The sequence below is a fragment of the Lactuca virosa genome, chromosome 4 (genome assembly GCF_052849685.1).
Source record: "Lactuca virosa cultivar CGN04683 chromosome 4, Lactuca_virosa_CGN04683_v6, whole genome shotgun sequence".
Taxonomy (NCBI): Eukaryota; Viridiplantae; Streptophyta; class Magnoliopsida; order Asterales; family Asteraceae; genus Lactuca; species Lactuca virosa.
Window position 1 is genome coordinate 294102629 of NC_136429.1, and position 144179 is coordinate 294246807.

The window sequence follows — 144179 nt, forward strand, 5'->3', positions numbered from 1 at the left end:
TTTTATAAATGTTCAAAACATTTCAAAAACTCTTTTTAAGTTATGTTAATTTATAGTTTATAAAACTCCGTTTTTTAAGTACAATCATAACTTAGTAGATAAATGAGTCTTTTCAGTAATAGTTCAAGTAAACATACTAGTAAACTATAGTAGGTATAGTTTAGGGGTTCAGTTCATACTAGATGCTAGAACATACTATAAAGAGAATCAGGGAGGTAGATATAATACACGATAACATAGAGATCATACTATAAAGAGAAACAGGGAGGAAGATACAATATGCGATAACAGAAAGAACATACTAAAGATACTATAACATAACGAACATAATAAATGCTATAGCAGGAGAACCATACAGGATCTAATTATACCAATAATCACTAACTTATTGTTTTAAACCAAAGGTGATAGTAAATTGGGTATACATGATCATATATCTTTAATGTGAATTTACACGACCTAGCAATTTGTTTGCAGAAGTCGCGTTTGGTCCCCCAAAACTCTTGCAGGGAGAGCGTATAGTATGGGTACTATCCATCACATTATTACCTTAATAAAACAAACATGTTTTAAGGTAATCAGTACGTCAGGATATCAATTCAAAAGACAACTGTGTACTTACATTTTCCCATTACTTTCATATTTTGACAGTTCCACTTGAAAGTTGATGCAAACTATTTTCGAGTTAAGATAGTTATAAACTAGGGAAAACTTACATATTTTCAAACTACAATCAGAACAGTCGAGTCTAGTACATTCAGTAGAAAGGGGCCTATAATGCTAACTTTATGATTCCTTAGTTTATACATCAGGAATTTATATTTATGTAAGATTAAAACTTGGGGAAAACACTTAAAAGTAATTATAATAACTCACTTATCGGAATAAGTCACAGTATTAAAGAGAACTAAAAGATCCGTTCAGAGAAGCTATGATGGCTTAGTATGTACATCAGGGTTGTGCATAGCTAAGATTTGGCAGGCTTGGAGTGAGTGATTCCGCCTTAATTCATGTTCCTTGTTTGGTTGTGGATTTGAGGCAGAGTTACTCAGTCGACTGTCTAATTCATCTCAATTATTCATAACTTGTATATTCCAGGCGATCGTAGTGGTACCAAGGAGGATCGTAGTATAAAGTATCGACACTAGTTAACAAAGCACTTTCATTGTACGTACTTGCTCATCGCGGTACGATACGTAGAAGTGTTAACTTCAAGGGGAAAACAAAAAGCACTAGAACGTTTACAAAGAGTACATTGTCGAGCACACTAGGGGTACATCGTCGTATAGCAGACGTTTCTTTCAAATCGGCCAAACCTTTGTTCAATAAAGATTCTGTTGCTATAATTCGTCATGAATTGGAGTGGTCCTCACCATACTAAGTTCATATGTCTCTATCGCCTCGACCGTCAAATTCACGAACCCTTCGTCATTCGTAACGACAGTCCGACCTAGACCTCAGTTCTGTCCTTCGTATTCTAAACCCCGAAGTACTCATGCGAAGAGTACTTTGCCCTCCGAAGCCTTTCCGCTGTATGTTTCGCAGACCTTCACGAAATACCACTCGTCCAGCAGACCGATTTCGAGCGCAGAGGCTAAGGACGAATACAGCCCACCTATCACAATTCAGTGTATAAGCGAGAGTGGTATATGATTATGATTACGCAGATTTTGTATGTGTGCTTCCGCCCTATCTCCTGTTCCTTGTTTGGTTGTGGAACTGGGGCAGAGTCGCACATCCGACCGTCTTACTAATCCTAACTATATACGACTTGTATACACAAGGTAATGATAGATGGACCGAGTATGAATCCTATTATGAACACTAGGGCAAAGTTGCCAGGTCTACGAGTGGGTAATCTGCCAATCAGAGGAGCGCAACCCAAGTAGTACTGCTGAGAAAGCTAATTTCGGGACGAAATTCCATCTAACGGGGGGATGATGTGACAACCCGAAAATCTTTGCCTTGTAAGTTTGGCGGCCATTCAATCCAACCGAGTGTCAGACTCGTTTCTGCTATCGTTTAGCCTTGTTTAGAGTCCGTTTAAGGGTTCAAAGCTCAGTACATTCAAGCATTGGGTATAGGATTGAGTTGCGTAAGTTCTTCGCGTTGAAATCAAGCCGAACAATCCATTAGAGGGAGTGTACGGCCGTACACATGAGTGTACGGCCGTACACACATGTGTGTGCGGCCGTACACCCATGTTGGCCGTACACCCCTCAAAACACCCCTAAAGGGCCTCCAAAATGCAATTCTAGCTTCAACACTTGATGAGAAATTATCCCACAAGCTTCCCTATCATTGAAAGACCATTTTGTGCACTTGTTACCATGAGTGTATGGCCGTACACTCCATGGCCATACACCCATGGCCGCACACTCCCTATACTGGTCGTACACTCCCCTTAGATCAATCACATGTGATTCTAACACTTGGTCTGAGTGTTTCCTAGTCCCTAAAGGTGTTTCCTTGCATGTGGTTGCTTCTAAACACTATATTCATGCCATTATATGCCAAAATATGTCATTTAGGACTCGTTTGTGTCTCGGGACTTCATGCGAGGAACTTCTCATCCTTACGCGCATATTCGTTTGAATCACCCACATAAGGTGAGTTCATACCCCTATAATCAATCTTTTAAACTATTTTAAATGCTTTTAAGGGGGGAATACAAGTTGAACACAATGTTAATTGTGTAAATGTTTGTTATAAACATCTTTCAAAAGATTACTTTTATCTTTTATAAGTGTTCAAAACATTTCAAAAACTCTTTTTAAGTTATGTTACTTTATAGTTTATAAAACTCCGTTTTTAAGTACAATCATAACTTAGTAGATAAATGAGTCTTTTCAATAATAGTTCAAGTAAACATACTAGTAAACTATAGTAGGTATAGTTTAGGGGTTCAGTTCATACTAGATGCTAGAACATACTATAAAGAGAATCAGGGAGGTAGATATAATACACGATAACATAGAGATCATACTATAAAGAGAAACAGGGAGGAAGATACAATATGCGATAACAGAAAGAACATACTAAAGATACTATAACATAACGAACATAATAAATGCTATAGCAGGAGAACCATACAGGATCTAATTATACCAATAATCACTAACTTATTGTTTTAAACCAAAGGTGATAGTAAATTGGGTATACATGATCATATATCTTTAATGTGAATTTACACGACCTAGCAATTTGTTTGCAGAAGTCGCGTTTGGTCCCCCAAAACTCTTGCAGGGAGAGCGTATAGTATGGGTACTATCCATCACATTATTACCTTAATAAAACAAACATGTTTTAAGGTAATCAGTACGTCAGGATATCAATTCAAAAGACAACTGTGTACTTACATTTTCCCATTACTTTCATATTTTGACAGTTCCACTTGAAAGTTGATGCAAACTATTTTCGAGTTAAGATAGTTATAAACTAGGGAAAACTTACATATTTTCAAACTACAATCAGAACAGTCGAGTCTAGTACATTCAGTAGAAAGGGGCCTATAATGCTAACTTTATGATTCCTTAGTTTATACATTAGGAATTCATATTTATGTAAGATTAAAACTTGGGGAAAACACTTAAAAGTAATTATAATAACTCACTTATCGGAATAAGTCACAGTATTAAAGAGAACTAAAAGATCCGTTCAGAGAAGCTATGATGGCTTAGTATGTACATCAGGGTTGTGCATAGCTAAGATTTGGCAGGCTTGGAGTGAGTGATTCCGCCTTAATTCCTGTTCCTTGTTTGGTTGTGGATTTGAGGCAGAGTTACTCAGTTGACTGTCTAATTCATCTAAATTATTCATAACTTGTATATTCCGGGCGATCGTAGTGGTACCAAGGAGGATCGTAGTATAAAGTATCGGCACTAGTTAACAAAGCACTTTCATTGTATGTACTCGCTCATCGCGGTACGATACGTAGAAGTGTTAACTTCAAAGGGAAAACAGAAAGCACTAGAATATTTACAAAGAGTACATTGTCGAGCACACTAGGGGTACATCGTCGTATAGCAGACGTTTCTTTCAAATCGGCCAAACCTTTGTTCAATAAAGAGTCCGTTGCTATCATTTGTCATGAATTGGAGTGGTCCTCACCATACTAAGTTCATATGTCTCTATCGCCACGACCGTCAAATTCATGAACCCTTCGTCATTCGTAACGACAGTCCGACCTAGACCTCAGTTATGTCCTTCGTATTCTAAACCCCGAAGTACTCGTGCGAAGAGTACTTTGCCCTCCGAAGCCTTTCTGCAGTATGTTCCACAGACCTTCACGAAATACCACTCGTCCAGCAGACCGATTTCGAGCGCAGAGGCTAAGGACGAATATAGCCCACCTATCACTATTTAGTGTATAAGCGAGAGTGGTATATGATTATGATTACGTAGATTTTGTATGTGTGCTTCCGCCCTATATCCTGTTCCTTGTTTGGTTGTGAACCTGGGGCAGAGTCGCACATCCGACCGTCTTAGTAATCCTAACTATATACGACTTGTATACATGAGGTAATGATAGATGGACCGAGTATGAATCCTATTATGAACACTAGGGCAAAGTTGCCAGGTCTACGAGTGGGTATTCTGCCAATCAGAGGAGCGCAACCCCAGTAGTACTTCTAAGAAAGCTAATTTCGGGACGAAATTCCATCTAACGGGGGGATGATGTGACAACAAGAAAATCTTTGCCTTGTAAGTTCAACTTCAGCCATTCAATCCAACCGAGTGTCAGACTCGTTTCTGCTATCTTTTAGCCTTGTTTAGAGTCCGTTTAAGGGTTCAAAGCTCAGTACATTCAAGCATTGGGTATAGGATTGAGTTGCTTAAGTTCTTCGCGTCGAAATCAAGCCGAACACTCCATTAGAGGGAGTGTACGGCCATACACACATGTGTGTGCGGCCGTACACCCATGTTGGTCGTACACCCCTCAAAACACCTCTAAAGGGCCTCCAAAATGCAATTCTAGCTTCAACACTTGATGAGAAATTGTCCCACAAGCTTCCCTATCATTGAAAGACCATTTTGTGCACTTGTTACCATGATTGTATGGCCGTACACTCCATGGCCATACACCCATGGCCGCACACTCCCTATAGTGGTCGTACACTCCCCTTAGATGAATCACACATACTAAATCTACGTAATCAGAATCATATACCACTCTCGCGTATACATTGAATAGTGATAGGTGGGTTGTATTCGTCCTTAGCCTCTGTGCTCGAAATCGGTCTGGTTGACGAGTGGTATTTCGTGAAGGTCTGCGGAACATACGGCGGCAAGGCTTCGGAGGGAAAAGTACTCTTCGCACGAGTACTTCGGGGTTTAGAATACGAAGGACAGAACTGAGGTCTAGGTCGGACTGTCGTTACGAATGACGAAGGGTTCGTGAATTTGACGGTCGAGGCGATAGAGACATATGAACTTAGTATGGTGAGGACCACTCCAATTCATGACTAATGATAGCAACGGACTCTGTATTGAACAAAGGTTTGGCCGATTTGAAAGAAACGTCTGCTATACGACGATGTACCCCTAGTGTGCTCGACAATGTACTCTTTGTAAACGTTCTAGTGCTTTCTGTTTTCCCCTTGAAGTTAACACTTCTACGCATCGTACCACGATGAGCGAGTACATACAATGAAATTGCTTTGTTAACTAGTGTCGATACTTTATACTACGATCCTCCTTGGTACCACTACGATCGCCTGGAATATACAAGTTATGAATAATTAAGATGAATTAGACAGTCGACTGAGTAACTCTACCTCAAATCCACAACCAAACAAGGAACATGAATTAAGGCGGAATCACTCACTCCAAGCCTGCAAAATCTTAGCTATGCATAACCCTGATGTACATACTAAGCCATCATAGCTTCTCTGAACGGATCTTTTAGTTCTCTTTAATACTGTGACTTATTCCGATAAGTGAGTTATTATAATTACTTGTAAGTGTTTTACCCAAGTTTTAATCTTATATAATTATAAATTAATTTTTAAAGTAATTATTATTTCGAAAACGTACCGCTGCTCGCTGGTGACTCCGGGGTTGATTCTCCTACGGTGATCGTCAGAATTCGTCCATCCACTCCTGAGTTCTTTGTTATCGGGCAGTCCCTCTGGTAGTGTCCATTCTCACCACAACCAAAGCAGGCTTGGTTTTCTTCAACTCCGGGGACTTGGGAGATCGGTTGAGCCGGTGCCCTGCAGAAACGGACTGTGTGTCCCTTTCTGTGGCAGTTCAGACACTGCATTTCCTGGCATACTACGGTGTGGTGATAGTTGCACTTTCCACACTTCGGAAGGGTTCCAGCATATCGACTGGCAGGTGCTGGAGTAGCAGGTGTTGTGGCGGCGTACATAGTACTCGTTTGTTGCTCTTGCGGGGGTTCCTGTGTTGTTCGCTTCTTCTTCCTCTTGTTCCCCGACTTCTGTTTATAGTCCTCTCCCTTTGATGGCTCGGGAACGGGGACTTCTACACCATGGCGGACTCCATGGTCGATGAGTTGTTGTGCCAGGCGTTTGGCACTATTGAATGTGGCTGGGTTGGAAGACAGCGTATCTCCTTGGGTCGGGGCAGTTAGACCCTAGATGTATCTTTCTATCTTCTTCCTCTCCGGGGTAACCATCCCGGGGCATAGTGCTGCTAGGTCGCTAAACCTGTCAGTGTAGGTCACTATGTCTGAGCCGACCATAGTGTGCTCCCATAGTTCTTGTTCCAGCTTTTGAACTTCGCCCGTCGGGCAGTATTCTTCCAGCATCAACTCTTTTAGGTTTTCCCAACCTATTGAGTTAGCCACTGATAGGGTCAGTGACTTAACATGGTTGTTCCACCATGTCAGGGCTCTGTCGGAGAAGGTGCAGGCAACAAACTTCACTTTGCTCCCTTCTGGGCACGAACAGATTGCGAAGACCGAATCTGTTTTCTCGAACCATCGCATCAGAGCGATGACTCCAACATTTCCATTAAAGGAATTTGGTTTGCAGTTCATGAAGTCCTTCTACGAACACTCCCTTGGGTGTCCATGAGCATCTCCGGGGTTGGCTAAGTGGGTACCGCTACCAGATCCGAAGGTACCACTTTCGCCGAAGTGAGCTAGAGCAGTTGCCACTGCGGAGGATATCACTGCTTGGAGAGCAGCAGGATCGAATTGTGGCGTTGGAGTTGGAGTTATCGGAGTAGTGCGTCTGTTTGATCTGCGAGGAGGCATCTTTTCTAAAAGAATACAAAGATGAGATGGAATAAGTCTATAGCAGTGGATATAAGCCGAAAACAAAAGACAAGGTTATCCTAGTTCTGAGGGCATCGGATCCTGACTTCCACAAGGTTCTGGAAACAATTCATAAAAAGTCTATACCAAATAAACTTTATGAATTTGAAATGGCTATCCTCGAATGAATATCTGTGACCTGAATAACTGTTACCAGTTGCATGAAAGAAAATAATCCTAACAGATAGCGTGAGCAGTGTTTCCACTAACTCATTAAGTTAACCAAGATTATTATTTATTAGTGTGACGCAACAGACGTTTTGGTTACTTCGGTTGATCCTTCTTTGAAAACTTCTCATGAACTTGCTCTTGTTCCTCCTTGACTCTTCTGTTGACCGCTATGAGGAAGTGGTTACATCTATCTGGGTTTGTCGTGTGAGAATGGAAGTGTCTAAAGAATCTATGAGATTTAAATGAAACATTATGGGGTGATCCTTACAGAGTCCTTCTATAATTGCACAATGTATACAAGTTGTATATAATTTAAGATTAAATTGACCTTCGAATAAGTGATCCTACTCCAAAACCACAACCAAACAAGGAACAGGTAGTGAAGCGTATATCACAAATTCTAAGTCTATAAAATCTCAATTATATAAAACCTTGGGAGTATACATTGCAAGATTATAGACCTATCTATAAGGGTATTTTAAGTTATCACATAAGTTATAGTGCATTAAATACTCCTATAGTATTTTTAATGTAATGAACTTGGTATGTTTTAAATTTGTTATCGTTTTATAGTATCATAAAATACTCCCATAGTATCTTATCCTTATGTTCTGATCTAGAATTCTCTTGAATAGAGTTAGGTAAGTTTTAAGACTGTTGCAACACCACATCACTCCCAAACACATGTCGGTCACATCTCGAATGAATATAGTTGATCAGGATATATTGATCCTAGCTGTGATTACATAACTGTTCAGGTTTGACCGCAGTGTTCAACCTTTAAATACTTCTGTTCTATTCTTCTTGAGAAACTTGTTCTAGTATGTATATATGTATAAGCACGTATGTATACTTTTATAGGGTATCGTTATATATTTAAAATATATTATTATCTAGAGCACTTCGGCCCCATTGTATTTATAGTTGTATATCTTTTATCGGTTGATATACTTAGTTCACTATAAACAATGCTCTGATACCAATCTGTCACACCCCAAAACCGGAACGGCGGAAACGTTCGGGGGTGGAGGACGTCATGTTTAGTATCACAAGACATGCATCATAGTAATCAAAGTAATAAACAACCATTTCATTAGAAAGAAAGTGTTTACAAAGTATGTGGTTCACATAGCATAGACTACAAAGTAAATAACAAAATAAGACATGAAGCTATACTGCTCCATCTTCTAAATCCCAGTGCGCGTACCTCTCTATTGGTCTCCTGAGAATACAAGTTATTTTGAAAGAGTAGATCAGCATTTAAGCTGGTGAGTTCATAAGATTTTAGTGATGTAATGTAAGTTGTAAGAAAGTTATAGTAAGTTGTAAGTTTTGTTTAGAAAAGTTTGCCTGTTCCTCCAGAAAATCCTATATTTCCTGCTTTGATGAAAGATAAGTAAAAATGACTCTACAATCCTTTCTATGAGTACCAAGTGAATACGCCAGGGTTACATACAACGATGATCTAACAAACAATGGGATGTGTGTCTTCCGCCTCATTTCCTGTTCCTTATCTGGTTGTGGGCTTAGGGCAGATACACACAACCGATTGTTTGTTTACTCTGGGTTTTATATAACTTGTATCCATTTAGTACTCATAGAAAGGATGGTAGAGTCCTTTTTACTTATCTTTCTTCAAAGCAGGAAATATAGGATTTTCTGGAGGAACGGGCGAACTTTTCTAAACAGAACTTACAACTTACTATAACTTTCTTACAACTTACATTACATCACTAAAATCTTATGAACTCACCAGCTTAAATGCTGATCTACTCTTTCAAAATAACTTGTATTCTCAAGAGACCAGTAGACAGGTACGCGCACTGGGATTCAGAAGATGGAGCAGTATAGCTTCATGTCTTATTTTGTTATTTACTTTGTAGTCTATGCTACGTGAACCACATACTTTGTAAACACTTTCTTTCTAATGAAATGGTTGTTTATTACTTTGATTACTATGATGCATGTCTTGTGATACTAAACATGACGTCCTCCACCCCCGAACGTTTCCGCTGTTCCGGTTTTGGGGTGTGACACGGGCCCTCGCCCACACTCCTCTATCTAGGAGATGCGGGCCTCACCCACACTCCTCTAACTGGCTACTAACAAATGTTGCGGCTATTCCGCAGTCTTACCACACTCTTCATGCTGGTCTCTACACTGACTACTAATTCGAAAGCATCCCATGCCGGACATTCACTCAATCTGCATCTTGACTTACTCAAGTCCTGTTGGCGATCCTCCAACCTGATTTTCTAAACCAATCATCTACTAATCGCAATTACACGAACTCCGCAATGGGAAGTTTCCCAAACTCGCAACTCACGCGTTTCTCAATTCGAACAGCCACTCAGACTATTATCCTGCTCAACAAAGTTGCGAACTCATCCCAATTTCGCACTCACTTCAGTTCCTGACTATATGGGGGTTCCTCCCCCACTTCGATCCAACTAGCTCCTTACAGCTCACTGTCTGGAAAGGATTCCCAATCCTTCTTACCATTCCATTGTCGATCTGCTAAAAACTGATGCTTACCGCTGCTAGTGCTTCAAAACTAACCGATACCGTGACGCTACCGCCCCTGAAAACTAGAGAAGTACTTCCCGAGTCCCAAATCACACCTGCTACAGTGACCGCATCCTGAGTAACCTGCTCTAACAAGGAAATGACCTTTATCCTACCATACTAAATTCCAGGGTATGCGGATGGCATATAACTCAATCATAAGCAAGAAACAGAATCCGAAAGCACAATCACTAATATCGATGTAGTACCATAGCAAATTAATCATAAATAAAGGCTGATAGAAAAACAAGAGATACACACCTGCAACATCCGGTGCTGCCCGCGTCTCCAATGTAGACAACTGAAAATCCCTGCTCCTTACCGTAGGCGCCTCTGCTCGGCCCTGACAACCATCGGTGATCCTCAAGGTCGCAGGGGAAGGTGCTATCACCTGTCCTGCTGAAAGCAAACTCTGGCACTAGGCCTTCTTGTGGCCCCGCTGACAGCAACGAAAGCATATCAGGTCTGATCCCTAGGTGGTGATAGTTGTACAATCTCTGCTAAAATGACCAGTCCTGCCGCACTTAAAACAGCCAGAATCACCGCCACTACCGCTCCTGCACGCACCCTCGTGCGTCCTACCATAATTTTCGCATCGGCTGCGACCCTGATAGTCCCTCGATCTCGAGTCTGACCCCTTAGGTCTCTTGCCTGAACCTGTGGCTACCTGAATCTCATCCGAATTCCTCTTCCTCTCTGACTCCAAGTCAATTTCTATCTCTCTCTGTCTGGCATGAGCAATCATATACTCCAATGTCTTGCAGCTGGACCTGCTCACAAACTGCCTGATGTCACCTCTCAGCATCTCATGATATCGTGCTTTCTTCATCTCCTTGTCTGCCACATACTGGGGAATAAGAAGAGCCCTCTCCCTGAACTTGGCGGTTATCTCCGCCACAGTCTCAGTCGTCTGCCTCAAATCCTGAAACTCGTGTGCTAGTTGATGCACCTCGATCACTGGTGCAAACTCAGCCCTGAACTCAATAAGTGTAAGTTGACGAAACTCAATACAATAAAATTTGACGGAACTGAATAAAATAAAATTTTATTAACGGAAATTAAATAATGGAAACTAGAAAAAGGTTCGGGTTGTCACATCATCCCCCCGTTAGAGGGAATTTCGTCCCGAAATTCAGACACAGAATACAAATCATGGACTCGGAAATAGATGAGGGTACTTCTGTTTCATTGAATCTCCGTGCTCCCAAGTAAATTCAGGTCCCCGCTTGGCATTCCAGCGAACCTTCACTATCGGGATACGGCTTTGTTTTGTTCGCTTTACTTTCCTATCCATATTTTCTACGGGTTCCTCTACGAAGTGTAAGTTCTCGTCCAGTTCGATCTCATCGAGGGGAATCACAAGTGTCTCATCGGACAGACACTTCTTCAGATTCGAGACGTGAAAGACAGGATGAATGTTACTAAGTTCTCGGGGTAAACGAAGTTTGTATGCTATGGGACCGATCCTAGCGAGGATCTCGAATGGTCCAATGTATCTCAGATTCAGCTTTCCACGCTTTCCGAAGCGTATCGTGCCTTTGCAGGGTGAGACCTTCAATAGAACACGGTCACAAACCTGGAACTCCAAGGGTTTTCGTCTCTTATCGGCATAGCTCTTTTGTCTATCTCTTGAAGTCTTTAATCGTTCCCGGATTTGTACGATCTTTTCGGTAGTCTCTCGGATGATTTCTGGGCCTGTGAGAGTACTATCGGGGACTTGACCCTTGACTAGCTGCGTGTCACCCATGTCAGCCCAGCACAGAGGGGATCTGCACTTACGGCCATAGAGGGCTTCGAACGGCGCAACCTTGATGCTGGTATGGTAGCTGTTGTTGTAGGAAAATTCGACCAAGGGTAGATAGATGTCCCACGACTTACCAAAATCCATGACACATGCTCTCAACATATCTTCCAAGGTCTTAATGGTCCTCTCACTCTCGCCGTCTGTTTGTGAATGATAAGTTGTGCTCATATCCAGTTTAGTTCCAAGAGCCTTCTGCAGTGACTGCCAAAATCTCGAGGTGAATCTGCTAACTCGATCGGAGATAATTGTCACACCCCAAAACCGGAACGGCGGAAACGTTCTAGGGTGGAGGACGTCATGTTTAGTATCACAAGACATGCATCATAGTAAGCAAAGTAATGAACAACCATTTCGTTAGAAAGAAGGTGTTTACAAAGTGTGTTCACAAAACATAGAATACATAAGCAAATAACAATCAATACGTGAAGCTATAATGCTCCATCTTCTGAGTTCCCAGCACGAGTACCTGTCTACTAGGCTCCTAAGAATACAAGTTATTTGAAAGAGTTTATCAACAATTAAGCTGGTGAGTTCATAAGATTTTAGTGATATAAATAAATCGTAAATTCTGTTTAGAAAAGTTCGCCAGTTCCTCTTAGAAAATCCTATATTTTCTACTTTGGTGAAAGATACGTAAAATGATTCTACAATCCTTTCTATGAGTACTAAATGTAAACAAGTGATATACAACTCAGAGTAAACAAACAATCGATTGAGCGCATCTGCTCTATGGCAGAAATCACACATCCCATTGTTTGTTTGATCATTGTAGTATATAACCCTGGTGTATTCACTTGTTACTCATGGAGTTAATTGTACTGGTTCCTTTATATTTAATGAAAAGATTCTTTAAGGAAAACTCTTATTTCGATAATAAAATGGTGACCACAGTGATTACTCCTATAATCACTTAGTTTATACTGGCCATATATGATCTAATATCGAATAAAGAGTTAGTTGGGTGAATCTGCCCTAAGCCCACAACCAAACAAGGAACAGGAAGTAAGGCGGAAAGCACACATCCAACTACCTATTGGATATTAATGATATATATCCGTGATGTATAAACTAAAGTATTATAGAGTTAATCACATAAGGTCCTTTAAGTTTATACTGGTTTAATAAAATGGATTAAACCTTTAACTGGTAAGTTTCTAGCTTTGCATACCCACAGTTCTGATTTGGAAAGTATATTCCGAACTAGAAAATTGTGCATTGACTCTGTGTCCTATGACTTGACCCATACCTAGTACCCTCATGATGACTCAATGTATACTGGACATATATATCTATAATCGGATAGATAGTAGACTGGGTGAATCTGTTCCAAGCCCACAACCAAACAAGGAACAGGAAATGAAGCGGAAAGCACACATCCTATTACACGTCGGATCCTATTGATATATATGTATCCTTTGATGTATACATTAGGGAATCATAAGGTTAGCATTATGGTCCTTTCTACTAAACGTAGCCTTCTACCAAGGCATCAAGTGTTATAGGTCTTCTTTCCTTGTATTAGTAGGTATTTTCCCAAGTGAGACTATCTTTAACTAAATATAGTTTATACATTAATGAATATGTGAGAAGATCACAAGTAAATGTAATAGGGAAAATAATGTTTTACCTCAGCAATGACACCGCTGGTTATAAAGTAATAAAATACAGACTCCAGGTAGTATTAAATGAATGATACACCTCGGGGAGTCTAAAGTGGTAAAATACAGACTCCAGGTAGTATTAAATGAACGATACACCTCGGGGAGTCTAAAGTAGTAAAATACAGACTCCAGGTAGTATTAAATGAACGATACACCTCGGGGAGTCTAAAGTAGCCTTTAGTCCTAAGTCGGTTAATTAAAGGTTTAAATGTGAACTAGTATATAACTAGGAAGATATATTATGATAGTTTTATCACCTCGTGCCTGCTAGTCCTGGTACGTGAAATCGTACCAGTGTCAATGCAAACCCGGAAAGATATATTATTAGGTTTATCACCTCGTGCCTGCTAGTCCTGGTACGTGAAATCGAACCAGTGTCAATGCAAACCCGGCAAGATATATTATTAGGTTTATCACCTCGTGCCTGCTAGTCCTGGTACGTGAAATCGTACCAGTGTCAATGCAAACCCGACAAGATATATTATTAGGTTTATCATCTCGCGTCTGCTAGTCCTGGTACGTGAAATAGTACCAGTGTCAATGCAAACCCGGCAAGATATATTATTAGGTTTATCATCTCGCGCCTGCTAGTCCTGGTACGTGAAATCGTACCAGTGTCAATGCAAACCCGGCAAGATGTGTTAACGTGATTTTTCACAGTACTTAGTATGGTGTATTCCTCCCTGTTTCTCTTTATAGTGGGTTCTCTTTATATTATCGTGTATTGTATCTAGCATGAACTGGATTTCTAAACTATACCTATTATAGTTTACTTTTAATGTACTTGAACTGACTCCTTGCATGCTTTATTGTATTAAGAGGAAATGAATAGTGTTTTTCCTAAACTATACCTATTATAGTTTACTAATGTTTTCCTTGAACTGATATTGAAAAGACTCTTTTATCTACCAAGTTATGCCAGTACTTTAAAAACAGAGTTTTGTGAAACTATAAAGTAACATAACTTTAAAAGAGTTTTTGAAATGTTTTGATCACTTATAAAAGGCATAAACAATATTTTGAAAGATGTTTGAAACAAACATTTACACAATTATCATTGTGTTCAACTTGTATTCCCCTCCTTAAAACATTGAAAACAGTTAAAAGATTCATTACGGGGTATGAACTCACTTGATGTGGGTGATTCAACGAATACGCGTGTAAGGATGAGAAGTTCCACGAATGAAGTCCCGAGACACAACAAGTCCTAAATGATATATATTGTGATATATTGACATAAATATAGTGCCTAGAAGCAACCAAATGCAAGGAAACACCTTACGGGACTAGGAAACACTTTGTCCAAGTGTTGGAATCACATGTGATTCACTAAATGGGAGTGTACGACCATATTGATGGGTGTGCGGCCAGCATGTGTGTGCGGTTGCACACAGGAGTGTGCGGCCGCACACTTATGGTAATGAGTGCACAAAAATGTTTTCTAAGCCTTAGGAATGTTCTAGGGAAGGTTTTTTGACCATTGCTTAGCCGGAAAGGAAGTTTGATGCTATTTTGGGCCTTTAAAAGGATATATGCGGCTACACTTGGTGTGTGCGGCCATAGGTGTGCGGCCAGGGGAGTGTGCGGCCGCACACTCATGGTAAAGAGTGCACATAACCGTTATCCAAAGGTGGGGAGGCTTGTGGGACAATTGCTCAACAAGTTGTGAAGCTAGAAACGCATTTTGGAGGCCATTTTGGGGTCTTTTAAGGGGTGTACGGCCACATGAGTGTGTGCGGCCACAAACTCATATGTTCTTGAGTTCTGGACAGTTTCAAGGCCTTAATCTCGTGTTCTTAACAAGTTCTAAGCTTATGGGAAGAGTACTTACGATCCGGAAGCTCGAGGAGGCCCAAAATCGCCAAGAACAAGTGTGTGTTCTTGGTGTTCTTGGTGAAATGGATGAAGATTTGAAGATCTAGCCAAAACACGATTTCAAATGGATGAAATCAAAGGTTGGAACTAGTTTATGAAGATTAACAACAAACCAAAGGAAGAACACTTACATTCTTGAGGATTTACGCTGAAAATCGGATAGTAGTTGAGAGAGAAATTGAGTTCTAGGCTTCGGGGAGTGAAAAGGGATTAAAGGAGGCTGAGTTCTAGACTTATACACGTGAGTGTGCTGCCAGGAGAGGGGTGTGCGGCCACACACCCATGTGTGCGGCCGTACACTCCTTGTGTTGGAGTGTAAAGCCCGATTTTGATGCTAGAAGTGTACGCGATCCATTCCTATGCTCAATGCTTGAATGTACTGACCTTTGGACCTTTAAACGGACTCCAAACGAGGCTAAATGATAGCAGAAATGGCTCTGACACTCAACTGAGCTGACTGGCTGAGCCTAAAAAGCAAAAAAATTTCGGGTTGTCATAATAATGGACACAGACACACCATGCATACGAACTATCTCTTGGATGTAGATTCGTGTAAGTCTCTCCATTTTGAAGTTTTCTTTGATTGGCAGGAAGTGGGAAGATTTAGTCAGTCGGTCGACAACTACCCAGATGGCGTCGTGTCCACTCGGAGACTTAGGCAACTTAGTGATGAAATCCATTGTAATCCTTTCCCACTTCCACTTAGGTATTTCTTGTAGCTGGAGAAGACCTGAGGGCTTTTGATATTCAACCTTCACCTTGGCGCAAGTCAGGTACTTTCCCACGAAGGTAGCGATCTATGCTTTCATGTTCGGCCACCAATATAGTTGTTTGAGATCCATATACATCTTATCTGAACCTGGGTGAACGGAGTATTTAGTCTTGTGAGCTTCGTTCATGACAACATCCCTGTAACCGCCGTACTTCGGGGTCCAGATCTGGTTCACGAAATAGTAAACTCCGTCTCCCTTGTCCTCTAAGTTCTTTTCCATTCCTCTCAAGGCTTCATCCGACATGTTCTCTGGTTTTAAGGCTTCCAGCTGAGCCTCTCTGATTTGTGCGGATAATTGGGAATGGATGGTCATTGTCAGTTCCTTCATCCTACGACCTGAATACTCCTTTCGGCTGAGGGCATCCGCTACCACATTGGCGTTGTCGGGATGGTAGCGTATTTCGCACTCGTAATCACTGAGTAGCTCTACCCATCGCCGCTGTCTCATGTTCAACTCTTTCTGATCGAAGATATGTTGTAGGCTCTTATGGTCAGTGAAGACAGTGCACTTGGTTCCGTAGAGATAATGTCTCCAAATCTTTAACGCAAAGACCACTGCACCCAAATCTAGATCGTGAGTTTTGTAATTGACTTCGTGTGTTTTCAGCTGTCTCGAGGCATAGGCAATAATCTTTCCTCGCTGCATTAGCACACAACCTAGGCCCTGATTGGATGCATCACAGTAGACAACGAAGTCCTCCGTCCCTTCGGGCAGAGACAAGATAGGTGCGTTGTATAGGGCCTGCTTTAATGTTTGAAACTCAGTGTCTTGCTTTTCTCCCCAACTAAAAGTTACGCCTTTCCGTGTCAGGGTGGTTAAAGGCTTAGCAATTTTCGAGAAATTCTGGATAAATCTGCGATAATAGCCAGCGAGACCCAAGAATTGACGGATTTTTTGTGGGCGTCTTCGGTGATGACCAATTCTTAATCGCTTTGATCTTGGAAGGGTCCATGTGTATGCCTTCCTCGCTAACCACGTGACCAAATAAGGTTACTTTTCTAATCCAGAATTCGCACTTTGAAAACTTTGCATAGAGTTTCTCCACCCTTAGTGTTTCTAACACCTGTCTCAAGTGTTGTCTATGATCCTCCTCACTTCGAGAGTAGACCAGTATATCGTCAATGAACACGATTACAAACTTGTCTAGGAAAAGACGGCCCACCCGATTCATCAGATCCATGAATACCGCCGGTGCGTTGGTTAGACCAAAGGGCATTACTACAAACTCGTAGTGTCCATAACGAGTTTGGAATGCTGTCTTGGGAACATAATTCTCATGAAATCGCAACTGATGGTACCCTGATCTTAGGTCTAATTTTGAGAAGTAACTGGCTCCCTAAAGTTGATCGAAGAGGTCGTCAATTCTGGGTAAGGGATAACGGTTTTTGATGGTAAGCTTGTTCAGTTCTCGATAATCAATGCACATCCGAAAGGATCCATCTTTCTTTTTCATGAATAAGATCGGGGCTCCCCAGGGTGAGGAAGTTGGCCTTATGAATCCTTTACGAAGCAGCTCATTGAGCTGGCTGGATAGCTCTTGCATTTCTGTCGGCGCTAGACGATATGGGGATTTAGCTATGGGAGTAGCTCCGGGGATTAAGTCGATACGGAACTTGACTTGGCGCTCGAGAGGGATTCCTGGAAGATCTTCGGGGAAGACATCAGGAAAGTTGCAGACTTCGGAGATGCTCTCGAGGTCCTTAACTTCCTTCTTTTTGTTAACGACATGGGCTAGGAACAGATGACATTCCTTTCGCAGATATTTCTGGGCTTGGATGCATGAAATGATACGAAGGTTTAAGCTGAGTTTATCGCCGTAAACTATGAGAGCTTCGCCAGAGGGTAAATTGAGACAGATGGCTTTTTCATAACAAAGTATATCGGCACGATTGGGACTCAACCAATCCATACCAATGATAACATCAAGGCTTTTTATAGAAACTGGCATGAGATGGGGAAGGAATGATCGTTTAGGGTAAGGGTACAGCCTATGAATATGTCGTTAGTGCTCTCTTTCTTTCCGTTAGCCATCTCGACGATAAATGTTTCAGTTAAAGGTTGGGATTTACATTTGAGTAGGTGTTTGAATGCATGACTAACAAAACTCCTCTCCGCACCGGAATCGAAAAGAATGCATGCATAAGAGTTGTCAAGGAGGAACGTACCCGTAACAACTGTGGGATCAACAACTGCTTCCTCCTGGCCCATCGCTAGCACTCTCCCTGTGTTGCCAGATGTTGTTGCCTTGGGGCAATTTCTCTTGAAGTGCCCAACCTCCCCACAGCCATAACAGGCTTGACCGGCGCCCGCTCCAGGAGCCTGATTGGTTGGTTGGACTGGTGCCTTGCAGAATCAAGCTGTGTGTCCCTTCTTACCACAGCTGTTGCACAACAACTCCCGACACTGCCCATGATGATGGAAGTTGCACTTGTTGCACATGGGTAGGTTTCCAGCATAGCGGCTGGGGGTTGTTGGAGTAGTGGGAACTGCAGCAGGAGTAGTAGCAGCGTGGACTGCCACTGTTTTTTGTTTCTTGGAGGGCTCCTGTGAAGACTGGCCCTTACGCTTGTTCCATAATTTCTTCTTCTTCCCACCACTCTCCTTTGGTGGTTCGGGAACAGTCATGTCTGCATCAAGATCAACCCCATGATCTATTAGGGTCTGCGCCAGGCATTTGGTGCTGTCAAATGTAGAAGGCTTAGTAGCCAAGCCATTCCCTTGAGTTGGGGGCGTCAATCCCCAAATGTATCTTTATATCTTCTTGCTTTCCGCGGTGACCATTCCCGGACATAGAAGAGCCAGATCGTAAAATTTAGCTATGTAAGAGGCAATGTCGGAACCCTTCATCTTCAGGTTCCAGAGCTCGTGCTCCAACTTCTGCATCTCGCCCCTCGGGCAGTACTCTGCAAGCATGAGTTCCTTTAAACTCTCCTAACCCATTGCATTCGCTACCGGCAGGGTTAGGGATTTGACTCGACCATTCCACCAGGTCAATGCTCTGTCTGTAAAGGTACAGGCGGCGAACTTCACCTTGTTTGCCTCTGAACATAGGCAAATCTCAAAAATGGATTCGATCTTTTCGAACCATCGAGTGAGGGCAATGACACCTCCATTGTCGTCGAAGGATTTGGGTTTCGCGTTCATGAAATCCTTATAGGAACACTCCATCTGGTGTCCCTGGCCTCCACCAAGATTTTGGGGTTCTGGTCGACCTCCTGATCCACCCGAGCCACCCGGGTTAATTTGCGCCATTACTGCAGTCATGGCCGCTGAAACTGCTGCCTGGAACAGGGCAGGATCGAACTGAGGAGGTGGTGGTGGCGGAGGGTCTTTTTTCTTCCTGTTGGGTCTCTTTCTGGGAGGCATCTTTTTCTAAAAATAATCAGGAAGAAGAGGATGGTAAGTCCCCTAGATTTTGAATCAAGAGATATGAAACAAGATATATCTCAGCCTGATAGATAAAGTGTTCTACTAAGCGATAAACAGAGAAAAGTTACTAATACAAGTAAACTATCGCTAGGGAGAAATGAGTAGCAACACTTGGAATGAATCTCTATACTGTATTCGGCTCTAGCTAAAATACTCCTATAGTATTTTAAGTTGTATGTTCTGTTTTATTGATATCTTGATGTATATAGCTTGGTAAGTTTTAGACTTGCTGCAACACCACGATCACTCCCAGACACATGTTGGTCATGTCTCAAATAAATATAGTTGATCAGGCTATATTGATCCCAGACATGATTACATAACTACCCAGGTTTAAACGCAGTGTCCAATATCCACAAACTTTTGTTCTATTTTACTTATGATATTGTTTCTGGTACTTATGGATACTTGTATACTCTTTATAAAATACTTATATTTTAAAAGTATACTTTTAGTTCAGAGCACTTTGGCCCCTTAGTGTTTATAGTTGTATACCATGTAAGGTTCGGTATACTTAGTTCACTATAAACAATAGCTCTGATACCAATCTGTGACACCCCCAAACCGGAACGGCGGAAACGTTCAGGGGTGGATGACGTCATGTGTAGTATCACAACAATTGTATCATAGCAATCATAGTAAACACAACCATTACATTGAATACATATATAAAAAGGGTTTACATTTATTTGATACTTGTCTTTATACATCAAAAGTATAATCAAAATAGAAAGACGTGACTCTATACGCTCCGTCTTCTCAAAACTCCAGGAGGTACCTGTCTACTGATTTCCTGAGAATACAAGCAGTTTTGAAAGAGTATCAGCATAAAGCTGGTGAGTTCATAAGCGATGTTTTTTTGTAATGAAGACCTGTTGATGACTCTGTAAAAATGTTCGCATGGTTCCAAGAAAATCCAATATTTTCTTTAGTAAGAGTGAGATAATATTAGTTCCATCTATAACCACTTAGTTCATGCTAGCCACGTATAAACCAATATTGAATAGACAGTTGACTATGTGGATCTGTCCTAAGTCCACAACCAAACAAGGAACAGGAAATGAGGCGGAAACCACACATTCCATAGTCTATCAAATATGCTCCATACGTAACCCTGATGCCTAAACTAAGGAATTATAGGATTAATTATGAATGTTTGTTACTGTATTCTGTTGTAGTATAGAAAAACGTTAGTTTGTATGTCTAGTTACTATCAACCGTAGTATGTGTGTATTCTTGTACAAAAACCTTTGTATAGTGTATTCTGTATGAAAACCCTGGCTAATATCAGTATGTAAAAGTAGTTTCATTACTTAAAATAAAACTAATGAAGAATGAAATCCTGTAAACAAATGGTTAGTTTATACTATTGTGAGTCATATAACCATGCTTGATATGACCTAGTGACCTTTACGACGTTCTTCAAGTGTCGGTTAAGTGACATTTGTCACCTTAGGCATGCCTGCCTAACTGTAGCTAGCAGTTCAGGTGTGGGATTGTCAGTCCCGAATAGATCTATTCACAAATCTCACGCTCTCCCTCCAGGAGACTCTGGTTATACTATGATAGGATTTAATTTAGTACACCTAAGGGTACAGTTTTGAAGTAGAGTCTCACAATTCTGTATAATCTAGTTTACGTGTAATTCTGTAGTGTTCTCTTGTATTTGGATCCGTTATATACTGTATAAAGTAATAATTATACTTAAATAATTATTAAATGTTGTAATCTTGTAGTTATGTATATCATAAACTAAATATGTCATAGTTTATATGTTTACCCATGTATGTAATCTGAATTGGTAAAAGCTGTGTATTGAATTCCCCAAACTATACCCATTATAGTTTACTTGAAATGTTATGTACTTGGTTTGTAAATTGTTCTGAAAACTATGAAATTGTGTTTCCAAAGTAAAAGTGTCCCTTATGCTCAACATAGTACAAAAGGGATAAAATATCTAAATATTTTATAAAACGTGGAAATCGTTTGACTGTATCAATTTCGTAAGTTTAAAACTTGTTAAAATCATTTGTGTTTGGCTTGTATTCCCCCCTGAAAACATTAAAAATCGTAAAAGCGTAGGGGTATGAACTCACTGTTAGTAGTGTGCAAACGTCGAATCAACGAATTGGAATGAAGACCCTCGAGTTGTAGCATGTGGCACTTAACGGAATCCTAATAACAATTAAATACATTTATGTATTTAAATTAGTGATTTCGCTAGATAAAGTGTAGAAAAACACTTGAGTTCGGTTAAGGAATGTTACCGGGACTTGATTGAATCGAGTAAAGTGGGTTTTCAGTCTAATCCACTGCTTAGGAAGTGTGTACGACCGTGAACAAGGTGTACGACCGTGAACAGGGTGTACGACCGTAAACTGGTGTGCGGCCTTTGAAGGTATACGACCATACACTCAAGAAAAAGAGTGTTGGAATCAAAGAAAAACGAGTCCTAGGTGCTCCAAAATGAACTCCCAATGGTGTTTTTCGATGTTTTTCCAGAAGATTAAGGGTGTTTTTAAGGGTGTACGGTCGATAGTCTAGAGAGAGAAGGAGAGAGTGTCCGGCCAGAAAAGTGTAAATGAAGGGTAGGGTCTTATATTTATAGGGGTTGTCGTTGGTCGGTGGTGGGGTCCACCCAACATTGGCCGTAAACGAGTGTACGACCGTACACAGGTGTACGGCCGTGAACTCAAGTCAGGCCGTGAACTTGGTCTTGTTCGAAGGAATTCCTGAAATTTCGCGTGGTTTTGGTTCCGACTCGAATATAGAACTCAAAATATATAATTAAATGATTTTCCAAACCGAAGGAAGTTGACGGAACTCAATAAAATAAAATTTTATTAACGGAAATTAATTAACGAAAACTAGAAAAGGGTTCGGGTTGTCACACATCCCATGTCGGACATTCACTCAATCTGCATCTTGACTTACTCAAGTCCTGCTGGCGATCCTCCAACCTGCTTTTCCAAACCAATCATCTACTAATCGCAATTACACGAACTCCGCAATGGGAAGTTTCCCAAACTCCCAACTCACGCGTTTCTCAATCCGAACAGCCACTCGGACTATTATCTTGCTTAACAAAGTTGCGAACTCATCCCAGTTTCGCACTCACTTCAGTTCCTGACTATATGGGGGTTCCTCCCCCACTTCGATCCAACTAGCTCCTTACAGCTCACTGTCTGGAAAGGATTCCCAATCCTTCTTACCACTCCATGGTTGATCTGCTAAAAACTGATGCTTACCGCTGTTAGTGCTTCAAAACTAACCGATATCGTGACGCTACCGCCCCTGAAAACTAGAGAAATACTTCCCGAGTCCCAAATCACACCTGCTACAGTGACCGCATCCTGAGTAACCTGCTCTATCAAGGAAACGACCTCTATCCTACAATACTAAATTCCAGGGTATGCGGATGGTATATAACTCAATCATAAGCAAGAAACAGAATCTGAAAGCACAATCACTAATACCGATGTAGTACCATAGCAAATTAATCATAAATAAAGGCTGATAGAAAAACAAGAGATACACACCTGCAACGTCCGGTGCTGCTCGCGTCTCCAATGTAGACAACTGAAAAGCCCTGCTCCTTACCGCAGGCGCCTCTGCTCGGCCCTGATGGCCATCGGTGATCCACAAGGTCGCAGGGGCAGGTGCTATCACCTGTCCTGCTGAAAGAAAACTCGGGCACTGGGCCTTCATGTTGCCCCGCTGACTGCAATGAAAGCCTATCAGGTCTGATCCCTGGGTGGTGGTAGCTGTACTATCTCTGCTAAAATGACCAGTCCGGCCGCACTTGAAACAGCCAGAATCACCACCACTACCTCTCCTGCACACACCCTCGTGCGTCCTACCACACTTTCCGTATCGGCTGCGGCCCTGATAGTCCCTCGAACTCGAGTCTGACCCCTTGGGTCTCTTGCCTGAACCTGTGGCTACCTAAATCTCATCCGAATTCCTTTTCTTCTCTGAATCCAAATCAATATCTCTCTCTCTCTGGAACGAGCAATCATATCCTCCAATGTCTTGCAGCTGGACCTGCTCACACACTGCCTGATGTCACCTCTTAGCATCTCGTGATATAGGGCTTTCTTTATATCCTCGTCTGCCACATACTACGGAACAAGAAGAGCCCTCTCCCTGAACTTGGCGGTTATCTCCGCCACAGTCTCAGTCGTCTGCCTCAAATCCTGAAACTCGCGTGCTAGCTGCTGCACCTCGATCACTGGTGCAAACTCGGCCATGAACCTGGTCGAGAAATCACTACATGTCATTGCGTCCAACGCGGCATCATCCCCAATAGCATGTCCAACCTCCTCCCACCAATCTCGTGATGTGTCCTTCAGAAGACAGGAGGCAAGTCAGACCTTCCCCCTCGGGGAACCGACTCATACGAAAGGCGTTGGCAACATCAGCCAACCACCTGCTACTAGAAATGGGGTCCCTAGCCCCATGGTAATCTGGTGCTCCACAAGCCCTGAACTCTCGAAATGTCAAAGTACGCGCTCCCATCATGGCCACAATCTCCGCGCGGAAGGCTCCCAGCCTCTCATCCAATATCTCCAGTATGCCCTCCTTGACCGTGCCAAAGATCACAGGAGTCTGATCTAGAATACCGCGCGTAACCTCAGCCGATACAAACTCCCTCATCCTCTCCTCGAGCTGCTCGGTCCCTAAACCCGAGCCTGATCCCTCTCCGGCGCCTGATCCACCAACTGGTCTACCCCGTAGTGTCACCATTCTGCAACATATCATAACTACCATCAGAATATACATCTCTACTGAGGGATCACACACTCACTACAAGTTCCCTGGTCTCATCTCGGCCCTTCTTGAATCGAGTATGGATCCTCTGCTTTCATTAGTACGAGCCCATACTACCTTCCACATCTATCCGTACTTTCCTCAAGAATTGCCTTGACTCCACCAAGTCCCTTTCACTAACACTGCTCACAGCACTAATCTCATCCTAAGCTTGCCCTAGGGTATCCTCCAACTCACTCCGTCCTCAGCTGCTGAAGGACTTCCCATCAATGTCAACTAGCTAACTCATGAATATAGCCACATGCACCAGAGATCAGATAATCCTTCGAGTAAACGACTCATCCCTAGAACGGTTGGACTCAGACAAGAGTTGCGCAATAGAGTCAAATCTATTACTCTGAGATTATCCGTCCTGTGCCCAATGTGACTTAGCATATTCACTTACTAACTAACTCACATCGCCAGGAGTCCCACAAAGCACAAAGCAAGCAACATTCGGACAATGGAAAGCTAACCACATAACCCAATCAAACTGCTCTATCCTCTACTCAGGAATCTGTACTAGCATGCAGTTCATAAAGCTCATACACATCTAACATGCACATAAGGCATCCTCCTAGATCCTTAGTCCTAATCTAGCATGCAGTTCTAATAAGCATATCATAACATAACTTGTATGGGTATTTTGGGGTACTTTCTTGAGCTCGGCTGATTGCATGCACCACACCCCTTTTCTTCTTTTTCAATGTTCTTTTTTCTTTTCAAAACTCTTTTCTTTTTCTAGAAATTCTTTTTTTTTCTCAAAGCTCATTTTCTAAAATTGATTTTCCTTTTGAAAATTTTCATACCAATTCCTCAGTTTGAGTCCAGACACACCCGAGAGTGTGCCCGAATCCCTCAAACCAAGGCTCTGATACCAACTTGAAACAGCCCAAAAATCAAGACCAAAAATTTCATTTTTAAATCATTAATTAAACCATAATTTTAAAGTCATTCATCCAAAATCATAAGTTATTATCTCAAATCAGAGTATCATTTCAAACACTTCTTCATCTTATTAGAGTAAACATTCCAGGCTAAACTTCTTGGTGTGTGTGTGTGCAATGCAATCATCCCGAGCTCTTCCCTCCACTACCAGAAGTACCTGAAACCAAAACTGAAAACCGTAAGCACAAAGCTTAGTGAGTTTCCCCAACCTACCACATACCACATACATAACCACATATTGGGCCCCCGCCCGCTGCATCGGGACTTGCCCGACATCGGACTAACTACGGCATCGGACCCCGTCCGACAAAAGGCCCTGCCTGGCATCGAGCCCCGCTCGATATACAGATCTGTTTCTCTTAGGCCCCGCCTGTCTCTAGGCCTCGCCCGCCAAACACATACAAACATATAACATAACACATAACAAATAGCTTAAACATACTCTACTATAGTCCTGATCTAAGGCCTCGCCTAACCTGAGCCTCGCCCCTATCCTGCTACTGATGAGTCATGGAACCTCGTCCAGGCTCCCGCTGATAGTGAGATACGGGCCCCCGCCCACACTCACCTCCTTCCTATCTCGGGCCTCGCCCCTGCTCTGTAACTAAGGAGATACGGAACCTCGTCCATACTCGGCTAGTGATGAGATACGGGACCTCGCCCACACTCACCTCCCTACCAGGCACATACAAGTATCACAAAGACAACAAGTATAATCTAACATTCAACATATAAACCTTCGTCGGGCTTGCCCCGACATCGGACCTTGGTCCGGAACCATACTACCATAAACACTCTTCGGGCTTACCCCAGCATCGGATCTTGGACTGGAACCTATCAACTCTAACACATACGAGAATCATAACTACCTCTAGCATACTACATTCCTCGGGCCTCGCCCGACACATATCTTAAAAATACCTAGTGCTAACCGCCGGGTCTTCCTACTATACACAAACATAATGGGCCGACATTGTGGCCGTAGAGCCATGCACACAGTGAGGAGACTCACCTCATACTGCTGATTCCTACTCATACTCCTCTGGCTGCTGACTGGAAATTCCCGAACTACTGACCCTTCGGCTTCCCGAACTACCAATACCAACATAACACTTAGTCCCAAAATGCCCTCCAGAAGTCAAACTAGTCAACTCTGGTCAAAGTCAACGGTCCATGGTCAAAGTCAACACCCAGTTGACCTGACTCGCCGAGTTGGTTCACCAACTCGTCGATTCCTTATTCTTTCATCTGTTCCCAACCCCGACATTACTCGTCGAGTCTAGCAAGAACTTGACGAGTTCTCCTTCAAACATAACATTGGGACTATCTTCATTTGGCTCGCCGATTTCATCCTTGAACTCGTCGAGTTCATCTTCATCATATGAGTGTGACTAGTCTGTGACTAGCCGCGTTGTATGAACAACTCGTCGAGTACGTCTTCATGGGTTGGGAGATTGCCTTGGACTCACCGAGTTTGTTCATACACTCGCCGAGTCCCATGATTTCCAGGTCTAAAATCACGTCCATCTTGTTGAGTCCCCTTCTAGACTCAACCAGATTCCTCAGAAACAAAAAAAGTTGGGGGGCCAATACCCGACGCACCGAGTCCCCTAAAGTACTTGTCCATAAACCTGATTTTTGTTGAGCTCATCTCATCCAAAGGGTAGATCTGACCTCCTAGGGTCGATATAACACATAAATCCTCTGCCTTTACACCCATGTATGGCCCTTTTGCTCAAAAGGCCATAACAACCTCTTAAACCTTGCATGGGCAGTTCTAATGGCATAAAGCTTGCACCTTTATGCCCTAGCCACTCTTAGGGACCCCAGATCTGAAAGGATCTTTGCTTGGGACATCCTTGTCCCATAGATCAAGCTCCATGAACCAAAACTCTCATAAAGTGGACATAATTAGATCTAAGAGACTATAAGTCAAGATGAAGATTTGATTACCAAGAAATGCAGCAAATGGAGTGTATCTTCTGGATCTACTTCTTCCTTCTTGAACCTCCAACCTCCTTCTTCTTCTTCTTCTAAGCTTCAAGAATACTCAAGTTCTCACAAGAGTGGCTTACAAACTCAAGGGAGACACTAGGGTTTCGAGGTGTATGCTCTGGATAGTGGAGGCTGACAATGAGGCTGGTGGAATAAGAATGAGATGCTTAAATAGGGCACTAAGTCCGAAGTTAGGGTTTCCCAAACCCAGACCAACTCGCCGAGTCGGTCTACCGACTCGTTGAGTAGGTCACTAAACCCGCGACCCAAAACGCGCTCCTACTCGTCGAGTTCCTCCCTGGACTCGACAAGTAGACCTCTTGACTTGGGGTTTTTCTTTCCTTTCTTGTCTGCTGGATTAGGGGTGTTACAGAGATACTTAAGAGCAGAATGGTCGGTAAATACAATTGTCTTTGACAAAACTAGATATGGGCGGAATTTATCAAAAGCATAAACCACCGCGAGCAACTCCTTCTTGGTAGTAGTGTAGTTTTCTTGAGTCGGGTTTAAAGTTTTGCTTGCATAGTAAATAGGTTGAAAATGTTTGCAAATTCTTTGTCCCAAAACAGCTCCCACCGCATAGTCACTAGCATCACACATTAGCTAAAAAGGAAGACTCCAATTTGGGGCTATCATAATAGGGGTAGTAGTCAACTTTTCCATTAACGATTGAAACGCTTCATGACATTCTTTAGAAAAGTCAAATGGGGCATCCTTCAAAAGAAGTTGAGTCAATGGCCTCGTGATCTTCGAAAAGTCTTTAATGAAACGGCGGTAAAATCCCGCATGGCCTAGAAAGCTCCTTACCCCTTTCACATTCGTTAGGGGCGGTAATTTAGCTATCGTGTCAACTTTTGCTCTATCTACCTCTATCCCCAACCTTGAGACTTTGTGTCCCACCATAATCCCTTCCTTTACCATGAAGTGGCACTTCTCCCAATTTAGGACTAGGTTGGTCTTCTCACATCTTGCTAACATTAGGTCTAAGTTAGATAAACAATCTTCAAAAGAGGACCCAAAAACTAAGAAGTCATCCATGAAAACCTCCATAAATTTCTCGATCATGTCATGGAAGATAGTCATCATGCACCTTTGAAATGTAGCTGGTGCATTGCATAACCCAAAAGGCATGCGTCTATATGCAAATGTCCCACTTGGGCAAGTAAAAGTGGTATTTTCTTGGTCTTGTGGGTCAATTGGAATTTAGAAGTACCTCGAGAAACCATCAAGGAAACAATAGTAGAGATGACCGGATAGTCTTTCGAGCATTTGATCGATAAATGGTAGCGGAAAGTGATCATTGCATGTAGCATCATTAAGCTTTCGATAGTCGATGCAAACGCGCCACCCGGTTACTGTTCTTGTTGGGATTAACTCGTTATCTTCATTGGTAACCACCGTCATTCCTCCTTTCTTTGGTACCACGTGTACCAGACTTACCCATGAGCTATCGGAGTTTGAATAAATAAGATCGGCATGTAAAAGTTTAACCACCTCCTTTTTCACTATTTCTTGCATATTTGGGTTAAGTCTTCTTTGGCGTTAAACTATGGGTTTAGCCCCTTCTTCTAAGTTGATTTTATGGGAACAATAAGCTGGACTAATCCCTTTGATGTCAGTTATCTTCCATGCTATGGCACATTGTCTTTTCCTTAGTACTTCCACGAGGCTCTCTTTTTCATGTTTAGCTAGATCGGAAGCTATAATTACTGGTTTTTATTGCCCTTCTTCCAAGAATGCATACTCCAGGTGCTCGGGTAAGGCTTTAAGCTCAACTTTTGTTTTTTCGTCAGTCACCATGACGTGGGCCTCTTTCCATGTCGTGGTTTTGCAACTTTTAATGTTAGATCGTGGAAAATTGTTGACCACGACGTGTTTCTATCACCACGTCTTGTTGCCTCTTCTACCTCTTTCATTACTTCATTGTACTCACTTTCTTCCAATAGCTTCTCCAATTCTTGTAGATCTAGTTCGCCATCAAAATCACCCTCTTCAAGCAGCATAAATCCCTCGGTTTCTTTTTCTTTCCACCCTCCTAGCTCTTTTTCAAATAGTTCATCAAGCACATCGACGGAAAAAGTCGTATCGTCACTTATTCTTGAATGTTGGATTGCCCGGTTAACCCCAAAATTGACCGCTTCTTCTCCTACTCGGAGAGTGATTTTGGGCTCTCTAATGTCAACTAAGGCTCGGGCGGTGCTCAAGAAGGGCCTTCCAAGGATGATTGGGACTTGTTCATCTTCTTCCATATCTAATACGATGAAATTCGCGGGAAAAACAAACTTGTCAACTTTTACTAGCAAGTCTTCACATATACCCCTTCGGAAGGTCATGGTAGTGTTGGCTAAATGTATGACCATGCGGACCGGTCTTGGTTTGGGGAGATCAAGCTTCTTGAAAAACGAATAGGGCATCAAATTAACACTAGCTCCCGAGTTGGCTAGAGCATGACTAGTTGCTAGATTCCCGAATTCGCATGGTAAGGTTATGCTCCATGGATCCCCTGTCTTCTTTGGTAACATGTTTAGCATTACAGCGGAACAAGTTTCATTCAATGCTATTTTTGATAATCCCTCCATTTTCTTGCAGTTTGTTAAAAGGTCCTTGAGAAACTTGGCATATTTTGGCATTTCGGCTAAGGCCTCAAGGAATGGAATATTTATTTCAAGAGACTTTATGTGATCTAAGAACCTCCGAAAATCTTCAGCATGCTTCTCTTGAATTGCTCTACTTGGGAATGGCAATGGTGGGCGGTATGCATTTACGGGTTCATCAATTTTCTTTTCAGGCTCTTGCCGTGCTGTGGTATTTGTACCACGTCGTGGTGACTGTGCAAGACCTTGTCGTTGACTTTCTTCTTGAACTTCCTTCTCCACGTCCAGGTTGTTTCCATCTATGGGCGTTAAATGAGTGATAATTTTCCCACTTCTAGTGGTAATGGCTTGGATTTGAGCTCCTCTCGGGTTTTGTTCACTGTTTCTTGGAAGTCCTCCCGTAGGCCGATCGCTAAATTGCTTAGCTAGTTGCCCAAGTTCTTTTTTAATGTTGAGGATCGAAGCTTGCTGATTTCTGAATAATGCTTGATGGTCTTTCATCATCTCTTGTTGTTACTTCATCATTACTTGTTGTTTTCTAATTGCTGCTTGTTCTTCTCTAATTGCTGCTTCTGTTCCCTCGTGTCTTTTCTCGGATGCAGCTGCAAAACGGGTGAGCATCGTCTCGAAATCAGATTTCTTCTTAGTTATTGGTTCCTCTCTTTGGTAAAATCCCCTTCCTTTCTGTTCATATTTTTCCTCCTTGGACTTTTTGTACTCATCATAAGGTAACCACTTTTTCTTGGGCTTCCTCTAGTCTTCATCAAATTGATCACCACTCGAGTAAAAAGCTTGAACCTTTCAGTTCCCATTCTCATCAAGATCACAATCTCTAGTCAAACATGGCCTGTTATAGTTTTGTCACCCAACCCGAATAGCATGGATTGTTTGATCCATCTTCGTCATCCTCCTATCTATGTTTTGCAACATCGCCAAAACTACCGACATATCTTCCAAAGCAGCATTAGCCAATCCCCTTGTTACATCATTCCTAGGATTATGATACTCTCTAGAGTGTTTGGAGAATTCTTCAATGAGCTCCTTCATTTCTGCCGGATTTTTCTTTGTTAAAGGGCCTTTAGAGTCAAGGAATTGTCTAGTGGTGACGTTTACCCCATCATAAAAGATCGACACTTCTTGTTGAACATTGAGGTCGTTTTGGGGACAATTTTGAAGCAATCCTTTGTAGCTCTCCCATGCTTCATATAGTGACTCTCCCACTTGTTGTTCAAAATTTGCAATAGCCTTTTTGAGTTTCTCCACCTTCGATGGTGGGCAAAATTGTTCCAAAAACGATTCAAGCATCCTTTCCCACGTCGTTATCGCGCCCGGTGGTAGTGCCTTCAACCAATCCTTGGCTGCTCCCTTGAAAGTGACAGGGAGCATCCTCAACAACACCGTTTCCCGTGGAACATTTGGAATGTTAAAGTAGTCGGCGATGTCGTTGACTTAATTCGTGATCTTTTCCGGTGAATGGAATCTCCTTTAGTGCAGAAAGGATATGCCCTTTGAGTTCAAAAGTGGCAGTGGCAGGAATGGTGGGTTGCACGAGCCCCGGTCCGGTGTCATCACGAATTCGCTTTTTGTATGCCTTCATCGAGAGGTCGGCAATGTTCGCCATGGTGTTGTGGGGTTCGCTGTTTAGCTCGCTTTCTGTTTCAGATTCGGTTTCGCTTCCTTCCTTTTCTGTTTTGTACTCGGTGCCCTCCTTCGTTGGATTGCTCTTTGTATCTTCGTCCTTCATTGTTTTGCTGGATTCTCCCACTTTTCCCTTCTTCTTGCCAAAAACCGATTTGAGATTCTTAAAAGGTGACTTCTATGGCGTAGCGGATTCTCCTATGGTTTTGTCTTTGTTTTTGCGAAAAGCGGATTCCGGGTCTTCAAGTTGTGGAATCAAAGATGAATTTGATCCACGGGTCATATACGAACTACAAACAAACAAAGGAAACACGTAAAAAGAACAAAAACGAAAAACAAAGTTCTACTGTTACGATGCCACGACGTGGTGAAAGTTACCACGACGTGGTGAGTCAAAAAAGAATAAAAACCTAAATAAAAGTAAAAGTAACTAAACAGTAAATAATCCTAATAAAATAGCAGATTTAAAGTAACTAAAACTGAACCGTTCCCCGACAACGGCGCCAAAAACTTGATGTGTATTTAATGTGTATATATATTTATTCAAGTTTCAATTTTATAAAACTAATGTTTGTTTCACTAGAATATTAAACACACTAGGCAGTGTACCTAATCGTGTAATAATATAGTTATGGTAAGAACAAGTGTCGAACACAAAGAACGGTGTTTTTAGCTAATTTTTATCTACTGCTAATTAATTACTAATAAAATTATAAAGGGTTTTTCTCTAGTTTTGCAAGACTAGAAACTTAATTTACCAAACTAACTAACTATCAACTAATTAAGCTAGCACTAAAACTAAGCAAACAAGCAAAAATGACTTAACCAAGGTAAATAAGGGACTTTCGTTTAGCTTCAGATTTAATTGTTATTATGCTTGATTTATTGAAGTGCAATGAATTTTAGTTTCTTTGGTTACCGATTCCTAATATGACCAAATTAGTGTTCACTAGTTTGATCATTTAGCAAACTATCTTATTTATTCAGTGATCAGGCGGACAAACTAACAAGTTTACTAGTGTTCTGTTCGAGTTAATTACACTTATAATAGATTGATCAATTTAGTTTATTGATTAAATTCAATATATGATTTGTCGTCAGATATTAGCTCCTATACCTTTTTACCCAATTTTCTACTTAACCCTAGGTTTTGTTCAAATCTCTAGTCCTACAATTTTGCAATTCACAAGATCATAAGATTAAAATTTAACTAAGAAAGATAGTCATACTAACTTAATCATATTCAACAATAAGTAGAGAAAATATTTATCAAAAGTCGTGAGGTTCTTTAATAAGCAAAATCAACAAATTACCAAATAGCTAAATCCAATCCATAAATTCAACCACAAATAATCAATACATCCTAAACTAAACGAAAGTCATGAGAAATTAGCTCATGATTTCAGCAAACAAGAACATAAAATCGAAATTCAAAGTAATTGACATGGAAAAATCTAATGAAAAAATCGAAGTGTAGAGATTTGTTGCCTTAATGCTCCTACTTCCAATGGTATGATCGAATTCCTTGCTTCCATGCCTTAGAACATGTGCTTTGCCTTCAAAAGTGATGATTACTTCCAGAGCCAAAAGTTCCAATTCGGAGGAGAATGTGATATATTTATATTTTTCCTGAATTCAGAGCACCACGACGTGGTAAGGCCACCACGCCGTGGTCTTCGTGTTTATCCCGTGGTCAACAAGTCTTCAAAGCAAATAGGGATTCTTCAAGTCACCATACCGTGGGAAGTCCACCACGACGTGTAGGGTATATTTTTCTTCATTTTAAAGCTTTGATTCAAACTCCCAACTTCCAGCATCCAGCTTACAGCTTCCAGCTTCCTTTTTGCTCCAAGCATGTCTTTTATCTCTACAACATAATTCATAATAAATTAAGTACCTTTTGTTCCATAAAGGGCATAAAAGTATTTAAGAATACTAATATATGATATATATATATATATATATATATATATATATATATATATATATATATATATATATATGAACATATCACAAGGTATCATACTGATCCCAAAGTATCTCATCTGAAAGCAGTTAATCATATTTTTAGATATCTTAAAGGGAGACAAGCCTTATGACTTTGGTGCCCATCAGGAAACGACTTCAATTTTTAGGCTTTCACAGATGCAAACCATATAGGATGTAGATTGGACAGAAAAAGTACATCCGAAGGATGTCAATTCCTCAGCGGAATATTAGTCATTTAGTGATCATCCATAAAAGAGAATCGTGGTTCATTGTCCACCTCAGAAGATGAATATTTCATAGTAGCGAGTTGCTATTCATAAGTATTATGGATGAAAACTTCATGTATGTATTACTGCTAGAAAATGCTTCACATGCCAAATTATTTTGATTATGAAAGTATAATTGCAATATCGTACAATCCAATACAACACTCCAAACGAGGCCCATTGAGCTAAGATATCACTTCATCCAAGATCATATTCTCAAAGTTAACATTAAATTAAGTTTTTTCCATCACATGTATACATAGCCAAAGTTTTACTAAAACTTTTGATTCTACAAACTTAATGAATTTTTAGAAATGTTATAAATGATGAATCCGGACTGGTAGTTCTTCTTGAATAGATAAATTCGGTGACGAATTTTAAAAGACATCATAACTAACAAATATATGGACTTCAGTTGTCTTGGTTAATTGAGCAAAACACTAATGTTTTATCATGAATCAGATGAATCTTGGTTCACCGCAGGTGATTATCGAAACATTTAGATTACATATATTTGTCTAAGTTTTTAAGTTATTATTATTATTTTTTATTATTTTATTATTTAGGTTTAACTATTCAACGCATATTTTATATATTATACAATGGTAGATTTCTAGTCACTAAAATTTAATTATGATTTTTGTACACTCGGCGTCAATTTGATATTGTTATATCTAACCTTTCATATAAGTGTTCACCGCAGTTAGAAACCAATCACCACAGTTACAGTCTCTTACCACAGTTCATCCTTCCAAACACCAGAATTATTTTCTTGTGTGGCAGTATATATAGTTTGCAAATGATGTGCTATGTAATGAACCATGATCAAATCATTGGGGTTTTAAAAAGAATATTTTTATTATGATTCATTAAATATTTTATGATTTTGTTATTTTCAAGTACTATCATGGACACTTGTTGTGTCCACATCTTTTTAGTAAAATAAAAGACTTGTCAGATTATCACATTTTCAACAACTTTTCTCTTATCCAACCAGGTGCATATCAACCGTCAGACTATCACATCCCATTAACCCATGTTTCTAGCCAAAATGATCTATTTCATTGTTTGCTCCTAATACATGCATTTAATGCCTATCAAGTCTAATTCACTTTTACCCAAAAAAATACTTTAATTGACTGATCTTCAAAAATTAAATTGTTTTGGAATCATTTTCAAATCTGAAGCTATACAAGTTAATATTTCTCTCCAAGAAAAGCTTTATGCTTTTCTAAATCTCCCACGAACTTCGTCTTCCTCCTTAAATCTACGAAAAATCCTTTCAAGCAGTTCTTCAAAAATGTTTTGCAACAATGGCGTGCTTTCAAGAAACAAACAAAAGGTTTAGGGATGTTGGGAAAATATCTAAGCAACCTAGTTATGGATCATTAAGAAACATACAAATGGGTTTTGAGATATTTATAGACAACAAAAGGCTATATGCTCAATTATAGGAAATCATATGTTTTGAAGATCATTTGTGTTAAGATCTGATTTTTTTAGATGCCAAAATGGTTATCGATCCATATCAGGATACTTTTACATGTTAGGATGAGGAGTCATTTCATGGAACAGACTTCGGTAGCTTCTACCATAATGGAAACATAATTTGTAGCATGCTATGAAGCATCAAATTATAGAATATGGTTGCATAAATTTGTCACAAGGCTACATATTATTTATATTGAAAGACCACTATAGTTTTGACAATACGTTAGCAATATTATATTCCAACGACAATCGAAGTTCTACTAAGTCAAAGCATATTGACATCAAGTTTCTGATTTTTAACAAAATAGTGCAAAGGGACAAATATTTATAAAACACATATAGATAAACTCCATATAGCGGATCCCTCATAAATGGATTACCTCCCAAGGTCTTTGATGAGCATACTACACATGTTGGTGTGATAATTTTTTAGTGTGAGTTTTGTTGGTGTTTTATGTTTTATTAAAGAACAATTATGTTTTTATATATAGACTAAGGATTCGGTTAATTCCATTATTTGTTGTACTTATTTGAGGTTTGATCTCACTTCATGCTAATAAGGAACTCATAGGAAATATATTTTGATTTCAAAACCACACATTCATGTTTAATATATGTATATGTGACCATTAATGGCTTTAGCTTTGTAAATTGTAACGAAGACCTTTTTAATCCTATACTATTATGATTAATGTGCGAGATTATTTAAGGGTACCAATATTATGATAACATTCATTAAAGTGATTAGACGGTTATACATACATTTATATATTTGCGGTCCAGTGGGAGATTGTTAGATAATTATGGGACATATCATTGAATCTGGTTATTATGGTGAGAATATAAATTGTTGATGGACCGATATATTGGATATTAACTTACCTTTTATTGGTTGAGTTCCCGGTTTGACTCAAGATCATGTATATTCCTTCCATCTCTCACATTAAGGTATATCTACATTTATATATACATATTGTAACATCCCGACTTCCAGGTATGAATTTCAAGAATTTTTATACATCACTTAAGGCCTACTCGACGAGTTGGAGGCCCCAACTCGTCGTGTAGAAACTATTGAGGCCGCATGGTTTATGGAACTTACTCGATGGGTTGGAGGACCCTAACTCAACGAGTTGAGGCTATGCATGAAAACCCTAATTTTTAGGGTTTGCACCCTACTTAAAGGACCTTAAGTCCCCTCACCAGCCTCCTTACCACCTTATCGTCCAGAAAAACCCTAGTTTGAGCCTTATACCTTCTTGAGTGTGTGTGAGAGCTTTGGAGAGTGATTTTGGTGTGGTTGTGAGGGAACTTGGAGCTTGAAGAGGTTGGAGCAAAGGGAGAAGCAGTAGATCCGACATCTACATGGTTTTGGCAACCATCTTGAGGTATAAAGTTGATACCTATACTTCTTATTGCTTAGGTCTCCTCTTATGAAAGTATATGGTCATTTTGGTGCGAAATGGAGTCATTCTAGGATTTTAGCTTGTCTAGAGGATGTGGTTTCAGATCCGGACACCTCTAGGCCTCCATGAACATAAAGTTGCCCACTTTATCTAGTCTTGGCCCTCCTCCATGCCCTAAAACTCTTATTAAGCTTAGTTTCTGTGTTTTAATCCCCTTGATGCCTTGCATGCACGTAAAGTTAGCAACTTTACATGGTATCTCAGTCCTAAAAGGCTAGATATGTAGTTTGGGGCTTTGGATTCGACTGGAAAAGGACTGAATATGAAAAGGCTGAAGGAACTCGACGAGTTGCTTAGCCAACTCGACGAGTTGAGTCGGGTTTTCTCTCTTTCTGGATTCTGAGTAAACTCGACGAGTTACTTAGGATTTTCCCGGTTTTCTACATTCAGAAGGAACTCAACGAGTTACTAGCTGCACTCGACGAGTTGGGTCAACATGGACTGTTGACTTTGACTTTGATCGAGGTTGACCAGGTTTGACTTCTGAGGGTATTTTGGTAATTTGGGACTTGATGAAATTGGTTCAATGGTGGTTGTAGGTGTTTGAGTTTGTAGCCGTGTTTCGAGAGCTTTATCTTTTCAGTTCATTTCGACATTGTGAGGTGAGTTTTCCTCACAATACTTAGGGATCGAAGGCACCAAGGCCGGCCCATTGGATTGATATCATGCTAGTTGTTGTTATGCTGAGTACGAGTTAGTTATGAATGCTAGTTTGATATGCTAGTCCGGTAAATCTATAGGACTACTACCTGTGATACTGTCTGATTATCTGTAGGCACATCTAGCTGTTACATGTCGACATGTTGTATGGGTAGGGTTGAGGTTGTACTGCTTCATGAGGTAACCAAAAAACCTTGGTGTATGCCAGTTATGAGCTGAGGGTTAGGGAGGGCATGCCAGACTCATGCTGAGGACTCCTAATCATTCCAGATGCGAGCTGGGGGCCAGGGGAGCGTGCCAGACTCACACTGAGGGCTTATCATTTGGATTCCAGTCTTAGGACTGAAAGGGAAATCCATTCATAAGTTTTGGGCTCGAGAGTAAGCCAAACTTATGCTGTGGGCTCGGGAGCAACCCAGATGTGAGCTGTGGGCCTGAAAGGTAAGCCAGACTTATATTGTGGGCCCGGGGGTAATCCAGTATGCGAAGCTGTGGACCCATCACATGTTGTTATTATGTGTGCTATTTGTTATGTATCGGTATTTTGGGGGAACTCACTAAGCTTCGGGCTTACAATTTTGGATTTTGTTTCAGGTACTTCGGATGATCGCGGGAAGGCGAAGGCTAGATCGTGCACCTCCTCATATTTTATGATTTTGATTTCTGGGATACTCTGATATGAAACTATTTTGAAAACATTTTGTAATAAGTAATGGTTTTTGGATGCTTGAAAGAGTTTTAAATTTTTATGAATTTTATGGATGTTACACATATGATGAGGAACAAATGAAGATACACGAAATACACTTGCAAATTCGTTTAGGGCTTTCATAGGGATTTTAGAGAGAGTTCTTAAGATCAACTGGAAAATCCAACCCAATTCTTTAGATCCAAAGATCATAATGAAACATGTATGTAATCGTTCTTTCAGGCTTAAAGTTTTCTTTTGACAAATTTGAAAATCAAGATCTAAGGTTATGTTTCTGCGTTTTATGTTTTGGTTATCAAGAAACTATTGCGCCCCTTTTAATCCTAACGATAAATATGATGGTATAAATCAAGTTATGTTCCAGTTCTCGAAGGAACATCCACTTTATGTGTAACATCCCGACTCCCAGGTATGAAATTTTAAGGATTTTTGCTGATTACATAAGACCTACTAGACGAATTGGAGGCCCCAACTCGTCGTGTAGAAACTAATAATGCCGCATGGATTTTGGAACCTACTCGACGAGTTGGAGGACCCCAACTCGACGAGTTGGAGTTGAATGGGAAAACCCTAATTTTTAGGGTTTGAACCCTATTTAAAGGACTTAACTCGTATTCTTTGGCCTCCCTTATCACCTCATTGTCCAGAGAAGGGAACCCTAGCCGTGCTTTACTACTTCCTTGTGTGTGTGAGCTTAGAAGGTCATTTTTGTGCTCTTTTGCAAGGGTTTTGAAGTATGAAGAGGTTGGAGTAAATGGTGAGGTAGTAGATCCGACATGTACTTGGTTTTGGCATCCATTTGGAGGTAAAAAGTCTTTACATTGACCTCTTATTGCTTAGATCTTCCTTTATGCAAGAATATGGTCATTTCTAGTGCAAAATGGAGTCACTCTCGGATTTGAGCTTGTCATGAGGACATGGTCTTAGATCCGTACTCCTCTAGGCCCCCATGGAGATAAAGTTGTCGACTTTATCTAGTCTTGGCACTCCTTCATGCCCTAAACCTCTTATTCAGCTTAGTTTTAGTGTTTTAGTCCCTTTGAAGCCTTGCATGCACGTAAAGTTAGCAACTTTACCTGGTATCTTAGTCCTAAGAGGCTAGATCTGTAGTTTGGGGCCTTGGAGTCGACTGGAAAGGGTTGAACACATTAATACAGGAAGAACTCGACGAGTTGGATAAGGTTTACCCGTCTTCTGGATATTGAGTGAACTCGACGAGTGGGTGAGATGACTCGGCGAGTTGATTAGGGTTTTCCCGGTCTTTCGAACACTGAAGAACTCGACGAGTAACTCGGGTAACTCGGTGAGTTGTCTCGAGTTTTTCATAACCTTCTGAGATATGAAGGAACACGACGAGTCAGTAGATGAACTTGACGAGTTGGGTCAACATGGACTGTTGACCATGACCGTTGACTTTTACTTTGACCATGGTTGACCAAGTTTGAATTCTGAGGGTATTTTGGTAATTAGGGATTTTAATGGAATCATTCATATGGTGGTTACAGGAAGCTTAGTTTGGAGCTGTGATTTGGGGTTCGATTTATCGGTTCAACACTACTTGTGAGGTGATTTTTCCTCACTATACTAGCAGAGTCGAAGGCATAAATGCTGACCCTTTTGGATTGTTATCCTGGTTATCGCATGATGATATTCTTAGTGATCTGTTCGATCTGTATCATGGTATATAGGATGATGTTATGTTTAGTAACCTGTTAGGTAGGTATCCTGGTATATAGGATGATGTTATGATTAGTGATCTGTTACATCGGTCTGGCTATTTGTACATGCTAGCATTTGTTATCTATGTGTTGATTGTATGCTTGGGGGTGGGTTGAGGCAGTCTTGCTTTGTGTTGTAGGACAACATACCAAGGGCGGGCCGGATAGACTGAAGGCCCAATTGGGCGTACCAGTCAGGCCGAACGCCCAAAGAACGGTCCAGACAGGCTGAAGGCCCGGTAGGGCGGACAAGACATGCTGAAGGTTTTGAGAGTGGGCCAGACAGACTGAAGGCCCGGTGTGGGCGGTCTAGTCATACTGTAGACTCTATATGCATGTTGTTTGTCATGATATTGTTATGGTTTGTATGGCGTTGGTATTTTGGGGGAACTCACTAAGCTTCGGGCTTACATTTTTGGATTTTGTTTCAGGTACTTCAGATGATTGTGGGAAGACACAGACTTGATCGTGCACCTCCTTATATTTTATGATTTTGATTTCTGGGATACTCTGATATGAAACTATTTTGAAACATTTTATAATAAGTAACGGTTTTTGGATGCTTGAAAAAGTTTTAAATTTTTATGAATTTTATGGATGTTACAAGTTAGTATCAGAGCCTTGGTTTGAGTGAATTGGAGGAACACTCGTGTGAATCCAGTATCAAACTAAGGAAAAGATTTTCAAAATGATTTTCAAATGGTTTTCAAAATACTAAAGGAGGATGCAGAGTGTACGATCAATCGGAGCCCGTAAGTAGACCCCAAAATACCATACGGATATTTGATATTGTGATATGTTAGAACAACATGCTAGTGATAGGCTAGGGATCTTCAGGAATTGCATGATAGAATTGCCTGGTTATATGATGCCTGATAGCCTAGGGTTTTCCTTATATGAAATTGAGATCATTTATGTAGTTGCTTAGTGTATGCATCATAGTTGTACATAATTAAGATCGTATAGCCTGAGAATGTTTGGTTTGACCTTATTTCCTGTTCTTGTTTGATGAAGGGCTTAGGGTAGGATCAGATATTTAAATGTATATAGGGTCCAGCGTCATGTATGGCTAGCATACACGAGTGTTGCAGGGTAGGATCAGATATTTAAATGTCTATAGCGCTCACCTATGCTTATGTATATTGTTAAGGTGTTGTGATGACACTTAAGACAAATATGGGTAAGTGTGGAAGGTGGTATGGGCCCGTACTACTGAAAGCACATGAACCATACGCGTAGCACGGAAGTCACAACTACTAGGGCTTTGTTGGGAGTTGGTTCCCCGATTATTATATGGAATGTATGATATCTTCCTGGTATATTTTCAGCATGGTGGTTACGAGGTGATTTGTGACCGGATCCGGATCGAGATCACGAGATGGCAGTCAGGGTAGACCAGCAGTGCCCGAGACTATTGATCAAATGAGGCCAGATGATTTGGACGCCAGGATTAGGGAGATACTGCATGATGAGGTTGCTACACTTTTCCGGGCTCAGTTTTCGGAGATTTTTGGGTCTATTAAGACCGCTATGGTTGAGTACTTTGATGAGCGTTATGCAGCCATTGCTGAGATGGCTACCGCTGCAGCCTCCGTACCTGTAGCAGCCGCTGGTGGTGGGACAAGTCATGCTTTTCAGTATCAGGACTTCGATAACATGAAGCCCCCGACTTTTGATCGGATTTAAGACCCGATCATAGCCGTGAGGTGGCTATCTAACGTTGAGGGATGCTTTTTCACATGCTCATGTCCTACTGACCAGAATGTGAGGTGTGCTTTGAACCTGCTGAGGTCCGGAGCAAAGGACTGGTGGAGATTGATGACATGGTCGTATTCAGATGAGTAGAGAGCTGCAGTTACTTGGGATCAGTTCAGGGATATGTTCCGCGGTCGCTACATTCGACGGGTTGAGCGAGTGTGGCTGGCACATGAGTTATTGGAGTTGAAACAGGGTTTGGAGTCGGTGACGGAGATCACATGTATGTTTACTGAGAGGGCGATTTTTTCCTGGAGTTTGCTTCCGAGCAGGCTCAAATGACTCGTTATCTGAGCATGCTCAAGATTGACATCAGACTGTTCATTGCTACCCATCGTTGTGATACATTTCTAGAGTTACAGGAGGCCGCTAGGCGGCGTGAGCTTGAAATTGAGTTACAGTTGCGAGAGCAGAGGCAGGCCTCGGTGCAGTTGCAGCCTGCGCCAAAGCGGTCCAAGACCGCTCATTCTAGGTCTGGGGGACAGCGTGGCCGCACTTGTGGGAAGTGCGGGAAGGGTCATTCTGGAGTTTGTAGATCCGGTAGTGCATTCCGCAAGTGCTGCAAGGACTGGAACTTTGCGAGGGATTGCCGCCAGTCAGCCCCGGTTCAGGATATGAGGATCTGTTACCACTGCGATCAGGTTGGTCACGTGAAGACCAACTGTCCATTGCTCGCTGCCAAGCCGGCACAAGCTCCAGTTTCGGCTACACAAAGGATTACTGATGGGAGTCGGGGTAGAGTAGAGCCCCCGAGGGCTCAGGGACGCGACTTTCGACTTACAGCCGAGGAGGCCAGGGCAGCACCGGATGTGGTGGCTGGTATGTTTCTATTCCTTATCTTATTGATTATATTTATTTTATGCTCATATGTGTTGTACCTATGTTAGGTACGTTCTTAGTGAACTCCTTACCTGCTATGGTATTGTTTGACTCGGAGGCGAGTCGGTCTTTTGTCTCGCGATCTTTTCGAAGGGGGGGTTCGGTTTGCCCTTAGGAGAGCTAGAGTGTCCGTTGCGAGTCTCCATCGCCAACGAACATGGAGTTTCTGCTTCTTCAGTCTATCAGGGTTGCTTTCTAGAGATCTTCGGGGTATCCTTCCCGATTGAATTAATTCTGATTCCCATGGAGGACGTTTGTTTGATAGTGGGTATGGACTGGCTGAGTCGTTTCGGTGCCATGATCAACTGCGAGGGTCAGCGATTGGTAGTTCGAAAACCCCAAGTGGGGGAGAACTGGTTATCTACGGCGAGGGCACTAGATTGGGTTCAGGGTTTTGCTCAGCTGCTAGGGCTCGACAGTATATTCAGCACGGGTGTGCGGGTTATTTGGCGTATGTGGTGGATACGTGGGTCAGGGATCAGGTTTCGGTTTCGGATGTTTCGGTTGTCAGAGAGTTCGTTGATGTGTTTCCAGAGGAGTTAGCCGGAGTGCCTCCGGAGAGGCAGGTCGAGTTTAGGATCGACCTAGTGCTAGGTGCGGTCCCTTTCACCAAGGCGCCGTACCGATTGGCACCACCAGAGATGCATGAGTTCTCATCTCAGCTGCAGGAATTGTTGGGCAAGCAGTTCATCCGTCCGAGCAGTTCTCCGTGGGGAGCGCCGATTCTCTTCGTCAAGAAGAAGGATGGTTCACAACGAATATGCATTGATTACCAGGAGTTTAACAAGTTTACGGTGAAGAACTGTTGTCCACTCCCACGGATAGATGACATTTTTGATCAGTTACACGAAGCGTCTTGGTTCTCCAAGATAGACATGAGGTCCGGGTACCATCAGGTCAGGGTTAGGGAGGAGGACATGGAGAAGACCGCGTTCCGGACTCGTTATGTACATTACAAGTTCGTGGTGATGCCGTTTGGGCTCACCAACACGCCGGCAGTATTTATGGACCTGATGAATCAGGTGTGTAGACCGATGCTCGATCGCTCGGTCATTGTGTTTATAGATGACATCTTGGTGTATTCCAAGACCAGGGAGCAGCATGAGGAGCATCTCCGTGAGCTATTGGGAGTTTTGAGGCGAGAACGGTTGTATCCCAAGTTATCGAAATGCGAGTTTTGGTTGCAAGAGGTTCAGTTCCTTGGACATCTCGTTAACCAGGAGGGGATTTTGGTCGATCCGGCCAAGATCGAGGCAGTTATGCAGTGGGAGGTTCCGAAATCTCCCTCGGATATCAGGAGCTTCTTGGGATTGGTAGGGTACTATCGGAGATTCATACATGATTTCTCCAAGATTGCAGTACCCCTCACTCGTCTAACGAGGAAGGATGTGGATTTCCGGTGGGGCCCTGAGCAGTAGACTGCATTTAAGACTCTGCGTCAGCGACTTTGCGAGGCGCCAGTTTTGACACTCCCTGAGGGAGTTGAGGATTTCGTGGTGTTCTGTGATGCATCGATCACCGGATTAGGAGCAGTCCTCATGTAGAGAGGACGGATGATAGCCTATGCATCGCGGCAGCTGAAGCAGCACGAGACGAGATATCCTACACACGATCTGGAGTTGGGAGCGGTGGTATTCAATCTCAAGATATGGAGACATTATCTCTATAGGGTCCGGTGTACCATATACACGGACCACAAGAGATTGAGACACATCACAGATCAGTCGAACCTGAACATGAGGCAACACAGGTTACTGGACGTAGTCAAGGATTGTGACTGCGAGATCGTTTACCATCCGGGTAAAGCGAATGTGGTTGCGGACGCCCTGAGCCGCAAGTTGGCTGAATCTTCTGTTTCAGCAGCATGTATGAGGATATAAGTGGATTCTCCACTTGTGATCTTGATTAGGGAAGCTCAGGTCGAGGGTGTACGACAGAATAACTGGAAGCTGGAGAGGATTAGGGGTGAGATCAACAGATTCATGCAGGATAGTCGGGAATTGTTGACCCATTGCGGTCGGGTATGGGTTCCGATGTCTTGTGGGGTCAGAAAGATTGTATTGGAGGAGGGTCATAAGTCTCGCTTCTCTATTCACCCGGAGGTCACCAAGATGTACCGAGATCTGAGACTGAGCTACTGGTGGTCGTGCATGAATAGAGAGATCGCATGGTATGTCGAGAGGTGCTTGACCTGCAGGATGGTCATGGCCGATCATCAGAGGCCGCATGGAAAGCTGCAGCCTCTGGAGGTTCCCATGTGGAATTGGGAGCAGATCACGATGGACTTTATCACCAAGCTGCCAAGGAAGGCGAAGGGCTTTGATGCTATTTGGGTCATCGTGGATCGATTGACCAAGAGTGCCCATTTTCTGCCCATTCGAGAGAGCTTATCGGCCGAGAAGTTGGACGATATGTATATCCGTGAGATCGTTGCTCGTCATGGGGTACCGGTCTCTATTGTCTTAGACCGTGATGTTCGATTCACCTCCCGTTTATGGCAGAATTTCAGCACAGCTTATCATCCGCAGACAGATGGTCAGAGTGAGCGGACCATACAGATTCTCGAGGATATGTTGCGGGCCTGCGTTATTGACTTTGGTGGGAGCTGGCACTCCTGCCTATCGCTTGCAGAGTTCTCATATAACAATAACTTTCATTCCAGTATTGGTGCTCCGCCATTTATGCTGTTGTATGGACGGAGATGTCGCATCCCAGTCTGTTGGGGTGAGGTTGGTCATAGGGTGATGGGTCGGACCGATGTAGTTCTGCAGACTACCGAGAGGATTCAGTAGATCAGGCAGCAGCTACAGACTTCTCAGAGTCGGTAAAAGAGTTACGCTGACCGGCGTCGATCTGAGTTGGAGTTTCAGGTTAGTGACATGGTACTATTGAAGGTCTCACCCTAGAAGGGTGTGATTCACTTCAGAAAGAGGGGAACTTGGGTCCCCAATACATTGGACCCTTTCGGGTTATTGCTAGGGTTGGTAAGGTGGCATATAGACTGGATGTCCCGGAGGAGCTCAGTCAGATTCATAGCACTTTTCACGTCTCGCAATTGCGAAAGTGCATATTAGATGAGGATGCAGTGGTGTCATTAGATGATATTCATATTGATGAGCGCCTGAATTACGTGGAGAGGCCATTGGCCGTTCTGGAGAGGAAGGTGAAGGTTCTACGAAAAAAGGAGATACCTTTGGTAAAGGTACAGTGGCAGCATCGGAGGGGATCCGAGTGGACTTGGGAGCCGGAGGCAGAGATGCGGGAGCATTATCCGGAGTTGTTCACCGCAGCAGGCTTCGAAGACGAAGCCTAGTTCAAGTGGGGGAGAATTGTAACATCCTAACTCCCAGGTATGAAATTTTAAGGATTTTTGCTCATTACATAAGACCTACTCGACGAGTTGGAGGCCCCAACTCGTCGTGTAGAAACTAATAAAGCCGCATGAATTTTGGAACCTACTCGACGAGTTGGAGGACCCCAACTCGACGAGTTTGAGTTGAATTGGAAAACCCTAATTTTTAGGGTTTGAACCCTATTTAAAGGACTTAACCCGTATTCTTTGGCCTCCCTTATCACCTCATTACCCAGAGAAGGGAACCCTAGCCGTGCTTTACTACTTCCTTGTGTGTGTGAGCTTAGAAGTTCATTTTTGTGCTCTTTTGGAGGGGTTTTGAAGTATGAAGAGGCTGGAGTAAAGGGAGAGGCAGTAGATCCGACGTGTACTTGGTTTTGGCATCCGTTTGGAGGTAAAAAGTCTTTGCATTGACCTCTTATTACTTAGATCTTCCTTTATGCAAGAATATGGTCATTTCTAGTGCAAAATGGAGTCACTCTCGGGTTTGAGCTTGTCATAAGGACATGGTCTCAAATCCGTACTCCTCTAGGCCCCCATGGAGACAAAGTTGTCGACTTTATCTAGTCTTGGCCCTCCTCCGTTCCCTAAACCTCTTATTAAGCTTAGTTTTAGTGTTTTAATCCCTTTGAAGCCTTGCATGCACGTAAAGTTAGCAACTTTACATGGTATCTCAGTCCTAAGAGGCTAGATCTGTAGTTTGGGGTTTACCCACTTTCTAGATATTGAGTGAACTCGACGAGTAGGTGAGATGAGTCGACGAGTTGATTAGGGTTTTCCCGATCTTCTGAACACTAAAGAACTCGACAAGTTACTCGGGTAACTCAGCGAGTTGTCTCGAGTTTTTCACAACCTTCGGAGATATGAAGGAACTCGACGAGTCAGTAGATGTACTCGACGAGTTGGGTCAACATGGACTGTTGACCATGACCGTTGACTTTGACTTTGACCATGGTTGACCAAGTTTGACTTCTGAGGGTATTTTGGTAATTTGGGATTCTAATGGAATCAGTCATATGGTGGTTGGTGGTTACAGGCAGCTTAGTTTGGAGCTGTGAGTTAGGATTCGATTTATCGGTTCAACACTACTTGTGAGGTGAGGTTTCCTCACTATACTAACAGGGTTGAAGGCACCAATGCCAGCCCTTTTGGATTGTTATCCTGGTTATCGCATGATGATATGCTTAGTGATCTGTTAGATATGTATCCTGGTATATAGGATGATGCTATGTTTAGTGACCTGTTAGGTCAGTATCCTGGTATATAGGATGATGCTATGATTAGTGATCTGTTAGATTGGTCTGACTGTTTGTACATGCTAGCATTTGTTATCTATGTGTTGATTGTATGCTTGGAGTGGGTTGAGGCGGTCTTGCTTTGTGCTGTAGGCCAACATACCCAAGGCGGCCCAGATAGACTGAAGGCCCAATGGGGCGTACCAGTCAGGCCGAAGGCCCGGAGAACGGTCCAGATAGGCTGAAGGCCCGGTAGGGCGAAGCATACATGCTGAAGGTTCTGAGAGTAGGCCAGACAGACTGAAAACCCGGTGTGGGCGGTCCAGTCATACTGTAGACTCTATATGCATGTTGTTTATTATGATATTGCTATGGTTTGTATGGCGTTGGTATTTTGGGGGAACTCACTAAGCTTCGGGCTTACATTTTTGGATTTTGTTTCAGGTACTTCGGACGATAGCGAGAAGGCAAAGGCTTGATCGTGCACCTCCTTATATTTTATGATTTTGATTTCTGGGATACTTTAATATGAAACTATTTTGAAAACATTTTGTAATAAGTAACGGTTTTTGGATGCTTGAAAAAATTTTGAATTTTTATGAATTTTATGGATGTTACATTATAGTCCCTTCAATGCAACTACAAAAATCATCTCTCTCAAACTCATCTTCAAGTGTGCTTTTTCTACATATCGTCCCAAGGATGATCTAAATGTAGTTAGATTCTTACTTGCAAACAACTCAAGTGCAATTCTCACCAAAGAAAAGTTTGTCAATGCTATTAGTCTTTGAGTACATGCTATTACTGAATTTCAAAACCCCTCCAAAACTCTTATATATTTCGATTTTTACCCGAAAAATCAGGTTTAATTTAGTTTAACTTTGCATATTGTTTACTAAATTTATATTTTGTTTAAATCTTTAACTAGAATAAAAAATTCGTTATGAGCTAAACTCAAAAGTACTAATCTCATCTATATACCAATTACTAAAGGCACTACATTCATATTTACTAGTAAATTCTTTAATATCAATTATCAAAGGCCCTTATAGATCCATTGTCCATTCTTGTAATTAAGAATTCAAGAAAGCTATGTGTAAAAGTATCCGTCGATCTATCTAATATTATTTCAGCAGTGAGACCTAAGCATACTATTATTGCTTTGTTTATTATAATCTTATACTTTCATTTCTTAATGGCAAAGTATTTTGGAAATCTAATCGATCGATATAGTCGTTTTGCACTTCTATACCTTAATAAAAAACTTCACATGCATTATAATATCTAAATAATGATAAAATGTGCAATACTATAATTAAGTAGATTTTATAGCATACCATGTATTAAATTACAAAAAAAAAAAAAATAATAAAATAAAATAAAATAAAAAAATACAAGGTTCTAATGATGCTATCTAAACAATACACATATAAATAAAAGTGTGCTTTATTCATATTAAATCATCAAAGGTTCAACGTAATTTACAAGATCTTACATACTTACTCTTAGTTTCTTCTTTCTTGTACATTATTTGATATTATTCTATGGTTTATACATCTTTTCGGTGAATCACCGGAGCCACCAGGAACCATAGTCACTGTCCGATCTCGCATTACAATAATCAAAGTAAAGCACTTCCCAACCTCCAATCATACGACCACCATCAATCTTGGTCAAACTATCATGGCACAAAGGACACGTTGTACGTCTACATGCAATCCATACATCCAAACAATGTCTATGAAAAAAGTGGTTGCACCTCGACTCTCTCATCTCATCATCGTCTTCTATTTTCCTTGAGCAGACGCCACACTCTACCTCATCAAAAGAAGCTGCACTGCCGCCACCATGGTGGTAGTGGTCCTCCGGCAAGCTAACTATACGGTGGTGGAAAAAAATTAGATGAGTCAAGAAATCAAGTGCCCATTTCAAATGTGTAAGAAATGAGACTACTAGGTGTGTAGGCATTTTTGATTGAAGAGAGATGGAGAAGAAAAAGGTGCGTTGGATAAAGAGTTAACATACGATAATGTGCACCTACCCAAGTTTTCTTGTAAGAGATACATGAGTTTATATAGGAATTATACATAGATCATAAACTTAAAATCGAAATACGTTTGTACAATCATTGATGCATGAAATATAACTTACTACTGTTTTAACGAAAAAGTGTACGATAAATGTAATAATTAATATAAAAAAGCTTTCGGAGAAGTTTAAAAGCAAAATAATGCAACACATGACTTACATCATGAATACGTATTTTTAACGCAGCATGTCTTTTCAAAATTTTAGTGTAAATAATTATTATTTTGTATAACTTAATTACAAAATAATATAATTTATTTGTTTATTGATAAATATTTTAAGATATTAATAAAACAAAATTTCTTATGCATGATATTTTTAGGTTGGCTGAATTTGAAATTTTGATTATCAAAAATTTAAGCATTCGGTCACTTTTATTGTCAAACGAAAATTAAGGGTACAGAAGAAGAAATCATGTGTAGAGATTTGGCGTGTTGTTGCATGGAAATACGTCATATAAAAATAAGTCAAATGGTCAATATGGACCAGCAGCTTCTGCTAATAATGGATGATTGCTATGGCTATTGGATCCATAAACAACGAAACATGTGTCAAATTTCAATTTTTTAATTTAGAAAGTTGATGTAATTTAAATTTTTATTCATAACATTTTATTAACAGTTCAATATTATTAAGGACCACCTATAGCAAAAAGCTAGAAAGGAAAATAAATCTACATAGAAAGTATCGGATTTTAAAGCCAATCACTCCATTTTATATAAGCTTTTTTAATGTTAATATATGAACCATCAAAAACAAATACTCAATTATCGAATTAAAACTAAAAATATAATCTCAATTTTTTTTGTTAAACAACAAATCATTTAAGAATCTCCATATCACCAACCATGTAGTTCAAATAATGACATGTATGACACGTTTCTTTTCACTCGAAATCCGAGAAATATTAACCCAATGAAGCAATTCGGCCACCTTAATGTTTATTGGAAGGTCTATGTTGCACCATTTCACAACTACATTTTATGTTTTCACAGCTATCTCACATTCTACAAACAAATGATGAATGTTCTCAACATAACATTACAACATGGGCTCAAAACTAACGGTATACCAATTCCTTTGTGATAAGGTTGGACCAGAGAGGCACACCGTCCAAAAGTTAACACCAAGAAAAAAAAACAAAAAACAAAAAAAAAAAATATATATATATATATATATATATATATATATATATATATATATATATATATATATATATAACATCCCAAAAATACAAGTTAACATTTTTATTTTTAAAGTATTCATTCCATTTCATAAAAGGATCATCATAGTATCATAACAAGTTCCATAATAATTATCAGAGTGTCATAAAACAAAATGCAGATCTTCGGTGGATGCAATGCGATCAAGTTGGACCCTTCTTTTTCGCTAATAGAAGTACCTGAAACATTTAAACTTGAAAACGTAAACACAAAGCTTAATGACTTCCAAAAAAACCACATATTATACATATCAACTATATAAAATGTATGCTATGGTCCTCCCATAGTCTTACAGTCACTTATGTTGCTGCAATCCTTCTACAGTTTTACTTGTTATGGTCCTTCCATAGTCTTCCATACAGCTGTCATCGTCCTCCCATGGTCTTTCGTACAATTTTCATGGTCCTCCTATGGTCTTTCATACAACTGCTATGATCATACCACCGTCTTTCATGAAAAAAGTCACAAAGACTATATAACATTCTACATAGTATAGTGAGAAGATTTGTCTCTCTCGATCAAAGTAACTACACCACTGCTTGTGAGATCGGAAGACTAATGCTACACACCATCTATAGAATCACATAAGGCCAAACCACTACAAGAAAAATCCTAAATAGCTAAACTTGCTGCGGAATTGAAATCCGTAGCTATTCTATTACAGAATGTGCTACAAAATGACTTTTCATAGCTATTTTGCTACGGAAATAGCTATAAAGTTACATTCCGTAGCTAAACTAGGAATAACTACAAAAAGTTACTACGTAATCAAAATTTGTAGATATTATACTACGGAATATGTTACAAAATGGCTAGCCGTAGCTATTTTCTACGGAAATAGCTACGGAGTTGCATTTCCGTAGCTAAATCTTGAATTGTTGCTACAAAATCAAAATTTGTAGCTATTTTACTATGAAATATAGTACATGGTTGTTGGTTGTTGGTTGTAGCTAGTTTGCTACGGAACTTGTTACGTAATCCATTTTCGTAGTTGGTTGGCTACAAAATCGGTTACGGAATAAAAATACGTAGCTAGTTGGCTCATAATAGAAATTTTGTCACACCCCCAATCCAAGAATGGCAGAAACGTCCGGGGGTGGAGGACTTCATATATAGTATCACAACAACGAGTATAATAGTGCTCAAAGTAAATACAACCATCATAAATATAATTGAAAAGGTTACACCATAGAATAAGTTTACATGTTTCAAAATCAATTACATTATGATGACAAAATGAACTGTTTGACGATTTATCGTCCCATCCTCAAAATGTTGTTGGTTTTTCCGTTTCACTGATTTCCTGAGAATACAAGTAGTTTTGAAAAAGTGTCAACAATTAAGTTGGTGAGTTCATAAGAGTTTTGTTTGAGAAAGAAACCGTTTTCCTTGTAAAAGCGACATAGTATGTTTCCAGAAAATCCAATATTTTTGTTAATTAAGTGTGAAATGAATGCTCCTATGTTATGCGATAATGAACCCTAGAAACACCTGTAGGTTCCTTCTATAATTACCCGGCGTATATAAGTTATATAAATTTAAGTTAAATAAACCGTTGAATATAATGGGTCTGCCCTAGGTCCACAACCAAACAAGGAACAGGAGATAAGGCGGGCCCACCAATTCTAAGTCGATTGTGACTAGATTCTTATAGAACTCTAGCATATACACTTAGCAATTATAGCCGAAGCCTAACAATTCTAGACGTAATGTAGTTTTAATAGAAATATGTTTCCAAAGAAAATCCGATATTTTCCTTAAAGAGTGAATCGTAAGTTTTTATATTAATAAATAGTGCATCCTAGAATTTCCTATAGTTTCCTTCTATAATCTCTAAGTGTATATAAGTTATATAAAATTTAAGTTAAATAGACCGTCGAATGTAATGGGTCTGCCCTAGGCCCACAACCAAACAAGGAACAGGAAATAAAGCGGACCCACCAATTCTAAGTCGATCACGACTAAATTCTATATAACTCTAGCATATACACTTAGTAATTATGACTGAAAACTAACAATTCTAGATAGAATGTAGTCTTAAAAACCAAAGACCGAGACTATGCTTATCATAATTCATCAAGTAGTAGTAGTGGACATAAACTATATATATCATAATTCACCAAATAGTGGTAGTGATAGTGAACATGAATTATGCATATTATAGTTTATCAAATAGTGGTAGTGGTACTGAACATAAACTATACATATCATAATTCACCAAATAGTGGTAGTGATAGTGAACATGAATTATGCATATTATAGTTTATCCAAAATGTTTGTAATGTATATGCAACATAACTATACCTATTATAGTTCTAGCATGTTTTTTTGTGATGTATAAGGACCCTTTTTCTATGTAAGTTGAATGTATAGCAAAAATATAACTATGTTTATCATGCCTTATTTTGTACTAATGGTAATAATGGAGAATTCTTACAATTCAGTGATTATTTTCTGTTATATAATTATACCACAACAAGAACCACGTGTAAAATATGAAATCTTCAAAGATTAACACTTTTCTCAACAAGTTACAAAGTGTGATGAAAGTTATAAGCTGTTATCTAAATTTTTACCTTTCTACACTGTTTTAGAAAAATCATAGAAAAATCATACGAAGTCGAAATCTGATTCCGTAAATTCTGAGAGTTCACAAAATGTGTCTAGTTTATTCATAATTTTTATTATGATCTTTAGAAGTCTTTAACTTGTGTTAAAATGTTCACATTCACAGACTGGTCCGAATTCGTTTCTGAAATGATAGGCAGTTTTGTAAAAATCACCATAAATCGTAGAAAAATCGTATGGAAATGTGCAAGTAGTCATTTTAAAGGTATGAACCTGAACTATTTGCATATTAAACAGTTTTTAAAGATATTAAGTTTAAGATAGTGAAAACAGTCCGTGAATGAGACTCAACTTTTCTGATGAAAGCTGTTGTTTGAGTTTAGTTAAGTTTTTGGTGTTTTAACTTGTATTCCCCCCCTTAAAACTTAAGAAAAACATGAAAATGTAGGGGTATGAACTCACCTTGTGTGTTCTTAGTGTATGGATGTTGAAGAAAAGAAGTGTTCAACTCAAGAACACATAGAAGATGCCTTGAAGGTTCGAAGATCTAACACAAATGTGATGGAATTTGTGTAAGTATTCTATGATTTTGGGTAGAAGGAAGTGAAATAATCATAAGGAGGATAATATCACTTACCAAAAGTGGAAGAAAACTTGATGATCAGCCCTTGAATCTCGAATTTGAGAGAGAGAAGTGAGAGAGAAAGGTGTTTGTTCTTTGGTGGAGAATGAGAGAAGAGTGAGGAGAGATAAGAGTTTTCTAGACCTTGACCAAGAGTATGGCTGGAATTATGGTAGGAAGAGGACAATGATTAACTAGGTATGGTGGAATAGTGATTGTGGATGGTCAAGGAGTGGGTATGGGGGGTTGCTTATGTTACACACTAAGGTAAAGTCAACACTCCACCTCAAATATTCACCCACTAGATTTTATTCTTAAATAAAGATTTCCATAAAAATATGTTTAAATTATGAATATTTAGGGTCTTAAATGTTAAAATATGATTTTTGGAGAAAATCCCGCATTAAAATCATGAAAAACGGGCTTAATACATGAAAATGGTCAAAAACCGGGAAAAACAGGCGAAAATCCGAAGTCTGGGCGGGAGGTTCGGTTCCTGATGCTTAGAGCCGAAAGTAGGTGGGAGCCGAGAGGAGGGTTCGGTCACTGGATAGGAACCGAGAGAAGGGGAAGAGGAACCGAAGGTGCGAAGAGGGAACCGAGAGTGCGAGGAGAAGGAACAGAAGGCGAGGCTCGGTCTCGGTGGCTATCTCCGAGGTTCGGTCTCGGCTGTTGCCTTTCGGTTCTATGAGAAGGCTCGGTTCAACATGATCAGGGGACCGAAATAGACCGAGCCCTCTGTCCATTTCGGCTGAGAGGGTTTCGGTTCTCAGGAGGTTCGGTTCTCAAGAGGTTTCGAGAGAGATTTGGGAGAGATTTCGAGAGAGATTTGGGAGAGATTTGAGAGAGATTTGACATACTTGGAGAGATTTGGGAGAGATTTCACATACTTGGAGAGATTTCTCATTCAGAGAGATATTTGGGAGAGATTTCACATACTTGGAGAGATTTCTCATTCAGAGAGAGATTTGGGAGAGATTTGACATACTTGGAGAGATTTGACATACTTGGAGAGATTTGGGAGAGATTTCACATACTTGGAGAGATTTCTCATTCAGAGAGATATTTGGGAGAGATTTCACATACTTGGAGACATTTCTCATTCAGAGAGATATTTGGGAGAGATTTCACATACTTGGAGAGATTTCTCATTTAGAGAGATATTTGGAAGAGATTTCACATACTTGGAGAGATTTGGGAGAGATTTGACATTCTTAGAGAGATTTCTCATACAGAGAGAGATTTGGGAGAGATTTCACATACTTGGAGAGATTTGGGAGAGATTTCACATTCTTGGAGAGATTTCTCTTACTTAGAGAGTTTTGGGAGAGTTAGAGTGAAAGAGATTGGGAGAGACTTCTTTTGTGACCTTTTTGGGTGTTTGGCTTCGCAACGCAAGGTTGTTACACTCTGTTAAGCCTTGTTATGAATGTTATACGCTCTCGAGGGGTATGGAATAATTTTTTATCGAGTAGATTCATCACTTACCCTAATTAGGGTTTAGAATTTCCGAACACGTGAAAACTCTAAGTGATACTTTATTTTAAGATTGCGAGTAGTACAATGAGAATCATAATGGAAACCCTAATATGTAAGGGTTAGATGAGTTGACCGGTTTGACTTGTTGACTTTAGTTGACTTTGTCTTGGCCAAAAATTGACGGTTGTCACATCATCCCCCCGTTAGAAAGAATTTCGTCCCGAAATTAGTGTTTCGACTGGGACTTCAAGAGTTTGGAGGAAAGATGGGGGAACTTTTCGTGGTACAAGAAATTGATTATGGTGGGGAACAACCCGCCTGATGTTAAATGACGACCTTGGAATTTCATATTGTAACTTGAGCTGGGTCGATTTAAAAGGAGTTATTGTTTTGGAATGATAGTGTATTCAATGTGTGCCTTTATGCTCCCTATTTTATCCTTGATATTACTACTTCGAATATTTTATAATGTATTTAGCGAGTTCTAGCATTATGAATGTTTCGACAATTTGTGACGAAATTTGCATTATAAGTCCCACCAGATCTTTTATAATCGCTTGGTGTAAACTAGTCGTATATCATTAAGATTGCAAGGGCATTCGGATGAGTGACCCCGCCTTAAGCCCACAACCAAACAAGGAACAGGAAATGAGGTGGAATCATACATTCTAAGTCCATAGAATCTTAATGATATATGACCATAATGTTTACACTAGCCATCATAGATTTATTAATAAAAACCCTGTGTTTTTATATAGATGATAAGACTTATTCGGGTTTTGCTGTGTTCTCAAGATGCTTCCAGCCTTTCTCGAACTTGTACTAAGTCATAAGTGGTAACTTCTCCTCGGAGCGCTGGATAGGGTCTGCTTTAGTGTTTCTCGTTTGATTAGATCGGTAGGGAACATATGGGTTCGGTTTACACGAATAGACTTATTCGGATGGTAGAACGTTCACTCGCACTCCTGGGTAGCCTTGTACCGAAGTTTATGGTAGGACTCGTACCTGGTCCATCCATCATTAACTTGCACATATAGGTCATATGTACTTAAGGTTGGCAAGACAGTTGGATGGGTGACTCTGCCCCAAGTCCACAACCCGACAAGGAACAGGAAATAGGACGGAAGCACACATCCAATGCCTGTAGAATCTCAATTATACATTATCCTCGCGTATACACGTAGTAGTGGTAGACTAACCGTATTCGTCCCAAGCTTCTGTGCTTGAACCTTACCTGCTGCATGCGTGACATTCTCAAAGGGTTTTCTGGAAATACTTGTGGTAAGGTTTCAGAAGGTATAACACTCCTCTGGTGAGTGTTTTGGGGTTTCACAGCGAGAGGTGACCCGGGGGTCCGTGCTGGATGTGTTTATGGGAGACGACGGTTTAGATATTCGGTGGGTTAGGTGAAGGTCCTTTTGTAGCCGTTAAATCGGGAAGGTGAGGACTAAACCAATCGAAATTGAATGATGACAACAACATCTTTTAACTACGAGGCTTAAAAAGGTGAGATGATAGTGAGTCTTGAATAAGGGTTTATGCGTCGGGAGTTATTTATCTTAGTTCTGAGTGTATCGTGTTCCGGTTGTTTATGGTGTTCTGAAAACGGTTCATAACGAGAGTCTACATATGATAAACTTATGAATTTTAGTAGTATTGCTCCCAAAGAAATAATACGCATGTCCCTTTTATTTGTATGATTTTAGCATATTTAGTTTTTAGGGGAAGGTTTTAAGCCTGATGCAGGTCCACACTACATTATTGCGAGGAAAGTTTGGACCGCAAATAAATCTCTCGACTAGTGTAATCACTAACTCGTGGGGTCAAAACTACACATGGAGGGGAGTAACACCAACGCATACTCATAGACCTAATCTACAAGGTCTTGTGAGTAAAATGAACTCTGCTTACGATAATACGTCCCCAAATGGCGAATTGTTGTTTCTGATGGCGACTTCATCCCTTGATCAATGCTTCCCGACTGGGCACATGTTTGATGGAGTCGAGACGGTTCGCGAGAGCCCAGGCTATGTGAGGAGAGTTGTCGACCTCTGGCTCTACCTCCGACTCTTATCCTCATCACTCACTAACTCTCCGGGTTTGGAAAGTAGGGGCCTCCTGGTATGTAAGATCTTGTCGTGCTGTCCGTGCGAGAATAGGGGTAGAAGAGATAATTAATAGACGTCTAATCCTATAATTACTTATAGGGGGCGACCCTTATCAGTCACGTCTATAATCACATAGTGCATACCAGTTATACATAATCTGAGATAGAATAGACCTTCGAATAAATGACTCTACTCTAAGTCCACAACCAAACAAGGAACAGGAAGTAGAGCAATAGTCATAGATTATGAGTCTATAATATCTTTACTTATGTATAACCTTAGCGTATGCACTCAGTCATTATAGACCTACCGATAGGGGTCTTTAGTTTTCACATAAGTTGATTATAGTATCACCAAATACTCCTATAGTATTTTAATGTTTGACTTATGTTTTTCAATGTTTATTTGTAGATAGGGTTGGTAAGTTTTTAGACTTGTTGCAACAACACAACCATTCCCGGGCACATGCTAATCACTTCTGGGTTAGACATAGTTGATCAGGCTATGTCCTTCCCAAACCTGACTATACATCCCCAAGCCTACTTGTGCCATTCAACAATCCTTACTTTTGTTTTGTTCTAAGATGATGCTGACCTTAGTATGTATGCATGCATATATACTTTTAAAAAGAAACTATTTATTTCTAAAAGTATAGTTATTTTGAAAATGTTAAATCAGAGACCTTAGTCCCAATGCATTTATAGTTTGTATATCTTATGTGGTTCGATATACTTAGTTCACTATAAACAACGCTCTGATACCAATCTGTCACACCCCCAAACCAAGGATGGCGGAAACGTCCGGGGGTGGAGGACTTCATGTATAGTATCACAAAAACAAGTATAATAGTGCTCAAAGTAAATACAACCATCATAAATATAATTGAAAAGGTTACACCATAGAATAAGTTTACATGTTTCAAAATCAATTATATTATGATGACAAAATGAACTGTTTGACGATTTATCGTCCCATCCTCAAAATGCTGTTGGTTTTCCTGTTTCACTGATTTCCTGAGAATACAAGTAGTTTTGAAAAAGTGTCAACAATTAAGTTGGTGAGTTCATAAGAGTTTTGTTTGAGAAAGACACCGTTTTCCTTGCAAAAGCAACAGAGTATGTTTCCAGAAAATCCAATATTTTCTTAATTAAGTGTGAAATGAATGCTCCTATGTTATGCGATAATGAACCCTAGAAACACCTGTAGGTTCCTTCTATAATTACCCGACATATATAAGTTATATAAATTTAAGTTAAATAAACCGTTGAATATAATGGGTCTGTCCTAGGTCCACAACCAAACAAGGAACAGGAGATAAGGCGGGCCCACCAATTCTAAGTCGATTGTGACTAGATTCTTATAGAACTCTAGCATATACACTTAGCAATTATAGCCGAAGCCTAACAATTCTAGACGTAATGTAGTTTTAATAGAAATATGTTTCCAAAGAAAATCCGATATTTTCCTTAAAGAGTGAATCGTAAGTTTCTATATTAATAAATAGTGCATCCTAGAATTTCCTATAGTTTCCTTCTATAATCTCTAAGTGTATATAAGTTATATAAAATTTAAGTTAAATAGACCGTCGAATGTAATGGGTCTGCCCTAGGCCCACAACCAAACAAGGAACAGGAAATAAAGCGGACCCACCAATTCTAAGTCGATCACGACTAAATTCTATATAACTCTAGCATATACACTTAGTAATTATGACTGAAAACTAACAATTCTAGATAGAATGTAGTCTTAAAAACCAAAGACCGAGACTATTCTTATCATAATTCATCAAGTAGTAGTAGTGGACATAAACTATACATATCATAATTCACCAAATAGTGGTAGTGATAGTGAACATGAATTATGCATATTATAGTTTATCAAATAGTGGTAGTGGTACTGAACATAAACTATACATATCATAATTCACCAAATAGTGGTAGTGATAGTGAACATGAATTATGCATATTATAGTTTATCCAAAATGTTTGTAATGTATATGCAACATAACTATACCTATTATAGTTCTAGCATGTTTTTTTGTGATGTATAAGGACCCTTTTTCTATGTAAGTTGAATGTATAGCAAAAATATAACTATGTTTATCATGCCTTATTTTGTACTAATGGTAATAATGGAGAATTCTTACAATTCAGTGATTATTTTCTGTTATATAATTATACCACAACAAAAACCACGTGTAAAATATGAAATCTTCAAAGATTAACACTTTTCTCAACAAGTTACAAAGTGTGATGAAAGTTATAAGCTGTTATCTAAATTTTTACCTTTCTACACTGTTTTAGAAAAATCATAGAAAAATCATACGAAGTCGAAATCTGATTCCGTAAATTCTGAGAGTTCACAAAATGTGTCTAGTTTATTCATAATTTTTATTATGATCTTTAGAAGTCTTTAACTTGTGTTAAAATGTTCACATTCACAGACTGGTCCGAATTCGTTTCTGAAATGATAGGCAGTTTTGTAAAAATCACCATAAATCGTAGAAAAATCGTATGGAAATGTGCAAGTAGTCATTTTAAAGGTATGAACCTGAACTATTTGCATATTAAACAGTTTTTAAAGATATTAAGTTTAAGATAGTGAAAACAGTCCGTGAATGAGACTCAACTTTTCTGATGAAAGCTGTTGTTTGAGTTTAGTTAAGTTTTTGGTGTTTTAACTTGTATTCCCCCCCTTAAAACTTAAGAAAAACATGAAAATGTAGGGGTATGAACTCACCTTGTGTGTTCTTAGTGTATGGATGTTGAAGAAAAGAAGTGTTCAACTCAAGAACACATAGAAGATGCCTTGAAGGTTCGAAGATCTAACACAAATGTGATGGAATTTGTGTAAGTATTCTATGATTTTGGGTAGAAGGAAGTGAAATAATCATAAGGAGGATAATATCACTTACCAAAAGTGGAAGAAAACTTGATGATCAGCCCTTGAATCTCGAATTTGAGAGAGAGAAGTGAGAGAGAAAGGTGTTTGTTCTTTGGTGGAGAATGAGAGAAGAGTGAGGAGAGATAAGAGTTTTCTAGACCTTGACCAAGAGTATGGCTGGAATTATGGTAGGAAGAGGACAATGATTAACTAGGTATGGTGGAATAGTGATTGTGGATGGTCAAGGAGTGGGTATGGGGGGTTGCTTATGTTACACACTAAGGTAAAGTCAACACTCCACCTCAAATATTCACCCACTAGATTTTATTCTTAAATAAAGATTTCCATAAAAATATGTTTAAATTATGAATATTTAGGGTCTTAAATGTTAAAATATGATTTTTGGAGAAAATCCCGCATTAAAATCACGAAAAACGGGCTTAATACATGAAAATGGTCAAAAACCGGGAAAAACAGGCGAAAATCCGAAGTCTGGGCGGGAGGTTCGGTTCCTGATGCTTAGAGCCGAAAGTAGGTGGGAGCCGAGAGGAGGGTTCGGTCGCTGGATAGGAACCGAGAGAAGGGGAAGAGGAACCTAAGGTGCGAAGAGGGAACCGAGAGTGCGAGGAGAAGGAACAGAAGGCGAGGCTCGGTCTCGGTGGCTATCTGCGAGGTTCGGTCTCGGGTGTTGCCTTTCGGTTCTATGAGAAGGCTCGGTTCAACATGATCAGGGGACCAAAATAGACCGAGCCCTCTGTTCATTTCGGCTGAGAGGGTTTCGGTTCTCATGAGGTTCGGTTCTCAAGAGGTTTCGGCTCCTAAGAAGGTTTCGGCTCCTATGAAGGGTTCGGCTCCTTAAGAGGGTTCGGCTCCTTAAGGCTGTTTTTCGCGTAGACTTCCGTTTTCGAGCAGTTTTCGACTAAATCGAGGGTCGGGATGCCCCGAGTGATTATAAGAAGTTGAGAGAGATTTCGAGAGAGATTTGGGAGAGATTTGACATACTTGGAGAGATTTGGGAGAGATTTCACATACTTGCAGAGATTTCTCATTCAGAGAGATATTTGGGAGAGATTTCACATACTTGGAGAGATTTCTCATTCAGAGAGAGATTTGGGAGAGATTTGACATACTTGAAGAGATTTGACATACTTGGAGAGATTTGGGAGAGATTTCACATACTTGGAGAGATTTCTCATTCAGAGAGATATTTGGGAGATATTTCACATACTTGGAGAGATTTCTCATTCAGAGAGATATTTGGGAGAGATTTCACATACTTTGAGAGATTTGGGAGAGATTTGACATTATTGGAGAGATTTTTCATACAGAGAGAGATTTGGGAGAGATTTCACATACTTGGAGAGATTTCACATTCTTGGAGAGATTTTTCTTACTTAGAGAGTTTTGGGAGAGTTAGAGTGAAAGAGATTGGGAGAGACTTCTTTTGTGACCTTTTTGAGTGTTTGGCTTCGCAACGCAAGGTTCTTACACTCTGTTAAGCCTTGTTATGAATGTTATACGCTCTCGAGGGGTATGGAATAATGTTTTATCGAGTAGATTCATCACTTACCCTAATTAGGGTTTAGAATTTCCGAACACGTGAAAACTCTAAGTGATACTTTATTTTAAGATTGCGAGTAGTACAATGAGAATCATAATGGAAACCCTAATATACAAGGGTTAGATGAGTTGACCGGTTTGACTTGTTGACTTTAGTTGACTATGACTTGGCCAAAAATTGACGGTTGTCACAACTTTGTAGCTACTTATTGACGAAAATTTGATACACAATAAAAATCTATAGCTAATCTACAACAGAACTTGTAACTAAAAGGTTAACCGTTGTTATTTGTTTATCTAAGTTGTTTTTGAATTTAAAAAATAGCTACAAAATCTAAATCCGTAGCTATGTGGCTACGAAATACTTTGCAGTCATTTAGTTACGGAATATAATTCTGTAGTAAAATACAAAAAAAATATTTTACCAAAAAAAAAAAAAAATTACTATTTTTAATTGTGTTATGATTTTTAATTATGATTATTAAATTTTTTTACATATTATTATAAGTTTTTTATTTATTCTTATTATCATTATTTTGTTATATATTTTGAATATATATATGAACATATATAATTAAATCACAACAATCTTATGAACAGTAACTTACCTGGGTATTGTTCACCCCACCGCTTCTCATCGACTCTCTGATTCTTTTGTCGTTCCTTTCCCTTCACTGCTTCCTCATCCACCGCCTACATTTATCTGTCTCTTGATCCTTCCGTCTTCCACTACTTATCTGCCATCTGCGTTACCTAGGGTTCGTTTGTTGGCGTAGCGTCATTCGAGCGTCTCCGAATTGGAGCTAGAAACACGATACTTTTCCATAATCTTTTCAATTCCCATCTCCAAATTGACAAGGGTTTTGATTTTTGATTGTAATTTTGGGACCTAAATTTTTGTTACCGGTACCATGCATCCACTTCATAGAATTCAACGTATGCTTAATTTCTTCTAAGTAAACTTTTAGATTCATATTTATTGTGAAGTGAAATTGAATCTGTTCGAAGCCCAGTCACTTAACATTCTTAGATTTACTTTTGTTCTTCTTTCTATCTTGTGGCTCAATTTCATTTACTCGATAATTTTTTATTTTGATTTTACCGATGTGTTGTTCCTGTTTCTCACTTTATCTCCATTGCCTTTCAAACCATCGAAATTGATGCATCTTGAAGATGAAAATCAATGTCATATTGTGAACATCGACCCCGCGGCACCTCTTCATCTTCGATTCCTATCTCCCCACTGCTCCTTTTTAATCAATTGGTGGTGGAAGGAAGAACGAGGAGGTAATGTTTCTTCCTCTTTCATGTTTCTATACTTTCTGAAAACAGTTACAATATTACAACTTGCTAATGGCCGCATACGTCTTTGTTTTGTTTTCTGTATGTGACGGGAAGAGAGCTGAAACTGATGATACAGTCTCTGATACTCCTGCTACATTTGAAACGTTTGCTGAAAGGTATTAGTAGGGTTTCTTTTTTTGCTTATATATGTTAACCCATAAATAGAGCTCCATCTCTCTTCTGAAAGTCAATGCTCTACACCCTCTGTAACATCACATGTTCATGGAATTGTATATTGTTTATGTGTTTACAGAATTGCATACACCATCTGGAACATCACATGTTCATGGAATTATATATTGTTTATTTGTTTACATAATTGCACACTACCTGTTTGATGTTATGCTTGAGTGGAACTTATCTTCATGAAATTTTCTTTTGAAGATGGTTCACATTTTATAGTTCAGCCAGCTTATCATTTTGAATTTTGGTTGGTAATAAAATTAGGTTTTTCACTTGCAATGTTTAAGTTTTTTAGGAATTTACTTTCTGTGGTTTTCAGATAGTGATTTTTCTTTGTTCCAGTAGCTTTATTGCTCAATATTTGGGGAATAAATTATGTGTCTTGGGGAAAGTTCATGTGTTTTTTTTTTTTTTTTTGCAAATCTTGTACGTATTTTGCTTTGAAGTTAGGGTCCAGCTTGAAGGAACCGGCAATTTTTATAGTTAGTTTGAAAAAGTAATTACTTTATCATTTACACTCGCGAATTGCACCTGAAAGTTCCTATTTTCAGATTTTTCTTTATGGGTTCCTGATATGATGATTTCCTCTGGTTCTTAAAGATTTTTAAGTTCATTGTTGTGAACTGTTATTGACAAAAGAAGTTTCATTTTGCCCAAGAATAGGGCTTCTTCAAGTGGTTAGAATTAGGGCTCAATTTTGAGTGAAAGAACACCCTTAGTTTGATTCGTTATGTCCCTTTAATGCAATGTCCTAGGTAGAAGTTTATAGTTACTTTTTAAAATTTGAAGTTTTTTTTAAATCTAAGGTTATAGTTTCTTTTTTAAACTTTTATGTTTTTTTTTTAATTTTCCAGATACTGAGTTTGTTCGTCCAAAATCTACAAAAGGGTATAACCGGATGGTTGGTGATGTTGGATATGGTAGCAACTACAATTTTTGGCCTTAATCATGGTAATCTTATACTACTAAAAGATAAAAGTTAGGTCACTCAATCCATTTATATCATCAAAAATTGAAGGCAACTTGATTACAGGAAAGCCATCCACTCCTGCCCCAATCACAGTTCTTGAAGGAGGTAATTACTCATAAATCCTTGCAGTTTTTTAGTTGTTGACAAACATGTTATGAATGATAAGACCAAAATGCATGTTTCGTGAATTCAACAGGTATTTAACATACATCTATCAATATTAAGTGCTTACTCTATTAAGCTCATGAAGTTAAAAATAGAAGAATCGTTGTTTTTGTTTAGGTATTCATGTGAACTTGCATCAGCTGTTATCATCATAAAAAATTTGAAGTTGGGACAAATATTGCTGTAATTGGTGCTCAAAGCTGCTGGTATCCTAGAGCATTTATGGTTATTTGTGTGTTTGTGGTGGTTCCAATATGAACTGTGTGACAATATTTGTAAAGAATATTCAGTTTTCATGATTAGGGAACCATGTAAAAGGATTATCAATTATGTAATATATCTATAAAAATCTATGTAACTACTAAAATTAAATTTATTGCATTTTTATATATTTCAACGAATATTATAAATGGAAATTGGATTTTTTTGAATATTTTTATCGTTATGAATTTGTTTTGGAACCTATTTCTTCTATGGAACAAATGGTTACGAAATTTGCTACGGAACAAATGGCTACGTAATTTGTTACAGAACAAATGGCTATGGAATTTGCTACGGAACAAATGGTTACGGAATTTGCCACAAAACATATGCCTACGGAATTTGTTACGGAATAAATGGCTACGGAATTTACTACGCACCCCATTGTTACGGAGTTGTTATGGAAGTGGGTTGTAGTTAAATTGATACGGAATAAACGTCGTAGCAAAAATGCTACGGAACTATAATTCTGTAGCTAAATAGTTTGCTACAAGAAATATAACTATGAAATCTCATTGATGAATTCTGTAGCAACTTTTGTAGTAATTCAGGTTTAGCTACGAAATTTTTTCGTAGCTAAATCGAAATTTTCTTGTAGTAAACCTTAGTCTACTAACTAAAACTAGTAATTTGACTAAAAGTCAAACATGTCAAAAAGTCAAAGTCAACGATCAACGGTCAACAGTCAACCACCACGTTGTGGCCAACCATTGATCGCGTTGTGGCAACCAGATGACAAAAGAGTCGTAAAGAAACCCACCACCATGATGTGTCAATCATTAAGCCATATTATGGTCATGTCCGGACAAAACATATGTGTTGCAGTGTGCCACCACGTCGTTGGCCCTCCTTGGTCACACTGTGGTGTTTGGTCAGAAATACATTTCTTCATTAAGAGCTTAATCTGTTAAGACATTCCCTTATACTTTCTAGATAACTTCTTTTCCTCACAAAGGACCATAAAATCTTAACTTTATGGACATGCATGTCAAATTTATGTCATTCGCCAAACCTAGGTCAAAAGGTAAAAATAGGATCAAAACCCCATGCACGGAAACAAACAAGAGAACCAATTTTGATCTAGAACATATGTTGCTCTTAGGACTTCAAGGAATGATAAAGTTGTTAACTTTATTTGTTAGGAAGTAAAGCAGATAACTAGCAAAACCGAAAGCACACAAGACACAGTATTTACGTGGTTCGGTCAAGGTGACATACGTCCACGGGCAGGAGGGGAGTATTCTTTATTTAAGAGCTCTCAACGCAGAGGTTACAAGTACTATTACATAGAGATTCGCCTATCACTCTAGAATTCAAGATACACAATGACCTAGCATGCATCCCTATTTATACTTGAGGGATCAGACCTAAAACCCTAATGGGCCAAGCCCATTGGCCTATAGGCCCATGAAGGGTGTCAACGAATCACAATCCGCCATGCAGCATCTTATGGAACATTCTTGAGAATTATCATCTTCTACGCATACTTGGATCAACATGGAACAACAAAGGAATCAATATGGTGCATCATCTACACAGATGGTCCATGATGGCGCAATAGCTTCTTCATGGCGCAACAACAACCCTAGTTGGCGCAATAGGGATCTAAATGGCGCAAGAGCATCAAGTATGGCGCACAACATCAATCTTGGAGCAACAGGCACATGCATGGCTCAACAAGGCCATGCATGGCTCAACAAGAAAACAAGATGGCGCAAGAGGAGAACAAAATGGCGAAAGAGCATCCCTCTTGACGCATCTCTTCATCATGTGGCGCAACGAGGACCCCTTGTTGCTCCATATCCCTTCCAAGTGCTCCAAACGCCTTCTAGGTGCTCCAAACCCCCTTATACATGATCCGTTCTTTTGGCACTTGATCAGTTCCTTTGTCTTATGATCCATTCCTTTCTTAGAAGATCCGTTCCTTTGTCACATGCTCCATGAACCCCAAGTGCTCCATTGAGGTCCAAGTGCTCCAAATGCTTCATGAACATGATCCAAATGCTCCAAATGCTCGAGTCACATTTAACATTATCAAATCTAACCTCTCATATGAACCCATCAAGATGAACTAAACTTAGAAACCTAGATCTATAAGGGAAAAAGCATAAAGATGTTGGGTTGAGGGACATAAAAAGGTCCAAAAAGGTGCACATTAAGTTGAGATGAAAATTGCTTACTGAACTCTTGCTTTAAATCCCTTTCCTTTTTCAAAGACCACCAAGAACACCAAAAATAAACTCAAATGAGAAAACAAGGGATTAATATTTGCTTGGGAGCTCTTTTGGGGAATTGGCGGTTGAGGGTGGTCGAAACCCTAGCCCTCGTATCCTTTATATAAGGACCAAAGCCCAGAACCTAGGATTTTATGCGGAGAGCGGCGCCACGGTGTGGTAATTAAATTACCACTCCGTGGTGAGGATAACACTACCACATGGTGTAATAAATACCACGTTGTGGTAATTTCAAAAGTTCATAATACAAATTTATCACAAGGGGACTTAAAAGAAAAAGTAACTCAAAATCTTGATGTTACAATACATCTTGTTTCCACATTAGCATCTGGTAGCATAAATTGTTTCATAAACATTCATGTATCTTTCAATGTAAACATACGATCATCTGATAGTTCCTAATTTCATCTATTATGCTTTGAAGTCAATTAAAAGTCTTCACTAAAATATTCAAATCTTGATGTGCAGGAACTGGGACAAAGCTTATCAAATATCTGGATTTCTAGTTACCACTTATTTGTGTCTCTTATAAAATTCATTATAGGGGATATTAGTAAACAAAAACAGTTATATGGTATGAGGGTTCCTAATTTTGAAGTGAAGGTGCAGAGTAATGTGCATGTTTCTGGATCATATGTTGCTGATTTTTTCTGGAAAACGAAGAAATTAGTTGTGGAGAGAAATTAACACAATATCGAACCAAAAAACTATAAAACAGGTAAAGATTACTACCTATGATACGTTTGGATATTTCTGATGCTCTTTATAGTTTATTAGGGAGCATCCAAGACGTTAAGGGAGTTGGAAACATTGGAGCTCTTTGTGCTATAGAGGGATTCAATGATATGGAGGTTAATTATATTGGGGAAACATGGGTGTGGCTTGAATTTCAATGTAAATTGGCATGTACTCTGTTTCAAATGAACGATATGATAAACTGGTATTTAAAGAATTCAAGCCAATTTCTAGTAATTTTTTTTCTTAAAGAAAGAATGGTGTGGGTGGAATTTTATGGGCTACCTTTTTCCCAATAAACGTTTAAAGCTTTCAAAAGGTTGTTGCTTTGTAGAGAGAGGTTACTTTTCATGATGAAGAGTAGGAGGATGGTATTGCAACATGAAGGGTGCATATAAAGTCTTTTTGCTTTAATTTTATCATAGAGGCGGTAATGGTAAAATTTGAAGCGGATGAATATGTCATTATAGTAAGAGAAATTTTCACATGGGCTCCCAACGTTGATAAAAAGGCTAAAAATGAAGAAGATGATGGTGATGAGAAAAGCGAACAACTATCATCAGAGGGTATCACAATAATGATGAGGTGAATGATAGGGAAAAATAAACAATGTCATGTATAATAATGAGGAGGAAGGTAAAGTTCATGAAGATTCTAGTGTTGAGATCGTTGGTATTTCTGAACATCATAATCTCCCGGAACATAATTTAATGTAGCATGTTTTGGTGTAGCCTGTTAATAATGATAATAAAAAGGGGAAATAAATAGTCCTCTAGCTTCATAAGAGCATATAGGGATTGATTTGTGAGAGCAACAATCTACCTTCATGAACAAAAGTCTTCCTCTACTACGTCGACACCACTAGACTTTTGTGGGGTCAAGGTTTTCCTTATTTGATCTTCGTCTTTTGGGAATACGAATGTTGGATTTACAAAGAGAAATACAGTGAAGACAAATTTGGCGTGGAAAAAGGAGTATCAAGATGGCTCAGCTTTGGAGGGATTTTTTAAAGTTTATTACTATGGGTAGGTTTCTCGTCTATAAGTTGAAAGGATTTGGAAAAAATTACAAGCGAGTTTTTGATAGTTTTATGTTAATAAACAATATTGGTGTGAATAATGTTTATCAATGAATATTATGTCCATCAATTTATGTGGTTCGGGTGATAAAAAATAAGATGGGTTTAATCTTTGTCACACCCCCAAAACGAGATGGCGGAAACATTTGGGGGCGGAGGACGTCATGTACAGTATCATAAGAGTGCACAATAGTAAAACAAGCAACAATATCCATTGCATTAATAATATAGTTAATACATGTGTATTCTTTGTATAGTTGTATGACACCAAAAATGTAATATCAAAATAAAAGACGAGTCTTGAACATGCTCTATCTTCTGAAAACCTGTGCTTGTTTACCTGTCCACTGGTTTCCTGAGAATACAAGTTATTTTGAAAGAGAGTATCAACATTTAAGTTGGTGAGTTCATAAGTATTTTAGTGTCAAATGTTAATATTTGTTTCATGAAAATGCTAGTATACTTCCCAGAAAATCCTATATTTTCTTCTTAAAATGAAAAGTAGTCTTATACACAAGACCCAACTATTTGTATGTTTTGTTCTCTTGTAATAGTATAAATGTATGTTTGTACTTGAAATAGTATATATATGTATGTTTGTACTTGAAATAGTATAAATGTATGTTTTCCATATTTTTAAACTATCTTTACTAGAAAAATAGTATGCATTGTTCATGTGTGAACATCACTATATGTATGTATGGAAAATGAAGATTTACAGTAATGTTGTTTAAAATAACACCACTAAAGAAATATCCGACTTGTAACCAAAATGGTTAATTAAAGTTCTAATGTGAATGAGGTTATAACCATACTTAATTGACTAGTATAAAACACGGCGTTCTTCAGGCGTCGAAAAGATATGACATTTGTCACTCGTAGACCTGCCGGTCCTACTGTAGCTAACAACAAGGTGTGGGATTGTCAGTCTCGTATAGATCCATACACAAACTCACACTCTCCCTCCAGGAGACTCTAGTTATAAAACATGACTTAGCAAGAATATTGCTAAGTACCATGAAGTAGTATATCACATTCTAGTTAACTTGTTTACGTATAGTATGTATATGTTTCTTGTTGTTGTAAATGAGTAGTGTACTTTGTAATGAATAGTATGTATGTATTGATTCATGTATTGTTCCTCTGTTCTAGAAAATAGTATGTCTGATCTCTAAACTATACCTATTATAGTTTACTAGTATGTTTGTTTGAACTGTAAATGATTTGGAGAAAAGACTCATTTGATCAGCATATGCAAATGAGTTAAGTATGTTCTTGAAAGTGAGATTAAATATTAATGTGTATATTTAGAACATATAATTATGATTTAACTGACTATCGGACTAGTGATCCTGCCCTAAGCCCACAACCAAACAAGGAACAGGAGTCAAGGTATTTAGCAATAGTCCTAAGTCCGTTAACGCATGATTATACATAAATATACAAATGAATATGATTTTGATAATAAACAGAAATCTAAAAGAGTTTAAAAGAGTTTGAAAATGATTTTAACAATATTTATAAGCATAAGAAATCCTTTGTTTGTTTGTTTTCACATGTAAGAGTTAACACAATTCTATTTTGTTTTACTTGTATTCCCCCCCCCCCCCCCGAAAAACATTAAAAAAAGTAAATTGTAGGGGTATGAACTCACCTTAAGTGAGTAATTCGATTGAAGTCTCGATATAGGATGTTTTTCCCAAGTTAGATCTCGAGACAATAACGAGTCCTAAAAGCATTTCACGTAATATATATGGATACTATTAGTGAATATAACTGCAAGTATGTTAAGGAAATGGACTAATTTGTAAGTTTCACTTACAAATAAGAGTGTTAGAAGTGATTTAGGAAGGCTGCTTTGGGTTTTCGGCCAGCCCCTTGGGTTTTCGGCCCAATGAAGATCTTGGTGTTCTTGGTGAAACCAAGGAGATTCAAGGGTTTTCGGCTGAAGTTCTTGATGAAATGAAGAACATTTGGTGTTCTAAGCCAGATCCGAAGGAGATATGAGTCGATTTCGGATGATAGTTGAGAGAGAATATAGGGTTTTCGGTTGGATTTTAATAGAGAGAAAGGAGTGTTTTCGGCTAGAAGTGTAGAAGTGAGGAAGTGTTTTCGGTCTCCCCATATGTATAGGGTCGAAATCGTTGATGGGACACTTGCATTGGTTTTCGCACCGAGTGGATAAGACCGAATTTTGCGGTCAGGAGGTTTACGGCCGAAAACGAAGGTTCGGTCTCGCCTGTTTGCAGTCCGAAGCGAGTTCCCGACTGCAAACCGAGGGTTTGCGGTCCGAGGGTTTGCAGCCTATGCGAGACTTCTTGGTTTAAGCACTACACTTCTAATTTAAGCAACACTTCTAATAAAAGGCTTTAAACACATATAGGTTATCAATCTAACCTTAAAAGTAAATCATAACAATAAGTTTGACTTTGGTTGACTTTTACAATATCGGAAATAACGGGTTGTCACATCATCCCCCCATTAGATGGAATTTCGTCCCGAAATTAAGTCTATAGAGATACACATGGACTAAGGGAAAAGATGTGGATACTAATGTTTCATTTGGTCCTCTCACTCCCATGTGAATTCAGGTCCCCGTTTCGCATTCCAGCGGACCTTCACTATCGGGATACGACTTTGTTTGGTTTGTTTGACTTCCCTATCCATGATTTCTACTTGTTCTTCCACGAAGGTTAGGCTGTCATTGATCTCGATTTCATCGAGTGGAATAACGAGTGTCTCATCAGATAGACACTTCTTTAAGTTGGATACGTGGAAGGTAGGGTGTACGTTGCTAAGTTCTTGAGGTAGTCGGAGTTTGTAAGCTACTGGGCCGATTCTAGTGAGAATCTCGAAAGGCCCAATGTACCTTGGATTTAGTTTGCCACGCTTTCCGAAGTATATCATCCCCTTCCAGGGTAAGACCTTTAATAGCACAAGGTCACCAACCTGAAACTCCAAGGGTTTCCGTCTTTTGTCAGCGTAGCTTTTCTGTCGATCTCTAGAGGCTTTTAGTCGCTCCATGATTTGTACAATCTTTTTGGTCGTTTCCCGGATGATTTCCGGACCAGTGAGAGTGCTGTCAGGAACTTGTCCCTTAGCTAGTTGCGTGTCACCCACCTCAGCCCAGCACAAAGGGGATCTACACTTCCGGCCATAGAGGGCTTCGAATAAAGCAACTTTGATACTAGTATGGTAGCTGTTGTTGTATGAAAACTCAACTAATGGTAAATGGATATCCCACACTTTACCAAAGTCGATCATACAAGCTCTCAGCATGTCTTCCAATGTTTTTATAGTTCTCTCACTCTGTCCGTCAGTTTGTGGGTGGTAGGTTGTACTCATGTCCAGCCTAGTTCCTAGGTATTTTTGTAGTGATTGCCAGAACCTCGAGGAGAATCTACTATCTCTATCAGAGATAATAGATATTGGTACACCGTGCAGTCGCACGATCTCTCTAATGTATGTTCTGTTCAGTTTCTCAATCTTGTCAGTTTCTTTAATTGGTAGGAAGTGCGCGGACTTGGTTAATCTGTCGAACAACACCCAAATGGTATCAAGTCCACCCATTTTCTTGGGTAACTTGGTTAAGAAATCCATTGTAATCCGCTCCCACTTCCACTCAGGTATCTCCGGTTGTTGTAGTAATCCTGAGGGCTTTTGATGTTCTACTTTAACTTTGGCGCAAGTAAGACACTTGCCTCATGTTGGGCCACCAATATATCTTTTTGAGGTCCAGATACATCTGAACCTGGATGAACGGAGTATCGAGTATTGTGTGCTTCGTTCATGACAACGTCTCTGAAACCACCGAACTTCGGTGTCCAGATCCGATCCATGAGGTATAAGACTCCATCACCCTTGACTTCTAAGTTCTTATCCATCCCTCTCAGGGTTTCACCTGCCACATTTTCAGGCTTTAAGGCTTCCTGTTGAGCCTCCTTAATTTGTGTGGACAGATGTGAATGGATTGTCATAGTCAATGCCTTGACCCTACGACCTGAGTATTCTTTCCGACTTAGGGCGTGAGCTACTACATTGGCTTTACCAGGATGATAACGAATTTCGCATTCGTAGTCATTTAGTAGCTCGACCCACCATCGTTGTCTCATGTTGAGTTCCTTCTGGTCGAATATATGCTCAAGGCTTTTGTGCTCTGTGAAGATAGTGCTTTTTGTACCATACAGGTAGTGTCTCCAGATCTTCAGAGAAAATACCACTGCTCCTAACTCAAGATCATGAGTAGTGTAGTTGACTTCGTGTGTCTTAAACTGTCTTGAGGCATAGGCGGTAACATTTCCTTGTTGCATAAGAACACAACCAAGCCCTTGGTTGGATGCATCGCAGTATACCACGAAATCTTCTATCCCTTCTGGGATGGATAATATAGGTGCGCTGCATAAGGCTTGCTTCAGCGTTTGGAACGCCTTTTCTTGTTTCTCTTCCCAGTCAAAGGTTACACCTTTCTGGGTCAAGGTGGTAAGTGGTTTCGCAATCTTTGAAAAGTTCTAAATGAACCTGTGATAGTAGCCAACGAGGCCTAAAAATTGACAAATTTCTGTAGGCGTCCTTGGTGCTGACCAGTTCTCAATGGCCTTGATTTTGGAAGGATCCACGTGAATTCCCTCTTTGCTAACCACGTGATCCAAGAACTCGACTTTTCGAATCCAAAATTCGCACTTAGAGAAGTTTGCGTAAAGCTTCTTTGCTCGTAGTGTTTCCAGAATCTTTCGTAAGTGTTGACTATGTTCCGCCTTACTGCGTGAGTAGATAAGTATGTCATCAATGAATACTATCACAAACTTATCTAAGTAAGGACGGCATACCCGGTTCATTAAGTCCATGAACACTGCGGGCACATTGGTTAATCCGAAAGCCATCACTACAAACTCGTAGTGACCATAACGAGTTCAGAAGGCTGTTTTGGGAACATCTTCCTCTAAAACTCGTAACTGGTGATACCCAGATCTTAAGTTAATCTTTGAAAAATAGCTCGCTCCTTGAAGTTTGTCGAACAAGTCGTCTATATGAGGTAGAGGATATCGATTCTTAATGGTCAGTTTGTTTAGCTCGCGATAGTCGATGCACATATGGAACGATCCATCCTTCTTCTTCATGAACAAGACCGGTGCTCCCCAGGGCGAGAAGCTTGGTCTAATGAATCCCTTGCTGAGAAATTTGTTCAGTTGACTGGATAGTTCCTGCATCTCAGCTGGTGCTAGATGATAAGGCGATTTGGCTACTGGGGTAGCTCCCGGAATTAAGTCGATTATGGACTCAACTTGGCGTTCTGGTGGCACTCCAGGAAGATCTTCGGGAAAGTCGCGTACTTCTGGGTTGTTGTTTATGTCTTTTACCTTTTGGCTCACATCGACTACGTGAGCAAGGAACACATGATATTCCTTTCGTAAGTACTTCTGGGCTTGAATACTCGAGATGATTCGAAGGTTCGTGTCTGGTTTGTTGCCATAGATAAGTAGGGTTTCGCTATTCACTAGAGTAAGACGAACTGTTTTTTCAAAACACATGATGTCAGCATGATGGAGACTCAACCAATCCATGCCGACCATGACGTGGAAACTTTTAATTGAGACAGGTCTGAGGTCGATTTGAAACGAATAGCTATCTAGAGTTTGGGTGCATCCTCTGTATATATCGTTAGTGCTCTCAGTCTTCCCGTTAGCCATTTCTACGATGAACATTTCTTTTAGTGCTTGTGGTGGTTGTTAAAGTAAGTGTTTAAAATTTTGATTTACGAAAGTCCTCTCCGCTCCAGTATCAAATAGTATGCATGCATAAGAGTTATTGAGGAGAAATGTACCCATGACCAGCGCAGGGTCTGCCATAGCTTCTTCATGGCCTATCGCCAAAATTCTCCCTACTCCACCAGTATCACATGCTTTCGGGCCGTTCCTTTTGTAGTGTCCAACTTCACCACACCCGTAGCAGGCCTGGCCTACACCAATACCAGGGACCTGGGTGATTGGTCTTGCTGGAGCCTTACCTAAACGGGTCGTGTGCCCTTTCCTGTTGCAGTTAGCACACTGCATCTCCTGGCAGGGTCCGTTGTGATGGAAGTTGCACTTGTTGCACTTCGGTAAACTTCCAGCGTACTGCTTTGCTGGTGCAGGGATAGCAGGGGTTGTTGCGGCATGAACATCTACAATATGTTGTTTCTTGGCGGAGTTATGTGCTGATTTTTTCTTCTTTCCATCCCAAAACTTCCTCTTGTTGTCGGTCGCTTTGGCTGATTCTGGGACAGGGGTTGTTACTTGCGTACGGACTCCATGGTCAATGAGTCTCTGTGCCAATCGTTTGGCACTATCGAATGTAGAGGGGTTCGAAGACAATACGTTCCCCTGGAATGGAGGCACCAATCCCCATATGTACCTCTCTATCTTCTTGCTCTCCGTGGGGACCATCCCTAGACATAGAGCCACTAGATCACTGAACCTAGTTGTGTAGGCTACTATGTCAGAGCCTTTCATGTTCAGGCTCCAAAGTTCCTCTTCTAGCTTCTGAACTTCGCTCGTCGGGCAGTATTCTCCTATCATCAGGTTTTTCAGTGTATCCCATCCCATTGAGTTAGCTACTATGAGAGTAAGTGACATGGCCATTCCACCATGTGAGGGCCCTGTCGGAGAAGGTGCAGGCAGCAAATTTTACTTTGCTTCCTTCTGGGCAGGAGCAAATCTCGAAGATAGACTCCGTTTTCTCTATCCATTGCGATAGAGCAATGATTCCACCGCTACCGTTAAAGGTTTTGGGTTGGCAGTTGGTGAAGTCCTTGTATGAACACTCCCTAGGGTGCCCATAACTATCACCTTGGGTAGAGTTAATACCCATACCACCCCCACTAGTACCGCTAGTGTTGATCTGAGTTAAGGCTACCGTCACAGCCGCGGTCACTGCAGCTTGAAAAACTACAGGATCGAATTGTGGATGAGGTGGTGGTTGTGTTGGAATTATTGGTGGATTACGTCTGTTTGATTTACGAGGAGGCATCTTTTAGCTATAAGTTTATAAAAATGAAGATTATGGTAAGATGCCAATAGTGATTATAATGTGAGTGTTCCTTGAACTACTTTACCCTAGTTCAACATGTATTAGTTTAAGCATTTGCAATAGAGGTCTACCACTGGAAAGATGAAAGAATTTGGATAGAGATTTTTCCAAGAGAAATAGATGCCTGTCAATTTCATTGGTATTATAGATGTCTAGAGTTCGGGAAAAATTAGATCTTGTAATAGGTCTACAACATACCAACATAGAGAAAACTTTGACAGCATAACGACCTATCGAAATCCGAAATTTCGAGGCCGTATCCTAATATAGGAAAATATCACCAGAGTCTATAAGTAGACTTTAGCTAATCCCAAAAGAATGAGTAGAGTACGCTCTGCTCGTGAGAAGTGTTGTTCTGATTAGTACTGGATTCAGCCAACTGGTTTTCTGTTTCCCACACATGCCTTTCTAAAGCCACTTGGCTCTGTCGAAGTTCTCTAACGTCGGATCGGCTGGCATCCAGTTGCCTTTGTAGTGCATCAGCACGAGTCCTTGTTAACTCCTGGTCATCGGTCAGATGGCGGAGGCGAACTGTGATGACTCCGGAGTTAGCACGAATTTCCATGACTTGGTTGATGGTTGCTCTTCCTTGTTCAGCATTGCGAGAAACATGACGAACCAAGATAGGGAGGACTCTGTCAGCTGAACCTCCCTCGTTCAGGTTGTAGAAGCTTCGGTCTCCATTATAAGGAGGTGGTTGCCCCCGTTCGTGGCTCCACCTTCCCCAGTTCACTTCCCACAGAGGCGTCAGGCCTTGAAAATCCTATCGAGGGTTAGGATTTTAGGCAACTTTAGGTTGATTATAGACCTCGGGTTCTGAGTCAGAGTCTTCTTGAACTTCGTCCTCGTTCTCTTCCTCAGAACTCTCCTCGGGGTCTTCTTCTCCTAGGACCACCGGGTTATCTTCTTCTGGTTCAGCTTCGAGCCAACCACTGTTCCCTTGATTGGGAAAGTATGGGTCACCAGGCAGATGAAATCCAACCATGTTATCTAGGCGAGAAAAGGGGTGTAAGAAGCATATAATAAATGTATTCCTAAAGATATTTTATAAGATGATCCTTACCAGTTACTTCTATACTTACGTAGTGCATACCAGCTATATATAATTAAGATAGAATAGACCTTCGAATAAGTGACCCAACTCTAAGACCACAACCAAAAATGGAACAGGAAGTAAAGCAAAGATCACAGATTCTCAGTCTATAGCTTCTCAGTCATATATAACCTTAGCGTATCCACTCAGTAACTATAGACCTACTAGTAAAGACCTTTTTAGTTTTCACATAAGTTAATCTTAGTACACAAAATACTCCTATAGTATTTTAAGTTTATGTTATGTTCTAGTGTTTCATCGTAGTAAGAGTTGGTAAGTTTTCAGACTTGTTGCAACACCACAACCATTCCTAGGCATATGTGAATCACTTCTCGGATAGATATAGTTGATCAGGCTATATCAATCCCAGATCTGATCATATATCCCCAGACTTACTTGATGTTCAATAATCACAATACTTTTGTTCTATTCTAGTATGTCACTATTCTAGTATGAATGCATGTATGAATACTTTAGTAAAATATTATCTATATTTAAAAAGTATAACTCTTGGTCAGAGTGTTCTAATCCCATTGTACTTATAGTTGTATATCTTTTATGGGTTGATATACTTAGTTCACTATAAAAAAAGCTCTGATACCAATCTGTCACACCCCCAAACCTAGATGGCAGAAACATTCGGGGGCGGAGGACGTCATGTACAATATCATAACAATGGACAATAGTAAAAGAAGCAACAATATCCATTGAATTAATAATATAGTTAATACATATGTGTTCTTTGTATAGTTGTATGACACCAAAAATGTAATATCAAAATAAAAGACGAGTGTCAAACATGCTCCATCTTCTCAACACCTGTGCTCGTGTACCTGTCTACTGATTTCCTGAGAATACAAATTATTTTGAAAGAGAGTATCAACATTTAAGTTGGTGAGTTCATAAGTATTTTAGTGTCAAATGTTAATATTTGTTTCATGAAAATGCTAGTATACTTCCCAGAAAATCCTATATTTTCTTCTTAAAATGAAAAGTAGTCTTATACACAAGACCCAACTATTTGTATGTTTTGTTCTCTTGTAATAGTATAAATGTATGTTTGTACTTGAAATAGTATATATATGTATGTTTGTACTTGAAATAGTATAAATGTATGTTTTCCATATTTTTAAACTATCTTTACTAGAAAAATAGTATGCATTGTTCATGTGTGAACATCACTATATGTATGTATGGAAAATGAAGATTTACAGTAATGTTGTTTAAAATAACACCACTAAAGAAATATCCGACTTGTAACCAAAATGGTTAATTAAAGTTCTAATGTGAATGAGGTTATAACCATACTTAATTGACTAGTATAAAACACGGCGTTCTTCAGGCATCGAAAAGATATGACATTTGTCACTCGTAGACCTGCCGGTCCTACTGTAGCTAACAACAAGGTGTGGGATTGTCAGTCTCGTATAGATCCATACACAAACTCACACTCTCCCTCCAGGAGACTCTAGTTATAAAACATGACTTAGCAAGAATATTGCTAAGTACCATGAAGTAGTATATCACATTCTAGTTAACTTGTTTACATATAGTATGTATATGTTTCTTGTTGTTGTAAATGAGTAGTGTACTTTGTAATGAATAGTATGTATGTATTGATTCATGTATTGTTCCTCTATTCTAGAAAATAGTATGTCTCATCTCTAAACTATACCTATTATAGTTTACTAGTATGTTCGTTTGAACTGTAAATGATTTGGAGAAAATACTCATTTGATCAGCATATACAAATGAGTTAAGCATGTTCTTGAAAGTGCGATTTAATATTCATGTGTATATTTAGCACGTATAATTATGATTTAACCGACTGTCGGACTAGTGATCCTACCCTAAGCCCACAACCAAACAAGGAACAGGAGTCAAGGTATTTAGCAATAGTCCTAAGTTCGTTAAAGCATGATTATACATAAATATACTAATGAATATGATTTTGATAATAAACAGAAATCTAAAATAGTTTAATAGAGTTTGAAAATGATTTTTAACAATATTTATAAGCATAAGAAATCCTTTGTTTGTTTGTTTTCACATGTAAGAGTTAACACAATTCTATTGTGTTTTACTTGTATTCTCCCCCCTTATAAGCATTGAAAAAGGTAAATTGTAGGGGTATGAACTCACCTTAAGTGAGTAATTCGATTGAAGGCTCGATATAGGATGTTTTTCCCAAGTTAGATCCCGAAACAATAACGAGTCCTAAAAGCATCTCATGTAATATATAGGTATATTATTAGTGAATATAACTGCAAGTATGTTAAGGAAATGGACTAATTTGTAACTTTCACTTACAAATAAGAGTGTTAGAAGTGATTTAGGAAGGCTGCTTTGAGTTTTCGGCCAACCCCTTGGGTTTTCGGCCCAATGAAGATCTTGGTGTTCTTGGTGAAACCAAGGAGATTCATGGGTTTTCGTCTGAAGTTCTTGATGAAATGAAGAACACTTGGTGTTCTAAGCCAGATCCGAAGGAAATATGAGTCGATTTCGGATGATAGTTGAGAGAGAATAGAGGGTTTTCGGTTGGAGTTTTAGAGAGAGAAAGGAGTGTTTTCGGTCGAAATCGTTGATGGGACACTTGCATTGGTTTTCGTACCGAGTGGATAAGACCGAAGTTTGCGGTCAGGAGGTTTACGGCCGAAAGCGAAGGTTCGGTCTCGCCTGTTTGCGGTCCGAAGCGATTTCGCGGCTGCGAATCGAGGGTTTGCAGCCTATGCGAGATTTCTCGGTTTAAGGACTACACTTCTAATTTAAGCAACACTTCTAATAAAAGGCTTTTAAACACATATAGGTTATCAATCTAACCTTAAAAGTAAATCAAAACAATAATTTTGACTTTGGTTGACTTTTACAATATCAGAAATAACTGGTTGTCACAATCTTTGTGTTCTAAAAATAGGGTTTCATTTCTTGCTGTTTAGGAGAGTTTTTATGATATAGGTGGATATGGTGACAGTTAGGTCAATGTGGGGGTAATTATGATAGGTGCATTTTATGTACCTATTTTGCAGGTTTATTTTCGTCCTTTCGTTGCATTTTTACTTCCAAATTCTTTCGTTTAGTTAACAATTTGGTCACCTGCATGTTTTTACTCAAAATGCCTGATACTTCATTATTTTTGACTTATTTTGTAGGCATTATTGAGGCGACCATAGAGTACGGAGCATGGATCATGGATAGAAGATGGGTCGGCCATTTCATGAAAGAAAACTTGAAGATATAGCCCAAGTCATTACGCATAATCATAGTAAAGGATGTATTTAAAATACGGTCTGTGTCACACCGATATGGGTTGTGTTTGTTCTTTTCATCATATATTTGAGCAACACGACTTGGGTCAAAGTTAGAATAAAGAATGAGTCAAGTATGAAGGTCAATTAGAAGTTTTAGCAAGAAGCATGGTCTGATTCAAAACACATGGTCAAATAGAAAAACACATGGTCTGACCAACAACACATTGTCAGGACACCAAAAACGCATAGTCTGATTTTGACCGTGCGTTTCACTCTGGAGCAGTTACTTTTTGTGATAAAAAAGGAGAAATTTGGCTCATTCATTAGCCAGAAGGTTTCTAAGATACTTGGGGGCGATTTGGGTGGTTTTTGGGAGATTTTGAGGATTTCTAATCATTGAAAACATCTTTCATTTCGATTTTTAAGTATTAAACATTTCCAATTCCATCTCTTTTTTGATTTGGTTTTAGCCATGTGTGGCTAAAAATCCTAGTTTCTAGTTCTTGTTCAAAACATGTTGATTGTTTGAGTTGAAACATATGCCTTTATGTTTGATTTACGATTCTATTCTAGTGATTATGTTCTTGTTTAAAGTCACCTTGAATTTGATTTCTGTTTGATGGGCCACTTATATGAATCGAATTCTTGTATTGTTAATTGAATTTTTATGACACCTAATCGCCATGTGAAGTTAATGATAAGTAACAAAAAGTAGGTTTTCTTATTGTAGAACATATATCACATGTTTTCACACTTCTGAGCATATGAGAAGAAATGAATATTGTTGGGAAGCTTGTACAAATCATAAAGCGGTTTCTCAATACAATCTAAGAGAGTTTTTAGCTTGAATTAGTAAACGTAGGTCTAGTCAAAGAGCATGTTTTGATTAGATAATTTGGAAAGCGAGACGTATTAGAGCGTGTTAGTATCTTTCAGTAGCAACATAGAATAGTAATCATGAGTTGCATCATGCCATAATCAAGTTAAATGACAACACTAAGAACTAGAACTAGAACCATTTAATTCATTGTTTACAGTTCTATTTCAATTTCTACATGTTTTCAAGGTAGATTTTTATTTACATTACTTAAGTTTTTGTACAAACCCCCCTTTGTGACCAAATTACCTTGCATAAAGAAGTATAAACTTTTGTATAGTGTCTCTAAGGATAGACCCTTCTTGCCTTTTACTACTTTTTACTGCATTAACACAATGTATTTGGAGTCTATTGTACCCCTATTATTTGTTGGGTTTGACACCCATACACCATTACCGATTCACACAGAGATAATGAAGACTGTAAAGAGGTTACGGAAGCAGGCAAAGCTTCATAAGAAACATCTGGGTTTCGGGACCTCTTTGTCATCTTCGCCTCTTGTGATTAACATTTGGGAGAACATACCTCTCTGAAGTCAATCAGAAACCGAAAAAGAAACCCTCTCACTCTCACCTCAACCATCATCATCGAGAAACACCACTCCACCCTCCTCACCCACTAATAGGCATCCTTACACCCACATAAACCTCATATCAAACTCTTATCATGGAAGGCCATGGAAATAACAACAATCGTCATCCTCTAAATCCACTACCCGAGCAAACCCTTCAACAATGGACGAGGCAATTAGTCACTCTACACCCTTTTTGCATCACCTATTCCACAACCAGCAACCTTGAATTAAAATCTAGAATCACACACCTGTTGCCAACCTTTAGAGGTCTTGAAAATCAAGACCCCCACAAGTTCCACACAGAGTTTCATTTTGTATGTGTTGCGATGAAGCAACAAATCAAGCTTAGGGCATTCCCCTTCGTAGTGCAAGATGCAACAAAAGATTGGCATTATGAGCTCCCACTAGGGATGGTTATTACATGGGTAGATCTTGCATAATTTTTTCTTGACAAATAATTCCCAAAGTGAAAGCATTATCTTTACGCGGGCAGATTATAGGGATCAAATAAAACAAGATTGAAGCATTACAAACATATTAGGAAAGATTAAAGAAGTTGTGCACCTGATGTCTAAATCATGGTATATCTAAATATAGCATTCTTTGGTATTTTTACTAAGTCATGTTACCATGGGAGAGACGACTCCACAATGCTTTAAGTGGAGGGTTGATTTTTGATAAAACTCCAACATAAATTCGAGCATTAATCAAAAACTTGGTTGAAGATTCCTAGCATACCTCCCATGAAGATAGTTGGTATATGGACCCTCCATAAGGAGTGACTGAAATGAGTACTCTAGATATCCAAGATCAACTATCCTCGTAGAAAAAGGCGGTTATGATGCTTGTAAAAGACAAATGTATGCAACCCACACCTCGTCCTTGTGGTATTTGCACTCAAATGTACATATAAATGATATGCACCCACATCTTCAAAAACGCATGGAGGAAGTGCAAGCAATGAAAGGCTATTTCGATTGAAATCAAAGAAGTTATGATCAACCCTGAGGTAATCCAAGGTTGAACAACAACTAAAACAAGGCCGTCAGCCCGTTACGTACCAAGCAAGGCTGCCATTTCCACCATAAAATTTCCAACAAAGGCAACCACAACCTCCTCCTCGACAAACCGGCTCCTCAGGCATGCCTTTAGAACACTGCAAATAAACTGAAATTTAGTGGCACATAAAAAGTTCCACTTATAATCGAAAAACTGCCACTAAAAGCCCCCGGGAGCATCAACGACATAATAAAAAAATGTCATTAGAAACGCTGCCACTAAATGCCTTTAGTGGCACTTTTTGGTTGTGTTGTTGCAGCCTTATTGGCCTTTAATGACACTTTTTGGTTGTGTCGTTGTAGCCTTATCATATTTTTAGTGACATTTGTTTTAACACAAAAAATTATATTAATAAATTAGAATCCATTTTTTAAAATTTTAAATGAAATATAAAATAACAATAAGACAATTAAGATAATAAATGGAAAACACAACATCATCACTTCAATTCAAACTTATCCAACAAAAAATTCTCAATAATTAAATAAAAAATGTCTTACAAAAATTTATAAGTCTAAATTGTGCTAGAACTAAAAACATATACTATCGAACTAAATCTTGTTCGGAAAGAAACACGAAACTTGTTTCGAAAGAAACACAAAACTTTTCATCTAAAAGCTTCAACAATGCTCCATCTCAATGGACATCCATTTCTTGCTCCCTTTCTTGTTCCCTACCTTTGAAACCTAGAATTGGAAAGGATATAATCATTTAAGCCAACAATAATAAAGATACAAACATTATAACAACATCAAGTGTTTTAATGGTTAAACAACATAAAGATTATAAAAAAAAAGATAATTCATCAATTGCTTTTAATCAATAATGAAAGGTAAGAGTCCACGAGTAGGTCATTCTTTTCAGAGCACAAATATGTAACACAAAATATTTTTCGTATGGTCAACAAACTAAATAATGTAACAAAAAAATATCATCAATATTGAAAAAACTGTCGTCAATATCTAAAATAAAAAATAAGAAAAGGAGAAGTATGCTAATTAAAATCTTTCCATCAACAAAAACAACTTCTAATGGAATACTAACTTATGTTAAGGGGATGACACATGAATATCATCAGTAATGTAGATTCTTACATGCTACTTGAAGAAGAAGAATGATCATCAGTTTTCATCTCGTTTTTGGACTCTAAATCATCTGAAAAACATGTAATAATTTTACATAAAATAAAGATATTGTTCTTTAGTCTTTTAAGAGATAAATAACTCATATATCATATCATAGTCTTCACTATATCTACTATTACTACATTCTTGAAGCATTCAAACAAATACAAAATGGATTAGGCTATGCAAACAAGCTTTCATTGGCTCCTCTTTTGTTTTAACACAAATTGTTTCTCTTCCATTTATTCCTAATACCATAGCTAATGCACCTTGTTAGTATACAAGATCAATATAGTCATGATAGATTAAATCTCAATTCAATTGTTCATTCGTTCCTGACACATACATAAGAAAATGTACGAATCAACATAAACCCTAGAACACGTATCATATCACAAATTATAACAAAACAGATAGATAAAACTAAATCAACTTGTAGGGCATCAAAACATCCTAAAAGCTTCAAAAAACTTAAATGTTTACTGATTAACAAGCGTGAACATAAGAGTGACATCACAAAAAGTTATTTTGATATAATCGAAGTGATTTAAGGAAATGTAAAAAAGAAAAAAGTTATAAATAGATATGAGAAAAAAACTATGAGTATTTGTTCAAAAATTAAGGACAATAACTAAGAACAACAGCAATCTTCGATGTCAAATCTCCATCATCTTTTTATCTCTCTTGTCCTTCATATATGTATCTCTTTCTTGCTCCTTCCTTCCTTCCTTTATCTTTGTGTCTATATCTAGCGTTCCTGAATAAAAAAAAATGTAGTGTACTTAGATTGCTACAAAACTTTTAATTTCAAAAAGGGAATGAATTAATCAATAAGTAGAAATAGATCTAGCTTCAAATCATCTTAAGCTTTAGCTTCAAATCTTTATTTCATCCCCTTACTTCATCAAGCCCTTGTGTCCACTCCTCATATTGTTTAAGCTTTTCCATAACTTTAAAAAAATGTCATACAATTAAGCAATTGAAATTGAAGTTAGAATAAAATGAAACCATTGAGATTAAGGAGAAGTAAATAAAAACCTGAAGAATTTAGTGGAAGTTGATGACACGGAGAAGAGCTTGAAACATGGAAGCAAAAAATTGAAATATTCTTGAAAACGATGGAGATGAGGTTTAGCAAATTTTATTCGAAATGAATGGAACAAGAAGGAGAAAAGATACATACCGTCAAGAATGGGGAGGCTAAACGAGCTAAGGAAAAACATTTGTGCAAGGGAAAGGAACAATAAAGGCGCAATTCTTACAAAAAAATTGTGAATTGATGAAATTTGGAAGGGAATAAGTGGGGTTTCTAATTTTTTTTTTGGAGTAATTTTGCTTTCCTATTAACAATGAAATCGGAGGGCACAAGATATATTTTGGGATCAATTCAAGTTATAGAAATTGGTACATAGATTTTTTTCTAAAAAGTTAAATTAAATATAACAAATGATATAATGTATAATATATTTAGTGGTACTTTTTTGGAAGATTTTCAAACTCCAAGATGGAAAGAGAAGATAGCGATATCATGGCGATGTTCCGAAAATCCAAAGTCAACATTCCTCTCTTGGACACAATAAAACAGGTAGCTAGATATGCTAAGTTCCTTAAGGAAATTTGCGAATCTGAAAATAACTTGCGAGGTATTGAGACAGTAAAAGTTAGTGAGAGTGTTTTTACAGTTTTGCAGAAAAGTTTGCCCCCACAGTTCAAGGATCCCAATGTTTTTACCGTTCCTTGTAAATTGGGAAATCTTCAAGTCCCCCATGCTATTTTAGATTTAAGAGCTTCAATTAATGTTTTATCATATTTTGTTTACAAATCTATTGGCATAAGCACTTTAAACAAAACCAGGGTGATTATCCAACTTGTAGATTGTGCTATAGTACATCCAAAAGGTGTATTAGAACATGTTTTGGTGCAAGTTAATGAACTTGTATTTCCTATATATTTTTATGTGATTGATATGGGAGATGATAACAACCCAAACTCGAGTTTCATACTTTTAGGTAGACCATTATTAAAAATAGAAAAAACAAAATTGATGTCTACAATGGTACATTGTCTATGGAATTCATTGGGGAGGTCATCACATTCAATATCTATGAAACAATGAGGTACCCAAGTGATGTTGATTCTATAAATTTTGTTGATATTATTCAATCTTTGACTGAAAAGTGTTTTGAGTTGACTAACGATGATTTGTTGGAGTTGGTTTTGAGCAGTAATTTTGATAAAAACTTTGTCAAAGTGATTACAGGTAATTACAATCTAGATGAGGAGTTATTTGAAATTGTGGATTTCATGGAAGAGGGGTAGGAAATCAAGTATGATAATACCAAAATAAAATTTCCCATTTCTGACACAAAAATTCTTCCCTTTATCGTACAGGCTCCTAAACTGGAATTAAAGACTCTTCCGGATCATTTAAAGTATGCCTACCTTTGAAAGGAGAAATCTTTCCCTATTATAATCTCCAACAAGTTGTCAACTGCAGAAGAAAATGATTTGGTGAATTTGTTGAAAAAGTATAAGAAGGCAATAGGATGGATCATTGCAGACATCAAAGGGTTGAGTCCTTCATTATGCATGCATAAGATCCTCATGGAGGAAAACTTCAAACCAATATGAGAGGAACAAAGAAGATTAAACTCATCCATGATGGAGGTAGGTAAAAAGGAAATTATGAAGCTTTTGGACATAGGAATGATCTACCCCGTCTCTGATAGTAAATGGGCGAGTCACATTCAAGTTGCCCCGAAAAAGGCTGGAGTCATAGTAGTAAACAATTTGGAGGGAGATTTGGTGCCCACACAAGTGCAAAATAGGTGGAGAGTATGTATTGATTATATGAAGTTGAATGCGTCAACGAGAAAAGACTATATCCCATTTCCTTTCATTGATCAAATTCTCAAGAGATTTGCTGGGAAGTCCCACTATTGTTGCTTCAATGGTTTCTCAGGTTTTTATCAAATTTCGGTTGTCCGAGAAGACAAAGAAAAGACAATACTTACTTGTCCTTTTGGCACTTTCGTGTATCGACACATTCCTTTTGGGTTGTGTAATGTACCCGTGACATTTCAAAGATGCGTGGTGAGCATTTTTTCCAAGTATGTAGAGAACATCATTGAAGTCTTTATGGACAAATTCACAGTCTAAGGAAAATCCTTTGATTCATGTTTACAAAATCTCACCAAGATCTTAAAAAGGTGCATTAATACGCACCTAGTACTCATTAATGAAAAGTGCCATTTTATGGTTGATAAGGGTTTGATACTTTGAAATATAGTCACAAAAAGGTTTAGTAGTTGACAAGGCCAAGATTGATGTTATCAAGAGTTTACTGATGTGCAATAACTATAGCTATACGCATTTAAATTTATAAACCTAACTAGTTTTCTACTAATGCACCTATACACCGTGTACCTAGCCAGTTTTTAGTATAGTAACCTAAGTTGGGTAACGAACACATGGAATGAGATTAACTAATAATATAATTACTAAAAATTAATCTAAAAACAATAACTAAAAATAGGGTTTTCTCTGATTTTACAAGTTCAGATTAACTTAACTAATTACTTAACTAAAAACTAATCAAACAACTTAACTGGAAACCAATGTAATCGCGATTATGAAGACACTTACATTTAGCTTTGAATTCCCCCTTTTTCCTATGTATAGTTTCTAAACATGGATTTATGATTAGTTGGTTACAAATATGAATGGAATTAGCAGTCTTGTAGGATAAATGTTTTTAAATAAAGCATAAATATATGAATAAATATGATAATATCAAAATACCCACATTTGCCTTTTGCTTGCCCTCAAGCAAATTTTATATTTAATACATCACATAGAACATTGTCCACTAATATGACACAAGACAATCCGAATTGAACCCACTAATTACGCCTTACCTTAATGCATGTATTTGTGTCTAAATCCTAATTACCTCCCAACCCTAAATACTTACAATCCTCATAAATGTTTCCCACTTTTTTGAACAACATTCACTTTATGCATCCCTACGAATCCATCCCCAAAAAACTCTCTTAACCTTAAGGTATTTTTGGTTAATATCCCAAGCATACATATGGTAAAATAACCTAGAAAGAAAAATTACAATAAAAATAACTTGAAAATTTTGCCTTATTCTTGAACTTTGTTCAACTTAAGACTTCAATATTTTGGAACTTTTGAACTTTTATTCATAATATTTCTTGATCTTTGTAACTTTGTAGACTCTTATTCACTCAAACTTTGTAACTTTTTTTTTCTTTTCTATTTTTTTCTTTTTTCACAACTCACTTTTTTCACTCAAAAACTAAAAATCCTAAAAATAAAAACATATGGCTTTAGAATGGGAACTTAACTTCAACATTTATTGGTTAGAGGTACTAGTCTAAAGTGCAATGATTACATAAGCTATCTTGGATACATTTCTGGTACACGATGCTAAATTTTTTATGTCCCTCAAACTAAACAGGCTTGCGTTTTTGTCACACGATTTTCATTAACTCAACTTGTTTTGGTTTGTCATGAAGGATGTCATCCATCCATCTTTTCAACTTCCTTATATCTCTGTCTGATTCATATCTATCATCTTCTCGTGCTAATTCTTGTTCCACTTCCTCAAAAAAAGCATCAAAAGCATCGAGATTTGGAAAATACATAATAAACTAAATAGAAATAAAAGATTGCCACGCCGTGGAACCTGATTAAACAGAAAAACAATAAAATAACTTCTTGCGGATTTTACACCACAAAAAGGATGGATTAACTTACAACAATTAAATTTAAAACTGAAATTACTCGTTCCCAGGCTACGGTGCCAAAAACTTTATGTGCAATAAATATACCTATCAACTTTTGAATTTATAAACCTAACTACTTATCTACTAATGCACCTATAGGTAGTGTACCTGACCAGTTTTTAGTATAGTAATGTAAGTTGGGTAACGAATATAGGAAACGAGATTTAGATAATAATATAATTACTAAAAACTAATCTAAAACAATAACTAAAAAGGGGTTTTATTTGATTTTGCAAGTTCAGAGTAACTTAACTAATTACTTAATCAAAAACTAATCAAACAACTTAACTAGAAACGATTGTAATCAAGATTACGAAGACACTTCCATTTAGCTTTAAATCCCCCTTTTTCCTATGAATAGTTTCTAAACATGGTTTTATTCAGTTGGTTACCAATATTAATGTAATTAGTAGTCTTGATCCGATCTCCTAATATTTTCACCAATTCATGAACTACTATATAATGATCATACACAGAAAACATAGAAGTAATTATTAAGGATAATTGAGTTATGTAAGATATATCTAAGATAATTATCTATGATCAAGACAATTTAATAAACACAATTATGATCAAATTATGTTCTCTAACAAAGCTAAAGTTGTTACCCGTATTACTTAATCTAAGATTTGATTAATCCTAGCTCTAGCAATTTAATGATCATAAACTACTAGGTAAACAAGTTCATGTGTAACACTCCAAAAGTCACGATAATTAAAAAATTTCAAAACCAACCATTAATCAACATTGTTTACAAAATAGTTAATGTTTCAAAAGCATTATTTCAAATCATAGTTTTTCCCAAGACCCAATGACATAAAATAGGAAGCTGTGTATGATCACGTCTTTCCCTTCCCATGATCCATTGAAGTACTTGAAACAATAAACTAAAAATTGTATGCCAAAGCTTAGTGAGTTCCCCTAAAGTACCAGAACACACACACACACACATATAACAACATATACCGGGTCCATTGCTAGAAAAACAGGATTGTTGGATTAGATGTTTAAGCCCATAACTATATTTTGTATGTACTTGACCCGATTATAGCATGGTCCTTTTTGGTTGCCTTCACTAAAGCAACTTGACTGGATGATTTATGGAGAAAGAGGTTAATTATGATTTATTAAAATATTGAAAAAGAAATCATATTATTTAATTGATATTGGTCAAGAATTAATTTAGAATTAATTTTGTGGTTAAAAGAGATTAATTAAATTAAGGGGACCGATATTGTAACTATGTGATAATTGCAAAATGGGTTGAGGATCCCTATGGATAGGGGTGGACAAAATCTTATGGATAGCCCATAAGTATTTCGTTCATGATAAGGATTCTGGAAGGATCTTATAGGCTGCTTAGTGCCTAAGCAACCGAATTAGGTCTTTGACTGAAACCCTAAATCTTCAGCTATATAAGGAACCCCTTAGCATCATATTTTCGGCAACCAGAAACCCTAGAAGGATTCCTAGAGCCGATTTTAGCATCCATCTCTCTCTCTCTCTCTCTCTCATATTCTCTAACTTACTTCTTGGTGTTTTTGATGACATACTGCTCATAGGAAATGACATCCCAACCTTGCAGGAGGATAAGTCCTGGGTTGCGAAGTGCTTCGCTATGAAGGACCTCAGAGAAGCTGCTTATATTCTAGGGATAAAGATATTGAGAAATAGGAGTAAGAGACTGATAGGACTTAGTCAAAGTACTTACTTCGATAAAGTGTTGAAATGTTTCAGCATGGAAAATTCCAAGATAGGGGAGTTACCAATCCAAAGCAATACCAAGTTGAGTAAGACTCAAAGTCCAAGTACCGAGGCTGAGATAGCAGAAATGAGTCGAGTACCTTATGCTTCCGTTGTTCGCTCGATCATGTATGCTATGACGTGTACTCGCCCTGATGTGGCCTTCACTTTAAGCATGGTCAGCAGATATCATGGGAATCCTGGTAGAGCTCATTGGACTGTGGTAAAGAACATTCTTAAGTACCTGTGGAGGACTAAGGACTGGTTTCTTATCCTCGGTAGGAGTGATCACTTGAGAGTGCGAGGGTATAGTAACGCCAGTTTTCAGACCGATCGGGATAATTTCCGCTCTCAGTCGGGCTGGGTCTTTACCCTGAATGGAGGACCAGTGACATGGAAAAGTTCCAAGCAAGAGACCTTAGCTGAATCAACGTGCGAATCCCAGTACATAGCAGCGAGCGAAACGTCAAAGGAGGCAATATGGCTAAAGAACTTCATCGGAGACCTTGGTGTTGTACCTGCCATAAAGGAGCCTATGGAGATTTTCTATGATAATGAAGGTGCAGTCGCCTTAACCAAGGAACCGAGGGATCATGACAGATCCAGACATATCGACAGAAAATATCACTTCATTACACATCGGGTAGATGAGGGACTCCTTGCAGTGAAGAGGGTATCGTTAGAGGATAACCCAACAGATCCCCTTACGAAGGGACTAAGTAGAGTTAAGCACTTACAGCATGCTAGGAGCATTGGGCTGAAGGACGATATTAGTTTTAGTGATTAGATAGATTTTAGAAACTTGTAATAGATAAAATGTAATTGACATTTGATGATTAAATAAAGGAGTTTTATTTATAAGTAAAGTTACTGTCTTGTGTCAATTGTTTACTATTGTTTCATTTTGCATTTTTTGACTTCCAGAATAAGATGATTATTCAAACCATCCACAGTCGATCATACTTCGGAAGTAGTTATTGAGGCAAGACTGTCATGAATTGGCTTGTAGATTGTCTAAGCGTTTAGATATAGCAAAGGTTTGCTGAAATGTTCATGAGTGCTCCTGATGTTGAGATTTGAGTATTAGATTAGACTCGCGCTCACATGAATCACTTCATTGAATTAATCATGAGTGATTATGAGACGATAATATCATATAGTCTTTAAACCGAGATATATGAGTTGTTGTTTACGAGTTAGTTGTGCATTGATAATGTGTAAACACATTAGTAACTTGATGTTATAAAACGTATTGTTGTGTATGATTTAATAAGTAAATAGTACAAGCATATAAGTCGAAGTTTATCTGTTCCTTTTATCCTACGAGGTTAAAAGCGATATCTTGGGCCCCTCGATGATTTGGTTTGGCTTATGTGTCGGGACCGGTCAGGACTAAGTTGATGTGTTCAATTAAGTTCTATGTCAGACAAATCAGAAATCGGGAAACAAACTGCTGGACAATAAGTATGAATATGTTCCATGTAAATTTCTGCATGATATATTGAGAACGGAGGACTACATGATCCCTTATCTAAAGGACGTGTCAAAGTTCGACAACTGTAGAGTCGAATTTTGTTGTAATATGTCAAATCTGTGTAATTGTCTTTTTCGTATGTTTGTTATGTATTTTCTAAGGCATCTGTTTGTACGAAGCGTGAATGTTTAGCCTTAGTATTTTTTTCTACTTTCAGCCTCCTATAAATAGGAGCTGAACATTGAGTAGATGATAGAGTTTTTCCCTGTTTTCTATTGTCATTTTGTACTCGTGTTCATTGGATGTAATGAGAGCTTAAACCAGAACTTATTTACTTCTCGTGTTCATCCTTTCTCTGATTTTGATTCATATACTCGATAAATCGGTTCTACAATTGGTATTAGAGCAGGAATCATAATGCTAAGATCTGATTTTCAATTGAATCTCTAGTTTTTGAGTCACGTTTTGGTCTCAAAAGTTTCCGCATTATTTGATTATGAAAATCATCTCTGGTCTACAATTTTGATTTAATTCTGCATTTGAATTGTGTGATCGAGTAATCATATTTGAGTTTCTGATCTATTCAGTCATTCAATTTCAAGTCTCTTCAAGTTTTTCTGAAAAATCTCATCCGTACGTTAATGGCGAACTTCAACATGAACACAATGACTTCATTTTCTCATCTATTAGGATCTTCTACGAAGATTCCTATGTTGATCCCGGAGTACTATGATCAGCGGGCTGATTGAATGGAGGATTACTTGAATGGACTGGACGAGGAACGCTGGAGCTGCATTACTGGAATAGCTCAACCTCCATTATGCGTTGTTTGAGGGAATTGCGAGGTGCCTTGCCACCTGTTGTTTACAACTACATCCGTGGTTGTAAAACTGCAAAAGATATCTGGAATACTCTTAAGGAAAAGTATCAGGGAAGCGAGAAAACGAAGATCAACTCTGCTAAACAATGTCTTGCGGAGCTGAAGGAGTTCAGAAAAAAGGAGAGTGGAACGATTGAAGTTTACTATGATCGTCTCAATGAGTTGATCTATAGATACAATCGTTATGGAATCATAAGGTCATCTATGGAGTTCAATCTCACATTTGTGATGGGACTTCGTAAGGAATAGAGAAGTGTTAGCATGATGGTGAAGAATCAACAAAGCTTCGATACTTCATCTCTGAATGATGTGTATAACCAGATGGAAAGTCATGAAAGTGAAGTGAATGAGATGGCTGAAGAGTCGAAACTGAGTTTGGGAGTTCCTTTAGCTCTTGTTTCGAAAGTGTCTGAGAAAGAAAGTGTTGAGAAAGATGGTTCTGATGAAGAAGGTTTTCTAATGAACTCTGATGATGAAGCGGTTGCATATTACTCGAACAACCGAGTTAAAAAGTTTTTCAAGAAACCTTTCAATCCCAAGGTGAAATAGAGTGAAGGAAAAGGAAGTTTCGTTAACAAGTCTTTGGGTGAGGAGAAGAAATTTGAGAAGAATAAAGTGAAGGCAACTGAAGTCAAAAGCGAGAAGAAATCGAAGGGAGATTCGGACATTGACTGTCATTACTGTAACTGAGCAAATCATTTGACAAATGATTGCATGCTTCGTAAGAAAGAGGAGAAAAGAATAGGGTTAAGGACGAAGCCTATTATGTGGAAAGATTGGAAGAAGAACGTGCAAAGACGAAGGGGGTGTCGTTGGTTGCTCAAGGTGAAGGTGAGGATGATGGCACATATCAGATCTGGTCTTGAGGATCTGATGATGAAGAGATGCGTAATCTGACGCATGGTGCCATGTTCGCACAGTTTGAAGAAGATGAGGATGAAAAGGTGACAGGTCGCTGTTTCATGACCAAATCAGGAGACAAATCACCAATGACTACCAAGGTACGTGCTATTCTTCAATCTTTTAACATTCCTTTACAAGCTTATGATTCTGAAATAATTGCATTTGATGATATTGTTGCTTACTTTGATACAATTGTGGTGTCTGCTAGTAAAGAAGCTAAGAAACTAAACATCCAATTGCAAGAGACACAAAAATTGTTAGATTCGAAAAGGAGCAGAGTAGAATATCTGGAATTATAAATTACGAATATCATGTGCGATAGGGATTCGTTTAAGTAGTGATGTTAAAATGTTGTTAGCTCAAAGAAACATTTACTGTAATTATGCAAAGTGATTATATGCTAAATTGACTGTTTTGCATCATTCGTCTGACATTAGCAAAGAACGACATAGGAAGTTATTACCTTTTCTAGCTTTCGAAAGAGAGAAAATTGATAGCTTGTCTTATGATTGTGAGAAAACCATAGCAAAATTCGATAAAGTGGCTGATAATTGATTTGCTTATGGTATTGTTAAGATAGATGAATATTTGAATGTAGATGAACTTGTTGACATTGTGAATGATACCTTAACCAAAAATGAACAAATCAAAATTTTGAAAAGAATCGAGAATTCGAAACTTGACTCTCTATCTAATTTTGTTGATGTCGATGATAATTCTGATTGTTTTAGCGAAATCAGTGAAATTGAGGAAGAGGAAAGTGTCGATTGTTCACAGTTGTCCGTCATTAATGTCACATCTAAGTCTAAAGGAAAAGAAAAATGTAATTATTCGTTGGTTAAGATTGACACTGACAAACCCTCAACTTCAAAAGATTTTGATTTCGAAAATGTGAGTGTCAGAGATAGTCAAACGGATAGTAGTGATGATGAGGATGAAGAAAAAGTTTCGAACAAATCAAAGCCTGGAAAGCCTATTTCAAAAGAAACAACCATTCCACGAGTTGTTGTTGATCAAGTGTGTGGAGACACTGAAAATTTCGACAAAGTTTTATCTGAAAAAGGAGCTCATTATTTGGAAACAAATCAAGTGGTGTATCCAAATTTTAAGTGTACAGATGATGTTGTCTTCCCAAATCAAGTGTTTGTCACTACTGGAAATGTTGATAACATCAAACCGGAGTTCAACAAAATGGTCAAAGATGACAACAAGAAAACATCAGATGAAGGATTCTTTTCAAATCAAAGCACTATCGAAAATAATCTTACAAAGAATTCGTATGTTTTTCAAAGACAAAAACCACAACGTAAATGGATTGAAAAACAAGAAAATACAAAAGAACGTTTGAAACAAGAATCTAAAGAAACAAATGAGAATCTGAAACTTAATTCAAATGAATTTAAGGATCGTGTTGAAAAATTTTCGAAGGAAAAAGGAATTTCGAAAAGACAGGCAATAAAGAAATTTTTTTGGCATGTTGTGTCAAATGAAAAGGAATCAAAAATTCCGACCAAGAAAGTGTTTGAAAATGAGTTGTCCAAACCAAGTACAAACTAAGTTTTCAAAACATTCGGATAAATGGAAAATCCCGCTCAACCAATTCCATCTGCTTCTCAATATGATTTTGTGAAGTTTTCAAATTCAAAAACTTTTCAAACAAATGATAACCAACAGAATTTTCATTCGAAAAGCCAACAAAAGTTTTCAAAGCTAACACACAATCCAAATAGATTTTCGTCAAATACAACAAGTCGAAATTTCGATAATTCTCGTCGATTTGAGAATGTTCGAAAATTTGAAAATGTTCGAAAATTTGAAAATATTCGAAAATTTGCCGAGCTCCAGGCGAATGCCCGGAAGAGGGAGATTGAGCTAGAGACTCAGGCCAGGGAGGAGGCCGTGTCTCAGAGGAGGGATAGGCAGCCGGTACAGTCTCAGTCGGCAGCCAAGCAGGCAAAGCCCGCTGATTCGAGATCTGGAGTTCCAAAGGGCCGCACTTGCGGGAAGTGCGGCAAGAGCCATGAGGGGGTGTGCAGAGCGGGGTGTGCTACAAGTGTGGTATGGAGGAGCATTTCGCGAGGGATTGCCCCAAGGGGTTTGCAGTTTGCTTTCACAGCAACCAGACTGGCCATCGGAAGGCCGAGTGCCCACAGCTACTTCAGGGATCAGCACAGGGATCTGCACCTGCTGCTAGAGCTACTGAGGTCCGGCCAACGAAGGCCGAGGCACCGAAGGCTCGCGGGAGAGCCTTTCAGTTGACAGCGGAGTAGGTCCGCGCAGCTCCCGATGTCGTGGCTGGTATGTATTCTTTTATTTACTTATACTGAGTTTGAGATATTGTGCTTATTCTGTGGTATGCGTAGGTACTTTTCTTGTGAGTTTTGTACCTGCTTTGGTGTTATTTGACTCGGGTGCGAGTCGATTTTTTGTTTCATTAGCTTTTAGCCAGCACATCAGTATCCGACGAGAGGCGTTGAGTCGACCTCTACGAGTTTCTATAGCTGACGAGCGAGCGGTTTATGCTACTGATGTGATTCGGGGATGTGTACTCGAGATTTTTGGTGTTGAGTTCCTGATAGATCTGGTACCGATTGCAACGGGGGATGTCTGTGTCATCGTGGGCATAGACTGGTTTAGCCGATTTGGAGCTGTTATAGACTGCGAGCGACAGTTGGTGACCATACGAGACCCTAGTGGGGGAGTACTTACGGTGTATGGCGAGGGTACCCGATCTGGGTCAGCATTTTGTTCGGCTGCCAGAGCGAGACAGAGTCTACAGCAGGGTTGTAGAGGGTTTGTAGCCTATGTGAGGGATGCACGAGTTGCCGCAGAGAGGCCGAGTTCTGTCGGTGAGGTACCGATAGTGCGAGAGTTTTCGGATGTTTTCCCCTAGGAGTTGTCGGGTGTGCCTCCCGATAGGCATGTGGAGTTCCGCATCGAATTTGCTTCTGGGGGCAGCGCCTATTGCCAAGGCACCCTATCGCCTTGCGCCGCCGGAGATGCAGGAGTTATCCTCGCAGCTTCAGGAGCTGTTGGGGAAGGGATTCATCCGACCGAGTAGCTCGTCGTGGGGAGCACCGATCCTTTTTGTAAAGAAAAAGGATGGTTCACACCGGATGTGCATTGATTACCGGGAGTTGAACAAATTAAAGGGCAAGAACCGTTATCCATTAGCGAGGATCAACAATCTGTTCGATTAGTTGCAGGGTGCGTCTTGGTTTTCCAAGATAGACTTGAGGTCTGGATATCACCAGGTGAGGGTGCGTGATAAGTTCGTGGTGATGCCTTTTGGGCTCACCAATGCACCAGCGTCATTCATGGACCTCATGAACCGAGTATGCAGGCCGATGTTGGATCGATCGATGATTGTGTTCATCGGTGATATTCTAGTGTATTCGAGATCCAGAGAGCAGCATGAGGAGCACCTGAGGGAGATCCTTGGAGTATTGAGATCGGAGAGGCTTTATGCCAAATTCTCCAAGTGTGATTTCTGGTTACGAGAGGTCCAGTTCTTGGGACATCTCGTTAATCAGAATGGGCTATTAGTCGATCCGACCAAGATTGAGTCTGTGATGAGTTGGGAGGTGCCGAGATCCCCCACCGAGATCAGTAGTTTTCTGGGGTTGGCTGGCTACTATCGGAGATTTATCAGGGACTTCTCCAGGATTGCCGTTCCCCTCACCAGATTGACCCGGAAGGGTGTTGCTATTATTTGGGGTCCCGAGCAGCAGACCTCGTTTGAGACTCTTCGCCGGAGGTTATGCGAAGCCCCAGTGTTAGCCCTTCCGGAGGAAATGGAGGATTTTGTGGTGTATTGTGATGCGTCTATATCGGGGTAGGGTGTGGTGCTTATGCAGAGAGGGCACGTGATAGAATATACATCGAGGCAGCTGAAGCCTCATGAGACAAGGTGTCCCACCCACGATTTGGAGTTGGGGGCAGTGGTGTTCGCCCTCAAGATATGGCGCCATTATTTGTATGGGGTTCGGTGTACCATATACACGGACCACAAGAGTTTGAAGTATCTGATGGATCAGCCCAACCTGAATATGCGCCAGAGGAGATGGTTCGATGTGGTAAAGGATTATGACTGTGAGATCCTGTACCACCCGGGCAAGGCTAACGTAGTAGCCGATGCTCTGAACCGTAGGGCGGAGAGTGCCCCGATTCGAGACATGTGTATGAGGATGACAGTGATGACCCCGGTGTTGGATACTATTCGAGAGGCCCAAGGAGAGGCTGTGAGACCAGAGAACCGCAAAAGGGAGCGGGTGATTGGATAGATGTCCGAGTTTATGACGGATAGCCGAGGGCTCATGACCTTTCATGGTCAGATTTGGGTGCCGTATACGGGCGGGGCACGTAGCACTCTGTTTGAGGAGGCGCATAGATCGAGATTTTCGATCCATCCCGGGACCAATAAGATGTATTTGGACCTGAAGAGAGACTACTGGTGGCCCTGTATGAAGAGGGATGTTGCATGGGTCTTAGAGAGGTGCTTGACCTGTCGCCGGGTTAAGGCCGAGCACCAGCGTTCGCATGGCAAGTTGCAGCCATTAGAGGTTCCCCAGTGGAAGTGGGAACATATTTCTATGGATTTTATCACCAAATTGCCGAGGACTGCGAGGGGTGTTGATGCAATTTGGGTGATTGTGGACCGGCTGACGAAGAGCGCTCACTTCCTTGCTATCAGTGAGAGCTCTTCTGCGGAGAGGATGGTGGAAATATATGTGAGAGAGGTGGTGTCGCGGCATGGAGTGCCGATATCGATTGTGTCAGACCGAGATGTACGTTTCACTTCCAGGTTTTGGAAGAAGTTCCATGAGGAGTTGGGTACGAGATTGCACTTCAGTACTGCCTACCACCCACAGACGGATGGCTAGAGTGAGCGAATGATACAGACACTCGAGGACATGCTTCGAGCATGTGTTATGGACTTCGGTGGAAGTTGGGACACATACCTACCTTTGGCTGAGTTTTCTTATAACAACAGCCACCATTCGAGTATTGGTATGCCTCCCTTTGAGCTTCTTTATGGGAGGAGGTGTCGAACTCCCATCTGTTGGGGAGAGGTAGGGCAGCGAGTGATGGGTAGCACTGAGATAGTGCTTAAGACGACTGAGCAGATACAGCAGGTCAGATAGAGGTTACTGACAGCCCAGAGCCGTCAGAAGAGTTATGCGGATAGGCGGCGATCTGAGCTCGAGTTCCTGGTTGGAGATTTCGTACTCCTGATGGTATCTCCTTGGAAAGGAGTGATCCGATTCAGGAAGAGGGGCAAGCTGGGGCCCTGATACATTGGTCCGTTCAGGGTGACCGCGAGGGTGGGTAAGGTAGCATACCGTCTGGAGCTACCCGAGGAGTTGAGTCAGATCCATGATACCTTCCACGTATCCCAGTTGAGGAAGTGTATAGCCGATGAGACGACGGTTGTGCCGCTAGAGGATATTCAGGTGGACGTGAGTCTGAGTTACATTGAGAGGCCGATCGCGATCTTGGATCGGAAGATCAAGGTTCTGAGGAACAAAGAGGTGCCCCTGGTTCATGTCCAGTGACAACATCGGAGAGGGTCCGAGCTGACTTGGGAGCCGGAGACGGAGATGCGGCAGCAACATCCATAGTTGTTTACAGAGCGAGACTTCGAGGGCGAAGTCTGATTCTAGTGGGGGAGAATTATAACATCCGGATTTCCAGGTATCATAAATTGAGTATTTATTTTGAGTCAAGGAGAGGGACTCGACGAGTTGAAGCCTAAACTCGTCGAGTAGGATCGTGACTACTGACTAGGATTAATGAATGGACTCGACGAGTCGGCGAGTGGACTCAACGAGTCCGTGCTGTGGACAGAAACCCTAAATCTTCGGGCATGTGCCCTATTTAAGGGTCCTTATGGCCCTCATTGCGGCCACACACCCACTTGAGAAACACTAACGAACGAGAGAGCATATAGAGTGAGGGAAGGAGCTAATTGCATCATCTTTAGTGCATTCTTGCAAGAAGAAGAGAGGGGATTCAAGCTAGGCTGATTGAGGAGCTCAGACCTAGCATTACTTCACCAAAGGTTGCTGTTGAGGTATGAATCCATGCCAATTTTCGTGTATATAGTAGATCTCTTGAATCTAGGGTTTCTTTACCCTTTCTTTAGTTGGAATATTGAGCATGTGAAGTCCTGTTGAGGAATAGACTTTAGATCTGGACCTTGGGAGGTCCAGAGTGTCCCAACAACCAAGCTTTGTGCTGTTACATGAGAATATTGAGCCTAGGACTCCATTTTTAGAGCTATTTCATCAAATAGAGCCATATGTGCGATGCATGAACCTAAAGTTCAGACCTTTACGTGACTTTTGGGTGTTAGAAGGTCAGATCTATAAGTTAGTGAAACAGATCTAACCTCAGAAGGTCGTTTGAGCATTCTTATGGAAGAAACTCGCCGAGTCCATCAGAGGACTCGACGAGTCGGATTGTGTTGCACCACGATTCGTGATCAGTGGTAACCCGTCGAGAGAAAGGTTAACTCGAGGAGTCGAGTGAGGCCTTAGGAGGATTCAGAGGACACGCATGGACTCGCCGAGTCACCCGAGTGCACTCGACGAGTCTGGTCAAAGTTGGACCGTTGACTGGGGTTGACTTTTAGGGTTTGGTCAACAATTGGACATTGGACTATTGGAGGGGTAAAATGGTCTTTTCCCCTTCTGATAGAATATAGGGAGGGACTAGTCTAGTCTTTGAGAGCGGTATTAATTAGAGATAATTACTTTATGTGATTAGGAGGAGGCTAGATCAGTGATTCGAGTTCGAGACTTTCCGAGATTACCCGAGGTGAGTCTTCTCACTATACATTACCTAGAGTGGTAACTATGTGCAGACCGGAGGGTCTTATGTGTTATGTGTATGTTTGAGTTTATGTGCATTGTGATATATGTATGCTATGTGTTATATAGATCGGACCGGAGGGTCCTACGAGTTAGACCGGACCAGAGGGTCAAACGAGCTAGACCAGACTGGAGGGTCCAACGAGCTACGGGACTGGAGGGTCTCGCTGAGACACATTGACCGGAGGGTCATACTGAGTTATTGCCTCGAATGGCTTATGTGTTGTATGTGGTATTTTTGGGAACTCACTAAGCATTTATGCTTACCGTGTTACGTGATATGTGTTTCAGGTACCAGCGAGGATCACGGGAAGGCGTCGACATGATTTGTACACACTGGCAGAGGATTATGTGTTGAGATTCTGGGATATGTTTTATTGTGATGAAATTTGATACATGAGATTTTGAGAATATTATATGAGTTTTATTATGTTTGAAAAATGATAAATTGTTTGAAAATTTACGTCGTTACAAGTTGGTATCAGAGCCTTGGTTTGAGGGATTCGGATGCACCTTCGGGCGTATCTGAACTCAAACTGAGGATTTGAGAAAATTTTTCATAAAAGAAACAATTTTTCTAAAAGAGTAAAAGATTTTTGAGAAAAGCAGAACGGAGCAGTGTGTACGATCAGCCAGTGCCCGAACGGTGATTTCCCAAAACACCCTTACGTTATGTGTTATTAGATATTATGTGATATGCTATGCATGCTAGAGTAGGCTAGGTATTCATATCTAGGAATAGAGTGGCCTGATTTGTGATGCCTTAGCCTAGGAGATTACTGCTGCTATGAGTTACTTCGAGAGTGAGTAGGTAGCAGCGAGGAGCTTATGAGTGGTCTACTGGAAGGTAGCATGTGTTCAGCGAGATATAGGGTACTTGTGATCTGGGATCCTAGGAGGAGGACTTGGGGTGATTACTAATGCGGCGTGGAAGGTAGTATAGGGCCCTTACTACTGGAAACACCGGATCAGTGAACAGTGCAAGTAAGAATCCTTAGGATACTAAGGAACGAGTAGGGTTGAGTTATCGAGTGCGAGTATACTCGAGCGAGTCTCTGATTTCTTTTGTGTTGTGTTTCAGAGACATTATGGTGGGTACGCGCCACACTACAGAGAGCAGCGGTGTTAGCGATGATGAGATTCACAGGATGATTCATGATGAGGTGGAAGCAGCCATTCGTGCTGTCTATCAAGACCACGCTGATTGAGACATTTGACGAGCGTTATGCTGCTCTTACCGATAATGTTGTTGTTGCGGCCACTGCAGCCGTTGCCGCTGCTAGGCCACAGGGGGATGATTCGTTGCTGTACTGGGAGTTCAGCAACACGAAGCCACCAGAGTTTGATGGGACTCAGGATCCGATAGCCGCGATGAGATGGATCTCTGACATTGAGGGGTGTTTCTACACATGTTCTTGCACTGAGCATCTGAGGGTACGGTTCGCGCTGAACTAGCTTCGCTTGGGAGCGAAGGACTGGTGGAAGTTTGTGATGACAGACTTCACTCCTGCAGAGATTACAGCGGTGACCTGGGAGAGGTTCACCACCATGTTCCAAGATGAGTATGTTCCCCCGGTGGAGTGGGAACGATTGGCGTAGGAGTTCTTGTCCCTCAAGCAGGGGATGGAGTCCGTGACTGTGATTACACGGATGTTTCATGAGAGGGCGTTGTTTTGCCCTGAGCACGTGTCTACCGAGCAGGCATGTATGAGCCGATATCTGAGCATACTGAGGAGGGACATTCGTGAGTTGGTGGCGAACTCGACATACCGGACATTTGCCGAGCTCCAGGCGAATGCCCGGAAGAGGGAGATTGAGCTAGAGACTCAGGCCAGGGAGGAGGCCGTGTCTCAGAGGAGGGATAGGCAGCCGGTACAGTCTCAGTCAACAGCCAAGCAGGCAAAGCCCGCTGATTCGAGATCTGGAGTTCCAAAGGGCCGCACTTGCGGGAAGTGCGGCAAGAGCCATGAGGGGGTGTGCAGAGCGGGGTGTGCTACAAGTGTGGTATGGAGGAGCATTTCGCGAGGGATTGCCCCAAGGGGTTTGCAGTTTGCTTTCACAGCAACCAGACTGGCCATCGGAAGGCCGAGTGCCCACAGCTACTTCAGGGATGAGCACAGGGATCTGCACCTACTGCTAGAGCTACTGAGGTCCGGCCAACGAAGGCCGAGGCACCGAAGGCTCGCGGGAGAGCCTTTCAGTTGACAGCGGAGTAGGTCCGCGCAGCGCCCGATGTCGTGGCTGGTATGTATTCTTTTATTTACTTATACTGAGTTTGAGATATTGTGCTTATTCTGTGGTATGCGTAGGTACTTTTCTTGTGAGTTTTGTACCTGCTTTGGTGTTATTTGACTCGGGTGCGAGTCGATCTTTTGTTTCATTAGCTTTTAGCCAGCACATCAGTATCCGACGAGAGGCGTTGAGTTGACCTCTACGAGTTTCTATAGCTGACGAGCGAGCGGTTTATGCTACTGATGTGATTCGGGGATGTGTACTCGAGATTTTCGGTGTTGAGTTCCCAATAGATCTGGTACCGATTGCAACGGGGGATGTCTGTGTCATCGTGGGCATAGACTGGTTGAGCCGATTTGGAGCTGTTATAGACTGCAAGCGACAGTTGGTGACCATACGAGACCCTAGTGGGGGAGTACTTACGGTGTATGGCGAGGGTACCCGATCTGGGTCAGCATTTTGTTCGGCTGCCAGAGCGAGACAGAGTCTACAGCAGGGTTGTAGAGGGTTTGTAGCCTATGTGAGGGATGCACGAGTTGCCGCAGAGAGGCCGAGTTCTGTCGGTGAGGTACCGATAGTGCGAGAGTTTCCGGATGTTTTCCCCTAGGAGTTGTCGGGTGTGCCTCCCGAGAGGCATGTGGAGTTCCGCATCGAATTTTCTTCTGGGGGCAGCGCCTATTGCCAAGGCACCCTATCGCCTTGCGCCGCCGGAGATGCAGGAGTTATCCTCGCAGCTTCAGGAGCTGTTGGGGAAGGGATTCATCCGACCGAGTAGCTCGTCGTGGGGAGCACCGATCGTTTTTGTAAAGAAAAAGGATAGTTCACACCGGATGTGCATTGATTACCGGGAGTTGAACAAATTAACGGTCAAGAACCGTTATCCATTAGCGAGGATCAACAATCTGTTCGATTAGTTGCAGGGTGCGTCTTGGTTTTCCAAGATAGACTTGAGGTCTGGATATCACCAGGTGAGGGTGCGTGATAAGTTCGTGGTGATGCCTTTTGGGCTCACCAATGCACCAGCGTCATTCATGGACCTCATGAACCGAGTATGCAGGCCGATGTTGGATCGATCGATGATTGTGTTCATCGATGATATTCTAGTGTATTCGAGATCCAGAGAGCAGCATGAGGAGCACCTGAGGGAGATCCTTGGAGTATTGAGATCGGAGAGGCTTTATGCCAAATTCTCCAAGTGTGATTTCTGGTTACGAGAGGTCCAGTTCTTGGGACATCTCGTTAATCAGAATGGGCTATTAGTCGATCCGACCAAGATTGAGTCTGTGATGAGTTGGGAGGTGCCGAGATCCCCCACCGAGATCAGTAGTTTTCTGGGGTTGGCTGGCTACTATCGGAGATTTATCAGGGACTTCTCCAGGATCGCCGTTCCCCTCACCAGATTGACCCGGAAGGGTGTTGCTATTATTTGGGGTCCCGAGCAGCAGACCTCGTTTGAGACTCTTCGCCGGAGGTTATGCGAAGCCCCAGTGTTAGCCCTTCCGGAGGAAATGGAGGATTTTGTGGTGTATTGTGATGCGTCTATATCGGGGTAGGGTGTGGTGCTTATGCAGAGAGGGCACGTGATAGAATACGCATCGAGGCAGCTGAAGCCTCATGAGACAAGGTGTCCCACCCACGATTTGGAGTTGGGGGCAGTGGTGTTCGCCCTCAAGATATTTTGGAACTTTTGAACTTTTATTCATAATATTTCTTGATCTTTGTAACTTTGTAGACTCTTATTCACTCAAACTTTGTAACTTTTTTTTTCTTTTCTATTTTTTTCTTTTTTCACAACTCACTTTTTTCACTCAAAAACTAAAAATCCTAAAAATAAAAACATATGGCTTTAGAATGGGAACTTAACTTCAACATTTATTGGTTAGAGGTACTAGTCTAAAGTGCAATGATTACATAAGCTATCTTGGATACATTTCTGATACACGATGCTAAATTTTTTATGTCCCTCAAACTAAACAGGCTTGCGTTTTTGTCACACGATTTTCATTAACTCAGCTTGTTTTGGTTTGTCATGAAGGATGTCATCCATCCATCTTTTCAACTTCCTTATATCTCTGTCTGATTCATATCTATCATCTTCTCGTGCTAATTCTTGTTCCACTTCCTCAAAAAAAGCATCAAAAGCATCGAGATTTGGAAAATACATAATAAACTAAATAGAAATAAAAGATTGCCACGCCGTGGAACCTGATTAAACAGAAAAACAATAAAATAACTTCTTGCGGATTTTACACCACAAAAAGGATGGATTAACTTACAACAATTAAATTTAAAACTGAAATTACTCGTTCCCAGGCAACGGTGCCAAAAACTTTATGTGCAATAAATATACCTATCAACTTTTGAATTTATAAACCTAACTACTTATCTACTAATGCACCTATAGGTAGTGTACCTGACCAGTTTTTAGTATAGTAATGTAAGTTGGGTAACGAATATAGGAAACGAGATTTAGATAATAATATAATTACTAAAAACTAATCTAAAACAATAACTAAAAAGGGGTTTTATTTGATTTTGCAAGTTCAGAGTAACTTAACTAATTACTTAATCAAAAACTAATCAAACAACTTAACTAGAAACGATTGTAATCAAGATTACGAAGACACTTCCATTTAGCTTTAAATCCCCCTTTTTCCTATGAATAGTTTCTAAACATGGTTTTATTCAGTTGGTTACCAATATTAATGTAATTAGTAGTCTTGATCCGATCTCCTAATATTTTCACCAATTCATGAACTACTATATAATGATCATACACAGAAAACATAGAAGTAATTATTAAGGATAATTGAGTTATGTAAGATATATCTAAGATAATTATCTATGATCAAGACAATTTATTAAACACAATTATGATCAAATTATGTTCTCTAACAAAGCTAAAGTTGTTACCCGTATTACTTAATCTAAGATTTGATTAATCCTAGCTCTAGCAATTTAATGATCATAGACTACTAGGTAAACAAGTTCATGTGTAACACTCCAAAAGTCACGATAATTAAAAATTTTCAAAACCAACCATTAATCAACCTTGTTTACAAAATAGTTAATGTTTCAAAAGCATTATTTCAAATCATAGTTTTTCCCAAGACCCAATGCCATAAAATAGGAAGCTGTGTATGATCACGTCTTTCCCTTCCCATGATCCATTGAAGTACTTGAAACAATAAACTAAAAACTGTATGCCAAAGCTTAGTGAGTTCCCCTAAAGTACCAGAACACACACACACACATATAACAACTTATACCGGGTCCATAGCTAGAAAGACAGGATTGTTGGATTAGATGTTTAAGCCCATAACTATATTTTGTATGTACTTGACCCGATTATAGCATGGTCCTTTTTGGTTGCCTTCACTAAAGCAACTTGACTGGATGAATTATGGAGAAAGAGGTTAATTATGATTTATTAAAATATTGAAAGAGAAATCATATTATTTAATTGATATTGGTCAAGAATTAATTTAGAATTAATTTTGTGGTTAAAAGAGATTAATTAAATTAAGGGGACCGATATTGTAACTATGTGATAATTGCAAAATGGGTTGAGGATCCCTATGGATAGGGGTGGACAAAATCTTATGGATAGCCCATAAGTATTTCGTTCATGATAAGGATTCTGGAAGGATCTTATGGGCTGCTTAGTGCATAAGCAACCGAATTAGGTCTTTGACTGAAACCCTAAATCTTCAGCTATATAAGGAACCCCTTAGCATCATATTTTCGGCAACCAGAAACCCTAGAAGGATTCCTAGAGCCGATTTTAGCATCCATCTCTCTCTCTCTCTCTCATATTCTCTAACTTACTTATTGGTGTTTTTTATGACATACTGCTCATAGGAAATGACATCCTAACCTTGCAGGAGGATAAGTCCTGGGTTGCGAAGTGCTTCGCTATGAAGGACCTCAGAGAAGCTGCTTATATTCTAGGGATAAAGATATTGAGAAATAGGAGTAAGAGACTGATAGGACTTAGTCAAAGTACTTACTTCGATAAAGTGTTGAAATGTTTCAGCATGGAAAATTCCAAGATAGGGGAGTTACCAATCCAAAGCAATACCAAGTTGAGTAAGACTCAAAGTCCAAGTACCGAGGCTGAGATAGCAGAAATGAGTCGATTACCTTATGTTTCCGTTGTTCGCTCGATCATGTATGCTATGACGTGTACTCGCCCTGATGTGGCCTTCACTTTAAGCATGGTCAGCAGATATCAAGGGAATCCTGGTAGAGCTCATTGGACTGTGGTAAAGAACATTCTTAAGTACCTGTGGAGGACTAAGGACTGGTTTCTTATCCTCGGTAGGAGTGATCACTTGAGAGTGCGAGGGTATAGTAACGCCAGTTTTCAGACCGATCGGGATAATTTCCGCTCTCAGTCGGGCTGGGTCTTTACCCTGAATGGAGGACCAGTGACATGGAAAAGTTCCAAGCAAGAGACCTTAGCTGAATCAACGTGCGAATCCCAGTACATAGCAGCGAGCGAAACGTCAAAGGAGGCAATATGGCTAAAGAACTTCATCGGAGACCTTGGTGTTGTACCTGCCATAAAGGAGCCTATGGAGATTTTCTATGATAATGAAGGTGCAGTCGCCTTAACCAAGGAACCGAGGGATCATGACAGATCCAGACATATCGACAGAAAATATCACTTCATTACACATCGGGTAGATGAGGGACTCCTTGCAGTGAAGAGGGTATCGTTAGAGGATAACCCAACAGATCCCCTTACGAAGGGACTAAGTAGAGTTAAGCACTTACAGCATGCTAGGAGCATTGGGCTGAAGGACGATATTAGTTTTAGTGATTAGATAGATTTTAGAAACTTGTAATAGATAAAATGTAATTGACATTTGATGATTAAATAAAGGAGTTTTATTTATAAGTAAAGTTACTGTCTTGTGTCAATTGTTTACTATTGTTTCATTTTGCATTTTTTGACTTCCAGAATAAGATGATTATTCAAACCATCCACAGTCGATCATACTTCGGAAGTAGTTATTGAGGCAAGACTGTCATGAATTGGCTTGTAGATTGTCTAAGCGTTTAGATATAGCAAAGGTTTGCTGAAATGTTCATGAGTGCTCCTGATGTTGAGATTTGAGTATTAGATTAGACTCGCGCTCACATGAATCACTTCATTGAATTAATCATGAGTGATTATGAGACGATAATATCATATAGTCTTTAAACTGAGATATATGAGTTGTTGTTTACGAGTTAGTTGTGCATTGATAATGTGTAAACACATTAGTAACTTGATGTTATAAAACATATTGTTGTGTATGATTTAATAAGTAAATAGTACAAGCATATAAGTCGAAGTTTATCTGTTCCTTTTATCCTACGAGGTTAAAAGCGATATCTTGGGCCCCTCGATGATTTGGTTTGGCTTATGTGTCGGGACCGGTTAGGACTAAGTTGATGTGTTCAATTAAGTTCTATGTCAGACAAATCGGAAATCGGGAAACAAACTGCTGGACAATAAGTATGAATATGTTCCATGTAATTTTCTGCATGATATATTGAGAACGGAGGACTACATGATCCCTTATCTAAAGGACGTGTCAGAGTTCGACAGCTGTAGAGTCGAATTTTGTTGTAATATGTCAAATCTGTGTAATTGTCTTTTTCATATGTTTGTTATGTATTTTCTAAGGCATCTGTTTGTACGAAGCGTGAATGTTTAGCCTTAGTATTTTTTTTTACTTTCAGCCTCCTATAAATAGGAGCTGAACATTGAGTAGATGATAGAGTTTTTCCCTGTTTTCTATTGTCATTTTGTACTCGTGTTCATTGGATGTAATGAGAGCTTAAACCAGAACTTATTTACTTCTCGTGTTCATCCTTTCTCTGATTTTGATTCATATACTCGATAAATCGGTTTTACAATTGGTATTAGAGCAGGAATCATAATGCTAAGATCTGATTTTCAATTGAATCTCTAGTTTTTGAGTCACGTTTTGGTCTCAAAAGTTTCCGCATTGTTTGATTCTGAAAATCATCTCTGGTCTACAATTTTGATTTAATTCTGCATTTGAATTGTGTGATCGAGTAATCATATTTGAGTTTCTGATCTATTCAGTCATTCAATTTCAAGTCTCTTCAAGTTTTTCTGAAAAATCTCATCCGTACGTTAATGGCGAACTTCAACATGAACACAATGACTTCATTTTCTCATCTGTTAGGATCTTCTACGAAGATTCCTATGTTGATCCCGGAGTACTATGATCAGCGGGCTGATTGAATGGAGGATTACTTGAACGGACTGGACGAGGAACGCTGGAGCTGCATTACTGGAATAGCTCAACCTCCATTATGCGTTGTTTGAGGGAATTGCGAGGTGCCTTGCCACCTGTTGTTTACAACTACATCCGTGGTTGTAAAACTGCAAAAGATATCTGGAATACTCTTAAGGAAAAGTATCAGGGAAGCGAGAAAACGAAGATCAACTCTGCTAAATAATGTCTTGCGGAGCTGAAGGAGTTCAGACAAAAGGAGAGTGAAACGATTGAAGTTTACTATGATCGTCTCAATGAATGATGTGTATAACCAGATGGAAAGTCATGAAAGTGAAGTGAATGAGATGGCTGAAGAGTCGAAACTGAGTTTGGGAGTTCCTTTAGCTCTTGTTTCGAAAGTGTCTGAGAAAGAAAGTGTTGAGAAAGATGGTTCTGATGAAGAAGGTTTTCTAATGAACTCTGATGATGAAGCGGTTGCATATTACTCGAACAACCGAGTTAAAAAGTTTTTCAAGAAACCTTTCAATCCCAAGGTGAAATAGAGTGAAGGAAAAGGAAGTTTCGTTAACAAGTCTTTGGGTGAGGAGAAGAAATTTGAGAAGAATGAAGTGAAGGCAACTGAAGTCAAAAGCGAGAAGAAATTGAAGGGAGATTCGGACATTGACTGTCATTACTGTAACTGAGCAAATCATTTGACAAATGATTGCATGCTTCGTAAGAAAGAGGAGAAAAAGAATAGGGTTAAGGACGAAGCCTATTATGTGGAAAGATTGGAAGAAGTACGTGCAAAGACGAAGGGGGTGTCGTTGGTTGCTCAAGGTGAAGGTGAGGATGATGGCACATATCAGATCTGGTCTTGAGGATCTGATGATGAAGAGATGCGTAATCTGACGCATGGTGCCATGTTCGCACAGTTTGAAGAAGATGAGGACGAAAAGGTGACAGGTCGCTGTTTCATGACCAAATCAGGAGACAAATCACCAATGACTACCAAGGTACGTGCTATTCTTCAATCTTTTAACATTCCTTTACAAGCTTATGATTCTGAAATAATTGCATTTGATGATATTGTTGCTTACTTTGATACAATTGTGGTGTCTGCTAGTAAAGAAGCTAAGAAACTAAACATCCAATTGCAAGAGACACAAAAATTGTTAGATTCGAAAAGGAGCAGAGTAGAATATCTGGAATTATAAATTACGAATATCATGTGCGATAGGGATTCGTTTAAGCAGTGATGTTAAAATGTTGTTAGCTCAAAGAAACATTTACTGTAATTATGCAAAGTGATTATATGCTAAATTGACTGTTTTGCATCATTCGTCTGACATTAGCAAAGAACGACATAGGAAGTTATTACCTTTTCTAGCTTTCGAAAGAGAGAAAATTGATAGCTTGTCTTATGATTGTGAGAAAACCATAGCAAAATTCGATAAAGTGGCTGATAATTGATTTGCTTATGGTATTGTTAAGATAGATGAATATTTGAATGTAGATGAACTTGTTGACATTGTGAATGACACCTTAACCAAAAATGAACAAATCAAAATTTTGAAAAGAACTGAGAATTCGAAACTTGACTCTCAATCTAATTTTGTTGATGTCGATGATAATTCTGATTGTTTTAGCGAAATCAGTGAAATTGAGGAAGAGGAAAGTGTCGATTGTTCACAGTTGTCCGTCATTAATGTCACATCTAAGTCTAAAGGAAAAGAAAAATGTAATTATTCGTTGGTTAAGATTGACACTGACAAACCCTCAACTTCAAAAGATTTTGATTTCGAAAATGTGAGTGTCAGAGATAGTCAAACGGATAGTAGTGATGATGAGGATGAAGAAAAAGTTTCGAACAAATCAAAGCCTGAAAAGCCTATTTCAAAAGAAACAACCATTCCACGAGTTGTTGTTGATCAAGTGTGTGGAGACACTGAAAATTTCGACAAAGTTTTATCTGAAAAAGGAGCTCATTATTTGGAAACAAATCAAGTGGTGTATCCAAATTTTAAGTGTACAGATGATGTTGTCTTCCCAAATCAAGTGTTTGTCACTACTGGAAATGTTGATAACATCAAACCGGAGTTCAACAAAATGGTCAAAGATGACAACAAGAAAACATCAGATGAAGGATTCTTTTCAAATCAAAGCACTATCGAAAATAATCTTACAAAGAATTCGTATGTTTTTCAAAGACAAAAACCACAACGTAAATGGATTGAAAAACAAGAAAATACAAAAGAACGTTTGAAACAAGAATCTAAAGAAACAAATGAGAATCTGAAACTTAATTCAAATGAATTTAAGGATCGTGTTGAAAAATTTTCGAAGGAAAAAGGAATTTCGAAAAGACAGGCAATAAAGAAATTTTTTTGGCATGTTGTGTCAAATGAAAAGGAATCAAAAATTCCGACCAAGAAAGTGTTTGAAAATGAGTTGTCCAAACCAAGTACAAACTAAGTTTTCAAAACATTCGGATAAATGGAAAATCCCGCTCAACCAATTCCATCTGCTTCTCAATATGATTTTGTGAAGTTTTCAAATTCAAAAACTTTTCAAACAAATGATAACCAACAGAATTTTCATTCGAAAAGCCAACAAAAGTTTTCAAAGCCAACACACAATCCAAATAGATTTTCGTCAAATACAACAAGTCGAAATTTCGATAATTCTCGTCGATTTGAGAATGTTCGAAAATTTGAAAATGTTCGAAAATTTGAAAATATTCGAAAATTTGAAAATGTTTGAAAATTTGAAAATATTCGAAAATATGAGAATGTTCGAAAATCAGAGAATGTTCGAAAATTTTAGAATGTTCGAAAATCAGAGAATGTTCAAAAATTTGAGGATGATCGAAAATATGGAAATGTTCGAAAGATTGCAAATAATCAAACAATTGTGCATGATAAATCTAAAACATCTGCAAAGTTTCAGCCTCAAAAACCAAATTTTCCAAATCCTTCACGAAAGAAGAATTCGAAAGTGTCATACACAAAGGGTTCGTCAAATGTGAATAATATCGAGCATGGGCTTGAAGGACAAGGAAAGATGTTTCAATCTCGTAAGTATTCCCAACAACAAATTCGCGAAGCATATGAGAAATATTTGAATGATTCTTCAAACGGAAGTTCCTCTTCCAAAGAATCAAATGTTCCTATGAAAACATGGAAACCAGTTTCGAAAGATAAACATGTTGAGAAACAAACTGAGAACAAAAAGGCGAATGTCAGTGACAAATCTAAACCTTCGAAAACTTATATTTCTGCTCCTTTACCTAATGATGTCGACTTAATTGACACTTTCAAATCCGAAGTTTGTAATTGAGTTTTAGGTTATTCATTTCACTCGGTTTTCAAAGCTAATAACCAAGGACCCAAACAGCCTTGGGTACCTAAATTCTTTCATTAATTGTAGGTAATATGTGATGAGCAATATGATGATAAATGGTACATTGATAGTGGTTGCTCTCGTCACATGAGTGGCAAGAAGGAGAATTTACGTGATTATCGAAGTTTGGAGAATGCAAGAGTAATTAAGTTTGGAAACAATCACAAGTGTTAGGTGAAAGGATATGGCAAAGTCATAAATGGGAAGTTCACTGTTAAGAGAGTTGCATATGTCGAAGGTCTTCAACATAACTTGATAAGTGTTTCCCAACTTGTTGTGGGCACTGGCAATCAAGTGGTGTTTAACAAAGTAGGCAACATCATTTCGAATGTTGAAACTAATGAAGTTTTGCTCAAATCCAAAAGACATGGTGACATTTTTACTCTTGATATCAAACCAATCATCGGCAAACCCTCAGTGTTTTTACTTTCGAAAGCTACATCTGATGTCAGCTGGCTATGGCATCAACGTTTATCACATTTAAACTTTCGAAATTTGAATAAGTTGGTCATTGACGATCTTGTTCGAGGTTTACCTGTACTAAAGTTTGATAATGATACTTCTTCATATTGACCTTTGTGGACCATCAACTATTGAAACTCTCAAGAAGAAACGGTACATTTTGGTTATTGTTGATGATTTTTCACGATTCACTTGGGTGTATTTTCTCAGGTTAAAATCTGAAGTCGCTCAAACAATGATCGAATTTATCAAGAAAATTGAGATGAGTCTAAAGAAGAAAGTTCGAAAAATCAAAAGTGATAATGGTTCAGAGTTTAAAAACAATGTGCTTGATTTGTTCTTAACTGAAAAAGGAATTTCTCATAATTTCTCATCACCATATACACCTCAACAAAATGGTGTGGTTGAAAGGAGAAATAGGTCACTTTGCGAAGCAGCAAGAACTATGTTGACATATGCGAATCTTCCTCAATATCTATGGGCAGAAGTAGTTTCGACAACATGTTTCACTCAGAATCGATGTATCATTCATCGTCGTTTTAATATCACTCCGTATGAAATCATAAATAACCGAAAACCTAATGTCAAATTCTTTCATGTTTTTGCTTGCAGGTGTTTTATCATGAACCTCAAAGATAATCTTTCGAAATTTCAAGCTAAGGCAGATGAAAGAATATTTTTGGGATATTCTAATAATTTGGTGGCATATAGAGTATTGAATAAACGAACACGAAAAGTTGAAGAGACATTTAATCTCACTTTTGATGATTACTATGTGAAACAAGTTGAAAAATGTTTCGAACAAAAACCAATTCGTAATGAATCAAATGAAGAATCTGAAAATTATAATTCATCTGATTTTGATTATGATTTAATTTTTGGTGTTCCAGATAGGGCTGTTGATGCTGAAGTACATGCTGCTGATAATCAAACTCCTGAATCATCGAAACATACTGATGATTCGACGATCACCTCAGATACTACTTGTAACATCCGGATTTCCAGGTATCATAAATTGAGTATTTATTTTGAGTCAAGGAGAGGGACTCGACGAGTTGACGCCTAAACTCGTCGAGTAGGATCGCGATAGCTGACTAGGATTAATGAATGGACTCGACGAGTCGGCGAGTCGACTCGACGAGTCCGCGATGTGGACAGAAACCCTAAATCTTCGGGCATGTGCCCTATTTAAGGGTCCTTATGGCCCTCATTGCGGCCACACACCCACTTGAGAAACCCTAACGAACTAGAGAGCATAGAGAGTGAGGGAAGGAGCTAATTGCATCATCTTTAGTGCATTCTTGCAAGAAGAAGAGAGGGGATTCAAGCTAGGCTGATTGAGGAGCTCAGACCTACCATTACTTCACCAAAGGTTGCTGTTGAGGTATGAATCCATGCCGATTTTCGTGTATATAGTAGATCTCTTGAATCTAGGGTTTCTTTACCCTTTCTTTAGTTGGAATATTGAGCATGTGAAGTCCTGTTGAGGAATAGACTTTAGATATGGACCTTGGGAGGTCCAGAGTGTCCCAACAACCAAGCTTTGTGCTGTTACATGAGAATATTGAGCCTAGGACTCCATTTTTAGAGCTATTTCATCAAATAGAGCCATATGTGCGATGCATGAACGTAAAGTTCAGACCTTTACGTGACTTTTGGGTGTTAGAAGGTCAGATCTATAAGTTAGAGAAACAGATCTGACCTTAGAAGGTCGTTTGAGCATTCTTATGGAAGAAACTCGCCGAGTCCATCAGAGGACTCGACGAGTCGGATTGTGTTGCACCACGATTCGTGATCAGTGGTAACCCGTCGAGAGAAAGGTTAACTTGACGAGTCGAGTGAGGCCTTAGGAGGATTCAGAGGACACGCATGGACTCGCCGAGTCACCCGATTGCACTCGACGAGTCTGGTCAAAGTTGGACCGTTGACTGGGGTTAACTTTTAGGGTTTGGTCAACAGTTGGACATTGGACTATTGGAGGGGTAAAATGGTCTTTTCCCCTTCTAAGAGAATATAGGGAGGGACTAGTCTAGTCTTTGAGAGCCGTAATAATTAGAGATAATTACTTTATGTGATTAGGCGGAGGCTAGATCAGTGATTCGAGTTCGAGACTTTCCGAGATTACCCGAGGTGAGTCTTCTCACTATACATTACCTAGAGTGGTAACTATGTGCAGACCGGAGGGTCTTATGTGTTATGTGTATGTTTGAGTTTATGTGCATTGTGATATATGTATGCTATGTGTTATATAGACCGGACCGGAGGGTCCTAGGAGTTAGACCGGACCAGAGGGTCCAACGAGCTAGACCGGACTGGAGGGTCCAACGAGCTACGGGACTGGAGGGTCCCGCTGAGACACATTGACCGGAGGGTCATACTGAGTTATAGCCTCGAGTGGCTTATGTGTTGTATGTGGTATTTTGGGGAACTCACTAAGCATTTATGCTTACCGTGTTATGTGTTATATGTTTCAGGTACCAGCGAGGATCGCGGGAAGGCGCCGACATGATTTGTACACACTGGCAGAGGATTATGTGTTGAGATTCTGGGATATGTTTTATTGTGATGACATTTGATACATGAGATTTTGAGAATATTATATGAGTTTTATTATGTTTGAAAAATGATAAATTGTTTGAAAATTGACGTCATTACACTACTGCTAATGGCGAAAGTATGCTAGATACTCAAGTGGAGGGGGAGCACTTGAATATACCTTCAACTGTTGAAGGGGAGCATCCTTTCTAGGGGGAGAATAGCAGTAATGATGTTTTTGAGGGGGAGCATCAAAATGATAATTATGTTCAGGGGGAGCATGATGATACTGAAACCATAAATCTTGTTCAAAATGATGAATTTCATGACTTAAATGATAATATTTCTATTGCAGGATCCGAAAATGAAGAGATGTACGAAGATGCACCATTGGAATTTGATCCAGCATATCCACCTTTGTAAAAGTGGACAAGAAATCATCCGAAAGAACAAGTCATTGGAAATCCACAAGATGGAGTCTTGACTAGAGCTCAAATTCGTGCAAAGAATGAGGTCCTGAATACTCATCAAGAATTTTGCATGTTTAATGTTTTCATCTCGAAAATTGAACCAAAGACGGTTAAGGTTGCAATGGAACACTCAGATTGGGTTGTTGCAATGCAATCTGAACTGGCTGATTTCGATAGAAACAAGGTGTGGAGGTTAATTCCTAAACCCGAAAATGTTTCGATTGTCGGATTAAAATTGATTTTCAAAAACAAAACCGAAAAGGATGGAAATATTGTTCGAAATAAAGCACGATTTGTAGTTAAAGGATATTCGCAACAAGAAGGCATCGATTATGAAGAAACCTTTGCCCCTGTCGCAAGACTCGAGGCTGTTCGAATATTTTTGGCTTATGCAGCTCACAAAGATTTTGATGTTTATCAAATGGACGTGAAATGTGATTTTCTCAATGGTGAGCTCGAAGAAACAGTTTACGTTGAACAACCTCCAGGTTTTGTTAATGAAGATTATCCTAATCATGTTTATATTTTAGATAAAGCAGTATATGGGTTAAAACAAGCACCAAGAGCCTGGTATGCAACTCTTACCAGTTTCTTAAAACAATCAAAATTTAAACAAGGATCAGTTGACCCCACATTATTTCGAAAGAAATTTGGGAATCATCTAATGCTTGTTCAAATTTAAACAAGAATCACTGACCCTGCTTTGTCTAGTGAATTCGAAAGTTTGATGAAAAGCCAATTCGAAATGAGCATGATGGGTAAAATCAATAATTTTCTTGGTTTAAACATTCATCAAAGCAGAGAAGGAATTTTCATCAATCAAGAAAAATATACAAGAAATTTTCTCGAAAAGTTTGGAATGACAAATAGCACGAACTTAAGAGTACCAATGGCGGTTGGAACAAGGCTAACACCTTCGTTAGAAACACCTGTTGTTGATCTTACTTTATACAGGAGTATGATAGGTTCATTGCTATATCTTACAGCAAGTAGCCCTGATATCATGTTTTATGTATGTAATTGTGCTAGGTATCAAGCAAATCCAAGAGAACCACACTTGACTGCAGTGAAAAATATATTTCATTATCTCAAGGGAACTATTTCGTTAGGGTTGTGGTATCCTTCGAATTCAAGATTTTTCATTCAGGCGTTTTCAGATGCAGATCTGGGAGGATGTACACTGGATCGAAAGAGTACAAGTGGTGGATGTCAATTATTGGGTGGAAAGTTAGTCAGTTGGCAGTCGAAAAAGCAAACGTGTGTTTCGATTTCTACTGCTGAAGCTGAATATGTTGCAGCTGCTGCTTGCACTTCGCAAATCATTTGGATCTAGAGTCAATTGCGTGATTATGCAATTAATATGAAAAATATTCCATTGTATTGTGATTCACAAAGTGCTATACGCATTTGTTATAATCCAATACAACATTCAAAAAGAAAACATATTGCACTTCGTTATCACTTTATTAAATATCATGTGGAAGATGGCAATATCGAAGTTTATTTTGTAAAAACAACTGATCAGCTTGCTGATATTTTTACAAAAGCATTGGACAAAAAATCATTTGTTCGAATTTTGATAGGTTTGGGAATGATCGTGGAAAATTCTGTTCCAGGACTGAATTCGAAAGAATGACAAAGAAGTGATATGAAAATGTGTCGATTCAGAGGCAGTAATGATTCATTCAGAGGTTGATCGTATTAACCATTCAGAGGTTACTGTTCACGTTCAGCGCTTCGACGCACTTCGTTTTCGACGTTTGGGAAAGACAAGTATCGTTCGTTTGGTAATGTTTTTAAAATTTTCGTTAATGTTGAAAGTTTCGTAAGTTTGGTAATGTTTTCTTCAATTTTCGTTAATTTTGGAAGTTTCGTTAGTTTGGTAATTTTTCTTAAATTTTTGTTTCTTCGTTAATTTTGAAAAATCAAAAATTCCAAAAAGATTTTTGTTAATTTGTTTTCTTTTCGAAAAATCAAAAATACCAAAAAGATTTTCTTTTGTTATTTGTTTTAGTCTTCGAAAAATTTAAAAACACAAAAATATTTTCGTTCTTTTCGAAAATATAAAATACCAAAAAGATTTTTGTTATTTTGCACTTTGTTTTTTTTTCTTAGTGCAGATTTCACGAAAATTTTATAAGGGTCATGCTTGCATTTCTAGGGGAAGGTAAAATTTCGACAACTTTGTACTAATTAGAATGTCCCTAGAAGCATGTTGCAGCATGTCGACCCAAGCCTCCATCGACTCAATGTGTGTTTTCGAAAGCCTTAATAAAATTTTCATTACGAAAATTTCTTCCCAATCAGGCTTGCATTCACATTAGTCTCCTGAGCTACCTAACTCTTCTCAAATGAGTTAAGAGTTTTCTGTTTGGTCCAAGCATAACAGAGGTACAATTGATTTCGTAAAACAACCTTTTTTATCACAAAACTTCTAACACATTTCACACACAATGACGTATGTCCAAGAGGTCATTGATCAAACCAATAATGACTTAGACATATCAAACTTCTGTGTTAATGATCTAACATCATGAGACTGTGATGAAAGTGAAACCTACATTATCGAACTCATTTAAGGAATTGACGGGGAACTATGTTCCAGATTTTCACGATACATTTGTTTCAGTACCAAATTTTGAAACTCCAAATCATATTCAATCGTTTTGAGTGATCTTGATCAAATAGTCGAAACCCACAATATTTGTTACCCAACAGGATCCAGATAACAATTTTTTTCTTGAATATGATTTCCAGGTGAGTTTCATTTGCAATTCATTGTCACTTCATATATTTTTCCAATGCATACTTGTCCCTGACTACACTGGTCATACAGGTAAATTTATGTTACAATTACTCACCTTATGTTTAGGCTGATATGTAATGAAATTTTTTTAGCCACCCGCGATGCCTTGAAAAAGAAGCCCTTCGATACTTCTCTACAAGTATTCGATTGAAATTCACGGGAACATACACAAGTAGTTGATTATCTCTCTTGATAATTAACGAAGCAACCTTTGCACGGGGTTTAACTGCATTTGTGTCGAAATTTTATTTTTCGATATCACATATCCCAAATTTTCGTTAATTTGCTTCTTATCTTACTTTCTTTGTACACCGCACTCACGAAATCCTTGAGGTTCTGAGTATTACCAACTCAGGCTGATGATTTCGAAAGTCTGGCAAATGACTTTGTCTCTAATCCCAAAGACGAAAGAGCCTTACCTCCATGCCGAAGGTTTTTTGATCTTATCCACTTTGTACTCACGAACAGTCTGATGTGACGGTTAAGCAAAGTGGCCCGACTTTCAAGGAACTTTATCTGACATGGCGCTTTTAACGGCTAGTGGTGAGATTTTCAAGGACAGACGTGGCTTACTCTTTCAGAAAACGTTTGGAATTCAATAGGGGTTACATATAAAAGGAAATTATACTCACCTTTTATCATTACGCCTTCAAAATCACAAACAATCAAAAAGCCCTAAAATTCTCTGTTCTTCAAGATTTTCTTAAACCCTCTTCAATGGCGGCTGATCCAACCTCCACTACTGAAGAAATTTCATCTCAACCACTGATGAAGATTCAAAGCACCAACTATCAGGTTGAAGGAGTTGTGTCCCTGTATCCAGAAGAGCTCAAGATGCTGATTGTTGCTCTTAAACATTCTGGTCTTGCAACTGCAATGTTTAATGCTTTTGAAGTTCCGATGTCATTGTTGTCGATGGCCGGTTCTACTGCTTCTTACAGCAAGGCCACTGATCTTATCACATTCAATCTAGTGAATGAGAAGCGCATTCATCTCTCGAAGAAGTTGTTTACTCAACTCTTGGTAATTCCAAATTCCCCTCCATTCTTTAAACCCAATGTTGATCAAGTCATGTTCATGTTTAACGAGATGGGTCATCAACCTCCACTCTTTAAGATTAGTGATTTCAAGAAATCGGGTCTTCCTTGCATCTGGAATTTTCTGTTTGGTATATATCTTCGTTGCTTAACTGGGCGAAGTGTTGGGTTTGATAAGGGGAGAATGGAAGTTTATGCTATGGTAGCAGGGATATATTATGATCTCAATGTTGATTACGCCACTCAGATTTGGAAGGAGTTTATCAAGAGTATGGAGAACATGAATGTGGTTAAAGGAATTTTGTGTGCACGTTACTGGAGTCTGATTCTTTAGTATGTATATGAGAAGGAAGGTATTCAAGTACCTATGGATGAGGCTAAGGCAGAATTTGCAAAGTATCACTTTCCAAAGACTGCTGCAGATGATTCGGAAGAATTTCCTAATGTTGCTAGAATTCCTGATGGGATGTTAAAGAAGGTTGATCCCACAAATTCGGTGTTGATAGCTTATTTGCAACATGTTAATCCTTCAATCAAAACTGGTGTTTTGCTGAAAACCAGTGATGAAGGTTCATCCAAAAAGAAGAAAAAGTCGAAGAAAGTTTCTGAAGAGGTTGGAGATCAAGAAAGTCCAAAGAAACAACCTAAAACCAACTCTCCTAAGAGGATTGTAGTTGAGACTGAGAAGCCTATGAAGGAAGTTGTTCCTGATTCTTCGACAGAAGTTATTCCTTCGAAAACAGGAGTGTTCAAAAGGTTAAGGAATTTCTCTTATCAGAAACGTGCTTCATCAACAGATCAGTCTCCTAATATTCGCAAACCTCAGTTAAATAGAAAAGGTGTGAAAGTTCGTGAAATTCCTGCACCTGTTTCCCCATCCTCCAAGAATCGAAGAGCAGAGGATGTGGCAAAACATATCAACAAGAAGAGGAAGAAGCGAAATTTGATTGTTCAAGATGAGTCCCCAGAAGAAGAGATTGTTCCAGAATATCCTTTGGGTTCGAATTCCCCAAATGGCTCACAACCACTCATTATCGAAACTGTTCCTTGCCGATTTCAACAGTTCCACTTGAAGTTGTTATCACCAAACCAATTACTGAGGAAATTATAATTACTCCTAGTGTTGCAAACGTATCTGATACGGGTGCACATTTTATGGTAAGTATTCCTCAGTCTTCTCAAGGTATTCTTGAACCTATTTCCAGTACCTTTGTTTCATTTCCACCATTCATTACACCTATTTCCACTACAAATCCTTCACCAACTTTCGATAAAGTTTTAAACCAACCCTTCACTACACTCTTTCCATCACAATCCACTGATCCACCAAAACCAGCTTCCGATGATGAAACAGATGGAGGAGGTTTTGGAGGAACATTTGAAGATTTGGCATTTGATTCTGAAGAAGAAAACATACCAGATCATATGCACATGTCGGGGAAGCATTTCAAAATCCTTAATCGCAAACTCAGTTCTATTCTTCAATCACAAGCTGATTCTGGTGCAAAGAATTCAATTTCGGGAATAGAAGTTGACTTCATGTTAAAAGCTATGGAGCTTCGTATGCAGAAGAAATTGGATGATATGGATAAAAATAACGAATTAAGGATCAAAGCTCAGACGGATTCGTTTAATTCTGCACTTACAGATCTTCGATTAACAACAAAAGAACGACATGTTCTTTTTGTTAAAGATGTTAAGACAGTTCGTGAAGATGTGAATCGAAAATTGGAGGAGCTGAAGGTTGAAGTCTCCAAAGAACTGAATGCGCTAAATTCTAATTATAAGACACTCCAGACGAATGTTGACACTATTGCAGCTGCCGTCCGAACATTTGTTGAATGGTATCAATCTTTGACTCCAAAGTTTGATGACAAGGATAAAGCTGATGCTCAGCAATTCGAAAAGATGGGTGTTCTGCTTGGCGAATTAAAAGAGTTAGTGTTGAAGCCAGCTCCTACTTCATTCTTAACTCTTGAGTTTTTCACTCAGAAGTTACATTCTTTGGATCAAGCAATTCAGAAGGCCGTGGCTCCTATTTCGAAGTTTGCTCAAATGTTACCAACTGGTGCCCCACCTGTTGTCACAGGGGTGCAAGGGGGAGAAAAGAAAACTGAAGAAAGCAAACCTTCGAAAGTTATAAAAGTGGTGGAAAAGCCGAAAAATATTGTTACTACTGAGAAGATTGTCAATACTACTGGTGAAGTAACGAAACCGGTATCTTCTCAAGTCACAGTTCCGATTGTTTGAAAGACGAATACAACTGAGGCCATTAAGACAACAACAAGACCCATTTTGAAGGGGATTGTTTTTAATTCGACTACTAGAGGATGAAGTTCAAGTTCTTCTAAACCTAAAACTTCCGACGGTGATGGAAAAGGGAAGGAGATTGTGATTGAAAAGTCAAAAGAAGAGAAGAAGGCTGAGATAGAAGCTGAAATGGAAAAACAAAGGAATATTCAGAGCATCTTGAGGCTTCATGAAAATGATCCACCTGGTATGGATAAGGGAGATCCAAAGAAGTTACATAGTTACGAAAACATTGAAGCCAGAGTGTCAAACAATCAAATGTATGCATTCGAGAAGAAACCACGAATGAGTTATTCTATCGAAAATCCGGATATGAATCAACTAGACTTTCCTATTAACGAAATGATGTTTATCACTGCTCAGTACAAAGTGATAGAAAAGTTCAAGAATGAAGATGATTTTCTCCATATGAAACTTAGGTTTCATGCTGTTGTGGGAAAGGATCAAGAAAGAAGTATGGTCTCTCATCAAGATCAAAAGAGTGTTGAGTATCACGAAGGATGTAATGTTTGAGAACATGATACAGAACTTTCGTTATCATGTTGTTAGAGCAAACAATGTCTCATGTGACTTGACGATAGCAGACTTCCCACTCATGAACTTGAATGATCTTATTGAAGTTGCTCTAATTCTGAAAGACATGAATGCTTCTCAACTTCAAGGAACTGATAAGGATATTTTGATACTAGGTCTTGGTCATATCAAAATTTTCATAGACAATTATTATGATTGTCTAGCCTTGACAGATGTTGAATTGTCAACGGCTCTTGGGAAGGAAGTTAAAGTTGCTATGGAATTGTCGAAGACTCAAGCAGAACTAAAGAAATATGCAGATGGGGAGATTTGTTTGAAGCCCTTTGGATTAGTCTTTGCTGGGAAAGACAAGAATGGCAAAGCTAAGAAGTTTTTGTTCCAGACCTCAGAGATAGAAAGATATACCACTTCACAATATACGAACTTCATTGTTCGTATGAATAACTGCAAGAAGAATAATGACGGTGATAAGGTGGAGTTAAGGAAGGTGATGACTTGGTATTCTGAGATACGAAGGATGATGCATTATGCTGCACAGATTCTCGCGAATTGAGAAGTTCGACATTATTACAAAGGGGGAGATTGTAGAGTCGAATTTTGTTGTAATATGTCGAATCTGTGTAATTGTCTTTTTTGTATGTTTGTTATGTATTTTCTAAGGCATCTGTTTGTACGAAGCGTGAATGTTTAGCCTTAGTATTTTTTGTACTTTCAGCCTCCTATAAATAGGAGCTGAACATTGAGTAGATGATAGAGTTTTTCCCTGTTTTCTATTGTCATTTTGTACTCGTGTTCATTGGAAGTAATGAGAGCTTAAACCAGAACTTATTTACTTCTCATGTTCATCCTTTCTATGATTTTGATTCATATACTCGATAAATCGGTTCTACAACAGCGACTTTTGAGGGCTAAAATTGCTAATCGGATTTTGAAGTCGTACTTGAATTTATAGTTATTAGACTTATCCAAGTGGGAGACTGTTGGATTTGGTGTCTACGACCATAACTGTATTTGGTATGTACTTGACCCGATTGTAGCATGGTCCTTTTGGGTTGCCTTCACCAAAGCATCTTGGCTGGATGAATTATGGAGAAAGAGGTTAGTTATGATATATTAAAAGAGAAATCATATTATTTAATTGATATTGGTCAAGAATTAATTTGTGGTCAAAAGAGATTAATTAAATTAAGGGGACCGATATTGTAATTATGTGATAATTGCAAAATGGGCTGAGGATCCCTATGGATAGGGGTGGACGAAATCTTATGGATAGCCCATAAGGATTTCGTCCATGATAAGGATTCTGGAAGGATCTTATGGGCTACTTAGAGCCTAAGCAACCGGATTAGGTCTTTGACTGAAACCCTAAATCTTCAGCTATATAAGGAACCCCTTAGCATCATATTTTCGGCTACCAGAAACCCTAGAAGGATTCCTAGATCTGATTTTAGAAATTTGAGGTGCTAAGTGTTGGGTTTTCGAGCATTCTAACACTCCTAAGTGTACATGCAACCCTAAATACCTTGGATCTATGTTTTCTCTATTATACATGCAAATATGAATATTCCAACTTATTACCCTATCTAGCACACAATCCTTGATACTTGGGTAATATAACAAGTTAGAATACATACCTTTTAATGAAGCTTGAAGTCTTGAACTTTAAGAGCTTAGCCCCAATAGTGTGGAAGCCTCAAGTGGAATCACAAATCACCAAAACACCTTGGAAAACCTTTAGAGAATATGGATACTTGGCTCACACTTATGAAATCGGTGATTGCCCTCTTTAGTGTATCCACACTAGCCACTTGCCTAATTTCATGAACCATAAGACCCTTTATATAGTGTGGAGGATTAGGGTTAAACCCTAATACCCATGACCTTTCATTTCCTAGGATCCATGGGTTAAAGCTCCACGGACTATCCTTGAAGACTTAAGCCCAACCTAAATGAACTTGGCCCACTACACATATATATCTAAGAGTCCATATTTAATTAGTTCCTTTTGATCACTTAATTAATTATAAATTAATTCTTGATCAATACTATCTAAATAATATGATTATATATTAATGTATTAGAACTTATAATATATTAATATAAATCATAAATATACTATTCTCAAAAGACTATCCATATAAATTGTGCCGGTGAAGTGCAACCCAAATGGACCATGCCGGGTCGGGTCAAGTACATACCAAATATAGTTATGGACTTAGACATTAATCCAACAGTCTCCCACTTGGATAAGTCTAAAACTATTATTGAGTATGACTTCAAAAACCAACTGGCAATCGTAGCTCTTAAAGCCGCTGTCGAACTCTGATCTTGTCAACGAACTCTGACCTTTGTCAATGACTTTTCATTAGATAAGGGATCATATATTCCTCCATTCTAGATATCATATGGACTGAGACATGGATTATCAATCATTCTCTCTGTCCATTTGTTGTTTCCCGATTTCCCATTTTTGATGACTGACTGATTGAACAAATCAAATCAGTCCTGGCTTGGCCAAGCACTCACATGTGTCATCACTAAATCATCGAGGGGCCCACAGATATCGCTTTTATCCCGAAGGTAAAAGGAATGGATAAACTTCGACTCATATGGCTTGTTCTACTACTTGTTGAATCATACACAAAGGCATGTTTTATAACATCGAGTTACCGAATGCGTTTTCGTGCAATCAATGTACAACCAACTCATAGTAACAACTCATATCTCTAGGTTTGAAGAATATAAGATATTATCGTCTCATGATCACTCGTGATAAAATACATGAAGTGATTCAAATGAGCGCGGGTTGAATCCAATACTCAGAACTTATGAGCACTCATGAGTGTTGTAGCACAACTTTGTCCACCAACTTGGACCTCTACAAGCCAACCCATGACAGTCTTGATTCATATCTACTTCCAACATATGACCGACTGTGGATGGTTTGAATAACTTAGTCATTCCGGAAGAATAACCTAGTTATTATGGAAGTCAAAACATGCAAAGTGAAACACAAGAATAAATGAATCAAATATGGTATCAAACCCTATGAATATAAATAGACCACTTTTATTTATCACCATACTGGTTACTCATTATTCATTGTTTCGGTTTTATCAACTTTATACCTGAATTAAAAACACTAGTTGTCCCATGCTCCAAGCATGTACACTATGTTTTTCTAGACAATAGCTTTGCCATACATCAAGTATGCACTCTATGTTTGTCTATGATCCTTTTCTTTGTGAACTAGATCAATTGAACATAATTTCAATGATTCTCTTTTCACACTCCCAAATCCTTGTCGTAAATGTAAGAATTCCTAACATTTATCGAAATCTGTTTAGATTTTAAACTTATATGCACTGTTCCTCTTGTAATGATTATGCACAAAGCCATGAAGACTTGGCAACAATCATTACAGAGTATTCCAATGGAGAGCAATTCCATGGAAACGATGTCTCAAATTCAAAGCGCATTGCTTTGAACATGCTTCTTGCATTAAGTTTCTTTAACCTTACACATATTGCTTTCACCTATGAAGACAACTCTATATTCCCATTTTGACTACCACTTCTGAACAAGCGTTGCCTCTTTTCAGACTATGTCAATATGGTCCTTCCAATATTAACAATATACTTCCCACTGTCCTTGAGCAACCAATCTTTGGTAAACCTTAGATTGTCCTCGACAATTGCTTAATCACTGTAGTCATATCCAATTCTATACATTGTTCCCCTTAATGCCCCAAGGCATTTGGAAAATTCAGAAAGGATAAATATTATAGCACATGTAATCGATCTTGTACCCAAAGTAAATGGGACACGATTCATGATGTTTCACATAAAGACATGGTTCTAGACCAGTCTTTTTCCATAATAATTTTTTGTTTGCCATATTCTCAAAATCTGACTATGAAAAGGGATGCCGTAATCATAATCGAATTTTGAGAACGCAATATATAGAATTTTCTTAAGTTGAACCAATCCAACATGAAATTCATATATATATTCTTGACTAAAGGTGATTAAACTCTCAATATAAGCTCTTTAGAATGATTATAAACTCAATCTAAGCTCTTTAGAATTGAAATGAAGTATAATTTCCTCTCCCTTAATTATAGCAAAACAACTTTTTCAACCCCTGCAACCTCACGAATTGAAACTTTTGTTTTCTATAATTAACATTGCTAACTTGCAATACTTATCATAATTATCATGCTCCCACTAACATGATGATTATTAGCATAACACTTATGCTCCCACTAGCTTTGACATGTATCCAGAAAATAGCTGGACCTCTAGAAGTCAATACTTTATTGACATTCTTACCAAAGTTCAGATTTCTGATACTAGATTGCTTTGATAAGACTTTATCAAAATCATACACCTTATCTTAGATAGATCACAGGTGTGTCTAAACAATTTCAGAACTATGAAAAGGGATGCCATAATCATAGTCTCAATTGTTTAGACCTTTTGCCATTTCTCATAAGTCCATGTTAGTGTGCCGGTTAACCACGCACGCTCCACTAACGACTTTGAGAACTGCAAATATCCCAATTGCTATCTACTTAAAATCTACTTAGTGAAAGAATTTCCTCACCATCAATTTCATGAATCGGAGAGAAACCTTATGACACTTAGATTTTATGGTGTATGTGTTCTTATCCATGTGAATTTATCACACCATCATCACAAGACTAGGTTAGTGACAAATCCTAACTCATATGGATTGAACTTGTGCAATCTTAACTTCTTGCCACCTGGCAGCTCAAGGGCCTGCCATTGCTTCCAAGTAGCTATGCAAACAATTGAGAACATGTAGAACTCAAATGTATAGCCAACTTAACTGGAATGGGCACAGAAATGTCACCACGATAGGTTATAAATCTCTAGTTGTGTGCTAGTGATGAAATACAGGTTTTATTCTTGATTACTTCTTGAAACCCTTTCAAGATCTTTTAGACTCCCACTGTCTCCTTGACCTATAAGACTTTCTTGCCAAATATTGAAGAGATAGTGTGGATTCTAATCACAACAAACACTTAACACAATTGGCCTAAGTTGGTCTCTGTTTTATCCAAAACATCACAACTTACCAAATTCAAATGTACAAGAGTAGAAAACCTTTTACTCTTACATTTCACTAGTGTTAATAAACCTTCTTTAAGATGTGTCACTCAAGTTACATTTGTGGTGGGCTTGATCAGTGCACAAGAATGTGTACTCGATCCCTTAGTCCTTTACTTGACTCATACATCCATGTGAACAAGTAATTAGTCTTAATTTTCCAATGCTTGAAAGTTCTCATTCATCATACTATACAACTTGCATGATTCCAAGTTTCTATCCAACTGAAACTTGGGTGATGAAAATCTTTCGTTATTTGGAAAATTTAGACACTAGCACAAATGAAAGAATCAAATTCATATTTCCACTCTTGCTATTAATGGAATCATATAAGCAACAATTTTTTTTCCTTTTCACAAATGCCATTGTAAGGATATTTTAAAATAAATAAAATCAAATTTTTTTTTCCTTTTATTTTAAAAACTTTGCGGAAAAAACTATCCTTACAGTGCAAAATCACATGAAAAACTTTGTTGTTATCTATTCCTAAGCAATATATCATAACTCCTAAGCAACAGCTCAAAATTCTGATCACAGAACCATGCGATCGAGATCCATCTTCGCGATCAGAATCAGCATATACTTCCTTTAAGTTTCTTCAATTTTCTTTGATTCTTAAAACATCAACATGTGACCCAGTCACATCATGTAACAAGAATCTCAGAATAGAAATTTAATAGAGTTAGATAGTGGACTTTACTTGAAGTAGAGTCAATCTTCTTGACTTGATCAACCTTATGATCTTTCAGGTAAATAGGCTGCTTCGCAATCAATGCCCCTTCCTTTGGCAAGAGAAACATAGGGACTCTTTGGGAATGGTACATGGGACTATCGTAGACTTAGCCTTTCTCTTTACCATTTGGTCAACCTAGTTGACTATGGTCAATCCCTTTCCTTGGGAAGAGATGGCTGATTCAGCAGCAAAAAGCAAATAGATAAGATCATTAAGGGTCATGTCATAGTCTGTTTCATAGTAGTCCCAAAGGAATTCACTATGTGACTTAGAAAGTGATTGAACCACCAACTTTCTCAAGAGTTTGACACCCAACTCTCCCGGCTTGTCAATATGTGACTTCATCTCCAAGATGCGATCACACATAGACCTTGCTTGCCAATAGGGCTTGAGTGACCTTGAACTTGTGGGTTAGGGAGAATAATTGGAGGAGGTGGAGGAAGTGAAGTTCCAAGAGATTTGGGAGGATCATAGATGTCTGAACCATACATCTTTTTGGGAGATATTCAAGATAGTTGATCTAAACTCCTTAATATAACACCCAATATGAAATATTAAGGCTAGGACCCAACAAACTATTTTATAACTTGGAAGAGGGATGTCGTAATCCAAGCTATAAAATATTTGAAGGTAGGTGAATGACGATTCACCAATTTCCACCAAGATAAACGAAATGTATTATTAGGTTTTAATTGGTTTTGAAACTCCTAGATTCTTTTGAGATTCATTGAAATTTTCAAAGGCATGTTTCAATCTCAAGTGTGCCCTTCAGGTTTTGTGACTGGGATGCCGAGGATCACAAAACAAGGTGTGAATAACCATGCAAATATACTTAGTACCCTTAATATTTACCCCTCAATCGATGTGCCGGTTAACCACACACGCTCCACCGATACTATGATAAACATTAAGTTACCCTTTGCCTACCTTGTTAAATCAAGCTAGTGTGCCGGTTAACCACACACGCTCCACTAACTGACTTAAGCAAAGTGCAAAGTGTAATTTCATGGGTTAACACCAAATTCACATTTTCCTAAGTAACTAAGATTGGGTATTATTAAGAGTTTAGTTACTTAGTATTTATCATTAATACTTTTAATGAAGGGAGAATTATAGTCCTTGTCCTAACCGTTCGGCTAACGACCCTCCACCGGTCAAGGAAGCGGTGGGTGAGAGTGGACACCCATTAAACTGCCATTTTATAGGCAGTAACCTTATACCCCCCCCCCCCCTTATAGACCGACTTCGTGAATGAGGCCTACTAATGGTAAGACGACTTTACTCTTATTCATATATATAAATATTATTAACTTATAATATTATAAAGTATAAGGGTTGAATTTTAACTTTTAAAATTCTAAGGGCTTAACTTGGAATTAAAGTATTCATAAGTGAAAACTTTACAAATTCCAAAACTTGAGGGAAAGTTTTTGAAACTATTCAAAACTTTTCATTTCATAACTTATGAGTTTAATGGTTCATTAAAATGAAGACTCTTCATTTTTTATGTAACCTCTTATTCTTTAATAACACTTTTAAAGAAGTGACTCTTAAACATCCATAACTTGAGGACAAGTTATGGAGTAATAATACTATTTAATGAAAAAGACTCTTCATTTTTTTTTATGTAACCTATGGCACTTTTATGAGTTTTAAGATTCATAAATGTGACCTTTTATGTAACTTGAGGACAAGTTACAAAAACACATTTTATGAACTACCTCTAGATTAATTAAGATTGAAAACAACTAAAACACAATTTTTTTCCATTAATCTAAACTAACTCATAAATCAAGGAAACATAAACACTTTTAGTAATCCATAACTTATGGAGTTAAATGCTTGTTTTATGATGAAACTTTTCATGTTCCACAACTTAAGAATAAGTTATGGAATTCTTTAAAATATTAACACCAAATTTTGTAACTCCATAAAAACTTTGAATCAATTTTTTTAAAACCTTTTCATATCCATAACTTATGGAGGTTTCAAAACACTTAAGATCACAACTTTAAAAAAACTTTTGATCTCCAAAATTTTATGACAAAATTTGTAACTCCTTAAAACATTTAGATCAAACTTTTAAAACTAATAAAATAATCATATCATTTTATCTTTTACTAAATTTGACCTAATTCAACTCATATAACAAATGATTCAAATTTTACAAATAATTAGTTTTTCACAAAACAAGTAATTATCTTAAAATTTGACAAACTTCATGTTTTTTTTTCAACTTTGAAAATCAAACATTTGCATGAATATAACATAAAACAGCCCATGGCTCTGTTACCACTGTTGAGTTTTCGAGCATTCTAACACTCCTAAGTGTACATGCAACCCTAAATACCTTGGATCTATGTTTTCTCTATTATACATGCAAATATGAATATTCCAACTTATTACCCTATCTAGCATACAATCCTTGATACTTGGGTAATATAACAAGTTAGAATACATACCTTTTAATGAAGCTTGAAGTCTTGAACTTTAAGAGCTTAGCCCCAATAGTGTGGAAGCCTCAAGTGGAATCACAAATCACCAAAAAACCTTGGAAAACCTTTAAAGAATATGGATACTTGGCTCACACTTATGAAATCGGTGATTGCCCTCTTTAGTGTATCCACACTAGCCACTTGCCTAATTTCATGAACCATAAGACCCTTTATATAGTGTGGATGATTAAGGTTAAACCCTAATACCCATGACCTTTCATTTCCTAGGATCCATGGGTTAAAGCTCCATGGGCTATCCATGAAGACTTAGCCCAACCTAAATGAACTTGGCCCACTACACATATATATCTAAGAGTCCATATTTAATTAGTTCCTTTTGATCACTTAATTAATTATAAATTAATTCTTGATCAATACTAATTAAATAATATGATTATATATTAATATATTAGAACTTATAATATATTAATATAAATCATAAATATACTATTCTCAAAAGACTATCCATATAAATTGTACCGGTGAAGTGCAACCCAAATGGATCATGCCGGGTCGGGTCAAGTACATACCAAATATAGTTATGGACTTAGACATTAATCCAACACTAAGTTCTCAAAGGCTCAAGGTTATCAAGCTACAATTGAAATGTAATATCCTAACTCTTCATTAGATGTAGATTTCAATTTTGTATGCTAGATATTGCGTTTACAAGCTTTGGATGTTTATTGCATGTACAATTAGAAAAACTAGATCCAAAGCTTTAGGGTTTGCATGTGATCCATAGGATTGTAGTAATGCTAAAAAACCACCAAGGATTACCCCCGAGCCCTCACTATGAGACTGGCATGCAATTCAAGCCCTCAGCTCATATCTGCAATGCTCTCGGGTCCTCAGTATGAGTCTGGCATGCCAATCTGGCCCTCAGCTCTTATCCAGAATGCTCACGGGTTTGTTGTCTACAACACAAAGCAGTACAACCTCAACCAAACACAATATGCCGATATATGTAACACATACACATAAACACAGAACTAGCAAATACAGATAATCATGCAGATCTACTAATCAGGAAAAAGCTAACATAATACTACCCTAACCAGGATAAATAAGCTAGTTGGACGACATTGGTGACTTCGGCCCATGGTATAGTGAGGAGAAACTCACCTCACAGTCTGACAATAGCGGAACAATACACTGCTTTGATTACCGGCTATACAGGTCACCTATTCAACAGATAGAGACCAAAGCTTAACTATAGCTCAAAACACCCAAAACACCCTTAAGTCAAACTTGGTCAACCTTAGTCAAAGTCAAAGTCAAAGTCAAAGGCTAAGGTCAACGGGTCAACTCGGTCCACTCAGCTGAGTACGTTGGGCGTACTCAGCTCCTACACTGGGCATACTCTGGCTTTGACTGGAGTCGAGCATTTGACTTTGTATGCTCGACATACGCTAGGTTACGCACGGCGTACGCACGATATCCCATTTTCCTCAATAAGAGCTTAATGCATTAAGCTCGTATGTCTCAATTTCATGTCCAAGGCCAAAATACCACTAAGAGTAATAAAGTTTCCAACTTTATGACTTTACATGCCTAATAAGTGCTTAATACACAAAATCCAAACTTCTTTATGCCCAACATCCTAAGCCTTGCCCTAATTTTACGAAAAATGCCACTTTGGGACCAATTTGTAAACAAAATCATTCCAAGGGCTAAAAATCATGAACCTTCATATTTAAGAGCTAAGTTTTGGAAATACCTCATTGTTGAGATGTTGCCATTCTACCCCGCTTAAAATAGACTTTATCCTCACAGTCAGCTGCCGCGAATAACTCGGGATAATACTCTCGCATCTTTGGCTTCGGCTCTTGGGTCCACCAGAGCCTTTCCGATGTTGCCACTGAACCTTTACCAAAGGTATCTCCTTGTTGCGTAGGACCTTCATCTTTCTGCCCACTATCACTTCCGTCCTCTCAATATAATTCATGCGCTCATCGACCTAAATATCATCCAAAGGGACAACTGCCTCATCGTCCAACACGCACTTCCGTAATAGCGAAACATGGAAAGTGTTGTGGATATGACTGAGCTCACTCGGTAAATCCAATCGGTAGGACACCCTGCCTATCCTGGTGATCACCGGGAACGATCCAATATATCGGGTACCCAATTTTTCCCTCTTACTGAAGCGTAAAACACCCTTCCAAGGTGAAACCTTCAGTAGTACCTTATCATCGACCTGGAACTCCAACTCTGATTGATTCCAGTCGACATAGCTCTTCTGCCGACTCTAAGTAGTTTGCAACCTCTGTCTGGTCGGCTGGATGAGCTTTGTAGTCTGGAGGACCACCTTAGTCCTCCCCATGACTCTATGACCAACCTCCCCCCAATAAACTGAGGTACAACATCTCCGACCATACAGAAGCTCGAAGGGCAGTGCACCAATGCTGGATGGCTCTCTCATTGTGGTCGCCAGTCAACGAATGATAGGCAGTGCTGAAATGTAGCCTCGTACCCAGTTCCTCATGGAACTTATGTCAGAATCGGGAAGTGAACCAAGCATCTTGGTCTAATATAATGGGAACAGGAACCCCATGACGAGCAACAATCTACCAAACATACACATAAGCCAATTTCTCGACCGAGGAGCTCTCCGAGATGGCCAAAAAGTGGGAACTCTTGGTCAATCGATCCACGATGAACCAGAAAGCATCAAAACCCTTGGGTCTTTGGTAGCTTGGTGATAAAATCCATGGTGATTTGTTCTCACTTCAACATGGGAACCTCCAAAGGTTGCAGCTTGCCATGCGGCCTCTGATGCTCGGCATTGGCCATCCAATAGGTCAAGCACCTCTCAGCGTACCAAGCTATCTCCCTCTTCATACACGACCACCAGTAACTCAGTCTCAAATCCCGATACATCTTGGTGGCTCCCGGGTGTAACGAAAAGCAAGACTTATGAGCCTCCTCTAAAACTATATGTTTGATCCCACCAGAAACCGGAACCTATACCCGACCACACCGGGTCAACAATTGCCGACTATCGGTGACAATTTGTCGATCTCGCCCCTAATCCTCTTCTGTTTCTAGTTCTCCTTCTTGACTCCTTCTACCTGTGCCCCTCTGATCAAATCCAAAAGTGGAGAATCAATAGATATCCTCATACACATACCCTCAACCGAAGATCCAGTCGACTTGCAGCTTAAAGAATCCGCGACCATATTCGCTTTACCCAAATGGTAATGGATCTCGCAATCATAATCCTTGACCACGTCAAGCCACCTGCGCTCTCTCATATTCAAGTTCGGCTATTCCATAAGATATCGAAAACTCTTGTGATCAGTGTGGATAGTACACCGGACCCCATACAAGTAGTGCCGCCAAATCTTGTGGTCAAACACTATTGCCCCCAACTCCAGACCATGAGTAGGATATTGTGCCTCATGCGACTTCAACTGCCAAGAAGCATACGCAATTAGTTGCCCCCTCTGCATAAGAACCGCACCCAAACCAGTGATGGATGCATCACAAAATACATCGAAATCCTCAACACCCTCTGGAAGGGTCAACACTGGGGCTTCACATAATCTCTGTCGTACCGTATTAAATGTCGTCTGCTGCTCTGGGCCCTAACAGAAGTCCATGCCCTTCCTCGTCAGACGAGTGAGGGTACCACAATCTTGGAGAAATCCTAGATAAATCTCCGATAATATTCTGCTAAACCCAAGAAACTCCTGATCTCTGAGGGAGACTTCGGAACCTCCCACTGCATCACATCCTCAATCTTGGCCAGATTGACCAAAATCTCGTTCTGGTTAACGAGATTCCCTAGCAACTGGACCTTTCGTAACCAAACTCACACTTTGAGAACTTGTCATACATCCATTCTCGTCTCAACACTCCCAAAAGCTCTCGAAGGAGCTCCTCGTGCTGCTCTCTGGTCCTGGAATACACCAATAACTGATCGATCGAACATCGGCCTATACACCCGATTCATCAAATCCATAAACATTACAGGTGCATTGGTAAGCCCAAATGGCATGAGCACGAACTCGTAATTCCCATAACGAGTCCGAAATACAGTCTTCTCCATGTCCTCCTCTCTAACCCTCACCTGATGATACCCCGACCTTAGATCGATCTAGGAAAACCAAGATACTCCCTACAACTAATAAAAGAGGTCATCAATCCATAAAAATGGATAACGGTTCTTCACCGTCAACATGTTCAACTCCCGGTAACCAATGTACATCCTGTGTGAAATATCCTTGACGAACAATATTGGTTCTCCCCTCGACGAACTGCTCGGTCTGATGTACTGCTTGCCTAACATCTTCTGAAGCTAAGAGCACAACTCCTACATTTCGGGCGGTTCTAAAGGGTACAAAGCCTTGGCAATCGGAGTTTCGCCTGGCACTAGGTCAATCCTGAACTCCACCTACCTCTCGGGAGGCACACTGGGTAACTCCTCCTGGAACACATCCACAAACGCCCTAACAACTGGCACATTTAAAACAGAAACATGCTCCCCAACCCAAGTATCAACCCCATATGAAAGATAACCCATACAACCATGTTGAATGAAATGTCGAGCCCTGGCCGCCGAACATAATCCTGACCCAATCCTGGTACCTTCTCCATAGATGACTAGTTCTCCCCCACTTGGGGTTCGAACTATCATTCGCTGACCCTCGTAGTCTATCATAGCACCAAACCTGCTCAACCAATCCATCCCTACTATCACACATACATCCTCCATGGGAATAAGGATCAAATAAATCAGATAAGGCACCCCGAAAATCTCCAAGACACAACCCTGATACACTGTTGATGCAGAAATCCCATGTTCGTTGGTGATAGAAACCCACAACGGACACTCCAACTCGTTAAGGGTGATAAGAAATTTCTTACTAAAAGACCGAGACACAAAGTACCGACTCGTGCCCGAGTCGAATAACACAAGAGCAGGAAAAAAATTCACTAAGAAGGTACCTATTAGAAACATGAACATAAGCATACCATAAAATAATTGATAGAATTATAAATAGAAACATACCGATAACGACGTCTAGCGCCGCCCTGGCCTCCTCTGCCGTGAGCTAAAAAGAGAAACCTTGAGCCCTCGGGGGCTCCGCCGTAACCTGTCGCCCATCAGTGATCCTAAAAGTAGCCGGCGTTTGATCTTGCACCAGTACAGTAGTGGGCAAAGGACAATTAGACCTTACATGGCCAACCTACTCACTGTGATTACAGATCCTTGTGTTCGGTGCAGGAACCCCCTGGTGACAATCCTTGGCATAATGCCCATCCTTGCCACATTTGTGGCACCCAAAAGAAGATCGACAAGCACCCTCAGGAACCTTGCCGCACTTGCCACAAATGCGGCCCCTCTGACTCCTAAATCTCACATCAGCAGCCTTTAACTGCTTCATTGTAGGTTGTGACTGCACTGGAGCCTGCCTCCGTTCCTTCTTCTGGAGCTCCAACTCAATATCCCACCTCCTAACAGCCTCCTGCAACTCCACAAGTGTACCATAGCGTTGAGTAGACACAAACTGGCGGATGTCCGTCTTGAGCATGCTCAAGTACCGGGTCATCTGAACTTGCTCAGAAGCAAAACACTCAGGGCAAAATAGTGCTCTCTCAGTAAACATCTTGGTGATTTCATTCACCGACTCCATCCCCTGCCTCAGATCCAAATAATCATGGGCTAGCCTTTCCCTCTCAACCAGTGGAACATATCTCGTGTGGAACATCTCAGAGAACTGCTCCTAGGAAATAGTTGCCCTCTGCTCCGGAGTGTAATAGCTAGTAACCAATTTGTAACATCCGGATTTCCAGGTATCTAAATTTAAGTATTTATTTTGAGTTGAGAAGAGGGACTCGACGAGTTGACGCCTAAACTCATCGAGTAGGATCGCGACTGATGACTTGGATGAATGAATGGACTCGACGAGTCGGTGAGGCGACTCGACGAGTTCGTGCTGTTGGCAGAAACCCCAAATCTTTGAGCCTGAGCCCTATTTAAAGGCATTTATAGCCTTTAATTGCGGCTACCTTCCCAGAAGAGAGAACCCTAGCGAGCTTGAGCGTGTAGAGTGAGAGAAGGAGTTATCTTGAGCTTTTTGGTGTGATTTTGCAAGAAAGGAGAAGAGTTCCAGCAAGAGGGGCCAAGGAAGGTTATTGTTCTGAGTCATCCAAGCAAGGAGCTTCTTTCTGAGGTACAAAATCGAACCCCCTTTCCTTCCCTATTGTGTAGGTTCCTTTTTGGGGTTAGGGCTTGAATCACTTCATCTTTGGGGTTTTGAATGCCTCAAACCCCTCTTGCTAGTTTGTGTTTTAGATCTGGACCCTTCTAGGTCCAAAGAGCCGAGAATATGAAGCTTTAGTAGAGTAAAAACTTAGGGTTTGAAGCTAGGAAGCATTTATGGGGTTTTTATGGTATATTATGCAAGATAAACCATGCATGGACACCAAGTTCAGACCTTTACGTGATTTTTGGGTGTTAGAAGGCCAGATCTATAAGTTAGAGAAACAGATCTGACCTCAGAAGGTCAAACGAGTATTGCTATGGAGGAAACTCACCGAGTCCATAAGAGGACTCGACGAGTCGGATCGGGTTGCCCCGCGATTCGTGACCAGTGGTAACCCGTTGAGTTGAGAGGTTAACTCGACGAGTCAAGTAAGGCCTTAGGAGGAGTCAGAGGACACATATGGACTCGCCGAGTCACCCAAGTGCACTCGGCGAGTCTGGTCAGACTTGGACCGTTGACTGGAGTTGACTTTCGTTGGCTTTTAGGGTTGGTCAACATTTGGATATTTGGACCATTGGAGGGGTAAAATGGTATTTTTCCCTTCTGGAAGATTATAGGAAGGGATTAGTCTAGCCTATGAGAATCGTTGTTAATTAGAGATAAATTACTTTATGTGATTAGGCGGAGGCTAGATCGGGGATATCGAGCACGAGAGTTTACTAGACATCATACGAGGTGAGTCTTCTCACTATACCTTACCTAGAATGGTAATTGTGTGTGACCGGAAGGTCTTATGTGCTATGACGAGTATGCGATATATGTTTCTATGTGATATGTGTGTGTTATGTATGTTATGAGTAGTATGGTATGGACCGGAAGGTCAACATGGTATGGACCGGAAGGTCAGCAGTGGATGGAGCGGAAGGTCAATATGGTATAGACCGGAAGGTCGACAGAGTAGGACCGGAAGGTCTACTCAGATTGTGGGACCGGAAGGCCCCTGAGACACATTGACCGGAAGGTATCGTAGAGCTACAGCCTCGAGTGGCTTATGTGTTGTATGTAGTATTTTGGGGAACTCACTAAGCATTTATGCTTACCGTGTTATGTGATATGTGTTTCAGGTACTAGCGAGGATCGCGGGAAGGCGCCTGCATGATTTGTACACACTGATAGAGGATTTTGTATTTGAGATTCTGGGATGTGTTTACCGTGATAACATTTGATACACTTATGTTTGAGATGATTTAAATGAGAAATGTCATGTTTGAAAAATGAAAAATTGTTTTGAAAATTCACGACGTTACATAATCTCCACTGATCCTTCGTTCCAGACTGAAGAAGGTTCAGAGCGCACTTGACATTCTATCCAGCTGGGCAGGAGCAAGTAAAGAAACATCCCTCAACATCTGACAACCACCCCATAGAAATGATCGGATCTTGAACTCCATCAAATACTGGGGGCTTCGTATGTTCAAAGTATCGGTACTAGAAGGCTATCCCCCACCAATCCCCCCAAAAGCGACGGTTAGCTATAGCAACGGCAGTCTCAGTAAGAAAAGCGTAACGGTCATCAAAGTACTCAATCATGGTGATCTTGACAGACCCAAACAGCTCCGGTATCTGTCCCCGGACAACAGTCACAACCTCTGAAGAAATCAACAGCTCCGGTATCCAGCTCCTGACTCGAATCTCCTCGTAACCACCATATGGAAAATAAACCATAAAATATCAGATGAGGCACATTTCATACCTTATGAGCTATTCCAAACAACAAAACTTTAAGGGGTTATGAGTTCCCTGTTATGCGTACGGGTTCGGTGCTTCCAGGAGTATGGGCCCATACTACCCTCCGAACCTACCCGTATTTGTCCCAGAAGATCATCACAACAACCCTAACAACACACACTAGAATATGCATACATTCTATTCTCACTCCCTAGAGAAAGGCTACACATTTCTCAACTGGTCGGCTGACCCCACATAACTCAGCCATGAAACTTTCACCAACCCTATAGCACTCGTGTATGCTAATCATACATAACACTGGATCCTATAGAGAGTCAAATACCTAATTCTACCCTAATCCCTTCTTCCAACAAGAACAGGAAATAAGGCTAAACCAAACATTTCCAGACTATAGAATCTATGTTATGTACAACTATGATGCATACACTAAGCAACTACAATATATACCGGGTCCACAACTAGAAAGACTAGATTACCCCCGTGCCCTCAGTATGAGTCTGGCATGTCATTCAGCCCCTCAGCTCATATATGGAATGCTCCCGAGCCCTCAGTATGAGTCTGGCATGCCAATCGGGCCCTCAGCTCATATCTGGAATGCTCACACGTTTGTTGGCTACAACACAAAGCAGTACAACCTCAACCAAACACAATATGTCGACATATGTAACAGATAAACATAACACAGAACCAATAAATACATATAATCATGCAGATCTACTAATCAGCCACAAGCTAACATAATACTATCCTAACGAGGATAAAAGAATCTAGTGGGTCGTCATTGGTGTCTTTGACCTACGGTACAATAAGGAGAAACTCACTTCACAGTCTGACAATTGATGAATAATATACCGCTTTGATTACCGGCTATACAGGTCACCTATTCAAAAGATAGATACCAAGGCTTAATTATAGCTCAAAATACCCAAAACACCCTTAAGTCAAACTTGGTCAACCTTGGTCATAGCCAAAGTCAACGATTTAGGTTAACGGGTCAACTCGGTTCACTCAGCTGAGTACGCGGGGCGTACTCAGCTCCTATGCTAGGCGTACTCTGGCTTTGACCAGAGTAGGGCGTTTGACTTCGTACGTGTGTTGTACGCACAGTATCCCATTTTCCTTAATAAGAGCTTAATGCATTAAGCTCTTACGTCCCAATTTCATATCTAAGTCCAAAATACAATTAATAGTCATAAAGTTACCAACTTTATGACTTTGCATGCCTAATAAGTGCTTAATACACAAAATCCCAACTTCTTAACACCTTAAGACCTTCTAGAGCATGCATGGGGAAAAACTAAGAATCAAGACCACATTTTTACGACTCAAGACCCCTCATCAGGTCTGAAAGGATGACTTACTCGACTAAGAGCACGCCATGCTTAAGAACCATGATAGTTGGGACAAAAAATGCCCTAAATGAAGAAATTGCTAGATCTATAAGATAAGATGACCAAACTATGAGCTTTTTATCTCTTGGAGGTTCCTAGCAAGGAGAGAATCCCATATCCAAGTTGCTTCCAAGCTCCAAAGCCTTCCCACCATCTTCTTCTTCTTCTTCTTCAAGAACACCACCAAAACACAAAGATGAGCTCAAGATGCACTCTTCTCACTTAGGGTTAGCTAGAGGGACGTTTTCTCTGTTAGAGGCTGATGAGGGAATGAGAAATGAGGAGTTAATGATGATTATATATGGGTCAAACCCTAAAAATTAGTTCATGTATGCCCGGTGTACGCGGTGTACGCCCAACGTACTAATGCTGGCGCATGTATGCCCTGTGTACACAACAAATGCCCCGATTTTACGAAAATGCCACTATGGGAACAATTTGCAAACAAAATCATTCCAAGGGATACAAATCATGAACCATCATATGTAAGAGCTAATTTTTGGAAATACCTCATTGTTAGGATTTTACATCATGCAATTCAAATGGTCATTAAACTACAATTAACTTGAGTCAAAGAAACAAAGATTAACACTTTAACATGCTAGGTAATGATAATCAAACACAAGCATTTACCAACTTCATAAATACATTAAAAGTAAGAAACTAACACATAGTATTAGGTCTCATCTACACTAAACGAACGCCTAATGATTTGCTACTGGCATAAAAAAAATCACAAAAACTAAAAATAATTAGACATGATTTATATAATGCAAACTGAATGTAATGTGTAATCTTCAGCTTCTTAATCTTCAATCGAATTCTTCTTCCAATGGTTGAATTTGACAGGTCCCTGGTTTCTGAAATCGATTAGAATTTCCAAAATATAAATCCAACTGCTTCAAGTCAAATATGTCAAGGAGTATTTAAATTTTCCTTATAAAGCATCTTACGTCATGAGAATTAGGGTCTCACGTCGTGAGATCAGTAGAAATCCAATTTCAGCTAGGAAACTTGCTCTATACGTAGTTATCTTCATGGATAATCAATCTCATGTCGTGATATTATAGTGCTCACGTTGTGAGAACTAGGAACTAGCATTTGGCACAAAAACGAAAGTCATTCGAAATTTTGTCTAGTTTATGGAACTTTTTGATTCTTGTCAATCGGAATTATGAATCATGAGGTATGGCCAAAATACTGACGAGGGGTCAAGCTACCCATGAACATCTTTTTGTATCTTTTTCAACTCCCATTCCTCTAACTTCCAACTTTTGTTCAAATTTGACTCTTTTCTTCGAGAACGTCCAATCTAGCAACAAGTTAAAAATTTAGACATTATAAGTACCAAATATCTTCATTATTAACTAAAATGTAGCATAAATGTATTAAAATAAAGCTTAAATATATGAATAAATATGACAATATCGTTTACCTTACCTGAAAAATGTTCGGGAAGTGTGTTTGTTTATTGGCCAAGTAGGTTTTTACCAGCTCTTCTTCAAGGATTTTTCAAAAATAATGGTACCACTGTGTCAACTTTTACAAAAAGAGGTCGATTTCGACTTTAATTATGCATGTAAAAGTGTATTTGATCGTTTAAGGGACTTGTTGACATCCGCCCCCATCATTCAACCGCCCAATTAGGATTTCCCATTCGAGATTATTTGTGATGTTAGTAACACCGCGATTGGGGCAGTTTTGGGACAAAAGGTGGACCGAGCTCATCATGCCATCTACTATGCGTCGAAGACCATTGACAGTGCACAAAACAAGTATACGACAACCGAAAAATAACTCATTTCTGTTTCTTTTGCACTAGAGAAGTTTCGGAGCATGAAAATGGTCTACAATGATGAGTGATTTATTTTGGTAGAATATTCCTTTTTATGGAAAGCGTATTCCCTCGAATAGTATATAAAGTGGAGGTGAGCGGTCATTTATTTTATGTGTGTACCATGTAGACTTTAGAGAGAGAGAGTGTGTGTTTGGATGAGTGTCCCATGCATTACGAAGTCTATCACACAAGCGTGGAGCATGTATTCCAAAGTTTGTATTGTTATTTAGCTTTGGCCATCCGTTTGAGGATGGTATGTTGTACTCATATCGAGTTTGGTTCCTAAGGACCTTTGCAACGATTGCGAAAATCTGGAAGTAAATCAACTATCTTGGTCCAAGATGATAGATACTGGCAAACCGTGCAGTATAACTATTGAGTTTGGTTCCTTGGGACCTTTGTAATGATTACCAAAATCTGGAAGTAAATCTATTATCTTGGTCCGAGATGATAGATATTGGCACACCGTGCAGTTTGACTATCTCACTAAGATAAATCCTGGTGAGTTTCTCCATCTTGTCGGTCTCTTTGATGGGTAAGAAATGGGCAGACTTGGTCAAACGGTCAACCACTTCCCAGATAGTGTCATAACCGCTTGATGTTTTGGCAACTTTATTATGAAGTCCATGGTTATTCGTTCCCACTTTCATTCTTAGATTGTTGATTGTTGTAGTAGAGCAGACAACTCCTAGTACTCTGCTTTGACCTTGGAGCAAGTCAAGCATTTACTGACATAGGTGGCAATCTCTGCCTTCATATTAGGCCACCAATAAATCTTTTTGAGATCGAGGTACATCTTATCTGATCCATAATGTATTAAGTATCTCGATTTATGAGCTTCATTTAAAACTAAACCCCTAACTTCACCAAACTTTAGGGTTCAAATTCGGTTCATGAAATATCGTGTACCATCTTCCTTGAGGTCGAACAGTTTCTCCATACCTGATAGGTTTTCTTCTACGATATTCTTGGGTTTGAGTCCTTCTAGTTGAGCATCACGAATTTCGGTGGTGAGGTTCGATTTGAGGGTTAGGTTTAGATCCTTTACACGAAGAGTCTTTACTCGCTCTTTCCTACTTAAAGCATCTGCTACGACATTTGCTTTACGAGTGTGATAATGAATTTCCCATTCATAATCGTTTAGCAATTAGACCCATCTTTGTCATCTCATATTGACCCTTATGATCAAATATGTGTTGACGGCTTTTGTGCTCGGTGAATACGACACACTTTGTTCCATACAGGTAGTGCCTCCAAATCTTCAAAGCAAACACTACAACTCCCAAATCTACGTAATGGGTAGTGTAGTTTGTCTCGTTTGGCTTTAGTTGTCAGGATGTGTATGCAATGATCTTATTTTTCGCATTAGTATGCATCCTAACCCTTGGTGTGAGGCATCACAGAATACTGCACATTCTTCTATCCCCTCGAGAAGAGACAAAAATAGTGCAGTGCACAACAATTGCTTCAATTTCTGGAAGGTAGACTCTTGGTTGTATCCCCAATAGAATTTTTTGTCTTTCTAGGTTAGGGTGGTGAGAGGTTTTGCTATCTTGGAGAATTTCTCGATGAATCTCCGGTAGTAGCCCGCTAGTCCTAAAAATTGACGTACTTCTCTTCATATTGTTGGTGTTTTCAAATCCATAACGGGTTTGATATTTGCGGGGTCGACATGAATCTCTTTACTGCTGACCACATGCCCGAGGAAATGCACTTCGTTAATCCATAACTCACATTTAGAAAACGTTACATAAAGTTTCTCTTTTCTTAATAGTTATAGAATTAAACGCAAGTGTTGGCCATTTTCTTTCTTAGTTCGTGAATATATCAATATGTCATCGATGATGATGATCACAAATTTTTCCAAGTAGGTTTTACACACCCGATTACATGAATACAGTTGGTGTGTTGGTCAGTCCAAATGGCATAACCAAAAAGTCGTACTGACCATATTGAGTTTGGAATATCGTTTTTGGAATATATGTTTCTTGAACTCTGAGTTGATGGTAGTCAGATCTCAGATATATATTCAAGTAGTAGCACGATCCTTATAGTTGGTCGAACAGGTCATCGATCCTCAGGAGTGGATACCGATTTTTGATGGTGATCTTGTTCAACTCTCGATAGTCGATACACATCCTGAACGATCCATCCTTCTTTTTTACAAATAATACCAGGGCTCCCCATGGAGAGAAGCTTGGCTGGATATAGCCTTTGTCGAGAAGTTCATAAAGTTGACTGGATAGTTCTTGCATTTTCGATCGAGCCAAAAGATACGGAGATCGTTACACTGGTGCTTCACCCGGGCT

The 144179-nt window shown here is 39.3% G+C and overlaps 1 protein-coding gene and 1 non-coding gene across 2 annotated transcripts; one reads left to right on the forward strand and one right to left on the reverse strand.

The window, feature by feature from the left end:
• Window positions 1-29105: 29105 nt before the first annotated feature.
• On the reverse strand, window positions 29106-30410 carry LOC145105989 (uncharacterized). The gene has a single exon (XM_079043046.1). It carries the CDS (start codon window positions 30408-30410, stop codon window positions 29106-29108), a length of 1305 nt encoding a protein of 434 aa, XP_078899172.1.
• Window positions 30411-31056: 646 nt separating this feature from the next.
• On the forward strand, window positions 31057-31163 carry LOC145110258 (small nucleolar RNA R71). Its single transcript, XR_013709642.1, has one exon. It is a non-coding gene; the product is annotated as a small nucleolar RNA R71 (small nucleolar RNA).
• Window positions 31164-144179: the final 113016 nt, after the last annotated feature.

Bases quoted from the DNA above. Each gene is read 5' to 3' on its own strand.
- LOC145105989 (XM_079043046.1), bottom strand. From the start codon at position 30,410: ATGATGAAAGACCATCAAGCATTATTCAGAAATCAGCAAGCTTCGATC.